The 144,179-nt window shown below is 43.5% G+C and overlaps 2 protein-coding genes across 4 annotated transcripts; both read right to left on the reverse strand.

The window, feature by feature from the left end:
- Positions 1-31,847: 31,847 nt before the first annotated feature.
- On the reverse strand, positions 31,848-38,561 carry LOC142110092 (protein huluwa-like). Its single transcript, XM_075193750.1, has 3 exons — positions 37,695-38,561; positions 34,372-34,567; positions 31,848-34,151 (listed from the first exon to the last, which is right to left on the reverse strand). Exons 1-3 carry the CDS (start codon positions 38,349-38,351, stop codon positions 33,985-33,987), a joined length of 1,020 nt encoding a protein of 339 aa, XP_075049851.1. The 5' UTR covers positions 38,352-38,561; the 3' UTR covers positions 31,848-33,984.
- Positions 38,562-51,135: 12,574 nt separating this feature from the next.
- DNAJB5 (DnaJ heat shock protein family (Hsp40) member B5) lies at positions 51,136-76,026 on the reverse strand. Of its 3 annotated transcripts, XM_075186853.1 has the most exons (5): positions 75,921-76,008; positions 65,905-66,130; positions 63,387-63,635; positions 61,095-61,696; positions 51,136-52,888 (listed from the first exon to the last, which is right to left on the reverse strand). In XM_075186853.1, exons 2-5 carry the CDS (start codon positions 66,041-66,043, stop codon positions 52,655-52,657), a joined length of 1,224 nt encoding a protein of 407 aa, XP_075042954.1. In that variant the 5' UTR covers positions 66,044-66,130; positions 75,921-76,008; the 3' UTR covers positions 51,136-52,654. The 3 variants fall into 3 exon arrangements, with proteins under 3 accessions (XP_075042954.1, XP_075042963.1, XP_075042973.1); XM_075186862.1 differs by lacking the exon at positions 65,905-66,130 and having other exon boundaries at positions 75,921-76,026; XM_075186872.1 differs by lacking the exons at positions 65,905-66,130; positions 75,921-76,008 and adding an exon at positions 75,836-75,867.
- Positions 76,027-144,179: the final 68,153 nt, after the last annotated feature.

Consider the following 144,179-nt stretch of genomic DNA (forward strand, 5'->3'; position numbering starts at 1 on the left):
TGCTGGCGCAGTCTGTTGAGCTGACTTACAACGCTGTGCTCCAAGGATCCTGATTTTGAACACGGTAACTGCTGTCTGGTTCAAACAGCAACTGCTGCAGAGTTTCTGTTGTGCTCCGTTGGGTTAAGACTCTGGAAAGGTCAGTCTTGGGCCTAGCGTGGATTTTTCCTCTCTGGAAAGGTGTTCGCTTCTTCCTCTTTTGCATAAATGTCCCAAACGTTCTGGTCTGTTGGGGGAAAATGGTGTCAACATTTGAAGCGGTACAATCCGCTCTCCTCCGTCCCAGGCCTTTTCAGAACAACATTTTAAAAAAGTGGTCTAAATCCAACCTGCTCTTCACTGTGGCTTCAAGCAGGTCAGTCCCTTATGCGGTCGCTCAGGGAAGACCACCTGAACAGGGGCTGACCCTTTTGCATCTGAGATTGGACACTTGTAATGACGGATGTGAGTCATCAGGGTTGAGCGAGTGATGGCATTACATCTGCGACTCCAGGGTATCTAGTCCATCAATGTTCTAGAACTCAGAGCGTCTACAAACACTCTGATTCAGGCTGAACCAGTCATGATAGGGCAGCTGATTGGCATTTGTTAATACAACTCCACATGGCATATATGGTTCATCAGGGGGCCTCCAGAAACCCTTTAGCGATGGAGTTGACCAGATTCTTGGCATGGACAAAATGTCATGTTCTGACAATTTCAGCAATTTAAATTCTGGGGGTGGAAAACTGAGAGGTGGATTTCCCTAGCAGGAACACCGTTCTCACACGAGAATGGTCTCTCCCCGCAGATGTGTTCCATCAGATCATAAAAAGTTGCGGTCAACCGGAAGTGGACATGATGGTCTCCTGGCTGAACGGTTTTCTTCCAGAAATGGGGATCCTTGATGGATGCCTTTACAGTAACATGGGACTTTGACTTTGTTTTGAGTTTTCATTCAATAGGCATGCTTCGTGGTTTCCTCAAAAAGGCCATGGAAAGGAACCCTAGTGATCCAAGTGGTACCAGACCTAAAGTAGCCTGTAATGCTGATTTACTAAAGAGGGCAGCGGGTTCAGGATGGCGCTTTCCACTAAGGTAGGATCTTCTCTCGCAAGGACCCCTTCTCTATCCAGACCTCAGAGTTCAGTTGCATTATGTTTCTCCTATAGCATCATGGGACCTCGGCTTGGTCCTCTCGGCTGTTCATCTTCCTCAGTTTGAGCCATTGTGGTCGGCCAAGCTCAAAGTTGGATCACACACTACCTCCTAGCAATTTCTTCAGCCAGGAGGGTTTCAGAGCTGCAGGTGCCTTCATACAACTCACCTTTCCTGAATTTTCCTAATGATATGGCTAAACTGCACTAAACCACCATTCCTGTTGGGATTTCACCTTAACCAGGAGATTGTCATCCCTACTTTGCAAAAGGCAGGATCTTCAGGCACTAATCTGATAGGGCTTATCTTTGGAGTATAACTTATTACATTTGCTAAAACATTGCTTTTAAGTGGTGCGTACAATACTACCAACAACCCCCTCATTATGTTATCTGTAGCACATTTGAGTCCTCTGCACTTCCCAGTTAGTGTATATACCTGATAGTTTGTGTGATCACACACCTTGAAGGAAGCGTTTTATGGTTGGATTTACAAGTATAATAATATTCAATACCCTGTATTCAGCTTGTCAAAAGAGACCTTTAACTTAAATAGCTCTGAGAACACAGGGTTATTTCACAAGGATACATGGATCTAATCCTTGAGTCAACACTCTTTGCCTTAATAGTGGATAAGACTCCCCTCCGGATCACTACAGCAAAAAGGGCCTGGAACTGGGTCTGCTCTTGACCCACCTGTTAGCAGTAGATTGTCCACATCATTATTCTCTCCCTGTACCCATGCTTGAAGGAGGGATAACTACACCATGGTAGTGTCTCTTAAAATCAGGGACTGCCACTTGTTCAATTCTCCCTAGTGTGTTGTAGGTAGCTTGGATTAAATTCAGTCTTCTTACCCCCCTATATCAGGGAATAGGTATTGATCTCAGTTTTTATTAAATTATTTCCAGGTATGTAAACTGCTATATATTTAGATATAGGAAGTTGGACGATCATTTTGATAGTCAACTGTTATAGATGGGGCAAGTTTAGTCCATCATTTGGCAGCTCACGTCTCTACCACACACACTAGAGTTAATTTCATCAGAAGCAAATTACCGTACCAGTGTGTTTTTGGACTGTGGGAGGAAACTGGAGCACTAGGATTAAACCCATGAATTTGCAGGGAGATCATACAAATTGCACACAAACAGTGCCCTGGTTGGAATCCTTGGGTGCACCCTGTGTGACTGCAATGCTAACCAGTGTGCTGCAGTGCATAGAAAAGAATCGGAGACTATAATATGGTGAATGAGTGGAAGTCTGGGTTGCATGTTTAATGTAAGGTCTTAGACAATGCTGAGGGAACAGATACCTTCCTTTTCCCCTCTTCTACCACGTGGCAGTGGAGACTTGAGTCCGGTCTGGCATTACACTCCCTGATGAGCAGTTTTCTGCCTTTTGTGTGTTGTTTCGGCATCCGTTAGCTCTCATTTCACAGGTAAAGATTTTCTTGTAAGGGGTGGCCCACCTTTATGCTCTACAGTTCCTCTATGGAACCTTAACCTTGCTCTGAAGACCCTACATGATGCTTCTTTTGAGCTCCTTGGCTTGGTCCTCATCTAGAACATGTACTTTCAGGTGTCCATGTCAATCCATGAAATGTTGAGGTGGAGGTGGTTTGCTCCCTTGGTCTGAGTTGTGGTTTCTACTTATATGTTGGTTCTCTTCAATATGACAGAAAAGGGTTTGATGCCTCCCCTCAGTTATTCTTCTGCCTGAGCCGGATGGTCCTTCTTTGGCAGGAGTACCAGTGCTCTTCTGACTTGTTATTTACCAGGACAGCTGGCCCTATTTGGTGAGGCACTGAGCTTCAGGGGACCACGTCTGTAAAAAACTAGGATTTCTAGTGGTGGGTTTTCACTCCATGACCAAACATCATTGGCGATCACTTTAGCCAGTGAGAGACTGCTCTCCAATCCCTTCCTATCCATTATAAGTACACGGACAATGCTGCGTGCACTACTGTTAGATGCACACAGTTCTCCTTGCACGAGCACAGTAGTGTGAAGCAGGAGACACTACCCAACTGTCAGTGGGGACAAAGTCCTGAGTAACCGGGAAAGTCACCCAAAATAACAATCAGTACAGCTGTCAGACTGTCCTACCTGTTCTTGTAACTCTCCCTTCCAGCTGCTGCCGATCTCTTAAACTCAGTATCAGCTGTCTAGACCCTCGGATGTTCAGTGCTTGGGAACAGGGAGAGTTACATATGGACAGTAATGAGTGAACTCTCTGGGCTTCCTTCCCCCTAACCAACCCCAACATTATTAAATGATTAGCCCCCACCCTCACGATTCATTTTACATGTCTTTACAAGGTGAGTTTCTGTGGACAACACAATTGGGTGTGAAAAAAAAATATTTGCCTGAAAATTTTAGTTCTATTTATTTTTAAATATTAAAATGCCTATATTTAAATATGTCATTATTGTATTCATGCAAGTTACAAATCCATGTAAGAGTGTACAGTATAGAACAATAACATGTATACATAGGATTTCATTATCTCCCACCACTGGACACAACATGATTACAACAGTGGAAGGGGGACACACACAGAGCCACCAAGATGAATTTCGGACTTCTGTACAGTAACTTTATGGGACCCCTCCAGGAATGCTTAGGGCAGAGTTTGTGCGCCGCCTTACGGTCATAGGGGGTGTGGCCTCACACTTGTTCATGCAAATCAATTGTCAACTTCTATTAAGTGTCTACACTATCTCTATTTCCTTGAACAACTATTGCTTAAATAAATAAAAAAAATCTTCTTCACAACAACCCTCCATTATTACCTACAACAATAAGCAGAATTTATCATGCACAAAATCCCCAAACAGACACATTGTTATAATGGACAGCAGGGGAGGGCTGGCAGACTTTAGCCCAGGGATCAAGCACACAGCACTGGCCCATAAGTAGCGGTCCATCCTTAAAGGGTGGTTTTTGGTACAATATATATTTATCTATATAAAGAGAGGCTATTTTAGTGTTGCTTAATCCATATATATATTTTTATGATGTAGCATGGTTATCATTTTAGACAAATACACAGGCAATACTGTGTGAACTACTGTTCGGTGCACACAGTTCTGCCTTCACGAGCAGTACATGGTGAAGTGGGACATACCTCCCAACTGTCCTAAGCGAGACAGTCACCCAAATTCGGGACTGTCCCACCAGATCAGGACAGTTGGCAGACTGTCCTGCTCTCTCTTACCTGTTCTTGTCACTGTCACCACTTATGACTGCTGGTTACTTTAGCTCATTTGCTGGTTGTCTGGATCCTGGAATATTGGAGGCCCTATTTGGAAAAAAATTGGGTACATAAAACTTAGAAAACTCCAACCAGTCCCGGTGTTAAAGCAATCGCACCCACTTTTTATAATTAGGCCTCCCTCCAGCCACAACATTAAATAATATAATATTCACATTTGCTAAATAGATCTCTTTCCCTCCAACCAACCCTGACATTAGATAGCAAACACATTTAATATATAAACCTATTTCCCTCCGTCCAAACAGCCCCAGCAATAATTTTAATAGCATTTATATTTAACAAATATTACCATTTCCCACAACAATTACAGGCATTAAATAATACATAATCACATTTAATAAATAGATTTCATTTTCCACAAACAGCCCAAAATCGATAAATAGCTTCCAAACCACCACAGCATTAAATTAAAGGTCCATTTACCCCATTATAAATTCATAGGCCCCTCTTTTAAATTAAAGTGCCCCAACATCACCCCACAAATAAAATAGCACTCATTAAATAATTAGCCCCCACCTGCACTCCACTATATTAAGACCCCCCCTTTCCTCACATATATTAACATACTGCCCCCAAACACACCATATTTATATACTGACACACACACACACAAAATATACACTGCCCCCCCCCCACACACAATATATACACTGCCCCCCCCCCCCCACACACACACACACACACAATATATACACTACACACACACACACTCTCACCTTATTCCACCCACGCATCCTCGGCAGTTCACACATGGGACGGCACCTGTCATGTGGTGCGCGTCCCATGTGACAAGCTAATTGGAAGAGGAGAGGAGGGGGCGCGGTGTGGCCACGGCCAATGCTGAGAGAAATAATACAGACTTGGGCCGGTTCATGCACCGACCCAAAATAGCAATTTTCGGTCCGGCCCAGCCCGCCCCTGATGGACAGCCATTTAGTGGTCTAATGTCTTCATGACAGCTGCCCCCCTCCCTCCTCACTAATTGCACCCTGACTTACCTCTCCTATGAGTTACACGATTAAGGTTTCCTCCGCCCGCTCTGCTCCCATTCTGAGCATTTCATGCGCTCAGTTAATCCCGTGCATGGTCTGTTAGGAGATGATCTGCGGAGCCTGCATGGAGGACTCGCTGCAGATGGAAGGAGCGCAGTGCACAGGTGATTGGAGGAGAGGGAGGGAACATGAGTCCATCGTGTGTGAAAGTGGTTTCCTGGCAATGGGAACCCCCCGTTTCAGGTGCGTGTCTGACGAAATGTGACAACTGCTTTATAGCCTCCCTCTCTGCGCCGCACACAAAGGGGGAATGGATCTGTAAGATCCGCGGCCACCTTACACCAGAAGGGGGGGGTTCCGGGCAACCAAGTGCGCACCTGATTGTACATTGACTACGTGCATAGACCCCTCCCCCACCCTGTTCTGACCCTGAAATTGTATTCAGTAGTAAGTGTCCTTTGGACTCGAAGATGAATTGGAAGCTGTGACGTTTGGTCTGATTCTGGGCGAACGCAGAGTAATTGTACATAATATACACAATAAACGACAGTTATGCTCCTTAATGAATGAGGCCCTAGATGTCTGCGTCAGACTTCCCAGAGTCCAACAATGACACTTGCAGTAAGTGCAGCAGCTGTGTTATTATTGCTGCAGCTACATTTAGTGTTTCTGCATCTGGTACATACGGCGACTTCTTGTACTACAAGAGTAGTATCTGTCTGGGTCTGTATCACATTACTGACAGGGATTGTACAGGTCTGAGGACAGTTCTTTAACTGTTACCTATCTGGATCTGTATCAGGGGATAAAATATAGTCTAACTTGAAGTCATTATGCACAATGTAACATATTTACATAGATATAAGGGATTATTTATTAAATCACAACATTGATTCATTAATTCAATCATCTAAGGTGTCATTGATTAATATTGTATTATATCCACTATGCGCTGTACGTTTCCTATGGACAAATGGACCTTTTTACCAACCACATGATGTTAGTAATCAAACAAATTAAAATGGCCTCACATATATTATTAAAAAAATCCTTTCATTTCAGCTCTTAAAAAATTATCTATCATATTGTATGTGTGGAGAAAATAACAAATTACCTCCATATATAATATAACATAGATATTTCTATTCCATATATTAGCAGCTGAGCATGCCCCAGATGGATGCCGCGGGATCTGCAACAATGTAACGTGCTCTGAGTCCTATTGTGAGAAAGACACTATATAAAGAAATAATAATTATTATTATTATTATATTTCCCTTTACTTATATTTTCTACAGTTTTGTTTTGCTGAGTGACAGCTGTAACTTGGCAGCGTTGCTATGGTTACTATGTGTGACATCACAGAGCTCTCCAGTGACATCACAGTGTTACCCCCATAACATTCTATCTACAGTCAGCTGACTGCAGTTCCCAGTGACCTGTCCGCTGACAGCTCAGTAAGTACTATCAGTAAGAAGGAGAAGAACGGTAACGTTATAAAGAGAAGGATTTGATGAAGGAGGAAAACAGGTACTTTGGGTAGAAGGACAAATAATTGGGAGAAGTACAGGAAGGATGAATTATTTAGGAATGTAGAAGTGGCTGCAGGAGCAGGGATTTGGGTCATGGAAGAGGAGGATACAGGGAAACTGTACATGTGAGAGGGTAACAGAGGAAAGTGCAGGGGGAAGGTAGAGGGGGCATTTACTACTAAAGGGATCTGTGAGGAGAAACAGAAAAAGGAAATAAATTAATGGGAATTAATTAAAGTTAGTTAGAGGTAAATGTGCTTAGCATGTGAAATCAATGGGCATTTAGAAACGTAGGGGTCTATTTATCAGCTAAGCCCCCATTGCAGCAATAAGGCTGTGACATAACAGGGGAGAGGTTCAACAGCGAGAGCGACTAGTGTGTGGCCTCCAGAGGGCAGAGGGACCGTATTGGGAGGTCCAGCGACCACCTTTCTATGAGCACGGCTTAAAGTGTGAAAGAGCGCAGACTGAGGTCCGCGCTGGCTTGCGACATCAGAGTGTGAGCGTGAGTGCTTGCTCAGAGAACCACCTGTAGGTAATCACTGAGCTGAACTTGCAGAGAGACGTGTACAGTGAGCATAGGGCCATAAGAGGCCTGCCCCCCATCCCTTGTTACACGTGACCCCCCCTGTTATTGGCATATATGACCCCCACTACCTCTCCCATTGATGATGTCACCAGCGCTCTGCACAGGCTGCCCAAATCATTGCAGTGACTCCTGTGTACTGATGTGGAGGCTTCCTGCTCTGCCTAGTGTGCCAATGGCTACAGGGGGCCTTAAATACTGAAAGTGATAAAATGTCCCTCAACCAGTGATATTAATGCCTTTGCGATGCTCCAACGCGGAAAGCTGAAAGAGGGAAATGAAGAAAGAAAAATAGAAAGAGACAAAGAAGGAGAAATAAAAAATAGAAATAGAAACAGAAATAACAAGGAGTAAAATAGAAATAGAATAAAATAGAAAAACTAAAAATAGATAGAAAAATACACAGAGAGAGACAGGAGTGAAGTCATATAGATTGAAAATTGAGTATTAAAAAAATGACAGTATCTACTGTAACCTGTATAATGTGGGTATTGTATGGAGGAAAAAACCAGGACAAAATAAGTTTTGCCTCTGGGAAGGATTATCTAGTTTTTGAATGAAAAAAAAATAAATGGGCAATTGTTAAAATGTAAGATAACTCGTAAAATGAAGTAATACAGTCAGAGAAATAGTGTAACCGGAAAACTGTTATTGTTTAGATCTACATCCGATGGGTTCTGGCAAAGTGATTTGCAGAGGGTCGGATCCCCTGGCAAAGTGAGCTACAGAGGGTCGTTTTAACGGCAAAGAGATCTGTGGCGTGTCAGTAGCGGCCGGCAAAGAGATCTGCAAAGAGTCAGTTCCCACTAACGGAAATCTGGGACACTTCTGAAGGCATAAAGAACGGCTGATCTTTTTTTTTCGATGTATAAAGATTAACTAAACTATAAAATTAAGAAGGTGGATGATTGAAGATCTTCTGTAACTGTATCAGTCGGTCCTTGTCAGTGTCTGTGTGTTGGTCTCTTAGTATTTATCTCCATTAGTGTCAGTTTGTTTGTCGATCAGTGTAGGAGCGGCTGTCAATGTGACACTGAGTGTAACTCTTTTCCATGATTAAATCTGTATAGTTTAAGGAAGAACTTAAATTGTTGTGGATATTAGAAGTCACCTTGGACTCCTGTGATCTGTATACATTCACCTGGCCTGCAGCCATTTCCCTATTATGGTCAATAGACTGTTTCCTAACTTCTAAAATCTTTATCATTAATATGTACATACATGACCTGTATCATTAACAATACATGGTAGATATCCTCATATATCGATTTAACTCCTAGATTGCCGGATGTTCAACAAAAACAATTAACAGCGCTGGGTGTGAATCGGAATTCCCCCTAATGATAACATAAATCATAAATATTAACCAACAGTTTATTGGGCAATAAAACATATAAAACACAATCCGTAATTGACCAGCTGATCACAATAAATAACATGCACAATACATATCTAGAGACACGATAAGTGCTAGGTAGTCATCTCCCGGGAGTGGATTAAATAATTGTGGCCAATAGCTATCTCCTTGGGTGACTACTAAAACACATAAATCTAAATAGACTTAATGAAGGAGCTAGTGATAACTATATAAAACACGGAGCAATCTGATGAATAAAGTGTCTGGTAGAGATATCCGGAGTTATAGGAGACAATACGAGATCAGGGCTGCTGGTGTAATTATTGAGTCCGTCGGAACTCTCGATGCACCCGTCAGTCAGCGCCGGTGCTAGGGTCCTTGGCGCCCTAGGCACAGTGTGAAAATCGGCGCCCCCCTGTCAAAATTGGAGCTGCGCTTCCCTCCCCTCAGCTCCCCTCCCCTCCCCATGTCTTTCTTTAACTTACCTGCATGAAGCTGCTCCTCTCTGCTCTGTCTTCTCCCCTCCACTCACAGATACTGTCGGGCCGTGATGATGACATCATCACGGCCTGTCACTGTCAGTGAGCGGAGGGGAGGAGACAGAGCAGAGAGGAGCAGCTTCATGCAGGTAAGATTCATAGCCCCTTTCCCTCCTCTCCTCCCCGTGGATTTCTGTTTTAAATGACTATAGTCATTTTTTTTTAATTTCGAGGCGCCCTGCAGAGCCCGGCGCCCTAGGCAATTGCCTAACCTTGCCTAATGGGAGCGCCGGGCCTGCCGTCAGTGCTAATCAATAAGGTGAAATAATAAAGGTCCCGATACCATTAGCAGGTGGGTCTCGACATGTGGAATCAATTCCACTTCATCTAGCTCTTAGCAAATATGCAAAAATGATATACCCTGTCGGGACGATCCTGTGCTGTCAGTCCTGCTTCACCCAACAAGAATAACCACACTCCGGGAATCCAATGAATATCCAGATGGTGAACAACCCCAACGGGAGGATGAGAATGGGAATAGTAGTCCCGAAATAGTGTCCACTACGATGCCAGCACCGGTATCCGAAGGAATACACGCTCAGTGCAATACAAAACCAGCACACTGCTCGATGTCTACTTCTGAATAATTAAAATCAGCTGGTCACGTTAGTTAGTGTGTTCAGTCAACTGCCTTGTATGATCAAGGAAATATTTCATAACTTCTTATATCTCTTTTTTTAACAATACAGTGTGCATAATCCCATACATATAATTATCTTTTAGAGTGCCTGGATGCCCCAGGTAGGAGATCGTTGTATGCATTTTCATCATATAGACAACACAGGGAAGCGTCGACAAAGGTAAGGCAGTCTGTGCTATTTCACTTCAAAACTGTTTGTCACAATCTCATATTAAGTCTCTACATAGTCCATAATTCTGTACTATAGGTAATCTAGAGAGATAGAGATTGAGAGAGACAGGAGAGCTAAAGAAGCCATATAGATGGAAAATTGAGTATTAAAAAATTACTGTATCTACTTTAACCTGTATTAAAGTAATTTTATCGTTTTCCAATAAGCATTGTCTAAGCGATTTCTTGTGTTTCCAAAGCACAAAATGATTTATTTAGCAGATGCCAAATTTAGTAGTTCAATACATTTTAAAATACAGTACAGCCGATCCCAAAGATACATACATACCACTGAGATCGCTGAGAACTCTGCTGGATCCAGCTAGAACAGTACTTCACTCCAGAATACTGTGGTCAGAGAATGACTGGCCTAGCTGGTCCCAGTGAGCTTGTATATATGCACTCGGTGTTACAGAGAAAACAATACAGATGATGTGGCTTGCTTCTATAGGTCCAGGCTTCAGGAGGGTCCAATGTAAACAGGTCATAGGCCAGTTCAAACAACCCCCAACAAAGGGTGAGGGTCAACATTCCAGACGAGTCTCCTGTCCAGAAACCAGTTTAAGCTAGTCTATTCACAATACACAGTCAGTAACATTTTAAACATTTATTCCCTAACATCGCTAACTAGAGTAAGCAATGTGTGATCCCTTCGGTGAATGAACCGGACAACTGCTGATGAATATGGGATTAAAATGATACTAAATATGACATAGTTCCTGCAACCTGAACCTTAAATATCACTAAAGTGTACATATAACATTAAAATATATATATATAACTGTAACTTAAATATCATCTGCTCATAAATCATTGGGGAATGGAACCATTATAATATGAAATATATAAATAACTAAATGTGAGAGTGCGAGTGTGTGCGTGCGTATTTTACCGCGTAATCGCACCATGCCACGTGTTACATGGCATACTGATCACAATCACATGGTAAAACAATATTAACCAATATACTTTCGTTCATCCAATTATACGACTTCGACACCTGCATAATGTGGGTATTGTATGGTGAACAAACCAGGCCAAAATAAGTTTTGCCTCTGGGAAGGATTATCTAGTTTTTGAATGAAAAAAGACTAAATGGATAATTGTTAAAATGTAAGATAACTCATAAAATTAAGTAATACAGTCAGAGAAATAGTGTAACCGGAAAACTCTCATTATTTAGATCTACATCCGATGGGTTCTGACAAAGAGATTTGCAGAGGGTCGGATCCCCTGGCAAAGCGAGCTACAGAGGGTCGTTTTAACGGCAAAGAGATCTGTGGTGTGTCAGTAGCGGCCGGCAAAGAGATCTGCAAAGAGTCAGTTCCCACTAACGGAAATCTGAGACGCTTCTGAAGGTATTGAGAATGGCTGATCTTTTTTTCTCGATGAATAAAGATTAACTAAACTATAAAATTAAGAAGTTGGATCATTGAAGATCTTCTGTAACTCTATCAGTCGGTCTATGTCAGTGTCTGTGTGTTGGTCTCTTAGTATTTATCTCCATTAGTGTCAGTTTGTTTGTCGATCAGTGTAGGAGCGGCTGTCAATGTGACACTGAGTGTAACACTTTTCCATGATTAAATTTGTATAGTTTAAGGAATAACTTAAATTGTTGTGGATATTAGAAGTCACCTTGGACTCCTGTGACCTGTATACAATCACCTGGCCTGCAGCCATTTCCCTATTATGGTCAATAGACTGTTTCCTAACTTCTAAAATCTTTTATCATTAATATGTACATACATTACCTGTATCATTAACAATACATGGTAGAAATCCTCATATATCGATTTAACTCCTAGATTGCCGGATGCCCCAGGAAGAAGATCGTTGTATGGATTTTCCACTGACCACGCTGATGTTGTGAAGGCAAGTTAGTGTGTTTAGTCGTCTGCCTTGTGTGATCACGGAAATATTTCATAACTTCTAATATCTCTATTTTTAACAATACAGTGTACATAATCCCATACATATAATTACCTTCTAGAGTGCCAGATGCCCCAGGTAGGAGATCGTTGTATGGATTTTCATCATATAGACAACACCGGGAAGCGTCGACCAAGGTAACGCAGTCTGTGCTATTTCACTCCAAAACTGTTTATCACAATCTCATATTGAATCTCTACATAGTCCATAATTCTGTACTATAGGTAATCTAGAGAAATAGAGAAAGAGAGAGATAGGAGAGCTAATGAAGCCATATAGATGGAATATTAAGTATTAAAAAAATGACAGTATTTACTGTAACCTGCATAATGTGGGCATTCTATGGTGAAAAGGTGGTAACTCTAGCGAGGAAAAAAACAGGACTAAATAAGTTTTGCGTCTGGGAAGGATTATCTTGTTTTTGAATGAAAAAAAGACTAAATGGAAAATTGTTAAAATGTAAGATAACTCATAAATTGAAGTAATACAATCAGAGAAATAGTGTAACCGGAAAACTCTAATTATTTAGATCTACATCCGATGGGTTCTGGCAAAGAGATTTGCAGAGGGTCGGATCCCCTGGCAAAGAGAGCTACAGAGGGTTGTTTTAACGGCAAAGAGATCTGTGGCGTGTCAGTAGCGGCCGGCAAAGAGATCTGCAAAGAGTCAGTTCCCACTAACGGAAATCTGGGACGTTTCTGAAGATATTGAGATTGACTGACCTTTTGTGTTGGTTGAACCAAGATTAAACACATTTTTAATTAAGAAGGTGGATCATTGATGGTCTTCTGTAAGTGTAGACTGTTTCCTAAATTGTAAAATCTATATCATAAATATGCATATACATTACCTGTATCATTAACAATACATGGTAGATATTCTCATATGTCCATGTAACTCCTAGATTGCCGGATGCCCCAGCAAGAGGACCATCACATGGATTTTCTCCTGACCACGCTGATGTCATAAAGATGAGTTAGTGTGTTCAGGCATCTGCCTTGTATGATCAACGAAATCATTCATTACGTCTATTATCTCTATTATTAGCAATGCAGTGTACATAATTCCATATATATATATAATTACCTTCTAGTAATTGTTCCGGATGCCCCAGGAAGAAGAACATCCCATGGATTTTCCCCTGACCACGCTGATGTCATAAAGGTAAGTTGGTAGGGTAAGTATTATCAACGAAATCTTTTATAACCCCTAAAATCTCTCTCAGTATCTGCATATCTTCTGAGATTCATAATTATTTAAACCCTTCCCCCCCCTACCTTAACCAAGTAATGCACCTCTTAATGCCCAGAGGGAAGGGCGATCCTGAAGTCATGGTTCCCCAGAGGTTTCCTCCACAGGGGGGTTTTTCCTCTCCTGAGTGCTGAAGGATGACTCTTCGTGAGTCCAGAGGTTGCCTTAGCTTGTGACTGTAATGCCATTATGATGATCCTTGTTAAATCTGTCCATACAAGGCAGGCATAATTGCATTTTAACATACAATAAAAATGTTTTGTGCATTGATTGACTGAGCCTCCATTCTTTACTGAATGCTACTTACACAGGGATTACAATTTAGTACTCATGCAACTTACTCTACTGTATATATATATATATAAACAAGAGTCAAAGGGGTGAAGAGGGGGTAGTAAATGAAGCCTAGCCGATAAGGAGAGGCCTGTCAGGATTCCCAATTTGAAGACCACTTAGAGAGTGTAAGAGGAACAAAGTGGTTTATTAGTAACACAGGTACACAGATTTAGGATGCAATAAATAGTGTGGTAACAAGTAGAGCAGGGTATGGCAGTTATAGCATAGATAACAGAGAAAGCCGCAGATGCAGAGAATGGTCAATATGGTTCAAAGAGACAGTGCTGGAAAGCCGGGTGACAAGGTCTGGTTCAGAGGCTGGAGAAGCAGGATAACCCATGGTCGTCAGAATACCTGGATAACTCAACAGGCATGAGGCACCAGATGAGACACGGGAGTCAGGACTCTGGAGACACGAGGCACTGGAGGAGTCACGGATGCAAGGATTAAGGTTATTCAGGAGACATGAGGATTAGTCAGGAGGTCAGGGCTCAGGTTACTCAAGAGGCAAGAGGCACAAGTAGGCAGACAGCCAGGAGGCTGGATCAGACTCAGTGGAGTAACTTCTGCAGATACGGGGGCCAGATAGCTGGATAGCTGTTACAGACTGTAGAAGCTGGATTGCTAGGGGAGCAATACACTGCAGACACAGTAACACAGAAGAGTCAAAAAAGCCAGGGACCAAAGTAACACGGTCCACCACGATACCAGGGAGAAGCCGCTGCGGAGTCACAATAGAGCTGAGCCAGTGGTCACAGAAAGAGATGCCAAAATGGAGGGAGAAGCAGAGGTCAAAACCAAGAAATCAATCAAGGATTACACAAAGCAGAACCAGCAGAAGTAAAGGCAACAGATGAACTGGCAAAAGCTGCTGGGACAGGCAGGCTTTTATAGGCCAGGGACAGGTGCTAAGCATCCTGGAGTAACAAGCTTAGTTCTGGCAGGTAGGAGAGCAGTCTAAGTACCACAGTAGCCCCTTTGATGGAACAGTGGAACTGCAAGCTGGATAGGATACATATAAAGACAAAGTCCAACATAATACTTGGCAGACAGGAGCAGTAGGAGGCCAATAAGAAAAACAGTCATATCAAAGCAAAAAGGAATATCGAAGGGAAGCAATAGACTTAACTGTGTGCTTGCAAATACATGAAGCCTGACAGGTCAGTGGCGCACGCTGGGGGGGTTTCTGGGTCTTCAGAAACCCCCCCTCCGCTAACTAAGTGCCCACCATATCGGCACTGTCCTATACAGCAGCCACGGCGCTGTCAAAGAAGCGTCCGCGGTGGTGCTGTATTGTATACCGTGAGGGATAGGTCATGTCAAACTAATTCAATTAGTTTCTATGAGGAAGTTAGTGGGAACTTAGACCAAGGTAGTACAGTAGATTTGGTCTACTTAGATCTTGCAAAGACCATTGATACAGTGTCACACAAGAGGTTGGTTTACAAAATAAGGGAATTGGGTCTAGGAAAAAGCATTTGTACTTGGGTCAATAATTGGTTGGGGAGTAGAGAATAGAGAGTTGTGAAAAGTGGAACATTTTCTAATTGGTCAAGAGTTTTAAGTGGTGCACCTCAAGATTCCGTGCTGGGTCCACTCCTTTTTAATATATTTATTAATGACCTTGGTGATGGTTTAGAGAGCAAAGTTTCCATTTCTGCAGATAACACTAAACTTTGAAGGATAGTAAAATCAGAGCAAGTTACTCTACAGAGATACATGAATAAACTGGAAGATTGGGCGGCCAAATGGAAGATTAAGTTTAACATAGATAAATGTAAGGTTATGCATTTAAGGATCACACGCAAGCTATAAATTAAATGGGATAAATTTAGGGGAATCTATAATGGAAAAGGATTTGGGAGTGCTTATAGACTGTAGACTTAGCAATAGTGCTCAATGTCAAGCAGCAGCTGCAAAGGCCAATAAAGTATTGGCATGCATGAAAAGGGGCACAGATGCAAGGGACGACAGTGTAATGTTGCTACTATATTAAGAATTAGTAAGACCTCACCTTGAATACGGAATGCAGTTCTGGGCACCACTCTATAAAAAAGACATTTGGAACTAGAAAGGGTTCAGAGAAGGGCGACAAAATTGATAAAGGGTATTAAGGTTTGAGAAAAGGTTAGCCAGTTTAGGCATGTTTACTTTAGAAAAGAGACGTCTAAGAGGGGATATGATTACTATGTACAAATACATTAAGGGTAAATACAGAGAACTTTCATGGGAACTTTTTACTTCAAGGACTGTACACAGGACACGCGGTCACCCCCTAAGGTTAGAGGAGAGGAAGTTTCACAACCATCAAAGTGATTGCAGTGAAAACTAAGATAAAACATAATGTACTCATAGAAGTGTTTTCATAAACCCTTAAACTACGCGGATCAATCACAATGGCAACTCTTAATTTGCAACAAGAGCTGAATCAGAGACAAGTTCTATGGAATGATAAGATCTTTAGCATAATCTTTAATCAGAGATCAGCCATTAACAATCAGGATAAAACTTGGACAGACAAGTTGATTGATTTACAATATCTATTGATAAGAGAAAGCAAAACATTTTGGAACAAAACAACATTCAACCAATATATTAAATATAATATGCCCAGAGGTCTTAGACAAAAATTATATCCAGCCTACAACATCGCTATTAGTGATCTTAAACAGGAATGGGAACATATTCTTTTAAAATGCTCTACTGATCTAATAAAGGTCCTTATAAAACATTATCAAATAAAACTTGAAGAATATACACAAAAAAATCACAGAACTGGAAGATAAATTAAATGAATTTTAAGGATTAGATTAATTCCAAAAATGATATGATAAATGCAAAAAAGAAATAAGAGATTTTGAACAATCACTTATAGAAAACAAAATAAGGAAGTTTCCAAATGGAATACCAATAGGATCAGAAAACATACTAGAAGTTATAACTATAGTAAATCAGAAATTGAAATATCGGATGGAGAACCCACAGAGAGCCCAAGAACATCTGAAGATACACCATTTACATAAAAGGATTTTTAGGCAGAGGCCCCAGATTAGTGGAAGACATAACAGATATGTTCACCAAAAATCGCAAAGGAGTAGGAAGAAACTTAAGAAAAAGAGGTACCAGAGAATGGGACCGGAATACCCCGATACAGACAACCCAAATGATAGATAACTCTGAACAGTCTCTAAGAGTAATTAATCCTTCTAAAAAGGACCTAACAACAGCACAATATAATTGACTATCTAAGGGCTTATATCTGTCACCAACTAGTGGCCCAAATAGATCTGAAATGAAAAAGGATCTTCACTTTTACGCAAGAAAAATACTCTTATATAAGTATTTTAAACTAAAAGAAACACTGTCTCTAGCAGTGACTTAAGATTGACATCACAGGATGAGGAAGCAATACAAATCCTGGAAGACTTACAACAGGAGAATCTTAGTGATAAAAGCAATACATCGAAACACGTTACCAGACTAAAAAGGAAATCTACATTTTGCCCACATGTAACACTCTGACCAAACATTTTTAGATCTTGTATCATGAGATCTCAAAAAACTGGTCAAACATACTAAACATAAAGGCCTTAATCTCAGGGATGATGAATAGAAGGCTCTTAAAGAAATCTAAAACTGGAAGATGTAGTTATCAAAAGTTCTGATAAAGGAGGCAATATTGTGATGTGGCCCATAGAAGATTAGGGATTGACAACTTAACTGGAAAGGCCAGTATCTATGTAGATACATATCTACGTGAATTTGTTGTCTCATTACCATCGTATATCAGAGACACAATGGGCAAATTACAAAATATAAATCTGGATATCAATGTTTGGCTATGTACCTGTGATGTTGAATCACTATTTGCCATCTTACAACATCACATAAGTTTAGATGCAGTAAGATATTCCTACAAATGAAGATCAACTATGATTTAATTCCAGAACTACTCAAATTCGTACTAACAAGGAATTATTTTGTGTTTAATAAAAACTCATTTACAGAGGAACAGCAATGGTGTCAACATGCGCCCCCACCTACGTGAACATTTACTAGAGGTGGTGGGAACGTGAACTTGTCTTCAACCCAGGTAATAAAGAAATACACCAGACATGTGATTATCTGATTTATAGGCGACATCCTGATTATCTGGGTGGGAATGAAAGACCATTTTAATGATTTCATATCCATACTGAATATTAACACCATTAATTTAAAATTAACAACAGATTAATTCTCAACAAATAACCTTACTGGATTTGACTGTATCAATATCAGATAATAATGAATATATAACAGACATGTACAGGAAATTGACTGCAATAAATAGTATCGTACATGCAAGTAGTTTGCACTTTCCTTCAACCATACGAGGAGGACCAAATGGAGAATTCCTCAGAACCAGACGAAATTGCAGTGATTCAGCAGTAAGATAACTTATAACACAACCAAGTGAATAGGGAAAAACTACTCTTCCTAGTCCGAAAAATAACAAATGAGAAGCAAATTAGATTTGTCAGAACATTTATTAACCAAGGACAAGCCATTGGAGAAATTTTACACAAACAAACACATTTTACAACTGGATGGAGACCTAAGGGAAGTCATATGGCGCAAGATCCCAATCAGTTGGAGACGATCGAAATATCTAAAGGATATATTAGTGAAAAGTCACTTCATAAATACAGGAAAGAAAAAAGGGTTATCAAAACCAATCACAGGAGCTTTGGTATGTTGTACATCTAAAGCATGTAAATATACTGTCCAGACTAAGGGTTATATTTGCTAAACTGCGGGTTTTAAAAAGTGGAGGTGTGTCCTATAGCAACCAATCAGATTCTAGTTATCACTTATCCTGCAAAATGACAGCTAGAATCTGATTGGTTGCTATAGGCAACATCTCCACTTTTTCAAACCCACAGTTTAGTAAAATATACATCTAAATCTTTTAAAGACAGGTATCAGTGTGAACATATAATCAAAACTTTTATGAAATGTAATTCTCCGGGAGTGATACACTGTTTAAACTGTACACGTAATCTCAAATATGTAGCCATGACTAGCACACCCCCCAAGCAGAGGCTCCTGGAGCATGTTGGCAACATCCGAAAGGAGAGAACCGATGTATTAAAGATGAAACCACTGACCACTGTTGCAAGACATTTCCTTAAAATACATGACTGCAATCCTAGAGATCTTACAGCCTATGCTATGAATGGAATATCTTTAAATATAAGAGGTGGTGATATTAAAAAATAATTACTTAAAAGGCTGAATATATATATTTTTATTCAATACTACCAGTCCTAATGGACTAAATGAAAATAATAACTTCACAGTATTCCTTTAAAATAGTATCTTACATTCTAATAAATAACTTACCTTGAGTTCCACTAAACATTCTTTGGGTATATTGGCGAAGGGTGAAGAGGATCAAATATACCTGAAGGTACTAAAACTCTACATAATAAGTACCAGTTTTAATTACAAAGTCAAACAGCAAACGAATAATATATAAATAACAGTCAATACAGAACACAAAACAGTAATACTAACCATACACTATTATCACTGATTTATAGAGGGTAAAATTTAGTGATCACAATAGTTTCACTAGTACATATTTATTCAGTTATAGTATAGTATGCACATGACACAGTTAATTGAAGAGCCCTCATAAAAAAACAAAAATAAAATAAAAATTAAAAACTAAATAATTAAATAATAAGAATAAAGTCACATTATTAATCACTTTATTATAAACACACAATCATCACAAAGTTAGTGATAAAGGCTAACCTAAGCACATACATGTTTGAAAATACATTCTAAGAACACTTAATTGAGCATGAAATACACACTTAACAATGAGATGTATCAAGAAGTATGATTTCTATGTACGTAACTGTACAGTCACTAAGATCCTGGAATCTCAATGCAGGATCTCTATAAAGACAAATGAAGGATTCACATACATAATAATAGATTGTCAGTTTAGCACCTAAAACATATCGTCTTAAGGAGTATTAAGAATTATTATAGTACTACAAAAATATTAATTTTAATATTAAAAAAACATCAGAAAATATAATAAGTAATTTCAAGTTTATTTATTGCTGAGGAATAATGAATAGATAATGACCTTGGGACCATATATCAATTAACTAATAAAAGTATTCCTCATAATGTAATAATATATCGGCAGCGCTGGTTGTATGTTGAGATACGAGTGTAGCAAACAACTCTGCTTATACAATAAGACTCTGGTGAATATTTTGTATTTTGTTAACTAAAGTGATTTGGAGATTTACTTTCCATAATAATTTACTATTCGTACATGTCATTAATAACATTTAGAAAATTACAACCAGGCCCAGCGTTAAATCAATAGGACCCACGATTAATACTTAGGCCTTCCCCCCCTTCTTCATCACTCTCTGCCCCACCCTCTTCTTCATCACTCTGTGCCTCCGCCCCTCTTCTTCATCACTCTGTGCCCCCTCCTCTTCTTCATCACTCTGTGCCCCCTCCTCTTCTTCATCACTCTGTGCCTTCCCCCCTCTTCTTCATCACTCTCTGCCCCCCCTCTTCTTCATCACTCTCTGCCCCACACTCTTCGTCATCACTTTGTGCCTCCCCCCCTCTTCTTCATCACTCTGTGCCTTCCCGCCATCTTTTCATCACTCTGTGCTTTCCCCATCTTCTTCATCACTCTGTGCCTCCCCCATCTTCTTCATCACTATGTGCCTTCCTCCACTCTTCTTCATCACTGTCCCCTTCTGCCCCCCTCTTCATCACCCTGTGCCTTTCTGCCCCCCTCTTCTTCATCACTCTGCGCCTTCTCCCCCCCTCTAATTCATCACTCTGTGCCCCCCCTCCTTAATCACTCTGTGCCTTTCTGTCCCCCCCTTTTTCATCACTCTGTCCCTTCTACCCCCCTCTTCTTCATAGCTCTGTCCCCTTCTGCCCCCCCTCTTCTTCATTACTCTGTGCCACCCCCTTCTTCTTCATCACTCTGTGCCTCCCCTCTTCTTCATCACTCTGTGCCCCCCCTCTTCTTCATCACTCTGTCCCTTCTACCCCCCCTCTACTTCATAGCTCTGTCCCCTTCTGCCCCCTTCTTCTTCTTCATCACTCTGTGCCTCACCCCTTCTTCTTCATCATCACTCTGTGCCTCCCCTCTTCTTCATCACTCTGTCCCTTCTACCCCCCTTCTTCTTCATAGCTCTGTCCCCTTCTGCTCCCCCACTTCTTCATCACTCTGTGCCTCCCCCCTTCTTCTTCATCACTCTGTGCCTTCCCCTTCTTCTTCATCACTCTGTGCCTCCCCCCCTCTTCTTCATCACTCTGTGCCTCCCCTCCTTTTCTTCATCACTCTGTCCCTTTCTGTTTCCCTCCCCTTGTCTCTGTTCTTTTACTTACCTTCCTACTGGCTTCTTTCATCTCTTTTCTTTGTCCTCTTTCTTCTTTCTTCCGTGCTGGGTCCTCTCTGCGCCGCTCCTCACTCAATGTCAGGAGTGATGTCTTCAAGTCATGCACGACATTGAGTGAGTCAATGCGAACGGAGCAGAGAGGAGGGAGGAGGGGCGCCAGCTCTGCGACGTGGTAATTATATATATATTTTTGTTTTGTGTTTTTTTTAAAAAAAACCCGCTCCCCTCACCAACGAAGGAGACAGATTTTACAGGGGTCGGGGCCTATCGGGGGATAGCCCAGCTTCCCGGCAGGCCAGTCCGACCCTGGGTGTAAGTGCCGACTGATAGAGATGACTGACATGTATGTATGCTAGAACATGTGTTTGCAAGTAAGAGAACCTGTAAAAATGCTTTTTATGTACAGTACGAATCCTGATTTATTTATTTAATGTAAAAATAACACATTCTACATATATTTATAATATTGATAATTATTGTGGTATAAGACTGTTCCTGAGATAAGAACTAAATACTGCAACTAACACTTGGCAATAGCGATTACTCTGAGCCCTTTATAAGCACCAATAGGTGACAGTGCTATTTGGAAACAGTATGAATGTGCATTTATGTATGATAAACGGTGATGAGAGTGTAGGAAATAATTACTAATTACTCCCCTGTGTACCTAATATCTACCATACCTAGTTTATGAACTAATATTCTGTTACAAATCATTGTCTAACACAGGGGTGTCAAACTCACGACCCAAACACATAATATTTGTGGCCCAGAAAAACAAATCAGAACAAAAAAATATTATCTGACCCCGCTGTACTCTCCTCCCCAACTGAATGTTGGGGGTGACGTCGATACGCCCGACACTTGCAGTGAGGAGCCACGAGAGAGCAGGAAGAGAGGAAGAGAAGACAGCAGAAGAAAAGAAAACATAAGAGAAGAAAGAAAGCAATAGAAACGTAAATGAAGGGGAGCAAAAGCAGCATGGAGGGTGCAATGTGAAACAGGGGAGATAGGTGAAGGGGAGTAAAAGCAGCATGGAGGGCACAGTGTGAAACAGGGGCGACAGATGAAGGGGAGTAAAAGCAGCATGGAGGGCACAGTGTGAAACAGGGGAAACAGGTGAAAGGGAGTAAAAGCAGCATGGAGGGCGCAGTGTGAAACAGGGGAAACAGGTGAAAGGGAGTAAAAGCAGCATGGAGGGCACAGTGTGAAACAGGGGAGACAGGTGAAGGGGAGTAAAAGCAGCATGGAGGGCGCAGTGTGAAACAGGGGAGACAGGTGAAGGGGAGTAAAAGCAGCATGGAGGGCGCAGTGTGACAGAGAAGGGGAGCAAAAGCAGCATGGAGGGCGCAGTGTGACAGAGAAGGGGAGCAAAAGCAGCATGGAGGGCGCAGTGTGAAACAGGGGAGACAGGTGAAGGGGAGTAAAAGCAGCATGGATTGGGGGCGCAGTGTGAAACAGGGGAGACAGGTGAAGGGGAGTAAAAGCAGCGTGGAGGGCGCAGTGTGACAGAGAAGGGGAGCAAAAGCAGCGTGGAGGGCGCGGTGTGAAACAGGGGAGACAGGTGAAAGGGAGTAAAAGCAGCGTGGAGGGCACAGTGTGAAACAGGGGAAACAGGTGAAAGAGAGTAAGAGCAGCATGGAGGGCACAGTGTGAAACAGGGGAAACAGGTGAAAGGGAGTAAAAGCAGCATGGAGGGCGCAGTGTGAAACAGGGGAGACAGATGAAGGGGAGTAAAAGCAGCATGGAGGGCGCAGTGTGAAACAGGGGAGACAGATGAAGGGGAGTAAAAGCAGCATGGAGGGCACAGTGTGAAACGAGAAACAGGTGAAAGGGAGTAAAAGCAGCATGGAGGGCACAGTGTGAAACAGGGGAAACAGGTGAAAGAGAGTAAGAGCAGCATGGAGGGCACAGTGTGAAACAGGGGAAACAGGTGAAAGAGAGTAAGAGCAGCATGGAGGGCACAGTGTGAAACAGGGGAAACAGGTGAAAGGGAGTAAAAGCAGCATGGAGGGCGCAGTGTGAAACAGGGGAGACAGATGAAGGGGAGTAAAAGCAGCATGGAGGGCGCAGTGTGAAACAGGGGAGACAGATGAAGGGGAGTAAAAGCAGCATGGAGGGCACAGTGTGAAACGAGAAACAGGTGAAAGGGAGTAAAAGCAGCGTGGAGGGCGCAGTGTGAAACAGGGGGGATAGGTGAAAGGGAGTAAGAGCAGCATGGAGGGCACAGTGTGAAACAGGGGTGACAGGTGAAGGGGAGTAAAAGCAGCATGGAGGGCACAGTGTCAAGAATCGAGAAGAAAACATTAAACTTTATTTTTGTTTTTTCTTAACAACAATCCTTACAAAATTGCATCTGAGAGTTTTTCTTGTTCTTGCGGCCCACACAATCTTAGACTTTGATTATTTGACCCAATTGGCGTTCTGAGTTCCACATGCCTTGTTTAATAGCTAACACATTTTGACATGTGAAAAACATTATTGAATCCATAAGAGATACAAAGTACTCTCTATAACTATTGCTAAATGTGGGATAATAAACACACATACTGTAATATTTGCTATTGTATTTAAGGATTCTGGTATAAGATATGCTGAAGTAATAGTTTAAACCACAAGATTGCGACTACTATTGGTTAACAGAGACCATTAAGAGATCTCTGTAAGCACCAATAGATGGCGATGAAAGCCCAGTTAATATGGAAACAATATGAATGAGTTTCTATTTAGGTTGATTGGGGATGTCAATGTGATTAAAAATCAGATAACCCAGTGATTCATCATTGTTTTCCCTGAAGCATTAAAGTGTACAATATACTCGATATAGGGATTAATAAAGTAACCACAAAATGAGGGCATTTGATATCACATCTAAAGACCACACACAGGGCTACTTTGGTTTGGAAAAAAAAACAATGTATTACAAATTCCTGGTTAAAAAAATATTTCACCCACATTTGATTCTGCTATAAAAGATCATTAATAATTTGAACTAATAAATGTGGTAATATTAGATTGTGTCTCTATGAGCCTTTTTCATTGATTCAGAATAAATTTGAAATATGCTTTTTGAGCACTTGTTTTTTTCACTTCTTTTCACTACTCTCTATTCGGTCCAGATATCCGTGTAAAAATGATTTTAAATAAAGTTCTCCAAAGCACAGACCAGATGGTGAGTGAGATTTAAAGAACCCAGGCTGCATTTGGAGATTTTTAGTGACATTTTCAGACCTCTGGTCTCTGCATTGGAGAACTTTTTTCCAATATCCTAAGTAGGATACTCTGTGTGTCAGTATAAGATTCACTATCAAAGTCTATATGTGGTCTTGGTTTTATTGGGACCAATCTGCGGAACTAAATAAGGAGACGGACAATCCTTGGTTGAAACCCATATATAAGCATACTTGCCTACTCTCCCGGAATTTCCGGGGGCTCCCGAATGTCGGGGAGTCCTCCCGGACTCCCGGAAGTGTAGGCACAAATCCCGGATCCTAAAAAATGCCGAAATTAACGGCATTGAATGTTGGGGGCGGGGCTTAATCACATCATTATGCCCCACCCCCGCTATTAAATGCCTTGACTTTCGGCATTTTATAGTGGGAGTGAGGCCACAATGACGCTTTTTTCAAGTCCCGCCTCCACACGCCCACCTCTTCCCCCCCAGCTGAAGTCAGCTTCAAAAGGTTGGCATGTATGTTTATAAGATACTGTTATTGAATGCAATAAACTGGGATCCTCGGTCCGATACAATGTCTTCGGGGAGCCCATGGAGACGAAAGATATGTGTGAGAAACAAGGTGGCCAAGTTCCTGGCATCAGGTAATTTGGGTAAGGATATAAAATGTGCCATCTTACTGAATCGGTCCACCACTACCCAAATGGTGTTATGACCTGTAGATACTGGCAGGTCAACAATAAAATCCATCGAAAGATGAGTCCAAGGCCTGGTTGGAGCAGGTAAGGGTAACAGTAGACCAGAAGGACAATTTCTAGCAGATTTATTTCTGGCACATTCAGGGCAGGCACGGACATAAGTCTCCACATCATCCGATAAGGTAGGCCACCAAAGCCAGCGAGAAAGAATTTCGATAGTCCTACGAATTCCTAGATGACCAGCAGAGCGGTTATTGTAACCTTCTATGAGGACCGATTTCCTAAGGTGCACCGGAACAAATAATTTGTTGGCAGGTGTCTGCACCGGAGCGATTTTCTGTAAGTGACGGATAGTGGCTCCTAAATCCTGGGTGAGTCCGAGATGAATCGTGGTTGAAGGAACAATAGGCAACGGGTCAGGTGACTGAGGATGATGGGCCAAAAAACTTCGGGACAACGAATCGGCTTTAGAATTTTTGGAGCCTGGACGAAATGTGATGATGAACCTAAATCTGGTGAAGAATTGGGCCCAGCGAGCCTGCCTGGGATTCAGAGTTTTTGCGGTCTGAATATATTGGAGGTTTTTATGGTCTGTGAAGATGGTAATGGTATGTGCAGCTCCCTCCAACCAATGTCGCCATTCCTCCAATGCCAACTTAATGGCCAATAATTCACGGTTTCCAACGTCATAATTACATTCCGCAGTCAGAAACTTTCTCGAGAAAAATGCACAAGGATGTAACTTTTTACTCTGTGGGTCTTTCTGAGAGAGAATGGCACCAACACCGACATCCGAAGCGTCCACCTCCACAATAAACGGAAGTCCTGGGTCAGGGTGTCTAAGGACTGGAGCGGAAATGAAGGCAGCTTTGAGAGCTGAGAAACTTGCCAGTGCTTCTGCGGACCATCCGCTGGGTTAGCTCCTTTTCGAGTGAGGGCAGTGATAGGAGCCACTAACGAGGAGAATGAGCCAATAAACCTTCGGTAATAATTGGCGAAGCCAAGGAATCTTTGGATCGCCTTCAAGTTAGTAGGTAGGACCCAATCTTGAATTGCCTGCACCTTGGCGGGATCCATAGCGAATCCTGATGAGATGATATAACCCAGGAATGCCACTGTGGACACCTCAAATTCGCATTTCTCCCATTTTGAGTACAGATGATGTTCTCGTAATCTCAATAAAACCTGGCGGACGTGCTGACGATGCTGAGATAAGGATTCGGAATAAATTAAGATGTCATCCAAATAAACAACAACTGTTTTTCCCAAGAACTCACGTAATACATCGTTAATCAGGTCCTGAAAGACTGCCGGAGCGTTGCACAAACCGAATGGCATTACGAGATATTCGTAATGTCCCGAGTGGGTATTTAAGGCAGTCTTCCACTCATCCCCTTTCTTGATTTGGATAAGATTGTAGGCCCCTCGGAGGACAATCTTAGAGAATACAGTAGCTGTTTTTAATTGATCGAACAGAACAGAGATCAAGGGTAAAGAATACATGTTCTTAATCGTGATGCTATTTAGTCCACGGAAATCGATGCAAGGCCTCAGGCTGCCATCTTTTTTAGAAACGAAAAAACAACCTGCGCCTACCGGAGACTTAGAAGGGCGGATGAACCCTTTCTCCAGGTTTTCTTTTACGTATAATTCCATGGCCTGTGTTTCAGGAAGGGATAGTCAATATAAACGCCCTTTGGGACTTAGAACCGGGTACCAAACCAATTCAATTGCGCAGTCGTATTCCCGGTGTGGTGAAAGTGAATCAGCTTTCTTCTTGCAAAAGACATCACTGAAGTCCTGGTAGGGTACCGGCAACAATTCTGGACTAGGCTGTATAACTCGAAGAGGCAGGGTCAAGCAGGACGTAGAGCACCCGGGACTCCAACGGACAATCTCCCCTGTTTTCCAATCAATAAGGGGGTTATGACTGCGAAGCCAGGGATACCCAAATATCAAAGGAGCAGAGGGACAAGAGATAAGATAGAAGGAGAGCTCCTCCGTATGGAGGACTCCTACAGACAACCGAACCATTGGAGTCCTGGCGAGAATCCTTCCCCCAGGCAAGGGGTTACCATCCAAACCACATGTGCTTGATCCTAACCTGATATGTGGAATATCAAGTGTCTGAGCCAAATGGATATCCAGAAAATTACCAGCCTCACCACTGTCAAGAAAAGCTTTCAGGTCCATGGATCTCTCACGGAAAGTTAGACGTCCAGGGACTAATAAAGAATTGTCTGAAGAGGTAATCTGAAGACCCAAGCGCACCTCTTCACCTGCACTTAGGCTTTGGAGTTTCCTGGCTTGCTGGGACATGAACGAACTAAGTGGCCTGGTTGACCACAATACATACACAAGCCTAGTGAGCGTCTTCTGGAGCGTTCCTCCGGAGGCAAACGATAAGTGCCCAACTGCATGGGTTCAGAGGAATCGGGCAAAGTGTTATCAAGTTTAGCGAAAACGTCCATAGGAGCAGAGGACTCCCGTTCAGCCTTCCTCTCTCTGATCCGACGATCAATTTTTATAACGAGTTGCATCAAATTCTCCAGCGTGTCAGATATCGGATACTGAACCAAAGAATCCTTTATCTGCTCAGTGAGTCCTAAACTAAATTGACTTCGCAATGCTGGATCATTCCAGGCGCTATCAGTGGACCATCGTCGAAATTCCGCACAATACTCTTCCGCTGAGCAACGTCCTTGCCTCAGCGTACGGAGATGAGACTCAGCTGAGGCTACCCTATCCGGGTCATCATACAATAGCCCCAGAGCTTGGAAAAAAGCATCCACTGTCTGTAAGGCTGGACTTGTGGAAGGCAAGGAGAAGGCCCAAGACTGAGGGTCGCCCTGGAGTAAAGAGATGATGATCCCTACCCTCTGTTGTTCGGAACCAGAGGAATGTGGTTTCAGACGAAAGTACAACTTGCAGCTCTCTTTGAAATTACGGAAGGCTGGCCTGCTTCCAGAGAATCCGTCAGGCAAATTCATCTTAGGCTCCGGTGTGTCACCAGCGGGAACCTGCTGGAGCTGTCGGTCTCTGGAAGCCCCTTCTTGGACTGCCAGGCGCTGGGATAAGCTCTGCACCAATTGGGAAACCGCCTGTTTCTGGTTGGCCAGAATCTGGGCTTGGGACAGATTCGACTCCTCTCCGTCCATGGCCGTATGATACCAATCTTCCTTGGCCGGTTATAATGTTAGGAACTCCCAAGCTAGTACAGTGAAACTCGGGAACTACTCTGAAGGACAGGTGTTCGCTGGAGCCCCTAGTGGTGGGGACAGACTGGGCTGCGGGCCGACCGAGGGTCGAGTAACGTATACTGACTTAAAGGAGTTCCCAGAAGTGGAGTGATTGGTGGACTGTAGTATAAGAAGAATCCTAGGTCAAAAGGTCACAGGCACAGATGCAATATCCAAGGGCAAGCGAAGGGTCAAACTCACAGGCAGAGAAGCAAAATCCGAATTCCAGGCAAAAGGTCAAGGTCAGAAGAGAAGGGTCACAGGTCCAATAACAAGCAGGGGTCAAAACACGGGTAGTCAAATCCAAGGTAGCAGGAACCAAAACGGATAGCACAAGCAGGCAGCAGGACTGAGGACAGAACGCTATAACCGGCAGTGAGGCTGTAGACCTCACTGCCTTAAATACCAGTAGTGGCCAATCAGAGCCTAGCTTTGAAATCACATGGGGAGGCTCAATCCTGCCATATTAATCAGCCCACAGGCTTGTGGGCGCTTCTGCGCATGCGCCCGGCTGTTCCCAGCTGCCGGGACGCAGCGCCCCTGTAATTAGCGTCCGACCGTTGCCCTGGCAACGGTTGGGTAAAGGCAGGAAGTGACGTCCCAGTTGCCATAGCGACGACCGGGACGCCTGCAGGAACTAGGTGAGAATCGCGGCGGTGCCCGCGGCCGCCGCGACTGCTAACACCCACCCATCAGACATGGTACAGCCTCAGGGTAGATCAATAGCAAAACTACAGTACCATGTGCTCCAAAAGTACAAGTAAACTAATTTTTTAAAAAACTTAAATGTAATAAACAACACCCCGAAATCTTGTTAACCACTTTGCTAAATATAAAGCAAAATCTTTTGTTTCTTTCTTGATGAGTTGTAGTTTCCGCACCGGGCTGGTCTCTGCTGTGAGGCGGGTGCACGATGTTGTTGGCAGACGACCCTCTCCCCACAGAGGCACCAGCCCTGCGCTGCTCAGACCAACACTCACACCATTCTAAAATTAATTTTGTTTGAATAGATGACTCCCAAAAAACCTTGTTCACTCATTTATTGGAAATAAAAATAAAATCTTCTTTCTTGATCCGCCATAATCCATATCAAAAATACAGTAAATAGTTCACTGTGTATGCCCTTCGTTCCACACAATACCTTAAATTATATCACCAACTTATATAGAATAAAGACACGGAGACTTGAGTAAAGTGGCACTAAAAAACTGTTTTATTATAACCTATTAACCCTGGTGGCGGAGAAAGGGCACTGGAGATCAGCTCCAGCGATACCTAACCAAGCGTGGACATGGCAATATAGCCTTAAGTCCACCCACTTCTCTCATAACCCCACTGCTTGGCCGGCCCTAACCTGGCATCAGGTCCAAAATCTGTCCTGTTAATTTTTCAGAATGTGGACTTTCAAGACATGTTTTTCGCAACCAAATCTGCATCAATGTCAGTATTATACATACTTACATGTGTGGGAAGGGTGACTATGGGCCTATCTGAACTGTCTCTTACATGTCCCTAATAGAACATATAAATATAATTTATATACATTCCATATTTATATACATGGGTCTTGGGGACCACATCCGCTGCAAGTCTCCTGCAGCCCCCTTTACGTTGTGGTCGGACCAAGCTTACCCCGGGTGAATGATTTTTCCTCCCTCCCCATAAATATACACTGATTGGATTCAGGAGGGCAGCATTATGGCACAGAGCATAGAAGTAGAAAGAGGTATTGAAAACCATGCTCTTGGCAACCGATGGATACTCTGGCAATGTATTGTGTGTGGCTAATCTTTGAATTGTTGTAGTATGGGTGCAGGCCATCTTTGTCTCTCAGCATCCTCATTTATTTATTTAGCGACAAGGTATTGAAAGCCATGCTCTCGACAACCGATGAATACTCTGGCAATGTATTGTGTGGCTAATCTTTGAATTGCTGTAGTACTAAGGATATAGGAGATAATGAAATTGATGAGCACGCCAGCATTATATATATATATATATATATATATATATATATATATATACACACACACACACAGAGATCTACTAATGGGGATCACCACTTTTTTGATTTATATTACAAAGACTGCCAATACCACGCAAGGTGGTGACTACACATTCACTAACAGACTTTAACAAGGAATTTAATGCCTTTCCTACAATAGATATTATCAGTAGCTGCCTTGTCTGTCTAAGCTCAATATACCAGTTTTAAATCAGTCTCTGTGTGTCAATTGCGTATTTAACATATTGTTTGTGAAACTCATTTGATTAACAGAAAAGGGAGTTTTTAATTAATTTAAAAACAGCTTTTTTTAAGTTGGGGCACAAATGGTTTTAATTTATGGTATTATTGAGACAACATAATGGAAATCCATATGGTCACAGATAGAGGTCAGTGTGGTGCATAGAACGAGAATGTACATTTCCTCTAAATAAACACCAGAGCGCACCTACTGTATGTTGTAAACTGGAGAAGTCTTTACAAAGCACCCAAAATGTATCTTACAGATATTTTGTACCAGTAAACTTGTTGTGTTAATTATTATTGTAGGCTTTGCCAAGCTAAACACAACAAGCAATCCATATAAAGCATGTCACAACCTAGACTTTATAGATTACAATGGTTTTATTTGAGAGTCTGACTGCTGTGTGACCTGTCCTGACTGCACTGTATCAGTAGACTGAAGAGAGAGAACTGTACAGAAAACAAACTAGTCTCCTGCTCTAATCCCTGACATTAGTGTGTAGTAAGTGGTGTGAGATCCCTGCTGCTGTGTGACCTGTCTACTGACACAGTGCAGGGAGGAGAGAGAACTGTATAGAGCACAAACCAGTCTCCTGCTCTATCCTCTGACATTAGTGTGCCTTTGCGGAAGAACCTAAAAAAGTATTTGAATATGTTATAGTGCAATTAACATTTTTATATTCTATTGAACGTCAAAACAACAATGTTTAAGGTTCTGTTGTTGTTTTAAATGACTTCTCAGGACTGAGCATTGCCCTGATATAATGTATTCCCAGATATACACCACACTTTGATTGGAAGCTGTCCAAACAACATCTCTTCTCTATCTTGATAAAGACCATGTACACTGTAATATGTCAAATTAAAAGAAAAAAAAAAGATTAATTACACCATTCCAATGCTGCCCCTCTCTTACCATAGCATGTGCCTTATTTGCCTATTTGGTAAATTTGGTTCTGCCGTCTTACAATGTTGTTGGCTAAACAGGGTGTATATTTCTGAAGAGTTTCTTCACACACGTGATTTATTGATGTTTTCCAGAGGAAAGCAAAGAACAAAAGAAATAAAAAGCTCTGGAACCTTTAATAAAAGACTATATAAATAAATCAGACTTTCAATATATGTGAATTAAAATCATTTTCATTTTGACGGTCTCTGTGCGCTAGCTAAGGCCCGGCAATCAGAAACTCATAGCGACATAATCAACATTTGTAACTGCCCAAAACATAAACATAACAACTCAACACAGCACAGAGATTTTACATAAATAATGGGACATACGTGAAGGAGAGGAATCAGACTGGGATCAGTTATACAGCCCCAGAAACACCCCAAAAATAATACACGGTGCACAAATTGTGACATAATTTAGTTCTTAGATGTAGTTGATCAAAATTGACACAGCGGGAATTAATAAAAATAAACTGACATTAAATACAAATTAGTGGATACCATAATGCAGAGAGAATAATATTGATTAGTGGTACACGGTACTGAACAGCACGTTACAGAAAGATGTAAGACAGATATCCCATACGGGGACACTTACACATAAGGGTAGAAAGGAGGTATTAGGATTAGATATACACATAATATACATCTGTCTTGTGCAGCGAATCCATGTTATATACATTACTTTTGGTGCAAACTCCAGTTGCTACAAGATATCTCATCAGATTTGTAGAATATGTTGTGTAAAATGAAATATAATCAGCCACTGTGACTATTCATTAAAATAGATGAGCAATCACACGGGATGAACCTCTAACCGCGAAATGCGCTAAATCTATCTAATGAATGTATCTAAATAATATCAATACATCACTTAATGAAATATATTACAATGTTCAGCTAGAGTGAATCTTATACAATACATTTACAAGGTATTTAGATCATTGTTCCTTAACTTGCATTCGGAACCGGAGGTGGCATCGTGTAGGTCTCCAGCTGTTGTGGAACTATAAGTTCCAGAATGCCCAGCCAGTTTGTGCCGGATAATCACAGCTTGTAGGAATGTTGAGCGCTTTACATACGACATATAAAATAGGACATAACAATACAGGTATAAACATATATAAAGAGCAAACAATTATACATACAGTACGGTTATACAGCACATTCATTATCTAAGGTGCATTTACAAATGTTATGGTCTTTATTCAAATTCTCCCGAAACGACCGTCTCCCAAATTGCTTGAAAAGGACCCGAACAAAAAAATTAGCTGCCTCATCATAGATATAGTTTAGGAATTAACCCCATCATGTCCAGGGGATAAGTAAAATCATTGTTAATTCTCACTATAATGTAAACAGGTGTTAAAATATAGAATGCATCCATAAAATAGATATTTTCCTTAATAAATAAGAAAATATCTGCTCTCAGAAGAGCGAGAATGCTGCAGGTTAGGTGGTGAGGGTATCCTGGAAGAGAAGGATGACAGGAGAACATAGGGGCACTATGAGGGTTGGGGTATATGGATATATCAGGTGTCAAGCTCTGTCCAATGATTATAGTAGGTGATATTGTGCAGGGTGGGATTGGGGGATCTGGAAGGGAAGGTAGCGCCGCAGTGTTTTATAGGAGGGACAATGGGAATAATATGTGCATCTCGCACAAGGGTGTGGGTTTGTATTCACTATATTTGTGGGAAAGGGGATTAAATATAAGGGGGTGGGATAGTGGGTGAGAACAGAATTACCTGTACTTAAATAAGATAAGAGGAGGTGGGCTGTTGAGTGAGGATGGAATATAAGAACAGGAGTTCGAATTTCCTGCACGTGGGGGGGGAAGGGGGCTTTAGAGTGAGGGTACAATGTGGGATCAGGGTCTCATGCACTTAATCATGGGTTAGCTAAATGGGTGTACTAGTGAATGACTGCAAAATTGGGGAGTGGGCGTGGTTTTCTATACATCTAAGTGGTTAAGAGTGATTGATTGCCCTTGTGAGTGAGATTATAGATTATGGGTCAGGATTCTGTGTACGTATTCATAGGTAACAAGGGGCAATGCTACGAAGTGAGAAAAGAATATGGGGGCATAGGTCAGGATTCTGTGTACATATTCTGGTATCATAAAAGGTAGTGCTATTAAGTGGGGGCGAAAATTTGGGGATATGGGTTAAACTTTCCCGTGATATAGAGGGGTTGGCTGGTGAGCGAGGACAGAATGTAAGGACTGGGTCAGAATTATCTATACATGGATAAGATTGAGGGTTGGGGGCATGGGTTAGAAGACTTGGGGGTTGTCACATGAGATAGTAAGGACCTTTCAGTACATCTTCTCATACTAAGAGGAGATACTGGGAACGCAGTATGGGAGTTTAGGAGAGTGCGGTTTGGGGAGGGCAGGTAAACGGGAGTTGATGAGCTCCGTACGAGTCCTCAGGATGGAATACTTCCAGTTATACCCAGTATTGCCTGCTGCAGATGACTGGGAGATTGTGATGCTGTCTGTTCTCCCTGCGAAGTCGGTTCTTCCTCATATAGCAGGGGTCATAGTAATCCCATTCCATCCCGGACGCCCAGGACTGGGAGTCACTGTCTGAGGATAAGATGTGCAGAGAGATACCTGCATGGAGGACAAATGACAAACTATGACTGATACCAGTGCAGATGCAAACAATACAACACACCGCAAACAGCCTGGCACCATCACAGAACTGGTCGTTACATCGAGCTACCACCAGCTCATTATCAGCCTGTACACAAACCACCACAGTACCTGCCACCATCTGCTCCCACTTATCTTCCTACTGCATTAACCTAGGCTGACATATATATGTACTGACCTGCACTGACCCCAAAGTCGCTGTCCAGCCCTGGCCCAGGGAAGCTGCTGATGGCGGAAGTTGGCGTGTTCTGCTGGCAGATGCTACTGGCACGGTCAAACAGTAAAGAGCCCAGAGGGGTGAACGGCACAGCTTCACCAAGAGGTTTCATTTGCGTACTGGTTTTATGGCAAAACTTCACTTTCGGAGTGGTTGTCTGGAAAGAAATGGGTCAATAGAGGTAACACTGGTCTTGATAGCGTGGGACATGCAAATACTGGATATATTATATGAAATAGACTCCGGTATCCTCTTTTCTCATCTTGCTATCATAAAGTTGCTCCCCCTTCCCTCCTCCTGTCTTACTCTCCAGGCCCACTCTCGCCCTCTCCTCCTGTCTTACTCTCCAGGCCCACTCTAGCCCCCTCCTCTTGTCCTACTCTCTGGGCCCACTCTCGCCCCCTCCTCTTGTCCTACTCCCTGGGCCCACTCTTGCCCCCTCCTCTTGTCCTACTCTCCAGGCCCACTCTCGCCCCCTCCTCTTGCCCTGCTCTCTGGGCCAACTCTCGCCCCCTCCTCTTGCCCTGCTCTCTGGGCCCACTCTCGCCCCCTCCTCTTGTCCTGTTCTCCTTGCCCACTCTCACCCCTTCCTCTTGTCCTTCTCTCTGGGCCCACTCTCGCCCCCTCCTCTTGTCCTGCTCTCCGGGCCCATTTTTTCCTCCTCCTCGTGTCCTGCTCTTCTGGCCCACTCTCGCCCCCTCCTCTTGTCCTGCTCTCTGGGCCCACTCTCGCCCCCTCCTCTTGTCCTGCTCTCCGGGCCCATTTTTGCCTCCTCCTTGTGTCCTGCACTCCGGGCCCACTCTCACCCACTCCTCTTGTCCTGCTCTCCGGGCCTACTCTCGCCCACTCCTCTTGTCCTGCTCTCCGGGCCCACTCTCGCCCCCTCCTCTTGTCCTGCTCTCCGGGCCCACTCTCGCCCCCTCCTCTTGTCCTGCTCTCCGGGCCCACTCTCGCCCCCTCCTCTTGTCCTGCTCTCCGGGCCCACTCTCGCCCCCTCCTCTTGTCCTGCTCTCTGGGCCCACTTTCGCCCCCTCCTCTTGTCCTGCTCTTTGGGCCCACTCTTGCCCTCTCCTCTAATCCTACTCTCTGGACCCACTCTCGCCCCTGCCGTGCTATTGCGATGACTCTCTGTGTTTCATCCGTTCCAGATGTTGCTAGACAACCAGGTTGCAAAGCAGTCGGGATGCTTCTTCTGGCCAATCTGCAGTCAGGGTGATCTGACAGTGTATCACTGCACAGGGGTCATCTCCTTTGAAGCCCTGTGATTTCCAACTAGTACTTTAAATAGCCTCCCTGCATATTATACCATTGTTGCCCTTCATCTTCATGAAGTCTGCTGTGTTACTGATACCCTGCCTTCTGCTGATTATTTGTTGCCTGACCTTGTCCGTCCCTGGATATTCTCGGTCTGCTGCCCGTCTCGACCCTTGCCCTTGATTCTGAACCTCCCTTGTTCGCTGCCTGCCCTGACCCTCTGGCTTGTCTTTGGTTTCCCCGTTTGCTGCCTGCATTGACCATTTTGCAGTCCGAATACACTTTCATTTACCACCTGGTGTTCTGGTCCACCAGTCTCTATACAGCTTGACTACCTGACACCTACCATAAGTTATTACTACTAAGAGCACAAGTCCCGGGGGCATCAGCGTACCTGTGTGAATATCACTCTCTACAGGAAAGGCAACTTTCAGTGGGAGCCATAACACCACTCTTCTCCTGCTATCCAGGCTCTTCTCCTCTACAAACCCCTGTACTCGCTCAGCTGTGAATCTCTAGACTACCTCTATGAGTACTTGATACAGTAGCTGAATACTAACAAGCACTTTAAACAGGCTTCTTTTCTGTTTAATGAGTCTGCTGCTAGTCCACTGCTGCAAAACATTATATCAGTGAAGAGCAAAACAATCTATAATCACTTACAAAACCTCAAAATACAGTAGAAGTAGACAGGTCACTCATTGACTGGTTGAACCCAGATTCTGTTGGCAACAAGCCTTTGCCTGTTCTAGTTATAAATCGGATGCTGACTTCTTCCAAATACCACAGTATGATATTAAGCAATCAGTAGCAGCCTTTGGGTGTTGAGCTTTTATGGAATTAAAAGTTGCAAAGGTCCATCTGGTGTCATGGTGAGGACCATATGCCTGACAATAAGTGCTGTGTAATGACCTCTGTCCAATATGGCCAGATGTTTTTTTTGCAGAATGCCATTCCAATATACACCATTTAAAAAACGCATCAAACCCCCCCACCTGTATTACATTAATCAATCACTATTGTTTGCTTGCTGTACACCTCATTGTCTCCATTGATTATCACCAACCTGTGTGGAGCAACAGCAGATCCCCAACAGGAGATCCCAGGGGAGAAGGACCCTAAACTGTTCTTCGCACCATCCCCTTAAGATAAGAAAAAACAATGGACACTGACTTGGGCTGAGACTTCCCCCTGCTGACCTGGGCAAGGAGAATGGGACCGGGGAGACTATAAGAAGCGAATCCAGTAGACAAGAGGGATTTGGATCAGTACTGGCTGAGGGTTAAGGTTCCCACTGGACTGAGACCACTAACAAACAAGGGACCACTATGAAGCCATTTTGGTGGAGTGTTAAAAGAAATTCAGAGTTGACTTCACAGATATCTGTCTAGGTGGAAAGTCTTACCCACATGACCTTATCGGGGAAAGAGGACATAGACTATAAATGACCTGACCACTGGACATGATCATAGTACAATTCTATTACACTCTATACAGACATAGGACACTACACCCCCAACATGACCTGACCACTGGACATGATCATAATACATTTCTATTACACTCTATACAGACATAGGACACTACACCCCCAACATGACCTGACCACTGGACATGATCATAATACAATTCTATTACACTCTATACAGACATAGGACACTACACCACCAACATGACCTGACCACTGGACATGATCAAAATACAATTCTATTACACTCTATACAGACATAGGACACTACATCCATAACATGACCCGACCACTGGACATGATCATAATGCAATTCTATTACACTCTATACAGACATAGGACACTACACCCCCAACATGACCTGACCACTGGGCATGATCATAATACAATTCTATTACACTATATACAGACATAGGACACTACACCTCCAACATGACCTGACCACTGGACACTATTCCAACATGATGGATATTGTGATTTATATTAACATCAGCACCATACAGTGTTGGAATAGTTCATGACTCTAATCTTCATGATCACCAGATAAAGACAGTGTTCTCACCCCTGGAGTGTTCGCTGCAGCTGCTGGAGTATTGGGTGGAGCTGCGTTGTGTTCCGTCTCTTGGTCACTGTAGGACCTTATGCCTCCTCCTCCATCCTCCACCTCATTCCAGCTCATCTCCCTCTCCTGAGTTACGCCACAGGATCTGGAAGAGCAGCAAGGCATGGACACCAGACGGGGTGGACGCAGGGAGTAAGGGTGTCTTGGGGTCTCATCCACTTTGTTACAATATTCTCTAGACCGGAGTCTATCCTGGAACATCTGAGCGCATTCTCCAAGTGCCAGCGTGGCCTCCAATCCTTGACTGATACTGTCACAATGGCCATTACAGAAGGATTTAGTCACTGTATTTAGACAGTTGGGTTTTAACCTTTTATGGCCAGTTTTGTCATTCCTAATACAGGGGTTATTGACCCTTAATACCCCTCTTCGCTTAGCCCTCTTCTTTAGTGAGAGGACTGGTAAGCGGTGGAAGAGCAGGAAGCAATTGAGGAAAAAGAGCAGGACTACACACGGGATGAGAATAAAAACAAGGAGCATGAGAGATGGCTGTAGAACCAGCTTCTCCTCTACTGATGGAGCAACATGGGGGAACGGGGTCTCCCCACCCAAGGGAGGGATAGAGGTAGGCACAGACACCATTGCATTTGCAAGCATACAAGGTTATTTGGAATAGGATTAAGGGGGAGGGGAGGCTGGAAGGACAAAGTCAGTCTCAATACTTGGAGAAAGGAATTGGGATCAGTGAACTGGGTCATCCAGGATCTGGACATGATTAATCTACATTGAGATAGAAGCTGGATCTCACTCACTGTCCTCAGTATTGACCTAACAGGATACAGCTCAAGGGTGATAAATCCCTAAACTCATTATAACTGTCAGTTTATTCCTATATATAACTTTATCTATATATATAGTATTTATATTGTAACTGGGAAGTCATAGACTTCTAGAGATTCAAAGTACAAGTAGCCTAATGTGTGTCCTTAGTGGGAAACACCCTCTTTAACCCATGATCTGCTGGTAATGTCTCATTCACATGGCCTAGCCTGAGGGTGAGGGGAAGTTTATATCTGAGTCTTGCACTTATCATTTCCTGACCCTCAATATGAAAAAGGGGTGTGGCTTATCAGAAAGGGGGCAGAGCTTACTGGCAACACCAGAGCAGACCTTGTAACAAATGTAACTGGTGATTGTTCTCAGTAGAAACAGTGTAAGGTGCCTTTCAAGGTAATTTATAACCGTGGGGTATTTTTGCCTTTAGATTCCTGCTTTGTTATTGTACTGATTTTCTCTTTCAGTCTTCTTATAACTAGATCACAGTGAGCTCTTCTCTCTAATAAGAATGGCTGAGATGAGTTTAAATGTGGGCTCCGGGCAATGGTGAACGTCTGATATAAAACTGGATTATGAGGATACATAATTACTATTTGAACTAAACTAGTGTTTTGGGATTTTTTTTACTTGTCAGAATATCAACCCGGCAGGATGCCCTGAAAATAACCCAGTGGAGGTCAGTTTCCATTACTCACTTGTAATTTCACAAATAATGTTCTACTCTGTAGCCCCTCAATGATTGCTGGTCACATGTTACATAGGAGACCCCCTGATGTCCAGCAAACATGATCCCTAAGTTTTTCATGATTGATTAACATATATCATTTAACCAGATAAGCTTATTTCTGCTTTTCCCATTAATTATCCAAACGCAATAGTCTGCAGTTGTGTGGCTGATTTTAAAGGAATTTGTGTAACATCAATTAACTAATTAAACCCAGGCTATTGCAATTGGAAAGAAGCTGCAAAAGCAGAACGAGCCTGTTGTCATACTTAAGGGTATATTTACTAAACTGCAGGTTTGAAAAAGTGGAGATGTTGCCTATAGCAACCAATCATATTCTAGTTATCTATTTAGTGCATTCTACAAAAGGACAGATAGAATCTGATTGGTTGCTATAGGCAACATCACTTTTTCAAACCTGCAGTTTAGTAAATATACCCTAGACTCAGACTAGCAGGTATGTGTAAATTAGGGCCATTCTTTATTACAAACATATACAGTGCAAGTTAAATCAAATGTATTATAACACTGCAGTACCAGAAACATGCTGTACAGTACAGTGCTTCATTACAACTCTCCCCGTGTACATTACGTTACCAGTGTCATGGGCAAACGGGGGGGTTCCTAGTACCTGGAAACCCCCCTCCAAACCTGGGGCACTGTATAATTGAGGTGGCTGGACCCTGCCCCTGCTTCTCACGGCTCTGCTTGAAAATGGAGAGCTGCGTGCACCTAACAGTTGGAGGTTTTAGTAACCACTAACACAGCGCTCTATGATCCTGACTGCAGCCAAAATCTTGGAAAAAGGGTATACAACCTAAAACAATCAAATAACAGTAATATGCCAAGACATTCAGCACTATCTGGTTCTCACGAAACACAAAACATAAAAAACAAAAATAGGTGCAGATACACTCCACCCTAATCACAATGTAAACTTGTTCAGTCCTTCATTTGCAAATATTGTGAAACAGTTCATATATTCATTCCTATCTTGCAGAGATGTTAATGGTGATCTTTTCACATCATAAGTGGTTTATTTCAAAGGAATAAGCACCTCCCCATCACCTTCGTGGTAACAATATAAGATGGACTCCTACCAGATTGTAGAATATGGCGCTTCCACCCCAGGATCCAGCCCACCCCCTGAACCACTTTCTACCTCTAATTTGCTAACCTGGCCACAACAGATATAATATTTCTGGTATGCTGTGTCCCTATAACTGCCGCTTTGTATCCTCTTCCTGGGTGGATATTTGGGGAATTTATGTGCAAGTTTGTTAACTATATCCAGCAAGTGTCAGTTCAAGCTACCTGTGTGACCCTGACTGCTATGAGTGTGGATCGCTGGTATGTGACAGTGTTCCCGCTGCGCTCCCTGCGTCAAAGGACATCACGTGTGGCTGTAGCTGTAAGTCTAGGAATCTGGATAGGAACTGATGTCATCCATGTTGGAGAGGAGATGAACAGCGAGATATTTGATATACAGGAATTCTAAGTTGGGAGAAGTCCTCTAAATACTTACAAGCCCACAATATTCTACAATCTGGTAGGAGTCCATCTTATATTGTTACCACGAAGGTGATGGGGAGGTGCTTATTTCTTTGAAATAAACCACTTATGATGTGAAAAGATCACCATTAACATCTCTGCAAGATAGGAATGAATATATGAACTGTTTCACAATATTTGCAAATGAAGGACTGAACAAGTTTACATTGTGATTAGGGTGGAGTGTATCTGCACCTATTTTTGTTTTTTATGTTTTGTGTTTCGTGAGAACCAGATAGCGCTGAATGTCTTGGCATGCACCTAACAGTAGTGCACGCAACATTGCTCATGTATATTATAGGGATAGGAAGAGTTGGAAAGCAGCAAAGCACTGTCTATAATGTTATAACGACGCCCCCATACATGCTGGTCACGCTCACTGGTGGCGTGGTGTGGAAACCCCTCTCTACAAATCCTGCGTTTGCACCTGAGTGTAGCCAGGCAGCTGTTTAATAATGTGTCCAGACTTGCAGCAACTTTTATTCTCAGTACACACAGTCCTGTAGCTCCAAAACACTGGGGCACCAGAAGGTCCAGTTCACAACAGAGAGGGGCGGGACCTTCCTAGTTGGGGACTTTGTCTGCGCTTTACAACAGTGTGGGGGCGGGGCTTATTGTGACAGGTGTCTTACCTGTCATTGTAAGCCCGCCCCTGGCTAACGGTAATCCATTGCTCTATTTGACAAATATGATGTACTACCAAAATCTCTAAATCTATTAGGAACATTTTAAAGGAACAACAATGCTCAGTGACCCAGGCCATGGTAGCTCACTATGGGACTGGCCAGCCCCTGCCTATGGGTATATGTATATTCCTCTAAAGCAGAATGCCCATATACCCCATACGGCCCTCTAGTGGGATCTATTAGGGACTCCAGCTCCTCAGCCAGGGTCACCTTTGGAGTTGTTGTTTTAGTGCTAATTAAACAACATATAACATGAAATAGTTACAAGAAAATTGAAGTATTGCAATCTGGTAAAATCCTAGTATAGGGTCCCTCTGGATGGGGCAGCCCCGTGCACATAACAGTCCTAGCACCAGCTTAATATCTCATATTATTCATTTTCCAGCTCATTCGTACCTTGTAGTTTAAACTGAGGTTTTAGAATCCATTAGAACTGAACGGGTTAAATTAATGAATTACACAAATGGGAAATGGGAGCTTTCTACACGAGGAGCAGACATTGCCATTTAGTGAATGTTAATGAATAACAGATATATGTTCACACAGAAAACCATCTGCTTCTGCATATTTTCTATTTGCGTCTATTGACATAAAAGCCGACATCACAATGTAAAGATTTCAGTAGACTCCGATAGAACACACAAGAATTACACTGAACATTCAGGGACATATTTATCAATGTAGTTTCTGCATAAAATCCAGCAATATTGAGGATCAGAGTTATTTAACGTTAAAGGATCGATATCTCCTGTGGTCCCACTGACTTTGTACACAAAACCCGTCCCAGTTTCTATGTGGAAGATGGTGTTAGCCATTGAAGCCTATGGGGAGAGTATTGTGGTATAGAGGGATCTTCAGATCGCGGGAAGATTTTGCTTATTAGATGGGGCTGAAAAATCAGTTTGCGATGGCAGATGATAATTAATGGGGCAAAGCCCCGTAAATTAATCAATATGGTCCTCAATCTGCAAAATAATGTAGAATGAAGACTTAAATCTGCTTTTTTTTGTAGTAAGAGATGTTCAGTAGGTATAATACCCCTGTGGTTGCTTGTTGTGTAGCACTATTAACAGGTAAAACATCAGAGGGGCATTTATAATAGAACATTCATTGCAGACGACAGCGGATCTTGGAGTGTGAGCGCTTTATATCCTACAACACTGGACTGTGGTGGAAGTTGTCAAAGTCGTATAATTGGATGAACGAAAGTATATTGGTTAATATTGTTTTGCCGTGCGATTGCGATTCGTACGCCACGTAACACAGATCCGTTCACCACCCAACACAGCGCGTGGTGCGATCGCACGGTAAAATACGCACGTACACACTCGCATGACAACATTTAGTTATTTATGTAATTCATATTCATATTGGATCCATTACACAGTAATTTATGAGCAGACAGTATTTGGTTTATTATTAGTTTATATATTATGATTATATGTACACTTTAGTGTTATCTAAGGTTTAGGTTATGGGAAATGTTTCATGTCTGATATCATACCAATCCCCTATTCATCAGCAGCTGTCCGGTTCCATCGCTGAAGAGATCGCATATTGCATACTCTAGTTATTGATGTTAGGGAATAAATAGCCAGAGGGATATCAGAATGAGAAATGCTAATGAATTCATTGTAACTGGAGCATATCCCCTGGAGAGATGACCCCCACCTTTGGATTCCTTAGATTGAATCAGCCTATGACCTGTTTACCCTGGAACCACCCTTTTCTGGACCTATAGAAGCAAGCTACGTCATCTCTATTGTTCACTATGTAACACTGACTGAATATATATCATAGCGGCACCCCCACCAGCCTCAGACTTGATCACAGTATTCAAAGGTGAATCACTGTCCAGGGGTGCCCGTGGTTAGCGCAGCGGTATGTATGTAACTTTTGGTATTGGCTGTACTGTACTGTATCATAATATAATAATGTATTGAATTGTTGACTATTTACATCTGCTAAAATAAATCACTTTGTGCGTTAGAAACACAATACAATCGCCTATGCAATGCTTATTTGAAAACGATAGAATTACTTTAATAAAGTGAACTCTGCCGACACTGTGTGCAACAGATAGAACACTTAGGTGCATGCCTAGGGCAGCACAGAAATGGTTATACTTAGTGGTGATTTAAAACAAGATAAAAATAATGAAGAGGAGATAGAGGGGCATAGAAATCTGGGGTGCCCCATTGCCAGATTAGGGCGTATTTACCCACAATGCTCAGTGCAGTATCATCTCTAAATACAGCTCTGGGTCCTGTGCTTGTTAAACCACCTTATTATAGCCCCACGGATGTCTGGTCAGGGCTGGGTGACACCTCATATAGCGGGTGTGTAATGCTAACCATTTATAGTCCGACATGTAGAGAAGAAACTAATATCCCACTTATTACCCCAATATATTCTCAGAGTCAATATAGGGAGTGTTCTCTATTATAAGGCAGCAATTGTGCACCCCCAGAAACATAAACAGCACCCCCCCCCCCTTCTAACCCAATGGGAGGCTGTGGGATGTTTGGTGTTATTACCATAGGCCTCCAATATTTGTCCCCATGAGCTAGCAATCTACACAGTCCTTCAACCAGGTATCTACATCATGTGATCTTCAGTCACCATTTATATCACGTTGCTGCAAGACGCAGTATAGATGTGATCAATCCTCAGCGCTTTACATGCACCTCTCCAATAAGATCTTTTAAAGGACAAACAATAGAAGAGATCATTGAAATCCAAACACAGAATTGGGGGACGGTGTTGTACGATTAGTCAATGTTGAAATACAGGCACATTTACAAGTCCAAATATTTAAATATTAGGGACAGTTGGCAGCTCTGTGTTTACAAAACTCCGGATAACGTTTCAAGAGTAAAGTTAATTCTTTCCTGGAAGCGGCTCCTGAATTAGGAATCAACAGAGCTAAATGTGTCAGGTTTACTATTTCTAACCTCCAAGAAACTGTATCCCAGTTATTACCTTCTGGTTACTTCCCAGCAGGTATAGGTAACCCTTTTACTGCCACTTACCAAGTGATGCCAGCAGGTATAGATAACCCTTTCACTACCCCTTACCAGGCAATAGCAGGTATAGATAACCCTTTCACTACCCCTTACCAGGTGATGTCAGCAGGTATAGATAACCCTTTCACTACCCCTTACCAGGCGATAGCAGGTATAGATAACCCTTTCACTACCCCTTCCCAGGTGATGTCAGCGGGTATAGATAACCCTTTCACTACCCCTTCCCAGGTGATGTCAGCAGGTATAGATAACCCTTTCACTACCACTTCCCAGGTGATGTCAGCAGGTATAGATAACCCTTTCACTTCCCCTTCCCAGGTGATGTCAGCAGGTATAGATAACCCTTTCACTATCCCTTCCCAGCTGATGTCAGCAGTTATAGATAACCCTTTCACTTCCCCTTCCCAGGTGATGTCAGCAGGTATAGATAACCCTTTCACTACCACTTCCCAGGTGATGTCAGCAGGTATAAGTAACCCTTTGACTACTGCCTGACATGGCTCTGAGATGATCTGTGTAATCATTCTTGCCCTATGCTGTCACCTAATAAGTGACTCTCAGACTCTACATATCAAATGTGTCGAAGACATTAGAATATATTGGACACTCAGCTGAGATGGGGTTAGATGTCTCGTCATGTACAAAGAATGGAGGAGACTGGTTCCTATTGAATAAACTGCAATCTTAGGAATATTGATTCAGCCACAGAGGCTGCAGGAACTGTGTGTAGGTGACAGATGAACTGTAACTGATGAATTATATATTTGGGGCAGAACAATGAACTCATAAATTATATTCTGTATATGTTACATGTATATGCAGCACCTACTAAGAGCAGTCAGATAGAAGAGGGGACAATGGTAGAACTGAGATCTTTTTACCCCCGTAATGACCAAACTAATTTTTTATGTTTATGTCGGTCTCTTTAGAAATAACTTTTGTTTTTATTCTAACAAAGTTAATTTTTGTTCTCTTAGGACTTTAATTCATATTGGAACAAATATATCTTACTAAAAATTGTTAAATAGAAAAAAAACCACTTCAGAGCTTTTGTCATGTAATTAGGAGTCGTTAATTTACTTTTAGAGGAAATTGGTAGGATTGCGTCAAGTATAGGGATACTGAATAGATGTCCTTTATAGAAGTGTTGATGCTGTTACACGTCCAAGAACAAGGACAGGATTTTATTTTTCACAATTTAGAAAAAACCAGCAGAGACCCAGAAGCAGAGCTTGTGATGGGTATCCCTGTATTACTGACGGATTCAGTGTAACCGACAATCCAACTGCCCGGATCTTTTAGCGCTACCTAAAGACGTGAATCCGCCGCCTTCATCCTCCTCGGTCTACAAGGGGCGCACTTATGGGGGGTTACTTATTACCCCCCTTTCACTAACACATTGTCTGCAGCCTAGGACACATTTCCATGAGCATCTGCTTAGGTTTTCATGAACATTGGCCTCAACAAAATGGCCACCGTCACTTTTCTCTCTAGTGCGGCGGTTCCCAAAGTGTGCGCAGCGGCTCCCAGGGGTGCCGCATTGCTGTCACTGTGGGGATACCTCTCTCCCGCAGCAGCTGTCCCTGACGTCGATATTCAGTGACAGGTGCGGGAGAGAGGAGGCTGCTGGGTCCCGGCGCCGCGCGGATTGGTAAGTTTCTGTGTTCTCTTTTTTTTTTTATGGATGGCGTGGGGCAGAGTGAAAAGGATCGTGACAGCCGGGCAGCAGAAGACAGTGTGACAGCGGGGCAGAGGAGGACAGTGTGACAGCGGGGCAGAGGAGGACAGTGTGACAGCGGGGCAGCGGAGGACAGTGTGAGAGCGGGGCAGCAGAGGACAGTGTGACAGCGGGGCAGCAGAGGACAGTGTGACAGCGGGGCAGAGGAGGACAGTGTGACAGCGGAGGGGGACAGTGTGACAGCGGAGGGGGACAGTGGGCAGCAGAGGGGGACAGAGGGGGGCAGCGTGACAGGGGGCAGCAGAGGGCGGCAGCCAGACAGAGGGCTGCAGAGGGGGCAGCGTGACAGAGGGCTGCAGAGGGGGCAGCGTGCCTGGGGGCAGAGAGCCTGGATGCAGAGGGGGTAGAGGGGGGCAGCGTGACAGGGGGCAGCGTGACAGAGGACTGCAGAGGGGGCAGAGTGACAGGGGGCAGCAAAGGGGGGCAGCGTGACGGAGGGCTGCAGAGGGGGCAGCGTGACAGAGGGCTGCAGAGGGGGCAGCGTGAGAGAGGGCAGAGGAGGGGGACAGCGTGACAGGGCAGAGGAGGGGGACAGCGTGACAGAGGGCAGAGGAGGGGGACAGCGTGAGAGAGGGCATCGGAGGGGGACAGCGTGACAGGGGGCAGAGGAGGGGACAGCGTGACAGAGGGGGCAGAGGTGGGGGACAGCGTGACAGAGGGCAGAGGAGGGGGACAGCGTGACAGAGGGCAGAGGAGGGGGACAGCGTGACAGAGGGGGCAGAGGAGGGGACAGCGTGACAGAGGGGGCAGAGTGTCTGGATGCAGAGAGGGCATTTTTGCATACAACTAAATAAGTATTTTTGTCGTGACCTAAATACATATTACAATTTTTTGACCCAACTACTTCTAAAACAGGACTGCTCAGTAATTATTTTGGAGGGGTGCCTTGAAAATATTTGGAGACTCTAAGGGTGCCACGAACTGCAAAAGTTTGGGAACCACTGCTCTAGTGTATTATTTTTTATAGTGTTGTATCTAATGCTCAGTGTTTGTCTGACAGAAAATACAGAAAGTAACTGTCCTGTTATCACTGAGTCTGATGTCAGCGCTGGGTGAGTCACTGTAACACTGATTGTAATAGTTTTATTTTAATTGTGTGTGAGAGGAGATTAATATTAGATTTGTAGAGTAATATGATTTTAATTAGATGGTCAGATTTATATAAAGCAGTGATCACATTAATGTACAGCTTACTGTATGCCTCAATCGTTTTATGTACATTTTACTGTTCTAATTCTAGTTTTCATATCTGAATACAGCACTGCTGCCTAATATCTGTTTTGTACGCAATTCAGAATTGTTTTGCTATGCTGAATGTGTGGACACTGCACAGTATCACTTCTAATTATGTCATGTCCATGCTGTACATATGTACACTGCACAGTACCACTTCTATTATGTCATGTCCATACTGTACATATGTACACTGCACAGTACCACTTCTATTTATGTCATATCCATGCTGTACATATGTACACTGCACAGTTCCACTTCTATTATGTCATGTCCATGCTGTACATATATACACTGCACAGTACCACTTCTATTTATGTCATGTCCATGCTGTACATATGTACACTACACAGTACCACTTCTATTTATGTCATGTTCATGCTGTACATATATACACTGCACAGTGTCACTTCTATTTATGTCATGTCCATGCTATACATATATACACTGCACAGTACCACTTCTATTTATGTCATGTCCATGCTGTACATATATACACTGCACAGTACCATTTCTAGTTATGTCATGTCCATGCTGTACATATGTACACTGCACAGTACCACTTCTATTTATGTCATGTCCATCCTGTACATATGTACACTGCACAGTACCACTTCTATTTATGTCGTCCATGCTGTACATATATACACTGCACAGTACCACTTCTAGTTATGTCATGTCCATGCTGTACATATATACACTACACAGTACCACTTCTATGTGTCATGTCCATACTGTACATATATACACTACACAGTACCACTTCTATGTATGTCATGTCCATACTGTACATATATACACTGCACAGTACCAATTCTATTTGTCATGTCCATGATGTACATATATACACTGCACAGTACCACTTCTAGTTATGTCATGTCCACGCTGTACATATGTACACTGCACAGTACCACTTCTATTATGTCATGTGCATGCTGTACATATATACACTGCACAGTACAACTTCTAGTTATGTCATGTTTATGCTGTACATATGTACACTGCACAGTGCCACTTCTATTTATGTCATGTCCATGCTGTACATATATACACTGCACAGTACCACTTCTATTTATGTCATGTCCATGCTGTACATATGTACACTGCACAGTACCACTTCTATTTATGTCATGTCCATCCTGTACATATGTACACTGCACAGTACCACTTCTATTTATGTCGTCCATGCTGTACATATATACACTGCACAGTACCACTTCTAGTTATGTCATGTCCATGCTGTACATATATACACTACACAGTACCACTTCTATGTGTCATGTCCATACTGTACATATATACACTACACAGTACCACTTCTATGTATGTCATGTCCATACTGTACATATATACACTGCACAGTACCAATTCTATTTGTCATGTCCATGATGTACATATATACACTGCACAGTACCACTTCTATTTATGTCACGTTCATGCTGTACATATATACACTGCACAGTACTACTTCTATTTATGTCATGTCCATGCTGTACATATATACACTGCACAGTACCACTTCTATTTGTCATGTGCAAATTCCACCTTGCGTTCTGCAGCTTGGTCACTATTTAACTAGAGGGGACCATCCTGAGGGCTTAACCAATATTTGTGAGAATGCATTTAACTAGGAATTAGCGACATCTCTGAGCCATGAGGCATTTTGTGATGTCACTAGTTCTTAGTGACTTACTAGTTTGCATTATCTGATAAGGGGCTACCTGTATTTCATGTGAACTTTCCCTTTAAAGCTGAGTTCTCTGCTCCAGCTGACAGATGAACGTCGGGTTGTTCCCTGGTGCTGGGGTTTATGTAACGCTCTTGGCACCGACTACCCAGCTTTTAATCATATGAAATGAGGACCTGTCGTGTTCTCAAGTGCAAAATGGAAAAAGTCAGCACAAACAGTTGCTGCTATTCCCTGCGTGTGACTCATCACCTCTATCTATGGAGACGTGTCAGCAGTGATATTCAGTCGCTGTGGGATTCTCTCGCTTACAGCACCATAATAGGTGTCTCATGCCAAGCAGCCAGCGTTACCTGGCTCGCCCAGCTGTGTAACTAATATCCCGTGCCAACCTGGGAAGAAGTCTCGGCTGTGCATAGCGTGGAATCTTTTGGTGAAATCATGTTTCACATTAACATTTAATGGCCTATAGTAAATACTGACACTTAACACAACTGTCTAGAATGTCATTATATGCTGTAGCATTAAGATCTCCCTTCACTGGAACTAAGGAGCATCTGTCAAACCCAGATTCATCTTTCAGACCGCCAAATGGTGAAGCGATATTCGTCACTACGGAGAATCCATTTCCACTGCTCCAGTAATGTTGTGCTTTACTCTAGTTGATGTTTGGCATTGCACATGGTGACCTGAGGCTTGTGCCAAGGAAACCCAATCCACGAAGCTCCTGGCAAACAGTTCTTGTGCTTCCAGAGACAGTTTAGAGTTTGGTAGTGTGTTGCAACCGAGGACAGATGGATTTTACTCTTCTCAGCAGTCCCGTTGTGTGAGCTTGTGGGGCCTACTGCTCAGCTGAGCTCCTAGATGTTTACACGTTACTATATCAGCACTTTCCCATGACCAGGTCAGCTCGAGCTGGGCAGGAATTTGACAAAGTGACTTTTTAGAAAGTTGGCATCCTATGATAGCGCCATGTTGAAAGCAGTGGCAGTAATGTTAGCGACCACCACCAACACGATACTACTGCCCCCAACAAGGATTACCTGACTGTCACTTTCCCTACATACTTGTCAAGCCGAATGTTTTATAGTGATTTGTAAGAATTGCGATGAGCTCACAGGGCGGCGGCTGTAAATGACGTTACTTTTAAACCAGACAGTATACTTTGTGGTCTTAAAGGGATAATTTAAGGAGGTGCTGCCTCTATAATGTAAAAGCCTTACTAAAATACATTATCCCTTTAAGACCACAAATAATGCGGTCGCCTTTAAAAGTTACAGCTACGTAGTATCGGCTTCATCATGTTCGCTGTAACGTACCACAACCGTTAATAGACACTGAGCTCTTCAGTACGACTCTTCAGTTCTACTGTTTATATTTGACTATGGAGATTGCCCGGCTGGATGCTTGATATTATGCTGGGGGATTTATGAACAGTAAGAACATTTTTTTTTAGATGTTTTTCAAAATTTTAAAAGTATAGCTTTCTGAGAAAATCAAAATTTTTGATTTTGAAAGCTTTATAATTTTATTGAAATACACTGCTGTGTTATATCATATGAAAGTCCATAAAAAGAGGTTTAAAATGAGACCTTGCCCAACTCTCTTGCTCCATTAAGTGAGCTACAAATGCAATTTAAAAAAAAATATGTTAAAAACAAGTTTTTCGTTGCAGCTTTAAAAAGGTCTATAACTTCAAAACCAGTGCACATATTAGCGAAATACATATATACACTGCACAAATTTAATTGAAATTAGAGAGTGTAAGGTAGATTTTTTTCTAAAATTGTGTTGACTTCCTCTGGAATGAGCCGCTACTGTTAGCAACGGGTGTGGGCGAAATGGTCAAACACACGAATTAGAAGGAGGTGGGGGGTGGATGCAGATACTTTTGGCCATGTCGTGTATGGGATTAATGAATAAACCCCTTTAACAGCAATTTATGCAACAAACAACAAATCCTTTTCACATCTTTATTATAATCTAATAAAATAGACAATCTAATAAAATAGACAACAAACCGGTAGGCGGGTCGTTTCAGGTCATACGATGTAACAATACATAGTATGAATCGACTGTTAGAGCCGAATATTCAGTATAGTGCAATAATCTCCTCCCAGAGCCCTCATGTTAATCTTATTCCTATGTGATTACCTCCAGGGGATCTAGTAGCAGTCATGACATTCTCATTGCTGTGTTTTTTCAATTGCTCTGTGAATTTTATCAAATTCTGACACCTTCTACTTAAAACCCAAAAAGTCAGAAGGATCGTGAGGCCCCGCTTTCACGGTCTGTATTCATACTGAAAATCGAGATCAAGCGAGCTTTTGCCCTTCTGCTCCACAGGTTCTTATGATGTATCCTATTTTCTTTGAGGGCACTTTATGATTTCATTGAAGGTCTGGAAATGACAGGGAGGGCAAATGGTTGAACCAATTTACCTGTTTTGCTCATAACTTGTATCGAGGGGACAGTGTAAATATATGTCTAGTAAATACATTCCCTTGTATTGAGTGTTTACGTGCCTCTAGAAGATAGCTCTGGAAGTTAAACACAAATGAATATAACTTACCTCAAGGACCCAACGGGTCTACGACCATCTACCGCGGGCAAGGGGAGGCCGTCCTTGCTCCTGCAAGCAGCACCTTGTCAATGGACAAAACGCTGCCTACGTCAAACACGATGCCTCGGCCGGAGTGTGAGGAGTCCCCGGTGTCTGCCGCGGTCCGGGGATGGTCTCCTAGTTCCCGCTGAGGAAGTATTTTATCGTAAAGGCAGCGTGTTGTCCATCAAACATATTCTGCATGCAGCAGCGGCCAGGACAGTCCTGTTAAATATCATTCATTAAACACACGTGCACAGAACAGACATCCATCGTCGGAAAATCCACAATATTTTTAATTTATTTCTGCTCAGTGTGTAGAAATGTCAAAATCACTGGTCATTTAAATTATATTTACAAATCTTTTTTTGTTGTTTTTTTTACTTTAAAAAACGGTACATGAAAAGTCATTTACTTCAAGGAAGTTAGTCTGTCTGCGACTAGTGTTAAAAATACTGCTAAAACAGAGCGTGAACCATTTACACGAGCAGCACCTGAAAATCCGTTAAAATACGAGGAGTTATTAGTAGCGTCCTGTTTAACCCTCGACACTGCCAGCAGGGTCTGCGTCACACTGCCTAGGAGTAGGATAGAGGTAGTGCATTCCCTTCTTGGCACCATCACGTCACCGGTGACCTGAAAACGCGTCCCGGTGTCTGTAACGTGAGCATTGGAGTACTCGGGAAATGCAAACTTTGAAAAAGGACTATTGTTTTGTGAAACTAGAAAGTAGTGTTCTTCTGCATAGAACGTGTGTTTATAGACCATTATCCCAGGTTATAGGTACAGAAACTGCCGGTAGGAAGAAAGGTATTCTTGGTATATATGTGATATATTGTGTGGGGGCCCCGGGCCCCTCGTTCTTTCATGATGGTACTAGGAACAGGGCAGGTGCTGTTTGAGGAGTTCCCGGGTGGGTTGCGGTATTCTGTCCGGGAAGCGTACTTGGAACTCTACTATTAAGTCGGCCCGTTGAGTGGGGACTTTCGGGTAAGGCAATCCCTCGCCTCGTAGCCGCTTAACCGTGCCTGGCTTGATGACATCACTACAGGGCAGCGGGATGACCCGTCCATCGATGGTAGGAATGTTGACTGTGCAGCCACACAGGGCCTGAGAGGAGAGAGACAGAGAACCAGGTAACAATGTTATGATATATATATTTATAGTTACAGTCTACATTGGGAGTACAGGCAATACAATGTATCAATATGGGTCGACCACGCAGAATCTGTGACGCAAATGGCGATATGCAATGCTGCATGTTTGGCACTTTTGTGTTCAAGGATAGGAGAATAAATGTATTGGAAATTATAATATATTATACAACAATAGGATTATAGTGATGACCACAAGTTTGTCCCAGTCTCAGATAAGTCCCCCCCCAATGAAACAGCGCCCCCATGTGCTCAGTTAATCATGTAACAGAACTATTGGCCGCCTTTACCAAATTTCGAACAAAACAGCTCTCAAGACCTGGATATGTGCTTAATTTATTTGTAAGGAACAGCTCTACCAAACACACAAACTTGGGCTTAGACAATGAAAAAAAATACCTGAAAGGACCCTGCTCCTGAGAGCTTAAAATCACGAAGGGGGCTGTGACAGAGGAGATTGGGCGGGACAGAAAAAGGTTGGACCAGTGAGAGGTATAAGGAAGGAGTGGAATAGGGTGTGGTGGGTTTTCAAGGAGCATTTAAAGCTTTGGAGCCTGCACAAGAGTCCGACTGTGTGGAAGGGAGTTCCCCAAGTGGGGAGCAGCGTGGGAGCAGTATTAGGGGGATGAGACACAGATCAGGGCAAGACCTGAGTGTATAAAGAGATACAATGTAGGGATTGCCAAAGTGTTAAGGCATAAATGGAAAAGCGAAAGAGGAAAATCAGTCCTGCGGTGGAGTTGAGGATGGATTGAGTAGGGATAGATTATCGAGGGGAATAACAGACAAGAGGAGGTTCCAGTGGTCAAAGTGGGAGATGATGAGAGTTTTGGTGTAATGAGTGGAAAAAGGGTGTATTCTGGCGATGTTACAGAGGTGGAAGCAACAGGTCTCTGAGAGAAACTGGAAATGAGTGAAGGAAACGGTAAAGTCAAGGGGTGCCTGGGGGCAATGGACTCGGGAAGTTGAAGATCTGCAGTGGGGAATATAATTGGACTTTATTTTAACTGGAAACAATTATCCGTAACATGGTTCATTTTTTAACCACACTGATTTAACAGTGGTGTCACACAAAAGGATTGATGGGATATCTCTGTGTGTAGCTAACAACAATTTAAACTAATTATGATTTATTTCGAAAGCGCTACAAAAGGTCCACAGCACCGTACAATGTGGAGTAGATAACAAATGAGATATTACAAAGTGAGGGACGGGGACAAGGTGGGAGCACACGGCGCAAGTCAAGTCTGTGCGCATGGGATACTGAGGTGACTGACAAGTGGACAGGATAGGGGGCCTTGTCTATTGGTGCTTACAATCTAGGGAACGGGTAGACACAAGCAAGGGTGACATGGGGGTGGGGTGGAGTTAGAATGAGGGCTGGTAGGCCTTGATGTAAAGATGAGATTTTAGGGAGCGTGTGAAGTCTTGGAGGCAGGTGGAGAATCTGAGTGGGAGTGAGCAGCACAGGAGAATCTTGGAGATGGGAGTGTGAAGAGATAATTAATGGGGAGGTGAGTAGTTGGCAGAGCAGAGAAGGTGAGAGGGAGTGTGGATGGAGGAGGTTGAAGGTGTAGGGAGGACAGGCAGTGGTTTATGGCACAGCAGGAGAGTGTGAATGGAGAAGAGGTGGTCTTTGGCAGAGCGGAGGGTGGGAGGGAGTGTGGATGGTGAGGAGGTTGGAGATGTTGGGAGGAGAGATTAGAAGGACTGTGGATGGAGAGGAGGTTGAAGAGGTAGGGAGGACAGGCGGTGGTCATTGGCAGAGTGGAGAGGATGGGAGGGAGTGTGGATGGGGATGAGGTTGGAGATGTTGGGAGGAGAGATTAGAAGGACTGCGGATGGAGAGGAGGTTGAAGAGGTAGGGAGGACAGGCGGTGGTCATTGGCAGAGTGGAGAGGATGGGAGGGAGTGTGGATGGGGATGAGGTTGGAGATGTTGGGAGGAGAGATTAGAAGGACTGTGGATGGAGAGGAGGTTGAAGAGGTAGGGAGGACAGGCGGTGGTCATTGGCAGAGTGGAGAGGATGGGAGGGAGTGTGGATGGAGATGAGGTTGGAGATGTTGGGAGGAAAGGAGTGGCTAAGGAATTTATAGCTGAGGAGTGGGAACTGGATTCTGTAAGGGACAACGAGGAAAGTCAGTCGAGAACCGTGTTCATCATCTACAACTACATTTGAAGTTGAGTAAAATTAAATGCATTTAGAAAACAGACATCTGTTAATGATTTTTCTAATGATATAATACAGAAAAGTACATCCGTGTATCCCTTTACATTTTATTGTGAAAACCTCATCCAGGTGACCTCTCTCCGGAGACGGCAGCCCAGCAGAGGACACCAGGTACGAGCGAGCCCAGCAGAGGACACCAGGTACGAGCGAGCCCAGGAGAGGACACGTTCTCCTCATTAGTGATTCACATGCCTACAGCAAAGGCTGACATGGTCTATTCCTGGAAGAGGAGAACGGTGCTAAATATGGCAGCAGCCGACATTCACATTACAATCCCGTGGGAGAGAAGTGTGATGCTATGAGACGCTCTCATCTTCTCTCAGCTTTAATGGAACATCGCTCTTCACCTTGACTCACTTACACATCGTTTCTAGGTAAGAAATCAGGTTGCACAAATCTAAGCTCTTAACTTCGTTTTGCAGGTGGAACCAGGACTCGAATCCGAGTGGGTTTAAGAATCATTACGTGGAGACGGGAACTTAGCCGGAAAACGGACACTTTGGTCAGGGTCTCCCGACCTGTGTGTTGATCGCACTACCAGGATGAATATATAAGCCTGTTACTGTGACACAATAAAATAAGGAAATATGCAATGTCACACTGTTTTAATGGAATGTGACAATTATCTAAGACTTTATTAGTCAATTATGTCAACATTGGTTGCCACAAAGCAATTAATAACCCTGTAGGCAAGTTGCTTGTCAAAAAGGTTGGGAATCGCTGCCCTCGGCTGCTGTCTGACCACAGCAAATATAGGGACTCGTGTTAGGAGCAGAGCAAACAAAACGAGCAAATTTGCTTCTGGGCAATGCACAGGGTGTAAATGCATTTATTACTTTGCACGCAGGGAGAATAGTGGCTGCGTTGTCATGTAGCACACAAATACCGAGCAGCTTTTTACACTGCGATTTAGAGCTGCAATCGTACACAACTCTAAATCTGTCCGCACATTTGTCCCCCCTCCCCGCAGTGTAACATGGTTTTGCCAAGGTGCAAATCGGGTCCTAACTCTAAATGATGCCCATAGCTGGAGATGAAGGGATAAAGTTCAGTCCCACAGTTGTGGTTATAAAGCTCAGAAGTGAATGTTGGGTATTACTGCCCCCTCCCTAGTAACTTTTGCTAAATGGGAATATTCGTTTGTCCAGGGACTCTATAGATTGTAAACCTGAGCAGGGCTCTCTTATCTCCTGATGTCTTATCTAATTACGGTGTTTGTTCTCAATTGTAACACAGACTATAGCTATATAAGTGATTGTTCTCACAGCTAGGTGTAATTGTACCTCAATTCGGAATGTATTGTATCAGAACAAAGGTGTCATGTGACAAGTGGGCAGGGCGTGTTTAAAGTGTTGTGCATCATAAAATACACGTGACTGCACTATTTCTATCAAGTAAATCACCCACCTAGAAGCACAAACCTATCCCCGAGAGGGTGATAACAGAATAAGCATTGCACGCGTCCCGCCGCCATCCTGAAATACGTCTCCTGCCATGGTTTGTTTAATAGGTTATCGCTGATGAATCGCACCCCCAGTGATACCTCCTTGTTATATTAGACGAAGTGAAGGGACAAAGGCCCTATCACCAGCGAAAATATCTGTTTTTGCAGCAACAGGACATGTTAGCCAAAGGGCGAAAAGCCCATTAGTCCGAGACTTGACCCTCTTCACGAAATGAGAAAAGATTGCAGGTAATCTCACTACATCATTTTATTGGTCTTCTGTATTTTAGGCTGGGCACACGGGACAGGATCGTTGTCCAATGCATGTGACCAGAACGGCCAACACACAACCGTTTGGCACAGCCGATCTCTCCCAGCTTCCCAGGACGCCTTTTAGTGTGATTGGAAACTGGCGGGACACACGGGCAGATAGGGCAATTTACCAGCATGCAAGATAACAATTCTCTCACAGTTTCAATTACACTATTATTGGGCAACGGGCTACTTTCTGGGTCTCATATAGCAGATATCTCAGCAAGTGACAGACTTTAGCTTACATAGGCTATGCACATATTCCTGCAGGAACACAGATGACAGCTTCATAAACTGTACAGACATCTCCCAGAACCCATGAGCCAATTGTCCCAGCTCCCCCCCGTGACTCTTGGCCGGGTAAAAATACATTCTGCTTTATATAGCCGTGATGGAAATTCTGCATCTATCAGGTGGAAGCAGAAAAAGGTCACTGGGAGGAGGATCGGACAAGGGCCATAGAGCATATTCCACAGCTCTATTCTCTGGGAAGGGTGGAGGGGGCTGAGGGTCTGGCTATTAAAGCAATATAGCCCCAAGACATCAGACCCACCAATGACAGGGCTGCGCCACACACAACCGTTGGGGGTTATTCTACCTGTTTGTGTTAGTTTTGTTAGCAGAATTAGCTGTAAAACTGGATATGCAAGAACGGCACTCACACAAGAACTGTTCAGGGATGTCAGAGGTTAAAGAAACAGTTTTAGGACTATTACTAGATATATGTCTGTCACGGTGGATGGAGAAGGACGACATACTGCAGATCTCTCAGGGTTTGGAACGATCCATTATCCGTTCACGTGGGAGAAGGGCCGGTAGGTGGTTTTGCACTGCCGCAGTACCCGAGCTGGGTGGAGTTTCCGGCTACTTCTCCACGTTACACCAGTAGAGTGTTAGGAACGGTGACGTCTGCAGGAGGGAAGTGAGTGCGCTGCTCAGCGTGACTTTTGTACATGAATTACACGTTACGCTGGGCAGCACTAGGTCTACTCTTCCTGGCACCACTCCTCACTGATCTAAGGCGCTGACAGCACAGTCAGAGGGCTTTCTACTCTACTTTTATCAAGCATAAGAAATAGAAAAGGCTCTTCTACTCCCAAAACAAAAATACTGTGTAATATAACACCTAAATCATTACCAGCAGTCCGTGTGAATCCATTATAATCAGATATTGTGAAATCTTCCAAATCCTTATGATGAGAAGCAACTAAGTTCTTCTTGAACCATAAAAAGTTCTCACAAAGTTATACCAAGAAAAAAAATGCAAAAAAAACTTATTAACCTCAATATTTCAATAAATGATCAATCCCCCTTTCCTTCCAACAATAAAAAACAAAACATGTCCGTTTAATAAATGCTTGGTGATACACGCAATGTGCAGTCCACCTTCAACGTCCCGCGCGCTCACATAAACAAAATCTGTGTGAACATTGCTCGAGTGAGGATACTTCAAGCCAAAAATACAGGATAGAATGCCGATAGTGAAATGTCTCCGAATGATGAATTGTATCCCACTCCCATTATAAACATGGAGCGAAAGCCCTTTAAATATATGTGCTTCATAGAGAAACCAGGGTTGTAGGACCCTGTGGGATTTTTTGTAGAAATTTCACTGATTAATCTCTTGTATTAAAGCTCAAAATCAATAAAGAGGAAACAACAGAGGAATCCTCTGGTGCATTTTATTTAATATAATCTTCTTTCACAAAACATAAATCAAAACATTTACATACAAACTTTTATTGAACCCATAAAATATATGAATAAAAACTGCCAAAAGGTGCAGCAATTCTCTTACACGAGAATGAAACTCCGTCAGCAGATGTAATGTTACCCAGGAACAGCCCAAGGTATTCAGAAACCTGCCACTCGTACCTTCCCACACCCACCAACGCATTTCAACCTCCTTGAAAGAGACCTTTGTGACGCAATGCAATGGAGATTTTTCAGAGGTTGTATACGATTTTTCTATTGAGTTCTTAAAGGGCTTTCACTTTTGTATATGTCAGTGAAATACAATCAATCCATCAATAGATCAGGCATTCTAACCGTGTTTTGTTTTTGCATATGAGAACTCATCACTCCAGCAATGTTCAAACACATTTTGCTTATGTAAGTGTGCAAGATATTGAAGGTGGACTGCACATTACAAAATTCATCACCAAGCATTTTACACAGACATGTGCAAGTTTGTTTTTGTTTCTTTTTACACGGAAAAGGAAATTGATTTACTTGTTGAAATAATGAGATTTAATTTTTATTTTATTTTTCACCAAAACATTTTTTGGTGTTTTCTTTCTTGATACAAATTTACATTTATGAAGATTTATCACAGTTCTGAAAGAATTTCATCACTTCTCATCCTAAAGATTTGGGAGATTTCACAATATAGGAATATAATGGACTCGCACAGAGTCTGCACTTGTTAATGATAATTAGGCGTTATATTACAGGGTATACTCACATTTTACCACTGCCTATTCTATTTCTTATTATTGATAAACGTGTGGGGAATTGGGGCTATCCCGTGTTGGTTTAGGTGGGCAGGATCTTTCAGGAGTGAGTGGGAAGTTGGGACGCAAGAAAATCAGCATCCGCCATAGTTTAGCCATCACTAGATTATTAAAATATGACAGAAAGAGCTCAGTATCATTTTGAAATAACTTCAATGCTGTATAAATGTCTCATGTAAAGTATTTGTACATTCCCGCACCACACCCAAAGAAATAATCACTGAGCACACAGCATCAACAGCTGTCATGTGAACACGCCTGTAACAGGCATGTTTGGAGGAAAGTTCCAGCAGTCAGCTCTTGTCACAGGGAAGTTATACCGTATACACAAGGACACTGTGATAATCAGGTTATATAGACTAACGATGCTTAGAAAACCAGGGAACCACAAGAACTAATATCTGTTCTTATAGCCCCAAAAAACCGTGAAACAGGCACGTTTGTCGCACTTGTCATGAATATTTGGTCCTGTAGACTGCCTGCGGCACATTTAAAAAAAAAAAGCCTTTAATTTATTGATTTGTGCACTGGATATACCGCCTGCTGCTTCTACTACATCCAATGATTTTATGTTTCTCGATTAATTCTGCACATATTTTCCGATACGATAATGCTCTTCTATTTGTGCTGAATACAACTGCGTCTAAATTGTATCCCCGTGGAACAAATACAAGAGCATAATGAGATAAAATATGGTTACACAGCACCAAGGAAGAAAAAGTATTTGGTGAAAGTCGCAGTAGGACACGGTTTATTTGTTCCTTTACCATTTTTGGGGAAATATTCAGTTCCTCACAGTTTAAGTCTAGTGCTCGAAATGGAGCGAAGTAAATTTACTGACAGACTCTAAACAAAATAAGCCCAATATTTTCTCTTTTTTTTTTTACAAATCTGCAAGTAAAAAAACTTGTAGAATCCTGGTCAGCTTTACTTGCGGAGGTTCAGCTCCTGGTCCTAGAAGACTGGGTCACCAATTCCTTGAGTGATCCCTCATTGGCCTCCTGGCTTATCAGGAGCTTTGCGCGTGTACATGGTGAACAACTACAATATTTATTTTATGACTTTATCTAGACTTTGTACTCATAGCTCTGCAGTTAGGTAAAGCCTCTCAACCATCCAATTCCCTCTCCTCTGTATTGCTCTATATATTGCCTGAAGCACAGATCCTGGATTGTACCGGTGACTTGTCACTTAGTATTTACAGGAGATACTGGCACCAGCTACTGACTGGCAATCTCAGTGTAAGAGAAGCTTCTGGGTAATCTCCAAGATATCGGGAGAGCTCAGTAGCTGATTGGTTAAGAGCACAACAGAGAAGGTTTGGTTGCAATGGTTATTTTTCACTTTGTAAAATGCTCACTGTCCAGTCAAATTACTAGTACAATCCAGGCACATGGCTTCAACAATATAGAACTTAAAAAAACCCAATCAATAGAATACAGTATGCACTTCCAAGTTTGCGGTTTCCTGGTTTTTTTTTGTGTGTGTAGCCCATTGCCCTCATCCATCTGGGGATCCCATGTCCCTGACCATTGAAAAAGCAGAACTTCTGAGAGAACCCCAATTCCAGAAGGGAGAGTAGTCACATGAAAAGGACAACCTCTGATGGTACCAGTGACACTAATAAGACATGAAAGTAATAATCCCATGGATTTATGCTCACCTCTTTCAGAGTGATCTTGGCTGTATACACAATGTTGGACCCATCTCTCTTGAAATGTGCATGAGGTTTGTCCTTCAGTAGGAAGACAATATCAGCAGGGATATTTTCAGACGTGGCATCTCCCTCTTTGGGGAAGGTGATCTTGGTCCCCTCTTTCCACCCTTTCTTGATCACCACATTGAGAATCTTGTCCTCACTTCTCACCGTGCGTCCGTCTGGGTTCAGCCGCCTCCGTGTGATTTTCATACGTTTGGTGCAGCCATGATAGATTTCCTCTAAGGACACTTTCAGCTCATGGACAACAGGGGGGTCCTGAACTTTCCGGCGGTTGTGCAGCTGGTCTGGGTGCCGCCGGTGGAAGCCGTTCACACCATTGAGACCGAAACGCCCAAAGCCACCAAAGGGATCATCGTCGTCATCATCGATGTCCATCTCTTCATGGTCAAAGCCGTTGGACATACGGGAGCGGTTTGAACCAAAGAAGATGTCAAAAGGATTTGAGCCTCCAAAGAAAGAAGCAAAGGTAGCGTGGGGGTCCCCATGGAAAGTATAGTGGAAAGAGTTGCCCGTGTTACCAGTTGATCCCCCACCTGTCTTCAGACCTGTCAGAAAGAGAGAATATCGCTTAGGTATATACAGTAGCTATGGTGATCAACAATACAATACAATACAAGCACAAAACAGCATTAAAAGGAGCTTCCATGATAAAAGTAGTTGCTTACAATGCGTGCCAACCTTCACAATCATAATGGAGCACCAGAGGGTCGGACACAAGCCAAGTAGTAAAGGCAGATTCCTCACTGGATGACTTTCACACTTTTCCCATTAGGAGCAAGTTGACTTCTAGTCGTGTGTTGGACCCTTCTGTGCCAAAAGATGATTATGGAGGCTGATCAGAACAAACTATCAGGACCCTACTGGATTGTGGACCCTACTTCTAGTGGAAGGAAATGATTTAACATGAAAACCCCCTTTGAACTCATTAGAATCTTGAAATGTTTTATTTAATACATTCATCGTCATCTACATTTTGTGCTTGCTGCAAGGATAATGAAATAGGAACAATTTAGTAACAAAAAGTTCATGCAACTTTGAATATCTTCATTTCTGTCATTGTATCTATGTTTTTGTGAACTTTACAATAAGTATCTATGGTTGCATCACATGACTTGTGATATGTGACTGTGAATTTACTGGACTTCTTAGGGAAGTATTATGTGTATTTTAAATACAGCAACCAATTATACACTGAACAGCGTCAAACTGCTTTCAGAATGCCCATTTGTCCTGGCTGTGTCAGGGGCGGAGGGGAGGTTGTTATGTGCTCCTAATTCTAACTCCTTGGACAATAGGAAACTTTCATCTGCACAAGTCATGTGACAGCCCTGGCTCCGTTAACCTTCCAGCATAAACAGCACAGTCGTTCTGTACAAATAAGTCCTGGCTGAGCCTGGGTACTGGAGGCCGGTTATTAATAAATAAAGATGATCAGTACACCCACCTTACGCTCCAGACAATCACTGAGCTCTTGCGCAGAATGATAAACTTACAAGTAGTTCGAGAGAACATTGTTAGGAAGCAACAATAAGTCACTATGGATTTCTTAAAATAGAAATATAGCTGAAAGAGTTTGTTCTTGGGTTCTACAAAGAGCTGACATGTAACGTCTACTGTCTGTCTGCCAGTCTCTACTGTCCTGTGGTTGGAATAAACTACCAGCCGATATCTCAAATATAAAATAAGGTTTTCTAGCAAAATATGAAAATTAGGCCAAAGATTCTTTTCAAAAGTAGTCTGTACAGGATGTAATCCTTAAGTTCGAAATATCCCCAAGTATAACTTCAACAATACCGTCGACTGGATTTGTGGATCTGTGGGTCATATGCCCGCAAAGTTCAGTGGGACGTTTGGAGGAAGAGCAGTCTACAACTAGGGGGCACGTTCCGGAGCGTGAAGGCAGCTTAGGAGTAACAATATGATTCACTATTTTACATGTTGGCATAAAACTTCTTACAGAACTATTTTAGAGCTTAGAACTTCAACAAATGTTTAATATTGTTTATGATAAACACATATTTTGCAACATTGACCACAAGGTCCCTGCTTGTTTTATTAAACACATACATAAAAGGGCTTTTTACCTACAAGTTGGCATGAATTAGACCAATGGGGTACTTAATATCCACAGTCACAAAACAATTCATCATACCAATACATGTTGTTATAGTGACAACGATCAATATCTGGCTGTGATAGCCATGTGTCCACCTGCTCAGCCTCCAGAACCCTTACCTTCCTCTCCGTACTGGTCGTACACAGCCCTCTTTTTGGGGTCGCTTAGAACGTCATAGGCTTCTGCAATTTCCTTGAACTTGTCCTCCGCGTTGGCATCCTTGTTCTTATCTGGGTGATATTTGAGAGCCATCTTGCGATAGGCCTTCTTAACCTCATCCTCATTGGCCCCAGAAGGGATGCCCAAGATCTTGTAGTAATCCTTCCCCATGTCCAACGTGTGAGGTTTCTGATCAAGAATCCTCGCCCCTAGAGAAGAACACGGAAACGTCATACGTGTACGTACCCCCGTATCCCAAACAACAGTAAATGGGACAATTAGGTTCAGATGAACGAACTCCCTCATTCCAGAACATCATTACAGAAATGTTCTAAGCGCTAATCTGAGATTTTCTATGCACTGAATAAAACTGATGGAACATTTTGATGGTGTAATCATACATTTAATAGTTTTCTTACTTGATTTCTAGTTTTCAAAAATACATTTACGAAACCTCAGAATAATTTTTTTAAGAGTTAGAATTTGCATCCAGATTAGAACCAATGCAACATGATTAGTATTTTCATTATTCATAATAATGTATTTATTTTATCAACAATACAACTGAATTTAGGGCACAGAGTTGTTTTTGCAGGAAGTTGGTCACGACACCTAATCTCGTTACTTCTCAGACACATTGTAATGTCTAAATGTTTCATCACACTTTCATAATCAAAGTATGAATTCAAAGATCTTCATGTAATAAGCCTTACATTTCTGGTACTCGCATCTTCAAATAATCAGAATCAATTTAACAATACAGTGTCTCAGAAATAAAGGATTCATTTCCCTATTTTGCCAATGCTTCGTGGAAAGGATTTCATTATCTGAAGCCAGGCTGAGACCATGTGCAGGCAGGACAGGCAGATGTCTTGGGTGAAGAGTCCTGTGGGTAACAACTCCCAGCATTGAATACAAATCTTGAGCGCAAGATTATGGATTGACAATGAAAGGGTTAAAGAGGACTCCTATTCCCAGTGTCAGATCCATGGATAAGTCACTTTGTCTCCTTGCGACTCAAGGAGCACCAGAACTAGATTGTAAACATCATTATTCTGAGGCTTAAAAGGAGTTGCACAAATATCTGTCAACTGCCCACTGCTAGCTCTGACGATTGCCCAATATCTGAAACCAGATGCCAACATCTGTGGCACTTAATGCCACCCTCCTGCGTCCCTTAAACATCTTCCGGCAAATTGCTGTCAACACCAGCAATCGGCACCTGACATCAGATACGCAACGGTCACTATAGTGTTATTGCAGGGTTTCATTTCTATATAAGAGTGCGGAACATAATTATTAGACATCGTGGCCGTGTCTAAAGCTGGGTACACACTACAGGGTTTTCGTCCAATAATCGGCTCAACCAGCCGACAAACGACCGCTCGTTCGAAAGTCGGGTCAGTGTGTGTAGTGACACGATGGTCGAAAGTCTGCCCAAATAGACGATTATCGCCTCATTTGGTTGGTCGTACCGTTTAATTTTTTCCGATCAATCACCTAACGATCATGTAGTGTGTATGCACTCAGGCTGACGATCTCCAGAGTTTACAGAGTCGTGTTCTTTTCAGCCGATGTTAGCACTGAATGTCAGAGTGAATAAATGTAGAGAGTGCTGTAGAAGGAATAATTCATTTGTTTGTTCCGAGACAGAATAATTTGTTTGAGTCACAGAAGTTAACGAAATTCGTTAGGACATGTGGATAGCTATAAAAAGGCGGTTTTAATCAGCGTAACAATGTGACATTAGTGAATGAATGAATATTGTGGTGTCATTCTCCGGACTAGAGGACCAAACAAAGGACCAGATGAACAGCACAGATCTGAAGGTAAATCGTGTCAGTGTGTATGGATGAATCGTCAGACTGATCGGACCTTCAGTCGTAGGTACAATCGTTTGCGATAGCACGTCGGTCTGAACAATTCTTCAGTGTGTACCCGGCTTTACACGGATCAAAACTCACTTTTCCATTGTTCTAAGCCCCAGGCCTATCATGTAAATCTAAATAATCTCAATAGTTATATGATACAACATTTTATGCCAGACCTTGTCCATCTGGCAGTTGTATTGGTACTAGGCAAGAGATGCCCTTTACTCGATATATTGAGGACGGAATTTTAAGAGATACAGGAGATACTGCGAGTTAATATGAAGATATTTGTTCGACCAAAATTTACAAATGAGTCCGTAAACTGGACAACAAATCTTTATATGCTGACAAACGGACATGATACATTAAGTCTGGAGATGACCGGTGGTCAGGAGTCTGACTGATCCATGACATGTAAGACTAGTCAAATATTACTGGCTAAAAAATCCGATCCATCCAGTTTTAAATCCACTTAATGAGCTGCTCATTACTAACTCCCTTTGTAGATAATCTGACTCCTCCAATTGTCTCTGACACTGTAATAAAACACAGAATTTCAGAAACACTAGTGCATGCATCATTCACAGAAACCTGGATAAATACCTACCCCCAAAGTGAGCAGATAGAATCCCCAAGGTAATACCCACTCTAAAAAACGTGGTCTTGCGCTTCTCTTGAGCGCCGTCACCAATAGACTTGATAAAAAAATCGTTGCCAACTTTTTGCCTGGGTTCACACTTAAACATGATGTGGCGGCCTGCAGGATAAGCAGAGTGGGCCGACGTCCCCACAAGGGCAGCGGGATTGCAGGCTTCTAGTGGTTAGTCAGGCATCTAGTAGAAGGAAACACAGGTTTGGAGGCAAAATCCAAAGATCATGTGATTTTAAAAAAGGATCTTTCAAATGAGCACCAAAAACACGAAACTGGAAGAATGTGAGAGAGAGATGGAGATGGAGATGATGAATGAAGATCATGAACAGGGGCAAACGCAGGATTTGTAGAGGGGGTTTCCACACCACGCGTGACCACCATGCATGGGGGTGTGGTTATAATTTTAGACAGTGCTTGGCTGCTCTCCAACTCTTCCTATCCCCATAATATAAATGGGCAATGCTGCGTGCCCTACTGTTACGTTAACACTACTGTTAACTTTTCAAGCTGAGCTGTGTGAAGAGGGGGCAGGGTCCAGCCACCTCAATTATACAGTGCCCAAGGCTTGGATGGGGTTTCCAGGCACTAGAAACCCCCCTCGGTTTGCCTATGATGAAGGTCTTCTTAAAGGGCAACTCCACGCAACAATTGTAAAGAAAAATAAATTCTGCCTAACTAAATCACTATGCTGGACACACAACTTGCTGGAATAACTTATGATCCTTGAAATAGGAGGACTGCAAGAAATAGCCAGTTGAAGACTCTGACATGGCTGTTGCAAAATACCCATTTTATGTATCAGGCGTAACTTGTAGGCACGGAGCTTAATAATTTTAATGAGGCATTTTTATTTTTTTTTATAAGTCATCTTCAAGGCTATGTCGCTCTTGAAGCGAGATGTAAATTATAGCATGTCAAAAAGACATTTCTAATGGTTACGGATCACCATCTTCTCAAGACGGTGCTAATCCTTGACCTTTCTTCCTGGAGTTATTGTAATCCTAGACTCCGTCAGGAGTATGCTCAGTTGTCCAGCTGTCTACTCCTGTCCCAGATGTAGACATTTTATTAGAATGTCCTTTTTGGCATATCAGTAATGCAGTTACTGGAGAAAAGCATTTCATTTAGCCTAAAAAAATGTTTGAAACGAACGCTAAGGCTGGATAGATTTGAAATCGGAGATGATTGTGGAACAGGACAGACATGAACAAAGACGACGAAACAGAAAGAATCTCCCATAGAGCGATGCCAATGACGAGTGATGGATGAACAAACCAAGGCCAAAAAAAAGATACAGCTAAATGGTTATTCTTTGAAATAAAAAAAAAACCCAAATCCTGATCCATGATTGGTCATGGAATGAATATATTATTATGTATATGGCGAGATGATACATAACTCATATGACAATATTTACACTTGTACACAGAAGGAAACCAAGCACAGGGAGAGGTTTTCAGAGGGTATTGGGAACAGATGCAGATTAAGACACTATACACGGATTAAGTTCATACAGGGAAGTCGTCCCGTATTATAAATGTATTTTTCCAGCCCAGACTATAAAACCTTTAGCACACAAAGAAGGTTCTGCCTGCTGAGAACTGAGATACATTACTGTATTAATACATTTACGACAATACTATAAACAAATACAATTTAGCTATTGAAGAGAGCAGTGAGGAATGTTCTATACAGCGGACGTGCAGGAATAAGACTCCTGCTGCCACCAAATCAATGGAAATGACCGGCTTAGTAGAACCAGTAGAGAGTGTGAGTGAGTGAGTGAGTGAGTGTGTGAACAGCCAGAGAAAGGATTATGTTCTGACTGCACAATATCTGCAGACGACTACACTGCAGGACAGCTGGCTCCATTTGTAAACACAAATTATTTTCTCTCCCATTCTCTACAGATGTTGAATAAAACAAAACACTTTACAAGGATGAACCTGATTTCTCCATTTAATTTAAAATCAGAGAAACCAGTTTTGACAAAGCAAAGTTCAACGCCTTCCATTAACCACAATATAACAGCGCCACCTAGCAGTCACATTAGAATGGAAAACTATGTTTTTACCACAAGAAAAACTTTCTAGAGCCCAAGATAAAACACATTTTCAAAGCAATTGGACCTAATAGGTTGATGTATCACAAGTTGCGTTCAGTCCGGTAAGAGAGACGGGTGAAGCATTGATAGGATACAAGTTGTTGGCACAATTTTTTTTCCAGTTAACCAGCTTTATCTCTTCGGCTGTAGTGGAACTACAAGTCCCAGCACACACTGCCCCATCACCGGTGGAAAAATGCTGCCAAACATATTGTGGCATTACATGGTCATGGAACTATGGTTCTCCGTCTTTTGTGGAACTAAAAGTCCCAGCATGCTTTGCCATGTGGAACAACTAAAAAAACAAAACGCTGAACTGTCCAAAGCCTTTTCAATTTTCAGAATTTTCAGCGAATTCTGCTATGAGAACATTAGGGTTAATTAATTAGCAGCGGATGGATCACTTAATGCCCATCCAGGCTTAGCTAGCTTTAATTATCCAGTTATAATGCAGCTCTTGTACATTCGCTGGAAGGATCACACTTACCTTTCCACTTGTATTAGTCCTGCCAGCATCATTCCACCATAACCAAGAGTTTCCTCTGACCACAGCAAGCCAAGACATCCGATGGCTTAGCGCTATTGGCAGCATATGCTGGGACTTCTAGTTCCACAATAGCTGGCAAATTCTATTTGGCGTAAGGTGTTTCCGTGGGCCTGCTCCAATGTTATGGCTGGAATCTTCACTCATTTTTCCTCCGAGTAGATTAATTTCAGTGTGGCGGGCAAACATCGTTGCACACTGCTGGCAATTGAATCTGCCCATTTATATATATATAGTTCTGAAGTCTTCAAATGCTCGCTTGAAAAATCAAGTAGGTATAGGGCAAGAGAATGTCTGCAATGTTCCTGATCATTTCACCACTAGGGGCAGTGTTTCACTGTAGTCTGACTGATAGAGTCCTTAACCACCAGATATTTCCAAACTCAGTCAAGCGCAACAAAAACAGGGACAATAACGTCATTCTCATACGTCATGTTTAAGACCATCCTTCTACAGGATAAAAGTAACCTAAACAGTGTGTACAGTTAATAACATTTCTGTTGCATGGCTTTACCAAGCTCGTATAGAAGTGTCAGGCAGAAATGACCCGGCATAGAGAGCCACTGTTTCTATCTTTGCCCGTCTGTCATTGTTATTAAAAGGAAGAATCCGTTCACAAAATAATAACATGAGTAAGGGGCGGAACGGCGCCTCATCTTGCCCCATAGCAAAATTGGGAAAGGGCCCAGAGCAGGGGCCTCAGAGGGAGGGATGGGGGCAGGACCAGCCTCACCGTTGGGCCCAGTAGCTGTCGAACCCCTTGTAGTTCTGCCCTTGGCACGAGGGTATAGGCGAGTAAGAGATGCTAATCTGATATCATTGGGGAAATAAGATTTGAGGGCCCAGCTCGGCCTAACTTAACTGGCGAAGGAGAGAGAACACAAATCCCAGAGTTTGATCATAGGTTTTAGAGGGATAAACAGAACATTTCATCTAGTGTGTGCACTTCCCTGTTTGTGTCACTTAAATTAAATTTGAGGTTAGAGTTCCTGTAAACATGGAGCGCCTAAAACCAAGTTCACAAAAAGTGTTGGCAGCACTGACCAAGTTAATATGATTGATATTTAGAGATTTTTGTGAATGATATACACCAACTTGTGTATCATTGGATCTGTAATAAAGAGCATTATTTAAGGCAAGACAGCCAGCTACACAATTTCCAGATGATTTGACAGGTTATGAAGCACCAAAGCTCACACACCCGGGAGTCACTTCAGGAGGAGATTTATCCACATAAGTCACCGGAAGAGAAGCGGAGACGGTGACTGCAGGGGCGTCTCACAGCACCGAACCATGGACAGAGGATTCTGGCAGCGCTGCAGGGAGGGAGCGGGAGGGTTAAAGCCCTAGTGCTCCTCTCGTCTTTGTGTGAACAGAGCAGTGTGTGGGTGGCTGAGCTGTATTGTTGAATACTCTCTCTGCAGAACATAGCCTGCCCTCATACGGTTTTCTTCAGAACCTAATTGACGCTGGCAATCCCCTTAAAGCAACTCTTCCATATATGAGAGGTACTTCTGAAAACACTTTACTGTACACCTGTTACCTACAGAGTGGAGACAGGCATTTTCTGGGCAACTCTGTAGGGTCTAGCGACATCGGAGGCATGAGGTGCAAAGTGCCTCAGTTATGTCTCTGGTTCCTAGAGAATTGATATTGATTCCAGATGATGACCTTCATCAGAGTTCGCAGTCATCTGATGGAACGGCGACGGAATATCTCCATTTACTATACTCACCCAATCCCGCCACATGCAACAGATGCAGGAAGTGCATTATAAAGGGAGATAAGAATAACTATACCAGAAAAAAATATTTTGATAGGTCAGAAGAGTTCTGCTCAGCCAGAAATTAAGTACAGGTTGCTCAGTTTATGTTGCCATATATTTTATTTTTACAGTTCACCCCACCTGATAAATAAAAGGGCCTCATCAGTGGCAATGGATACTACAGCCGGATATTAGGACACCTCTTGAGTTCTTTGAAAGGAATATGTAATATACTGCATTAGTATCAAAATGTAACCAAATCAGAGTCACCAAAATGAACGCATCGACTTGAGTTATACACGACTAAAAACCACAGAAGGAAGAAACCGAGATAAATGTATTTAGTAAAAGTTGTAGCACGGTTCGCATAAAGCAAACAAAGTCATCCAAAGGAGCGTAACACTTTAAAAACCTGCAGTGAGTTGATGAGTGAAATGAAGAACTAACAATTGCTGGGTTTCCTTCCCTCCAGCATCATAAACCTTTAGCATCAGGTAGCGTCTATGTAATATTACCCTGGTCTAAAGCCATCTATTCTGAGGCTCCATATCTGCCCAGCAACTGCAGCGCAGAAATAAACTGCACATTAACCCACTTTATAGTCTTATTTGGCAAGAAAATCTCAGTATTCAAATCCCCCAGCCCACCTCCTCCCAGCAGCTGACAAACTGCACTCAACTTCTTGGGTAATTCCAGGAATTTCTATCCTATGTGTCAGCCAGCTGGGAGGAATGAGCTCTGTACAGTACGTATCCGACTGATGCTCTTGTTAGGCGGCTATTAATAACATTTCAGGGAAAATGTCTTTTGCCTGCAATCATCAGAGCTTTACACTACCTCCCTAATGTGTTCAGGCAGCCAGTAACATAATGCACTTATAACACAGCATGCCAATGCCTTCACTCCAAGAACCGATATTATTAGTGCCATGAATCAGCCATGAACCTAGGAGCGTGACTTGTCCGACATTGACAAAACACTCACTTGATACTTGGCTGACAAATCCTGCCATGCCATGGTGCAAGGGTTCATGAGAGATTAATGTATATCACATCCTTAACGTTTGTTCCACTCTCCTCCAATCTCAAAAACAAACATTCCTGACCCTCATCCTAATCATCATCATTTATTTATATAGCGCCAGCAAATTCCGTAGCGTTTTACAATTGGGAACAAACAGTAATAAAACAATACTGGGTAATACATACGGACAGAGAGTTAAGAGAACCCCGCTCGAAAGCTTACAATCTAATCCCAGACACCCCTCAGCGTCACTCTTCCTTCAGACCTGGCAAAGCCACAAATCCTGAGAATTTGTACCAAAAAATAGCGCAATTCAGAATATTTCTTATTTGCAGAGTACAACAGCGTTAGAAGCATAAAACTATTTTTTTAGATGACCTGAATTGGCGTTTCTCTGTATGCCCTGTACACTTTACACCCCAGTCATGACTGTATTAAGCATAAGAGCTGACTATCAGCTGAGAGGACATCCCAAATAAGGATAAACCGGAAGGACGAGATTCCTGCTATATGCAGAAAATGATGCCATTTACTATGTGAGTCACACGTGTCTATGTGCTAGGCTGCCTACTACAAGCTGTCTGCCGCTCAACGGAACCAACATGAATGCAAATGTGACAATCTGTTAAATGCCGATTGCTATGCAGAACATTGTTATGGCTGAGCCAATAACTGACAGCGTACAGTCTTTAACCAGCAGAATCTTATAAAGACACAGGGAAGATGTGACACCAATATGAATGACTCCTAAAATTCAGACGCCAACAGTCATCCTTAGGCGTGTTTATTACCTGGCTTCTGATACTTGTCCAGACCTATTTTAAAGACCTTAATTAAGCAGTACCTGCCCACCTTTGGTGGAAGATCAGGATACTGAGACTGTGGTGCATTAACTGAAATCGGGGCGCACCTTCTGGGCTTGATCTGTGAGGGATTTGATCACATTGAGTCACCCCTCTTAGAGAGCTCCACTTGGGTACTGGCTAAACATCGATTGCCCACTAAGCACTTTTTACTGTTTCAATCTGGCTGGACCAATATGCAAAATGTAGCACTTAACCTCATGTATCAAACTCCTATAATCCTATAGCTTGTAAGCAGGGCCTATAGCTTGTAGGCAGGGCCTTCATACCCCTGTCTGTATTACCCAGTATTGTTTTATTACTGTATTTGTTCCCAATTGTAAAGCGCTACGGTACTTGCTGGCGCTATATAAATTATAATAATCTCCTTGGAAAAAGCACTGATTATTTACTAATGACTAGAATACGTGATAACAGAAACACAGGTTAAACGGGCATCGGAGACTGCCGCATGTCCCCTACATCCATGACCCCAAAAAGGACAAGGTTTAAGACCCTAGCGGTCCCCAGTTCATCCTTCACAACCAGCTGTATTAAAGAGCCAGACACAGTATTTTATAGGCTATACAGGTAATAATTCACTAATTCGCAATCTCTATCGTCTAACAGAGGCTAAGGTTCCCCACGTCGATGCAACAGTTGTGGCACTACAAGTCCCAGCAAACCCAGGTTCGAATATATGGAAATTAATGAAAGAATTAAGAATTTTCTAGGCAAATTTTGGATTAATTAGCATGGATATCCTATAAGAAAAACACCAGGATCAGGTTTGAGAGCGGACATACAGGGGGGGGGGGGGGGGAGGTGAGGAAGTACATTCCAAGGATGGATATAGGACCCAGCAGACGTGTACACGGTTAGTCTCTGGCTTGTTATGCAGGGAAGTACAAGACTGCTTTGTACATATATTCCTATGCGTGTCAGCGAATGACACTGAAAGCACTGTACAATTCATGAATGCAATAATTTGTGCCAGCCTAAATTGGCCCTTGCACGTTCCACATGCCACCTCCAATCTGGATGGCACAGAGCGATACCAAGAACAGGAAAGTTAACACCATGGTTACCCAGCTGGAGAACAGGCAGCATGAAAATGTCTTCTCCAGACAGCCTGTCCTGGGCAATTCTTGCCATATAAACAATGTTATTCCCACCGAGTTCGGACAGCTAATGGAAAGATATCCAGCGGACAACATGCCAGTCTGCTTCTCACTGAATAAAGACCCTGATGGAATGAAGAACAGGGTATTCACAAGACATTTGGCTTCTTAAGCTGCGAGGGAACGTATGTAACAGCCCAGAACCCAGCTCTTACAGGGTTAACATACACCCAGCGATACTAAAACATTACATCACCCACAGCCCATCATCGTCTCGTTCTTTGTCTAATTTTCCTTTATCTGTAATTAGAGGGATGAAGTCAGACAAGGGAAGCGGAGGGCTTGATGCTTGTGTCTCATTTTCCATGTACTCTGAGATATTCACAAGCTATAACCGGCATTAGATGCCCAATAAGAGAGTTGTGAATGGGCTCCGCCTGCTGGGCACCATGGCATCAGTGCCAGCTCCACTTTCTCCATCAATGAAGCAGCTCCTGCCATGGTTCAATCCTGGTCACGATATGAAGCGTGAACTCCATGGTGAGGACATAGTGGAGAACATACGGCTGGGAAGCACGGAGACGGCGGCAGCCCTTAGTAGGAGTTCTACCTGAACGAGGACAACCCGGGAAACTGACACAGAGTGGATTTTACTATACTAACAACTGTGCTACAATAACGCTGCTGAAAATCAAAGCACATACCAGAAAAATCCCACAGCCCGACGTGTATAGCTAAGCAGACACTATGTTTCAATTCATGTAGAAAACACAATTAGGACAAAACACACCATCTACAGATCCAACTTTGAACCCTACATATCTGGATAAAGGAATTAAGATTATTGAAACATTAGAGTACAGAAATGGATACAGGAGAACAGAGCTGCCCCGTGTCATGCCAAGCAGACACCAATAAACTGGGGCATCTCATGGAACTGTGTGTGGGATGGGGAAATAACATGACTATAAAGGTACACTGCATCTATAGATAGACCACTGACACAACTATAGGATTCATGGTCCCCAATTAACCCATTAAATAGGCTCTAATACAGGAAGCATCTAACATACACTGATCACATTATATACTGTCCAGCAAGACCCTATAGATATGTATAACCATTAATAACACAATGAGCAGACTACAGCTGTCATATATAAACATACAACGGGAGTCTCAAGCCCCCATCCTACCCGGTGGGTGGATGGGCAGCAACAGTAATAGAGGATCAGATGGACACATTATACACAGTTTGGAGGTCTGGATGAGGGACACCCTCCATGGGTGGACACACCATGGAGGGGTACACAATGGGGGAAGTGGGTGTGGGAGACACAACTGGTGGTCAGATCCTGGTGAGGGATACATAATTTGGGGGGGGGGGGGGGGGTCAGATCAAAGGTATACACAATGGGGATTATACACAATCAGGGTGGTCAGACCATAGAGGGGACAATTTATGGTCAGATCCTGGTGTGGGATACAATGGGGAGAGGGGCAGATCACAATGGGGGTGATACACAATCTGGGGGTCAGATTATGGTAGGGTGATACCCATTGGGGGGGAGGCAGATCATGAGGAAATAACTAGTGAGGGACAGATCATAGTGGGGGATACACAATGATGGGGGGGGGGGTCAGATCATAGGGGTAAGCTAGGTGGAGAGGATCACCTGACTTGGACAGTGCTCTGTGATTGGCAGAGGGGTGATATAATGAACATGATGCCCCCTGTATCAGAGGACAGAGCCCCAGTATTACCAGCCCCTGAGAAGACAGTGTGTGACCCCCCCCATATAGGGCACTACAGAGGACAGAGCCCCAGTATTACCAGCCCCTGAGAAGAGTGTGTGACCCCCCCATACAGGGCACCACAGAGGGGAGAGCCCCAGTATTACCAGCCCCTGAGAAGACAGTGTGTGACCCCCCCCCCCATATAGGGCACTACAGAGGACAGAGCCCCAGTATTACCAGCCCCTGAGAAGAGTGTGTGACCCCCCCCATACAGGGCACTACAGAGGGGAGAGCCCCAGTATTACCAGCCCCTGAGAAGAGTGTGTGACCCCCCCCATATAGGGCACCACAGAGGACAGAGCCCCAGTATTACCAGCCCCTGAGAAGAGTGTGTGACCCCCCCATACAGGGCACCACAGAGGACAGAGCCCCAGTATTACCAGCCCCTGAGAAGACAGTGTGTGACCCCCCCCATATAGGGCACTACAGAGGGGAGAGCCCCAGTATTACCAGCCCCTGAGAAGACAGTGTGTGACCCCCCCCCCATACAGGGCACCACAGAGGGGAGAGCCCCAGTATTACCAGCCCCTGAGAAGAGTGTGTGACCCCCCCATACAGGGCACTACAGAGGACAGAGCCCCAGTATTACCAGCCCCTGAGAAGACAGTGTGACCCCCCCCCCCCCCCCATACAGGGCACCACAGAGGGGAGAGCAATATTAGGAATACCCACAGGGGTGCAGACACCTACAGTTATCCTGACATACCGCTGGGGGTTATGGGTAGGAACATACAGGTGACCGGTCTCCCGGCACACGCATGCGCAGAGCACTCACCCGTCCGCCGCCCGGCTGCTTCCTCAGCTACTAACTGAATCCCAGAGCTGGAGCCGGCAACTAGCGGCTGCCGTGACGTCACGGGGAACCCGCCCCCGCACCCAGCCGCAAAGAACACGGCCCCGTCTCCTATTGGCTGCACGTCGGCCGAACCCACCAATCACCACCTCCCCGGCCACCCTTGTCACACACTCTGCTGGGCGGAGCTAGGTTACATTTTATTCAAAACCCGTTATACACACACTCGCTGAAGGCGCCGCTGATTGGCTGACTGGCTGCTCGCTTTCTGATTGGTCGCGGCGCTGGAGAACGTTCTGGAGACAGAAGACGTCACCGGATAGTTAACACAACATGGTCATGTAGTGTCCCCGGTCCCCGGTCATCATCCATGGCTTATATGGAGACCAGGAGCCCTGCCGTCACACCAACCAGGGTCCTCCAGCTGTTGTGGGACTACAAGTCCCAGGAACCCCACACAATCCAGGCTCCTCCAGCTGTTGTGGGACTACAAGTCTCAGGAATCACACAATCCAGGCCCATCCAGCTGTTGTGGGACTACAAGTCTCAGGAATCACACACAATCCAGGCCCCTCCAGCTGTTGTGGGACTACAAGTCTCAGGAACCCCACACAATCCAGGCTCCTCCAGCTGTTGTGGGACTACAAGTCTCAGGAATCACACAATCCAGGCTCCTCCAGCTGTTGTGGGACTACAAGTCTCAGGAATCACACAATCCAGGCCCATTCAGCTGTTGTGGGACTACAAGTCTCAGGAATCACACACAATCCAGGCCCCTCCAGCTGTTGTGGGACTACAAGTCTCAGGAATCACACACAATCCAGGCCCCTCCAGCTGTTGTGGGACTACAAGTCTCAGGAACCCCACACAATCCAGGACCCTCCAGCTGTTGTGGGACTACAAGTCTCAGGAACCCCACACAATCCAGGCCCCTCCAGCTGTTGTGGGACTACATGTTCCAGAATGCTTTGACCTTTAGACATCAGTAGTTTTGCATATGAGGAACTACAGTTACCAGCATGCCCAGATACTATGCAATTTATGTCTTTTCAGCTGTAATGGAACTAGTAGTCGCATCATGTCCTAGTATCAGATATTCTGTGGGGGGCTAGCTGCTGTAGAACTACATGTTCCAGGAAGCCCTGTTTTCTAGGTAAACCAGGTTTAGACAATCTGGCTCTCCTTTGCTGAGACTTGTAGTTCCACCTTGAGAACCACTGGTGACCTTAACCCTGATGAAGTGTATACATATGCTCATAGGTGGGAACTCATCTGCACCTTATGACAGGTATTGAATAATTAAATTACCCGTTTGCACAAAATGTTACCTCTAACCTTTTAAACCTATGAGTAGAATTTTATTGTGAATACAAACTGTTAAAGTGCATGTGGTTTTGCAATATAATGGGTGTGGACACCATTTTACTATCCAACAGCAATCACCATCACAAACAATACTCACCAAGCCTCATCATCCCCATGTTGGGAGGTCTGAGGGGCATGTGCTGGAGTTTTGGAGGACATGTGGTATCTGAGGGCTGATGGGGGCATTTTGTGGCAAGTGGGGCCTGAGGGCATGTGGGACTATTTTAGGAGTGTGGTTTTGTCTGAGAGACATGGGGTGAAATTTTGGAGCAAGTGAGTGGCACATGGGGCATTTTGGTATTAGGGATGTGGGTGTTCGAAGGCCATTTTTCAGGCTGTTTTTTCATGTTTGAAATTAAGGGTAATGCGTGGCCCTTTCGATGGTTGGAGGGCCGCACATGGGCCCTTGAGGGATATCAACGGACCATGTGCACTCACTGAATTACAGGATGGATGCTCATATTCCCAGTCTAGGTATATAGCTATGTATCTAGACTACAAATGTAGTAATATATATAGTTGTGTGTGGACTGTGGTTTTTATTCATCACTCGTGTCTCCCAGCAGTATGTACTTTAATCCTTGGCCCAGTTTAAGTGTATACACCAGTGGTGTATTATGTTATGTGTTATTCCATGTTTTACTATACATTTTTACTTTCTATTACCCGTAATACTGTATATATTGGAAATGTAAAGACAGTTGTCATATTGTTTAGATACAACCAAAACCCCCATCTTGTTTGTGCTGAACTCTTCGCTCTGTCAGTTTTGAAGTTAGGCCTCATCATGGTTAATTAACCATACCTTTCATAGCACTGAAGTGGTCTGGGTCTATTGTTATAGATAGTTTACCTGTTCTTTATAAACCAGACATGGATAAGTAAATTAGCAGCTAAGTCAACATTGTATTGTGTAGCTGGAAGCTAGTTATTATTTACATGTCCACGGAGGTCATGTTAGTCTGCGGTCTAACCAAACAGATTCCCCTATGCAAGATAATTCCCTGTCACATTTTAACACTGAACTAAGGCTGGGTACACGCTACAGAGTTTTATTGAGCCAATCACACGATAAACGAGCATTTGGCCCAATATCGCATTAGTGTGTACACTGCAACGATGAACGATTATAGTTCCAAAGCTCATCTGTTCGTTACCTTTAATTTTTAAACTGAACTAAATATCTCGTTCAACTATGGAACGATGACGTTCCAATTATGCAGTGTGTATGTACTCAGGACCGGCAGTGTCCATAGATCTCTATGCCAATGATCGCCGCCTCTCCTCCACTCTGATCACCTCTTCCCACTCTAGAATCCAAGACTTCTCCCGTGCTGCCCCCCTTCACTGGAACGACCTCCCTCACTCCATTCGTCTCTCACCCAATCTGTGCTCCTTCAAGCGGGCTCTTAAAACTCACCTGTTCCTTAAGGCCTACCAACCATCCACTTAACCTCTCATCTCTTCTGGTTCTCCCCTGCCCCCTTTCTCTCTCCCCCTTGCTTCACTGGCTCCCTTATGTACCTGATTCTGTTTACCCTCCCTTAGGATGTAAGCTCGTATGAGCAGGGCCCATCTTCCCGCCTGTCTCCATACCTGTTCTTCTGCTCCGTCTCTACTGTATCTGCCTGCCTGGAGTTTCTGAAGTACTGGTACTTTGTGTTTATTGTTCTGTACTGTCTTACCCTGTATAGTCTACTGTTTGTACCATGTACGGCGCTGCGGAAACCTTGTGGCGCCTAACAAATAAACGATAATAATAATCTCTATGGAGCGTGCAGAGTCACGACCTTTTCACCTAATGTTTATGACAGATGAAGAGCACAGATCTGAAGGTAAATTGTGTAAAATGTGTTTAGTGTGTACACATGAATCAGCTGCTGATCAGGACTTTTTTTTTTTTTAATTATTGGCAAAATTGTTAAGGATATCACATCGGGAGAAATTTTGTATAGTGTGTACCCAGTCTAAGATGTCGTTCTGCCTCTGACCGTCGCCTCTCTTCCCCCCCTTATAACCTCCTCCCACGCGCGTATCCAAGACTTCGCCCGCGCTGCCCCCCTCCACTGGAACAAGCTCCCTCCCTCCTTCAGAACTTCCCCCAATCTGTCCAGTTTCAAACGGGCCCTAAAAACCCACCTTTTTCTTAAAGCCTTTCTGTCTCCCACTTAACTTCCTACCTTATCTTCTGCCTCCGTCCCCCTACTCTCCCTCTCTCCCCTGCGTCTCTCTGTCTGTCCACCCCTCCCCTTAGATTGTACGCTCCTCTGAGCAGGGCCATCTCTCCTCCTGGTTCCACCACTTCTAACTCTGCTCTCCAGCTACTTAGCCCTCCTCCTCGAGGGTCCTCCACCCCACATCCACTCTCGCTCCCTCCTCCCCCCTGGGGGTCTCCCTGTCTTCCGCGCCCTCCTTCTTGGGCCCTGTCGTTTGCAGATCCTCCCTCCCCCTTCCCCGCCCTCTCTAGCTGTGCATTGAGCTTACCGAGTTACTGTGCTTACTGTTTACTGTACTGTGCTGTCTCCCATTGTATTGTAATTTGTTTGTCCCTGTACGGCGCTACGGACACCTTGTGGCGCCTTATAAATAAAAATTATTAATAATAATAATACTAATAATAATAATGTTAGATTATGCAATTTCAGTACAGGCTTTAAGTGATAACAGTGAGAGACTGTAATGTTGTGAGCTCAGCTATATGTCTATGCAAACCAGAGGAGAGTTGAGAGTTTTGCGTAGTTACGATCCCGAAATTAGGCCAGAATCATCAGGACACATATCTGACGTCTTTGTGCTTATCATACACAAAAGTAATCTGCGTATGCCCAGAACCGAACCATATGCAACTAAACACAGCAACGTTCAATTAATCTGCGTACGCATAGGACACTTACTACAGCCTACGATTTCTGGGAGAGTGCGGGGTTGGGAAGGGTTGTTCGCCCGTAGTCAATGTACAGTACAGTAAGGTCATGTTAAACCCGAACGTATGCAGCCACGTCCAATTCAAGCTTTAGCCATCTCTAAGGTACATGAGTTTCAGCCGTAACACTTACAACAGCTAAAGGTCTGGTGTAACAGCTGTGTGTACAGCTATAACATGTGTTTGCAATCAGGAGCAAATGTAAAAATGAATTTTATGTTTAGTAGACATTAAGATCATCCTAATAAATGTATTTAATGGAAAAAAATCAAAACAAAAAAACCCCAATTTTTTTTCTTAAAATCCTTGTATTGGACGTATGTCACTCACCGGACCGTGAGTGCCTCTTCCCGGACATTTAGGAACCGTGGCCGTCCACCATCCTGAGGGTCTGCGCATGCGCAGCCCTTTTCTATACTTCAGTGTATACCCCTTTAACTCAATTGGCAGATCAGGCAACCTCCCTATATTAAGCACCTGTGGTCAACACCACGTTGCCTGATCTTGGAGTCTCATTCCTCATGAGTCTCTGAAGGTGTTCCTGTATTCCTCGTGTATTCAGCGCTGCTGATTCCTGTGGTTTCCAAACCACTTCTACCTCTGTGGTTTCCAAACCACTTCTACTACTGTGGTTCCCATACCACTTCTACCATCAACTGTATCATCGTGACTGTTTGCTGATTCCTATCCGCTGCCTCCGTGCACTACAGTCTTCTATACCACTTCATCGCTATTGTATGTTTATTGGACTGTTGCTGATTCCTATCCGCTGCCTCCGTGCACTACAGTCTTCTACACCACTTCAACATTATATTAACGTGACTGTTTGCTCATTGCTATCCGCTGCCTCCGTGCACTCCAGCTTTTACTTCACTCACCTGCTTCTCATCAAGTCTGTTTGCTGATTCCTATCCGCTGCCTCCGTGCACTACAGTCTCCTGTTGCAACTCGCCTGTGTTCATCATCGTGACTGCCAGCTGATTCCTATCCGCTGCCTCCGTGCACTACAGTCTCCCGCTTGCAACTCGCCTGTGTTCATCATCGTGACTGCCAGCTGGTTCCTATCCGCTGTCTCCGTGCACTACAGTCTCCTGCTTGCAACTCGCCTGTGTTCATCATCGTGACTGCCAGCTGACTACTATCCGCTGCCTCCGTGCACTACAGCTTCATCTCATCTTTGCTGTGGCTTCCTTGAGACTGCCGCTTTCATTACCATCTGCTACACTTCGTGATCAACAGCTCCTGCCTGCGCTACACTCCGGGTTCCCATCGCTGTTGGTTCCCGTGGTTGCTACTGGTTACCTCCGTGTGCCGCTGAGTCCTGCTGCTGTGATCAGCGCTATCGTCCATCTCCTGCTGATCCACTCTCCACGCCTTCACGTGTCCACTGGTCTCTACCCTCCTGTCAGCCTTGGATTTGTATCTCTGCTACTACCCTCTGCTGCATCATCTCCATTCTCCTGGGTCCCTTTGAAGTCCAGTTTCACGTGTTGCTGACTCCTGTGGATTCGTGTACCTGTTGGTCTACTCACCGGTGCGCTGCACCTGCTAGACCACTGCCTCACCTATCCTGGGACTTCCTATCCAGTCGGCCTCCAGCCGCTCAGGTACCGCTGCAATCCATCTCACTGCTACTACTGAACCACGGTATGCATACTTCTCATTGACTGTGCAGTGTATTGCATATCTTGCTGGACTGTGATTGGTTCTCTCTGGAGTCTGCTATCCGCTGAGTCTATTGCCATCATTGACTGTGTTATCATTGTGCTGGACGATTTCAAGAGACTCTCTAGATTGCAGACCTGCTCAGTCATTTATATATATATATATCTATATTGTGCATATTACTGTGGATCGTGTATAAGGTGCCTGTGTATATTCTGTGTTGCAGTCTTCCCCCATGCACCTCCTCACATATATATTCAGTGGTACAACTTGCTGATGTCAGACCACTGATTCCTGTTCCCGGTATCACCTGTTCTATTATCCTCTCACATAGCAGTGGTACAACTTGCTATCGCAGACCACTGACTACCTGGATACCTCCACTTGGATTCCATTCCTTCACTCAGACAGCGGTACAACTTGCTACCCGCAGACCGCTGACTCTCATCACCTCCTTGTTTCTGTTGGACATTCCTCCTCACTATAGCAGTGGTACAACTTGCTATCGCAGACCACTGACTACTTCACGTGTCCTTGTCCATACAGTTCCTTGTGTAGTATTATCTCATTATTACCAGTGTTGCTAGTCATAGACTTTCCTGAGCATCTCATCGGCCATCATTTCATGTTCCGTGATCACCCAGCTACCAGAGTACCCTATTACCATCTACATTGCTCTGGTAAGCCTACCACCTGGTGATCCCTGGGTAAAGACTCCTAGTGCCCGAGACAGTAAGATCAGGCCATGACAGACCCAGATGCGGAACCTACCGCCAAAGAGATGCTGCAACATCTGGTTAGCCGTGTGGAGCAACAGGATGCCCGCCAACAGCTGTTACTGCAGTGTTATCAGTCATTAACCTCCCAAGGAACATCTGGACAGACTGTGACAGCTACTACTGAGGCTCCTGTGCTTTCCTCCATTTCCCCATTGCCATCCCAGGTGTCTACAGCTTCCACGCTTCACCTGCCTACTCCGTCAAAGTACGATGGAGACCCCAAAACGTGCAGGGGTTTCCTTAACCAATGTTCAGTCCATTTTGAGCTCCAACCTCAAAATTTTTCTACCCATCGTTCCAGAGTGGCCTATCTTATCTCTTTGTTTTCAGGACAAGCCCTGGCTTGGGCCTCCCCTCTGTGGGAGAGGAACGATCCAATATTACAAGATAGTGCCAAATTCATTTCTACATTCCGAAGTGTGTTCGATGAACCAGGTCGTGTGACCTCCGCTGCTTCCAGCATCCTCCGTCTGCGACAAGGATCTCATACTGTAGGCCAGTACGTCATTCAATTTAGGATCTTAGCCTCTGAACTTCAGTGGAACACTGAAGCCCTAGTTGCCGCCTTCTGGCAGGGGCTTTCCGATAAAATTAAAGATGCACTGACTACTCAAGAGCTTCCTTCGTCACTTGAAGATTTGATCTCTCTATGCCATCGTGTTGATATGAGATTTCGTGAAAGAGAGGCTGAGAAAACGACTTCTGCTAAAACACCTCTTCGCTCTAACCCTCAATTTCGTCCAGTGTCACCCGCTGTGATTCCCATGGAGATAGGACGTTCCAAGTTATCTTCGGAGGAGAGGAAACGAAGAGTCAAGAATAGACTCTGTATCTATTGTGCTGATTCCACTCATGTCCTCAGCTCCTGCCCTAAGAGATCGGGAAATGCCAGGCCCTAACTAGTTCTGGAGAGGTGAAGTTAGGGTCCCTGGAGTCCTCTCCATCAACTATGAAATCTAAAGTCTGCGCCTTTGATGTGACTATCTCCTTTGCTACCAAAACCTTTGAGTCACAGGCATTGATTGATTCCGGAGCAGCAGGAAATTTTATTTCCAAATCGTTGGTAAATCAATGGTCTCTACCCGTGATTACCTTAAAAACTCCCATTACTGTGACGGCTATCGATGGATCACGTCTCATCAACGGTCTCATCACCCAGAGTACGTCTCCAGTAACCCTTCAGATTGGTGCGCTGCATCATGAAGAGATATCGTTTTTAATTCTTCCTGTTACGACAAGTCCGATTGTCCTAGGCCTTCCATGGCTTCAGTGTCATTCTCCCCAGATTGACTGGCGCACTCCTCAAGTCACATCTTGGGGGTCTGAATGTCACCATCATTGCCTTTCCCAAGTCATTCCTCTCAAGGTACAGCAAGCTTCCATCTCAGCTATTTCACCGGGACTCCCTCCTCAATATGCTTCATTCACCGATGTTTTTGATAAAGCTCAGTCTGAACGTCTTCCTCCTCATCGTTCTTGGGATTGTCCGATTGACCTTCTTCCTGGCAAGACTCCTCCCAGGGGCCGGGTCTATCCACTCTCGTTACCTGAAACTCAAGCTACATCTGAATATATACGGGAGAACCTCCAGCGTGGGTTCATTCGACCTTCCACTTCGCCCGCTGGAGCTGGGTTCTTCTTTGTCAAAAAGAAGGATGGATCATTACGCCCTTGTATAGATTTTCGTGGACTCAATGCCATCACTATCAAGAATCGGTATCCCATTCCGTTGATCACTGAGCTATTTGACCGCATTAAGGGAGCCCGTATTTTTACTAAGTTGGATCTTCGTGGTGCCTACAATTTAATCAGAATCCGTTCCGGTGACGAATGGAAGACAGCGTTTAACACCAGAGACGGGCATTACGAATATCTAGTAATGCCTTTCGGGCTATGTAATGCCCCCGCTGTTTTTCAGGGCTTCATCAATGAGATTTTTCGGGACTTATTATATGTATGTGTCGTCGTCTACCTGGACGACATATTGATTTTTTCACAGGACCTGCCTTCTCACCACCGACATGTGGCAGAAGTCCTCTCCAGGCTACGGAAAAATTCATTGTTCTGTAAGTTAGAAAAATGTTCATTCGAATTACCCCAGATTCCATTCTTGGGGTATATAGTTTCCGGAGTTGGCCTGAAGATGGATCCTGACAAAGTAAATGCTGTACTACATTGGCCCCAGCCAACTACTCTTCGTGCTATCCAGCGTTTTTTAGGTTTTGCCAATTACTATAGACGCTTCATTCAAGACTTTTCTTCCATTGCATCTCCTATTGTGGCCCTGACTCGAAAAGGGGCTAATCCTAAGCAATGGTCAACTGAGGCTATTCAAGCCTTTCAAACATTAAAAGAGTCCTTCTCTTCGGCCCCAATCCTTCGACAGCCTGATGTGACACTCCCCTTCTTCCTAGAAGTAGATGCCTCTAATGTGGGCTTAGGAGCTATTCTCTCCCAACGCTCGGAACAGCAAAAATTCCACCCTTGTGCCTTCTATTCTCGGGGTCTCCTACCCGCAGAGAAGAATTATACCATCGGGGACAAGGAATTACTGGCTATCAAAGCCGCATTAGAGGAATGGAGATACTTGTTGGAGGGAGCTCGCCATCCGGTGACGATCTTCACCGATCATAAGAACTTGTCATATCTTCAGACTGCCCAATGCTTGAATCCTCGTCAAGCAAGATGGTCTCTTTTCTTTTCCCGTTTTGATTTAATAATTACCTTCAAACCAGCTGCCAAGAACAAAAAAGCTGATGCCTTATCTAGAGCCTTTGTTACGTCCTCTGATATAGAAGAGGTTTCCAACCATACCATTCTAGATCCCAAATGTATCTCACTGGCTGCTTCATCCACCAGAACGCTACCATTTGGGAAGACCCTTGTGCCTCCTATACTAAGGAAGAAAATCCTTTCGTGGTTCCATGCCTCTCGTTTTTCTGGACACGCCGGTGAACACAAGACTTTTGAGATCCTCTCTCGAAGTTACTGGTGGCCTTCAATGAGGAGAGACGTCAAAGAGTTCATTGCTTCTTGTGAATTATGTTCGCAATTCAAATCCTCCCGCAGAACCCCAGCAGGGTTGCTGCGACCACTACCCATTCCGTCCAAACCATGGACCCATATTAGTATGGATTTCGTTACTGACTTACCACCTAGTAAGAACCATAACACTATTTGGGTGGTAGTGGACAGATTTTCGAAGATGGCTCATTTCATCCCTCTGTCTGGTTTGCCTTCCTCGTCTATCCTGGCTGAACATTTCATTAAAGAAATCTTCCGTATCCATGGATGTCCATCTGAGATTGTGTCTGATAGAGGAGTACAATTCGTGTCCAGATTCTGGCGAGCCCTTTGTAAAACCTTGGGCATACGATTAGCACTCTCATCTTCTTACCATCCGCAATCCAATGGACAAACCGAACGTGTCAATCAAGATCTTGAGACTTTTATAAGGATATTTTCATCAGCCAATCAAGACAACTGGGTAGAGTTACTCCCTTGGGCTGAGTTCGCCCATAACAACATGTACCATGAGTCATCATCCAAAACTCCATTTTTTGTGGTCTACGGTCACCATCCGTCTTTTCCGGAATTTCCTGCCCTCCCGCCCACCCAAGTTCCTGCGGTGGAAACTGTTTGTCAGACCTTTAAAAATATCTGGTCTCAGGTCAGAACCTGTTTAAAGAAGACATCTGTCAAATATAAATCTTTCGCTGATAAGAAGAGGCGGGCTATTCCACCATTAAAAATTGGAGATCGTGTCTGGTTATCCACAAAAAATATTCGTTTGAAGGTTCCATCCATGAAATTCGCCCCTCGTTTTATTGGTCCATATAGGATCATTCAAGTTATCAATCCAGTATGTGTGAAACTCCTTCTTCCTAAGAGTCTTCGGATTTCTAATGCCTTCCATGTATCCTTGCTCAAACCTCTTATTATCAACCGTTTTTCAAATCCTCCCTCAGCTCCGCAGCCAGTTCAAGTTCATCAGGAGGAGGATTTTGAGATTACCGAGGTACTAGATGCAAAAATTTCGCGAGGAGTCCTCCATTTCCTCGTTCATTGGAAGGGCTTTGGTCCTGAGGAGCGCTCTTGGATCAAAGCTGAAGATCTTAATGCTCCTGCCCTTTTGAAGAAGTTTTACTCCAAAAATCCGGACAAGCCCGGTTCCAGGCGTTCTGTGCCCACCTTTAAAAGGGGGGGTACTGTCACTCACCGGACCGTGAGTGCCTCTTCCCGGACATTTAGGAACCGTGGCCGTCCACCATCCTGAGGGTCTGCGCATGCGCAGCCCTTTTCTATACTTCAGTGTATACCCCTTTAACTCAATTGGCAGATCAGGCAACCTCCCTATATTAAGCACCTGTGGTCAACACCACGTTGCCTGATCTTGGAGTCTCATTCCTCATGAGTCTCTGAAGGTGTTCCTGTATTCCTCGTGTATTCAGCGCTGCTGATTCCTGTGGTTTCCAAACCACTTCTATGCCTGTGGTTTCCAAACCACTTCTATGCCTGTGGTTTCCAAACCACTTCTACTACTGTGGTTCCCATACCACTTCTACCATCAACTGTATCATCGTGACTGTTTGCTGATTCCTATCCGCTGCCTCCGTGCACTACAGTCTTCTATACCACTTCATCGCTATTGTATGTTTATTGGACTGTTGCTGATTCCTATCCGCTGCCTCCGTGCACTACAGTCTTCTACACCACTTCAACATTATATTAACGTGACTGTTTGCTCATTGCTATCCGCTGCCTCCGTGCACTCCAGCTTTTACTTCACTCACCTGCTTCTCATCAAGTCTGTTTGCTGATTCCTATCCGCTGCCTCCGTGCACTACAGTCTCCTGTTGCAACTCGCCTGTGTTCATCATCGTGACTGCCAGCTGATTCCTATCCGCTGCCTCCGTGCACTACAGTCTCCCGCTTGCAACTCGCCTGTGTTCATCATCGTGACTGCCAGCTGGTTCCTATCCGCTGTCTCCGTGCACTACAGTCTCCTGCTTGCAACTCGCCTGTGTTCATCATCGTGACTGCCAGCTGACTACTATCCGCTGCCTCCGTGCACTACAGCTTCATCTCATCTTTGCTGTGGCTTCCTTGAGACTGCCGCTTTCATTACCATCTGCTACACTTCGTGATCAACAGCTCCTGCCTGCGCTACACTCCGGGTTCCCATCGCTGTTGGTTCCCGTGGTTGCTACTGGTTACCTCCGTGTGCCGCTGAGTCCTGCTGCTGTGATCAGCGCTATCGTCCATCTCCTGCTGATCCACTCTCCACGCCTTCACGTGTCCACTGGTCTCTACCCTCCTGTCAGCCTTGGATTTGTATCTCTGCTACTACCCTCTGCTGCATCATCTCCATTCTCCTGGGTCCCTTTGAAGTCCAGTTTCACGTGTTGCTGACTCCTGTGGATTCGTGTACCTGTTGGTCTACTCACCGGTGCGCTGCACCTGCTAGACCACTGCCTCACCTATCCTGGGACTTCCTATCCAGTAGGCCTCCAGCCGCTCAGGTACCGCTGCAATCCATCTCACTGCTACTACTGAACCACGGTATGCATACTTCTCATTGACTGTGCAGTGTATTGCATATCTTGCTGGACTGTGATTGGTTCTCTCTGGAGTCTGCTATCCGCTGAGTCTATTGCCATCATTGACTGTGTTATCATTGTGCTGGACGATTTCGAGAGACTCTCTAGATTGCAGACCTGCTCAGTCATTTATATATATATATATCTATATTGTGCATATTACTGTGGATCGTGTATAAGGTGCCTGTGTATATTCTGTGTTGCAGTCTTCCCCCATGCACCTCCTCACATATATATTCAGTGGTACAACTTGCTGATGTCAGACCACTGATTCCTGTTCCCGGTATCACCTGTTCTATTATCCTCTCACATAGCAGTGGTACAACTTGCTATCGCAGACCACTGACTACCTGGATACCTCCACTTGGATTCCATTCCTTCACTCAGACAGCGGTACAACTTGCTACCCGCAGACCGCTGACTCTCATCACCTCCTTGTTTCTGTTGGACATTCCTCCTCACTATAGCAGTGGTACAACTTGCTATCGCAGACCACTGACTACTTCACGTGTCCTTGTCCATACAGTTCCTTGTGTAGTATTATCTCATTATTACCAGTGTTGCTAGTCATAGACTTTCCTGAGCATCTCATCGGCCATCATTTCATGTTCCGTGATCACCCAGCTACCAGAGTACCCTATTACCATCTACATTGCTCTGGTAAGCCTACCACCTGGTGATCCCTGGGTAAAGACTCCTAGTGCCCGTGACAACGTATCCTGCAGCGTCTTGTGTAGTTCAACAGAGCGCACCTACACTCGAATTCATCAGCGCACGTATCTTCAGATCCGTTCTTTGTTGAATACAGGAGTACGCAGATTCGAATTACGTACATTTAAAACACGCACGTTGATCTCAGTATGCTTGCCTTGATAAATCAGGCCATATGTGTTCCTATCATATATAATCTGGGATATAACAACCACGGGCATATTTCTTCTCTAGTTTTGTCTCAAAATATTGCCATGTGATGTCTTTTCAGCTGTCCATGAAGCCTATTCAAGGCTCATTTGGGTGTGGCTCACAATTCAGCCCTTGGTTGATGTAAGCCCCTATGCCTGGGAGGTGAGTGCATCTGATTTTAACTTCATTTTAATAGTGTCTAAAGCATATGGGTCAGTGTAGGACCTGCATATAATGAGGTGCCCTTGACGTTGGGATGCAGGCTTAAATGTTTTGATCAAAATATGAACTAATACCTCATGTTTTCATTTTGCTAGATACACACAGATATGCAGTGTTAAGGACTGACAACAACTGTATTTTTGTTTTGTAGCCACTGGATTTATTCAGTTCAGTTAGGTCATTGTGTATTATACTCATTTAAGATGCTCTGATATAGAGGGACACCGATCACACCCCTGCAGCCTGAGGCTATTCTGAGCGTATAAAAAGGGGTAACACACAGCAGTTGGGACATTCTATCTTGGAGGAGCCTGGTGTGTGTAACACCAACACGAAGGACTTTCGCTTCTCGGCCTTTTGGCTAAGATCATGTGTAGATGTTAATGTACTCAGTGGGGCATAAAGGTGCTTCCTGTAGGTGTCACCTAGTCCTCCGGTGAAGAGACCAGCTGCCTGAACCCCAAGGTGCTATGTGCCCCCAGAGGTGCCCGAAAATACACTGGTGATGGGTCCGCCATGTGCACATAGTAAAGCACTGTGCACTATGCACCTTTCTTTTTCAGGCAACCCCATTTTTTCCTTTTCCCTAACCCTTTGGCATGGGCAGGGATAATTTTTTATATGCCTGGGAATTTAATTGGCACTATTTATTGACCCAAGTATTTGCACCTAGCACTTTTTTTCTTGGTTTGTCTTGACTGCTTGTTTTTCGAGGGGTTTGGGAACTGTCCTCCCATTGGTGGCTAGCGCTGGGATCACTCTGCCTGGTGTCGCAAGAACCAGGGAGGCTGCAGGGGACACAATCGGTTGTGGTCCAGAGACTTGCAAGGACAGCACAGCTACCCTGCAGTAGCATCGAAAAAGGAATACAACACCCCAGAAACAGCAGAGTATCAGTGTATGCCTTCCAGAGGAGAAGCTGCTCAGTCAGGGGCTGAAGCAGTGACCAGAAACATGGATCATACTTGCCGTTCTTATAAGTTTGTGCTACTTCGGGAGCGATGTCGGACGAGAGACGTCACTAATACCTGAGAGGACTCGCGGAATATCCTGGCAGAGAATTTATGCCAGTGGAACCTGGGCAAGTTGGATGAGGATATTGAGACTGATGTTGTGGAAGTGCCTTAAATTAGTGGAACTCGTAGCACTGGTCATAAGGAGATTGAGGAAGTCCATGTCGGGGCTTATGTCAAGGAGGTACCGGAAGATAGCGACTTGAACGAGAGGAGCCTTATCTGATGGTGCTGAGTGATGGAGGGTTTATGGTTATGACCCCCTCCAAATTGACCCTTCTCTGTCCACACCTGGTGGAAGTGCCCTTCCAGCAGATCCCTGTTATGTTGCAACAAGTGATGGAGGAGGACTCAAGGAAGAGGAGTTCTCTTTATTGAACTTGTTCAGGCAAAGAATAGAAGGTTGTATGTCCCAAAGTGGAGTAGAGTCCTGGGCGGCCAGGTTAAACTACCAGGCGGTACCACTGCCCAAAGAGCAGGCACTGGAGAAAACCAAACAGGTGATGCTACTCTGCTGTTTCCCAGCCGGCTTTGAGATTCCTTGGCCAGAAGCCCAGCCGAAGACTTGCAGCAGAAATGTGGACTACAGTGAGCTTTTTGGGAGCTGCTGCAATTACTGGATTGGTGAATCCACGAGGAGCAGGTCTAGGCGGTAGAAGTCGTACTGTGAGTGCTGAGGACAGAATTGGCAGATGCATCTGCAGCCATTCGACCCGAAAGATTGTACCATAAGTGTGGCGACCTGGGGCACATCAGGAAATGCCAGTCAGGTTTCCCTTCATCTGTTGGGTATGTTGGATCAAAGACACCCAGGAAGACCTACCACCCAGATGTGCTAGAGGTGAACGGGGTACATAGGGCTACAAGGCTGTGGTGGGTAGGGGAGGATGACCTCCCCCCCCCCCAAGCTCGTTACACAAACGCCTGTAGCCAGTATGATTGGAGGGTCAGAAGACACAAGGCCTACAAGATTTTGGAAGAGTCATCACCTTTGTCAGATTGGAGTTAGTGGAAGCAAGTAAGATCCTTCCTAATCAATACAGTAAAGTGTTGTGGCCCGAAGGACGTAGCGCAGAGATTCTTACAGCCCAAGTCCATATTAGTTTGGGGCCAGGTTCACAGAACTCTGGATGTAGAACTCGTGGAGGGTTTGGGTAGTGAGGTCATGCTGGGTTTTGACCTAACCCAGGAATATGGGAGCTACTTTGTTGGGAAAGCTGTCTGGAACAAGCCGCAACCCCGTAGGAAACAATACAAACTCCATTCCACCAGCAACCACGGCTTGTCAGCAGTTCGTCTTCATAGTGACCAGATTTTTGTGGGTTAGTAGCGGTGACCAACCTGATGTGGGACTGGTACTGGGGGAGGATGATAGGGTCTGTTATACTATGTGGTCGGTCCAAATCAGGAACAAGAAATTAGTGACACCTTGAAGTATAAGGGTTGTTGGTTAAGCCAAGCCCATGGAGAACGGGAGGCGATCACAGGGGAAAATGTAGAATGTCAGCCCAGCTCAGTAAGGCATTCTCATGGTAAGATTTAGTGGGGATGTGTAACCGCTACCTAGCTGGATGCGTGGCTTGTCAGCAGAGGAAAGGACAGGGCTACGTAGGAACTCCCAGGAGAAGGATAGACAGCGGAGGCAGAAAAAAGTACAGAACTGCTTACTAGTAATGTCAGTGATCCCCAGTAGGGAGTTTGACCAATCTACTATGGGAGGGAGGACAAGAAGGTAGTGAAGAAGTAGCCAGGCCGGACCCCAGATAAACAGGGACAGTCACACAGAAGGTCACTCGGGCAGAAGGGCTCAGAGTAGCTACTGGAGCAGGAGACCGAGACTTCCCGCAGAGGTTCAGGGAATTGACCGGTGCAGGTAGCTAAGAGGAGAACATCTGGTACAACAAGTGAATGCAGGAGGCTGCGCACAGCCTAGCAGGAAATTGGTTCACCTTGAGGGGAACCACATCAAGCTAGCACTACTGTCGGCAGAAGAGACTCATGTTTAAAAAGTGGGAGAGGTATTTAGAGAAACGGGACTCCCTGGACTGTGGACATTATTCATCACTAGTTTCTCCCAACAACATGTACTTTTAATATTGGCCCAGTTTAAGTATGTACAGCAGCTGTGTATTATGTTATGTGTTATTCCATGTTATACTATACATTTTGCCCTATTACCTGTAATACTGTATGTATTGGAAATGTAACGTCAGTTGCCATATTGTTAAAATGTGACCAAAACGCCGCCTTGTTTCTGATAAACTCTTAGCTCAGTCAGTTTTAAAGTTAGATTTCAGCATGATTAATTACATATGACTTTCATTAGCACTGGAGTGGTCAGGGTCTAATGTTTATTAGAGATAGTTTACACCTCTCTTGATGCTGCCGTGCCTTTATCTGTTCCTGCCTGCAAGGGGTTAAGTTCTCAACATTGGATCTGGATCATGATCAGCTGTGTCTGGCCTTTATAAGACTGCCTTTTCCTGCATACTGGGCCAGTTCATCAATTATCTTTGCTGCAGCTGGTTTCTCAGTGTAACTCCTGTGTTCTGATCCTGACTGACTCCCTGATAATCTCACCTGCCTGGACTCCAGCTCATAAGCTTCCCATCTTAACCTGGACATCTGAGGGTAAATGTATCAAGCTGAGAGTTTTCTGGTGGTTTTGAAAAGTGGAGATGTTGCCTATAGCAACCAATCAGATTCTAGCTATCATTTTGTAGAATGTACTAAATAAATGATATCTAGAATCTGATTTGATTTGTTTTTGAAACCCGAAAAAAAACTCGGCTTGATACATTTACCCCCTGGACTCTCTGTGCCTGCAGATCATCTCACCTGCTTAGTATCCAGCTAACAAGCTTCTCAGCTTTATCTGGCAATCCACACATCCAATATCTGCAATCCACTGTCTACCTTTGAAAACCAGAGTCTCCAGCTCTGCAGCCAAACCTTCTACTCTGGTCCACTTGTACCTGCAGTTAACCTGTTGTGCCAGGAATCCAGTACTGTCCATCAGCTACCTGGGTATCCTGGAATCCTGTTTCACTGTTTCTATGGACTTGTATAATGTGCCTTATCATTTACTACATCTCAGTTTTACCTGTATGACCTGTTTAAAATAAACCACTTAGTTTCATTCACATTACTCTGCGGTGCTCATACCAGGAACCCTGACACCAGACATGGATAAGTAAATTAGCAGGCTAAGTCAACATTGTATTGTGTATCTTGAAGCTGGCTATTGTTTACATGTCCACAAAGGTCATGTTAATCTGCAGACTAACCAAGTGGAATCCCTTATGCAACATATTTTAACAACATACTTTAAATTATAAAAGTGAGAGACTGTAATGTTATGAGCTTAGCTATATCTCTATGCAAGCCAGAGGAGAGTTGACAATTTTGTGTACTTATGACCTGAGATTGTTTTCCTAGGTGTAGCCACTGATTTATCAGTTAAATCAGGCCATTGTGTATTATACTCCGGGCCATTTGAAATGCTTATACATAGAGGGGATCTGATCACACCCCTGCATTCTGAGGCTATTCTGAGTGTATAACATAGAGCAGTAGGGTGATTCTGTCTTGGAGGATCCTGGTGTAAGTAACACCAGCACGAAGGACTTTGAACCAGGCATTGCAATGCCGCTGTAGGAAACCCTACCAGGACAGGGTCTGTGTGAGCCAGTAGCCCTTGCTGGGGACATAGAACTGTCTTGCTAACGGTAGTGATAACATTATGGGAGGATAAGACTTTGAGGATTCCATAGAAGTTGTGGAGGTTATTACTTTGGGGTGCTGGCTACTGAAGGGTATATGCTGCCATTTACCTTGTACCTTGTGAGTCTATTATTTTGGATATATTCTGCTCTGCCCGAGTCAGTTGAATCTCATGGAGCAGTAGCAACTGGAGAACGACAGATTAGACTGTTCCAGATGATGAGTTGATGTGTGGGTGCAGCACTGTAAAAGGCTTAAGATACAAAGGATTATGAAGGGGTTGTCCACCAATTTCTCCTCTTTCCTTTACTTGATAGCAGCTACCTCACAGGACTGATGAAGATGTGGAGGAATTGAGACTTTATCGCTGAAGACTGGTGGGTAAATGTATCGGGCTGAGAGTTTTCCGGCGGGTTTGAAAAGTGGAGATGTTGCCTACAGCATCCAATCAGATTCTAGCTATCATTTTGTAGAATGTACTAAATAATGACAGCTAGAATCTGATTGGTTTTTGAAACCCGTCAGAAGACTCTCAGCTTGATACATTTACCCTTGGGAGTGAGAACTAACCTGAATAGAACAAGAGGTGTGTATTAAATATGTTATCTGATAGGACAGGAGCTTCTACCATCCAATAGAGTTAAATACTCCTTTTCTACTCTGGAGAGCTGTGGCTGCTGCGAGACGACGATGAAATACCCCAACCAAAGGACTGACAACCCCTTTAAGTTGAAACAGGAAACCTTTGGTTTAGCTGTCTCTGGAGACAGCTACAAGATAGATTGAAGTGTACATGCATTTTTTAAGTTTTTTTTGTTAGTGCTCAAATCAAAACAGCCCTGTTTATGTAAGAAATAAAAGTTATAAAGAGGTGCATAACTAGAGATGGTCACTGACGCTCGTGTTTTGGTTTTGTATTCGGTTTTGGATCTGGATTACCTTCGTATTTTGGTTTTGCAAAACCGCCCTTGCGTGTTTTGGTTTTGGTTTTGGTTTTGTTTTGCTATTTTTAAAAAAAATACAGTTTTTTGGGTCTAAAATAACCTAAATTAGTGCTTCACCAGTTTCTTAGATAAGTGAGGTAATTCTAAAGCTAATAAATTATGAAAAAACAGTTGAATCCCTGGTAAGCCGTCCTTAATGCAAACACTTGTCTGCAAATTATACAGTCAAACCTGGTTGTCTACCTCCTCCATCTTTGATTATTGGCAATGTAGCCATCATCTTTGGGTGTATATTAGACCCTACACTTGTAGTTGAATATTAAAAAAGCAGCCTGAACAGACTGTGGAGCTAGAAAGTAGAATTAAATGGACCACGGTACTTTGGTGGCTATCTAAGCCCCCCCCCCCCCCCCGCCCTCCACTTGTAGTTGAATACAAAAAAAGCAGCCTGCATAGATTGTAGAACTAGAAATTTGAATATACAAAGAAATGGACAAAGGCAGTTTGGTATCTGTCTGCATCAGATCCCCTCTCCACTAGGAATAAAATAGAAAACTATTCAGCCGTTGTATAATCTAGAATATTAATAGAAATTGAGAAAGGCAATTTGGTATCTGTCTGCATCATAATCATCAACATCCTCATTAGCGCCCTCGTCACCTCCATAAATCTCCCCCTCATCCTCTTCTATTTCCAAAGTGGCATCCTCAATTTGTGTATCAGCGGCTACACTCGGGCTGTTCAGGTACACATCAGCAGAACTGCTGAAAGTGCCCTTCTTTATGGGTACACTAACAGAATGCTCACAATTAGACATACCACTGTTTGATGGACTCTCCACAGGGATCGGTGTCATTTCTGATTCAGAGCAAACATTATTCTCCAATGCCTTGCTGTTATCTTGCAGCTCGGCTTTGACGCGTAACAGTAGTTGTGCACCACTTGTAGGGTCGGTAACATTTTTGGATCTGCCACTACTAGCCAAAGGTGAAGGCCTCATTCTCTCTTTGCCACTGTGTGTGTAGAATGGCATGTTGGCAAAAAATTTTTTATCGCCACTTAACTTTTGCTCAGTAACACTTTTTTTTTCGCTTCAGCACAGTAAATTTTTTGGGGGTTTTTCTTTTTTTGCACTGATTTGGAAACACTCTGTTGTTTGACATCGCCTTGGCCTGATGACTTACTGGGAACACTAACATCAGGACTGGTGACAGAACCTGGTTGATCATTCTGATCATATGTGGACTGCTTTGAATCCATTCTGAGCGCAAAGCACTTGTAGTAGTAAAAATTATTTGGTAAGATGCTGCTGACAGATATGACTTTTGACAGCCAGAAATATTTATGTACAATTAGGGAGGACACCCCAAAAGCACTGGGGAGTGCTAACAATTAGTTGGTAGATACTGCTGATAGATATGACTTTTGACAGCCAGAAATATTTATGCACAATTATGGGGGACACCCCAAAAGAACTGAGGAGTGCAAAAAATTAGTTGGTAGATACTGCTGACAGATATGACTTTTGACAGGCAGAAATATTTATGCACAATTATGGGGGACACCCCAAAAGCACTGGGGAGTGCCAAATATTAACAAAAAATAATAAACCTCTATCCTCCTCTATTCTCTAGCGATTTTTGTTAGAGCAATTGCAAGAAGAATATTGTATTCTCTGTCCCTGCTCTAATCAGCCTATGACTACACCCTGCTCTCTCCCTCTGTCAAATGGCGATGAATTGCTGTGGAGGCGTGTATTTATAATGTATCGCGAGAACCGAGATCCGACGACGTCACAATGACGTTCGGCCTCGATTTGGATTCGGAACTCGGATACCCAAAGTTCGGGTGGGTTTGGTTCTCGGGGAACCGGACCCGCCCATCTCTATGCATAACCGTGATATGGAACATGATTGAATATGAACAGAGTTCACACATCCAACATAAGCCAGGTTAGCTTTTGCATTATTCACTTTTTAATGTAAGGCTTTATTTTCCTTTAATCCCTTGCCACAATATGACATGGTTTTAGTGATGTCACCATGGACTTGGTCCGGATAGGCATTATTTGGTGAATGAACGGGGTAGCTGAATCAGCAATCCATGGATGATGTTACTAATGAATCTTTAAAAAAGTGGAGATGTTTCCTATAGCAACCAATCAGCTAGAATCTCCACTTTTTCAAACCCGCAGTTTAGTAAATATACCCCCTTGATTGAAGTACACATATTTGCTATTTTTTCTGAGGAACTGGGTAAATAAAATTTGTAGTAATGTTCTGGGAGTGATTTAAGTACATAAAAGTAACATTGTGAAAGTGTATTGTTTTGTCATTTATATCTGTTTTACTCTAATGCTCTTAACATAAAAATTATTTTCAATAACAATAGAAAAATTAGGTAGGTGAAAATTTTCTGTGAAATTTGTGTATCACAAAACTGTGAAAACAGGTCTGAAGTGTAGGTATAAACCATATCCATTCTTGAATGGGTTAAGGAAATGTGATAATATAATGCAATTACATTGTAGTTATACAGATACCTGAGCATTTACAGTAATTTGTAATAATTTTCTGCTGATAACAGAACAGATCTGGGGGTAAATGTATCAATCTGCGGGTTCTTCAACACCCGCGTGTTCAGCCTCTTCCGCGATTAAATTTCAAGCGGCGCTGCATTGTAAAGGGTTAACTTCCCTTTACAATGCAGCGCCGCTTGAAATTTAACCGCGGAAGAGGCTGAACACGCGGGTGTTGAAGAACCCGCATATTGATACATTTACCCCCTGGACTGTAAAATCCCAAAATATAAAAAACGATCTGTATATAATTGCAAAAACAGCTGAACTCCCAGGAATGCATATGACATCACTGGGTGCCTCTCCACATATTCTACTTGTTGCAGAATAACTCTCAGAACTGGAGGGGTTAATAAGGGTGCACGGCATTTTTCTTCGAGAGTTAACGTATTCCAACAAGAGAGATTATGTAATCTGGTGATGTCAGACTTAATGAAGTGTCCCCCACAATTGTGGGCTGTCACACGTGGGTTTTAACTACGCTTGTTAACTAGATAAACAGGATCAGTATGTGAGAAATATCAGCACGAGGTGCCCTATATTGCTGGATGGATGACGAGGCCACGGTTTGTCAGCCGAGTGGGCAAATGCTAAACATCTCCATGGCAATATAGGAGCACTGCCGTCATTTTACTAATCACTGTGTGCTGTCTACTGAGGAGCACAAACAGTTGGCTAATGCTGGGTACACACTACAGGTTTTTCACCTGATTATCGTTCCAATCACACAGTAAACGACCATTTGGTCTGATATTACATTAGTGTGCACGCTCCCACGATCATGTTTTATAGTTCTAAAGCACATTGTATCATGTCATTTAAATTTTGTAACCAGATTACAAATCTCTATAAACGATGGAACGATGTCGAGCAAATTCTGCAGTGTGTACGTACTCACAACCAGCAGTGTAGGCAGATCTCCATACAGTTTACAGAGTCACGATCTTTTCAACAGATAGTTATGACAGATGAAGAGCACAGACCTGAAGGTAAATCATGTAGGTGTGTACACATGAATCAGCTGCTGATCAGGACTTTCAGTCGTTGGTAAAATCGCTAACGATATTGGATCAGGATAATTTCTCTGTAGTGTGCACCTAGCGTAAGTCCTGTTATCAACCATAGATTACGGAGAAGAATAAGCAGAGATTTGTTAATCCTCTCCCCACTATCTACTATATAACATCCGGATGAAGGAAAGAGATTAATGGAAAACCGCTTTCAACATTCAGCCGTGTTAATAAATGGTGTTAACATTTTTTGTGAACTTTTTTACTAGTTTTCATTGTCATTGGATGATAATTTTCAAATTTGTTCTCTAATAAGAAACATCCAGACAGAACCCATAACAAGCATTCTAGGTACTTTTACATTCTCTGTTTCATTTTCTGTTGACTTTCCACCCACAAGAAAAGGGCATCCATTTCCAAGACATGGAAGTGGATGTCCTTTCGCTTTCATTTGACTATAACAACTCTGAATTTTCCATATTATTGACCTCATCCCGGTCCCTGGCTCGATGTCTGTCCACTTTAAAAATTACCCCAGGCATATCATATGTAGCTGAGAAACTACTCTCTTGGACCCACCAGTCCAAGTTTCCTGGATATCCGGGGAAACTTGGAGTTATTGGTGGCTAGGTCTTCACAAGATATTGCAGAATATAATACAGCTTGTTCCAATTGTGCACAAAACAAGGTCTCATGAGTCTGCTCCCAGAGCTTTATTTTTGGTACAATAAGTCCGTAATATTTATCCTTAAACCAGACTTGTGGAAGGCAAAAACTATCCACAAGCTCATCAGAGCGAAAGACATTATGAAGTCTGTTCCAGGGCTCCCTGTTGCTACAGCCAAACACGTTTGGGAAAATGTGGCCTTTAAGAGGCCGACTAGTAGACATAAGGACATTGCATGGATGGCTATCCAGGGGGGTCTGCCTCTCAGGACATTCATGCCCTCCTGGAATCTGTGCAGATATGTCCACTGCCTCTTTTGTATCACCAGAAAGGAAACAGTTCAGCATATTTTTTGGGACTGTCCCATTGCACAGGCACTGTTGAATGCCCTGGAAAACGAACTTAAGGACAGTGTGCCCAGGACTTGCCTTTCATACCATTCTGTATTTTATGGATTATTTCCTGGGACCCACACCGTTGGGGCAATCCAGGAGGCCTGGCGCCTTATGAACTGTATTAAGGACGCTATGTGGCTTGCCAGGAATCGCCTCATCTTGAATCAGTAGAAGATGACCATCCAGGACTGTCGCAGGCTGATCCACAGCCTGCTAAGAGACTATAACACCCTTGACGGGCCCGAGGAAGAAGAAGACGACGATTGATTGCTGTCTCCCTCTTCTCCTTCTCCCCATTGTGTGTTTTTTTCAATAAAATCTTTGGTTTGTGCCTCTCCTCACTTACCCTCTCCAACCCACCCCCCTATCACAGTTTGAAGTATTATAGTATGTCATGTCCCTTCCCTTTTTGTGTCTGTCCACAATAAAGCTTCAGGTTCGTGACTTCCCCACCATCCCCTTCTCACCTTCCTCCCCCTCACATCCACGTTTTTTTATTGCAATGTGATATTGTTTAAGTTTGAATGGTTAGTGCAGTACTTGATGTATAGTGTAGGATGTTATATCTTGTACTTTATGCCCTGTATTGTACTAAAATGTATGCTTGGTTATGTTTTATGGTGTACTGTGTACACTTCAATGTAATGTATCGCCTGTGTTTTTTGTACTTATACAAACAAAGCTACTTTATCAATCAAAAAAGTCCGTAATATTTATCCAGGCTATTAACCCTTGTTTTGTTCAACTTGCTTTCTTCCCTCACTGCTCTTGACTGCTCCACCTACTTCAAAGGCAAAATCGACACTATCCATCAAGAAATCACTTCTCAGCAGATCCAATACCCCACACCCACCTTATCCACACCCTTATTTATCCTCAGTTCTTTCCTGTTACTGAGGATGAGGTCTTAGAACTCCTCTTTCTCTTCCCCCTCCTTGACCCTCTGAAATTGGGCGTACATCTCTTACATTCCACTGAGGTTGCCTTCAGTGATCAATACTCTGCTCACAGCTAAGTCGAATGGTCACTTATCCATCCTCAATAACCTCTCTGCTGCTTTTGACACAGTGAACCACCCTTTCTCACTCTCTTCGCCTTTGTTCCACTGTACTCTAATGGTTCACCTCCAACCTTTCTCATTGTTTCTTTGTGACTCTACTTACGGCACATCCTCCCCTCCACTACCATTATCTGCCGGGTGCCTCAAGGCTCTGTTCTTGGCCGTCTGCTTTTCTCTCTTTTTATACCTCTTCTCTTGGTGAATTAATATTCTCTTTTGGCCTCCACTACCACCTCTATGCAGATGACAACCAAACCTATCTGACCTATCATGCCTTCTGTTTTATGTTGCCTCGCCCTTTGAAATATTGCTAGAATATGCTTTTTTTTCTCAATCCGCACGATACCAGAATATACCATTATATTTCACCTTGAATACTACAACCTCCTATCTTGCTTTAATTCACCTATCTTTGCTCCAGTCTGTCCTAAATGCCCTGGCAACGCTTGTCTTCTTCTCTAAATTTTCCACATTCACTGCACCAGTCTGCAAACTCCTACACTGGCTCCCCAAAACCTCCAAAATACAATTCAAGCAATTTTGCCTCACCTTCAAAGCCCTCACCAACAGCTCGACCTCGTACATCTTTGACCTTGCTATTAAATACCCACCGCATCTTAGATCTGCCTCTGACCTGCACCTCGCCTCCTTTCTGATTACCACCTCTCACTCCTGCTTCCAAGACTTTTCCTGTGCTGCTCCCCTATTATGGAACTCCCTACCCTTCCTGATCAGACTCTCCCCAAAAATCCAATTTACCAGGCGCACTCTCAAAACCCACCTCTTAATTATAACCTATCCTTCCCCCACCTATCACACTCCCCCTGCACGCTACCAGCTACCATCCTTTCCCTGTTGTCTCTGCATTACCCTCTCCCTGTAGATTGTGATGAGCATGGTACTCTTTACCCTCTCTATTCCATGTCTGCATCTTCCTCTTTAACCATGTGTGTCTTGCTCTGTTTATAAGTATGCTTTATTTTGTTTTGATTTGTTGCACTGTCTGTTCGACACTGCAGAGATTTGTGGCACCTTATAAATAAACGATCATGATAATGATCCGTAATACCTCTTTCCAATTTCATGTAAAACCTGAACAGACATACCGGTGGACTTCATTGCTGATATATTAATTTATAAAGGCTCTATTATCTGGCTTATGGTAGATTGTTTTTCCAATATGTCAGATAGTATGTTATATATTTTATGTTTCACTCTTACGGTGCAAATTGCTCTTTGCACACCTGATTACAGACTCTTACAGCGGGTAGCACCAAACACTGTGTTAAGCCTGCTTAATGAATATAAATTTCCTCTTACAACAGTTCCTTGTAGCTTTATACCATGTGTATATGGCAAGGATGTTGTGATATTTCCACAGCTTCCATTGCTCATACTCCAAAGGAGTTTTCTCAGGCCTCATTGTACACACTGAAAATAATTTACAAAGCGCAAAACAGACAAAGCGCGATTTCCGCTAAAGTACATGGGATTGCAGGAAAATATGGTTGTTTACAGGCCAATGGAAGGAGTGGAGTGGAATTAAATTCATCCTTTCTTACTACTATTCTGCCCTCCTTCTTGCCAAACAAACCTATTTCACATCCCTTATGTCCTCCCTGTCCAATAAACCCAGACGCCTCTTTTCTACCATTCTTTACTGTGTACTCTTGCACCTCCTCCCCCCTTATCCATCACCGCTCTTGACTTTGCCACCCACTTCAATGACAAAATTGACGGTCCACAATGATATCTGTTCTCTGTAGACTTGCCTCCCCCCACCTGTCCTCTCTATCTCTCACTCTGCCACCCTTGGCTACTACCCTCCTTTAACTGTGCCTGAGATCCTCTCTCTTCTCTCCTCTTCTACTACCTGTCCTCTTGCTATTGTTCCCTCCAAGTTCCTCCACTCCCTCTCTTCCAATGCCTGTTGTCACCTTACTCACCTCTTTAACCTATCTCTCCACTGGTATCTTCCCCTCGGCCTTCAAGCATGCTCTCATCTCCCCTATTCTTAAGGAACCTTTCCTTGACTCATCCTTACTCTCAAACTATTGCCCCATATCTCTGCTTCCCTTTGCTTCTAAAATTCTCAAACGACTTGTCTTCAATCCTCTGACCCACTTCCTCTCTTCCCACTCTCTTTTTGACCCCCTCATGTCTGGCTTACATCCCGTTCACTCAGCTGAAACTGCCCTCACTAAAGTAACAAACGACTTATTCTCAGCTAAGTCCAAAAGTCACTTCTCCCTTCTCGTACTCCTCGACCACTGCTGCTTTTGACACTGTTGCTCATTCTTTTCTCCTCATCACACTTTACTCCCTAAGTCTTTGCAAAACAGCTCTCTCCTACCTCTGGACACTCTTTTAGTATGTCTGCTATTGACTTTTCCTCTCCCCCTTCCCCTTTCTATTGGAGTCCCCCAAGGCTCTGTCCTTGGCCCTCTGCTCTTCTCTCTCTACACCACCTCTCTCGGTGAACTCATTCAGTCATTTGGCCTCCAATACCACCTCTCTGCTGATGACACTCAAATCTATCTTTCTTCCCACCTTCCTCACCCAGGTATCTAGCTGTCTCTGCTGAAACTTCCTGGATGTCACAGCGCTTCCTGAAACTCAACATCGCTAAATACAAGCTCATCATCTTTGCTCCTACCAATGTTGCTATCTCTCCCTCTTGGTTAACAACATCACTCTTTCTCCAGTTATCCTTGACTCAGTCCTCAGCTTTACCCCTCATATCCAGTCCCTCACCAAATCCTGCCACTTCTTTCTCTGGAACCTCACGAAAGTCTGTCCCTTTCTCTCTCAAGAAGCAACCTAAATCCTGGTTCATTCACTCATTTCTCGTCTCGACTATTGCAACCTCCTTCTCACTGGCCTTCCTGACTATTAAATTTCTAACCTTCAATTCATACAGAATGCCGCGGCTAGGCTCCTCTTCCTCTCCCGCGCACCTCTTCCACTTCTCCTCTGCATAAATCCCTTAATTGACTCCCTATCCATTTCAGAATTCAGTTCAAGCTCCTTACCCTCACAAATCCCTTACCAACACTTCTCCCCCTGTCTCTAATTACATATCTACTCGGCCACTCCGCTCCACCTCTGACCTCCGCCTCAATTCACCTCTCATTGCCTCCCCCCATGCTCGCCTCCAAGACTTCTGTCGCGCTGCCCCTAATCCTTGGAACTCCCTACCCCATTTCACTTGGCTCTCCCCCAACCTTGAAATGCTCACTCAAAACTTACCTTTTCTAACTCGCCTATCCTACCACCTCCTAACCATTATATCCATCACCTTCTTTACCTTGTCTGCTATCTCCGTTTTTTTCTCTGAGTTGGTCCTGTTGTCTCTCAGCACTCCTCTCTCTAGAATGTAAGCTCTTGTGGGCAGAGTCCTCTCTACCTATTGTTCCACGTCTGTCTACTATCTTACGTTCTGTCACATCTTATGCTGCACTCTGTGTGAGTCCTCATAGCATTACTCACACTCATCTCTGCAACTTATGTATATTACCATATCTATTTGTTACTTGTTTCTGTATCCGGCACTATGGAATCTGTGGCGCCATTTAAATAAATAAGTAAATAATATTAATTCTTTGCCTAGTGTTGCGGAGCAGAAAAAAAATTCATTTTGCAGAGCCAGATTACTAAAATGAGGTAAAAGGAAGAGGAGAGGGTATATTTGTAGGGGTGCTCCTGCTGTGTGGAGCAGCGCATAAGATTTTCACTCTGCAAAAACCCTTGAATTTTGTACCGGCCATGAGCTGGTGATGATTACAATTTTGCACATTTCCAGTTTCACTTCAGCAGAGCGTCCTCTATAAAAATGCAGCGGGATTACAAAAAATATCTTATTGCCGCAATGTATCCAGAAAATATCGCCAGGGCAGCTGAACTATAGTTTAGCTGCCACGGTGATACCGGTTGGGAATGGTAAAAGTTAACTGTGTCTCTCTGTGCAGAAATACGCATCCGTGAGCCTGTTATGCTTTGCACAGCGCGTCTGTCCTAATTTGCAGGTCCTATTGTCCAAAAACCAGAATGTGTACTTTGAAATGTGCTGGGAGTACTATCCAGGTGCACCAATGCAAAATCAAAAATGTCAGTACGCATCGTAAATCATGTCCACAGTATTTGCATACACCCAATTGCACTGATCTTATCGCACAGACCCCTTAGGACATTTACAACAGTGTGGGACCTTACTCTAGTTAGGAGCAGCCAGATCCACCATTCATTTTCCTCTCATCAAAAGATGCAACATGTAATAGATGCCTTCATTGTGACGTGCAGATCCATGCGCTTTCGCAAAAATTTAGTTGGAGGATAATAGATGCCTTTAATCAGGGCTGGCGCTACCAGTAAGCGACCTAGGCGGTCTGTTTAAGCTGAATAAGGATAAGCAAAATATAGAGAACCTCTTTAATGCTATCTATATTCCCTATATTATTTAACCCTTTAACTGCATTTTGTATGCTGTAGTCCTGTTTAGTAGACGTGGCCCACAGAGCTGTGAGCTTCTTCCTACACACTCTGTATTTACATCCCACCTTGTCTCCATTCATTCACTTCCTTCCTCCTTTTTCATGTCTCGTTATAATGTGTAACGGCTGCGATTGTTTCCATGGTAATAGCTTCGGGAGAGCAGTTAGGTACAGACAGTTCTCATCACCGGAACTTGCTATCATATCTGCCAGAATGAGGAATGGATGGGGGGAGCAGATATGTTACCTATCTCCAGCACAGGGACACAGCTGGACCCCAATATACTGATTGTCACCAAAATAAGCTGTTGCAGTGTAGAGGCACACAAGGATCTGTCGTTCTTCTCTTTATCTTCCCACAAGGTCTGATGAGTTGCTGTAAAATGTATATTTATGAGATCAGATTACCTGTCACCTATACCCAGGTTTTGTGTGCTGAATAAATATTTGTGAAAAAGCAACCGTCACTTCATTAGAACCAGTGACATCACCATTTGCGCTCAGTCCCCCATGTTATTACCTTTTTAAAACGGTAACGTTTGTGTGCACCCAACAGGTTTATATCGGAACCCTTCAGCACAGTTCACACATTAACCCCTTCTTGCTATGAATTTCTGCCATGTCCACTAGCAACTTGATTTGTTATGTGAAAAAATGGTCCACACAGAGCCCCCCAATTACAGACAGTCGCAGTTCTGGAGTAATCGCTTCATGTTCCTAGATGATGAGACTTTGGTCCTTCAAACCCAGTGTAAGAACCCCATTTTCTGTCCTTACTGTGTCAGACCTGACTTCCATTTCTGGCTTTAGCTTCCAGCTCCCATCACACAGCACAGAAATATAATACCAACAACATTCTCTTGTTTCCAGGCCAGAAGAGGTCACAGTGTCAGATTATCATAAACATCTGACTGAATAAAATTTCATGTGTTTACGTATTCCCTCCTTACTGCTCCTCACCAGGGATTAAAGTCATTTATGGTGCACGTTGGGTGTATGTACATGGTTTTATACAGATCTGGATTATCGAACACATCACTTGGAAACTTACTCTCTTCCCTTCTTTTGTTGCCCTTAAGTGTCTTCATTGACATCAGACAGTCTAGAATGCCCTTAAAATTTTAACAATAATAAATAATGAAAGTATACACCCTGTGATTGACAACAGGATCACAGAAGTTGTATCCTCCCTTCCCTGTGACTCCTCTGCTCCTTCTCGTAGCCTCCATTCTACTCTCTCATTGACAGCAAGATGAAGATCACATTGATAAGTCTCACTTAGTGCTTCCTCCTGCTGACACTGTATAAGGATAGATGACTACTGCCTACTATAGAGGCACAGGGGCGAAGGAGAAGCCATGTTCTGGGGAACAGGAGGGTAGGTGAGAAATCCTAGATTTCTACCCCCTGAGGCGATCCTTACAAGAAGTTACATGGTAATCTTTAAGATAAAAGCTTACCACGGTATACAACCAAATTACCATGAAATTCTATTTTGATCTGGCCGTTTACCATGGTACTCATCTCAGATGCATCCTTTTGGTTTTGTATTCAGAGTTTACAGGTTAAGAGTTTACTGACATTTTTAGACAACGGCAGAACATTGTCTTTTATACAGATATTGGGCAACAATGGAAACGCCAGTATTAGGTCGCTTAATAGGATGTTAGACCACTATGCTCAGTGGCATTCAGTTTTTCAATGTCTGGAATAGTGCAGGAGTGATGCAGCATCATTCTTCCACAGGAAAATCACTGAACTAACACAGTGTTGATGCTGTTAGAAAATGCTGATTCAGGTGGTTCAGAATATCCCATAAATGCTCGATTGTGTTCAGATCTGGTGACTGCGAAGGCCATGACACTTGGATAGCATCAGGGGGACACTCGGCAAACCATTGAGCAACCACCTGAACTGTAGATGGGGCATTGGAAGATATTCCTCCAACATGGGGTGAAGACAATCACTCGGTACCGTTAAGTATGGATTAGCATCGACCTTCCCTTATAAGGGAGTGCCTCCATCCAAACCATGCCAGGAAGATTCACCTCTCAACCAGGTGGAACCAACATAACACTTGGAAACAAACACTCAGGGCTGTACAATTCTTTAGGTTGGTGCCATATTTGCACTTGTCTTTCAATTACATGGTAACGGATGATTCCTCTGACTATGTCAACTTCCGCCACTTTCTCGGTAGTCCATTGCCTGTGCTCTTTGCACCACTGAACTCAGAAACGTACATTGTGAGAAGCAATTTGTGCACTGAATTCTGATGGGTGGAGTTCTCAACTGTTTGATGAAACTGGCTGCTTGCTCCACAGGTTAGAATCTACAGTCAATTGACCTTTCAATAATGCTGATATCATGAATCTGATATCATGAATCTTGCAATTTCAATGATGTTTAATGCTGATACCAGTTTAGTCGCAATTCCTAGTGAAATATTAGCAAGTTAAGCTGTCTTGGTCAATGAATCCCTCTTTCAAATTCACTTAGATTTCCTCTTGCAGCCGTGATGATAGACAACAAGGGCAGCCCAGCATTTGTATACATGACCCGGACTATGTTGGAATGTTATTTTGCTAAATTAACACATGAGCCACACCTGTGTGGAAGAACTTGCTTACATTATGCTTGCTGTTCCTCATTTACCTTGGTGTTTAGATTTTCTTTTCCACTACCTGTATACTGATCACTTTGTGTGAGTGACAGGTACACTTTATGGGTGGGGGATTTAAATGGGCCGTGAAGTAAAAACTCTGACTACAATGTGTCTCAGTGGACTGTTCCAGAGACATATCACATCATCTCGCAGCCAACTGAATTGCCCCCTGTGGCAGAGGGGCTCAAACCCAGTCCTCAAGAGCTACCAACAGTTCATGTTCTCCGGATTTCTTTAGTCATGCACAGGTGAGTTAATCTATTTTTTGGGTGAGGGGTTACCCCACCTGTTTCTACAGACAGAAGAGGACTGGAGTTGAGTGCTCCTGCTTTAAAATATGTCCAATCCAGTAAACAATTTCTTTACCAGAACTCCAATCCTGCGTTTCTGTTTTTGCCACTAATCAATGGGGGTAGAAAGAAGTGCAGCCTGTCGGACAGGAGATCTAGGATTTGGGGGCTTATTATGAAGTGTATATAATCCGCGCTGGGATCGGCTGCTTCCTCGTCAGTATAAATAGACTTTAAACCAGCAGAATTCAGCAACATTTCTCTTCCTTTCATTTTCCTTATTTTTCATTTCCGGCTCTGATTTTACAACCTCCACTTCAGTGCTTATTGTCACAAGGTTCCTCTCTTCTCCCAGCGCTGTGACACATCCCTCTAATACCTTCTGCCCACCCGATTCTTACTGACAGTGCTGGCGACATCAGCAGGTACAGAACACAGGGCTCAGCATCCCTTATAAGGCTTCTGAGTGCCTGGGAGCAGAGCCAAGTGATTATCTTCACTATTTATGCCAGTGGGAGTCAGATTAAAATATTATAGGCCAGTCTGTGACATATACAGAAACACTCACTGATTATCACTAACGTTCCCACTTAACGTATTTTATTACCATCCTATGTGAGAGCTGTTTTCATGATATTTTTATGTTCATATTAAGAACCTTTATCAGAAACACCTTGAAACAGACAGTTGTTTTATATATATATACCAGATATAATTGATGTAGTTAAGATCTCTGCTTCAATCCTTTACAGAGATCCTGTAACCATGTTGTACTTTATTTTGTTATTTACTTATTATGAATTACCTTGTGGATAATGTACAGTAATAAACCAGTGAGTGACTAGAGAATTGCTCACTTGCTTTGTCTCTCACATGCAGTATCTCTCTTGTTTTTCCCTTCACAAATGCTTTAAGATGAGGGATCTGGACATGAAAGATAACATCTAATGAAAACGGCGTACGGAGATTATTCATTGATCTGCTGTTCAGTGTAACCCTTAGCATAGATTTATGCCAGTGATTGTTGTGGTGCATGCAGCTGAAGGTGCCCTATTGGATGCTGGGAAATATTTGCAATCATTGGTTTTATTTAGGACTGGCTACACTTGTATAATGTTGTCTGATTGTCATAAATCTGCAAAGCTGTCATACAGTCCCATGCAAATGTAACTCATCCAATAGGGAACCAATAATTACCCAACAAGTCATGTGATCACAGCGGCACTATCATAAGTGTAGCCTGACCCTTACCCTCCACTACAGATTTTTTCTAGGAAATCAAGATTTTAACATTGTCACCTGCAACTCCCTTAGTTCAGATGGAGCCGCAAAGAGGAAAAATCAACAGAAAATGAAAGAATGTTAAAGGGACTCATGGGAAACTTTAGAAGAGAGTTATACTCTCTGCAATTTAATCTCTCTGATATCTCATCATGCAGGTCAAAGTAGCATTTCCTGCCCTGAATTATCATTATTCCATTATACATTATTGCCAGCGGATGTTATTGAAGCCCGTTTGGCACTTTTGTACGATGGAAGGCGATGATTGCCTTTTGCAGCGATGTAACAGTGTTTGTGCAGATCACCCTATAGGTGCCACAACATTTCTGCAGCACCGTACACAATACAAACAGTAGACTATACAGGAGGAGAGAGGAGGGTTAGGTGGATGGCTGGTAGGCTGTAGTTTAGCCATAGAACTGGGATTCTCCCCTTCATTCCCCTTCCCTCATAGTTATCCTCAGTTCCTCCTTCTCTCCCTCTCTCCCCCGTGTCTCTCTGTCTGTCTACCCCACCCCTTAGATTGTACGCTCCTTTGAGCAGGGTCATCTCTCCTCCTGTCTTCACCACTTTTAACTCTGCTCTCCAGCTACCAGCCCTCCTCCTCGAGGACCCTCTTCCCCCCCCCCCATCCCCTCTCGCTCCCTCCTCTCCCTCTGGGAGTTTCCCTGTCACCCGTGCCCTCCCTCCTGGGCTCCGTCGTATGCGGACTCTCCCCTCCCCCTACCCTAGCGTTGAGCTCATTGAGTTACTGTGCTTATTGTTTACTGTACTGTGCTGTCTCACCTCGTATTGTAATTTTGTTTGTCCCTGTACGGCGCCACGGACACCTAGTGGCGCCCTATAAATAAAAATTAATAATAATAATATAAGAACTGCATACATAAGCAAATAACATTATTAATATATATCATTGATACATACTTCCCAACATTTGAGTAGGCAGCATCGAGACGGGAGCAGCAGTGAACAGAGCACCTCCCAACTTTTCCACCATTCAGGACATTCAGCTGTTCCATCACAGACCCCTCAAATTGGGAATGTCCCGCCTAAATTGGGGCGGTTGGGAGCACTCTGGCTCTCCACCTGACCTTGCACGTCACTGGGCGCAGTTGGCCATTCCCCAACCAGTGATGTGGCCAACGCACCGCCCCACAAGGACAACCACCCACCGCATCCCTGGGGTGGGGGGGGGGGGGGGGGGGAGCGGGACCGCATGAGTAACGGCTGTTACAATCACAACCCAGTAGCAGACATTAGATATGATACAACAGTACTGTGTAGTCTCTGCATGCTGTATTTGTGACCTTATCCCCGTAGAGACTGTGCAATGATCAGCCCGCTCTCTAGGTTTCCCTGTAATAGTGGAAACTAGCACATTTGTATAGTGCACACCGATCCATGAATCAAGGGGGATCCTGCGCTCTCCTTTAAACTTGTGGTCCCCCTACACCCAAAATGACAAAGCCAAATAGATGGGCATAATACTAAATAGTCCTGGGTTTCAGGGGGTAAATGTATCAAGCTGCGAGTTTCTGGCGGGTTTGAAAAGTGGAGATGCTGCCTATAGCAACCAATCAGGTTCCAGCTATCACTTTGTAAAATGCACTAAATAAATGATAACTAGAATCTGATTGGTTGCTATAGGCAACATCTCCACTTTTCAGACCCGCAGCTTGATACATTTACCTTCAGGAGTCCAAAATCATGTTGGCTGCTTTGACCCCTTACACAGGTCCACTCCATCCATAAAACAACCGTCCACCTAGAGCTGTTTGAGGAAGTGGAGGGGACGCTGTTGTTTTTTAAATGGTTTATCTCACATTTTGTTTTAATTGTTTTTTTGCATAATTTACTGTTCATGGGAACCGTTTTGTCTCATTAAAAGTATAAGATGATCAAATCCAGATTTTCGAAGATCTGGAAGCCCTTCTTTTTGCTAACTTTGATCACTGGAAAGATGCACTGTCATCCTCTATATCATATTTATATTTATTTCATATTTATATATATATATATTTATTTTTATCTTTTTTTTATGTTTGTTTTATTTCATTGTTATTTACTGATTTATGTATACATTTTAGTCACGTGCACCTGCGTATACTTTCCATCCGTTACGTTTATTGGTGTACAGGCAGCTTATCATTCTGTCTTCCTGATGACTCAATTTCTTTCATTTATGTATGACATGCAATTATCAGACTGCTGTATGGAGAACGAATGGTGGCACATGTTTGTGTCAAAGCTTTTGTGATGCTTTGTATATTTCCTATATAGTCTGTTTTTTTCTTTTGTGTTTTATACAATGAAAAGTTTTAAAAAAGGAAAAAGTATAGGATGAGAACTGTTCTCCCCCAGCTCTGATTCCGAAACCAGCACCATCACATCACTGACCATACAATGCCAAGGGGCACATTTATCAATATTCAAATAAAGTGAAAAGTAGTTTTCAATCCTTATCGCAATGATAAGGATTGAACTATTTCTCACATTTATGTACAGCCCTGCACAGAAACAGCAGTTCCGAAAAACTGCTGTTTCTGCGATGTAAAAAATCATACTTACCCCCCTCTTTGGAAGCGCTGTCTCCGGGTCTTCTCCTCGTTCTTTTCATACTTCAATTGCGCATGTCCAGTTCCAAGAACTGGACATGCGCACACAGATCCCCTCTCTGTCTCTGCAACAATAGTTGCAGAGAGAGCGCGCTGAGTGACAGGGAGGGATCACATGATCCCTCCACACATGCGCTGTCCAGCTCTGCTCTTCAGAGCAGAGCTGACAGCATTAGATTTCTTCCATTCCGATGATGTACGCCAGCTATTAACATGACAAGTTCCCGAAAAAAATGTTTTTTCGGGACTTGTTAGATTGCGGCCAGGAGCAGTCACCATTCTGTTGAATGGTGACTGCTCCCAAAAACGAAGAGGAGTGCAAAGCAGCAGATATCCATGATATCTGCTGCGATGCACCCTTAATAAATTTGCGGAGGACCTTAATGACCCGTTAAAAGCACTATCGTGCTTTCTTAAATATGCCCCCAAGATTCACAGACATGCGTAGCAGGGGGTGGCGGCCTGATGACGCCAATCGCATCATTAATCCCGGCCTCACCCGGGATCCAGGTGGGTGCCTTCTCTTCAGGAGCCTCCAGGAAATTCTGGGATAGTCAGCATGTATGATACATCACTAGGGATGCCCTGAACCCCCCCCCTCCTCCTGCTGTGCAAACTGTCCCTCCTCCACTGATACAGGGGTCATGTATTTACACAAATCGAGGTGCACAAAGTAATGTAGAGGGTCCGTTTTATGCTTTATAAATGACGTCTACAATCTATAGCAGTTGTCATAATAAGGACAGCTGGTAGATAACATATATGTCGGCTTACTGTGGAGGTAATGATCTCCCCTCTGTGATGGTTAATGATGGGGCAACACCTGGGTGAAGCTAGATTCTAATAGTGTGGTATTTTTTTTTTTGCTGAGGGCAACAACGTTTAGTGACCGGGCACATACAGTAGATGTCTACTTGGTGAAATATTTATTTGATCCTTAGAAATAGGAAAGATTTATTCTAACTGGCGACATGGTAAATACAGACACTGCTTTAACTATAAACCTCAGTATGTACACACACACACACACACACACACACACACCATCGCACATCTTGCTGACACTTGTGTTGTTATTTTGTCAGTTATAATAAAAGCTGCACAGATTTGTATGCAGCTGGTGTCTGGTACACGGTGTCCTGAACAGTATAATGAGAGAAGAGCGGAGGCAGAGAGAGTCGGACAGAAGAGAAGGGGAGAGGGCTGGGAAAATACGTCTTACAGAGCAGATGAGAAAGGAAATCGGAAGCACAATGATCAATGAATGTGAGAGAGAAATGAGCGAATAGTAAGAGGTGGTGATTATGTGTGGGAGGAAGTGCTACAACGAGTGGGTAGTTCAAATATTGATATACTGGACCCCAGCAGTGTGTGATGCCCCCACAATAAGTAACAACCCTACTGGATAGCCATCAAGAAATCATTTGTGGAAACAGTGTTTAATAAATAGAGTGTTCTATAGATTCTGTTTACTTTCACATTAAAGCAGTAGTCCCACATAGATTTATTTTTTCTTTAAATAGCAAGTTAAGTGCCTTGAAAGCTACAAATCATTATTTCTTTTTAAAGAAGCTCTCTGGTTGGCAAACAAAAATGTCTGAATGTCTGTCAGTCTCCTACACAAACACAGACTCATAGCTCTCAGCATTTCATGTGATGACACGGGGGGGGGGGGGGAGGAAATCACAGTGTAGACAGAGCTCAGAGGGGTGTTCCAAAGCCTCTCTGCTCAGTACATCACATGCCATGTGACTGTGGTTGTCATGGAATCATAAATCATTATTGGTAGCCTGAAGAAAATAAAAATGAAAATTGTAAATCTCAACATGCTTCTTATAGCCTGCAACAGTGATTTATATTAAAAAGAAAAACCTCTAGAGAGAGTGTGGCATGGACCTCGACGGAGAGAGAGGCGAGACCCCAACCGGAGACATAAGAGAAACGGCACACACTGTCTTAGCAGTTGCTTTAATTATGGGGTATTAGGGAGAGAATTAGGATGGACACTTTTTATGATACATTTTATGAATGAACTTTATTGATATCACGAAGTTCAGAGTGGCTTTCTCACACTCTAGCCAGTCAGTGTTTACAGGCTCTGATTGGTTACTTGCAGACAGGCCCTTGGCCTGTCACTCATGTAGCAGCTCTGGAAAGAGCCACTTGTGTGTCCTCTAACAGGTTTCTTTTCAACCATTAGATTACAGGAAAATCATAAAGAAGGGAATTTCCAGCATACCCAAGTATTTTATGACTTCTCAGGGATTGCTGGAACCAGTAGTAACAAATATTAAACTACTATCTTTTATTACATTTTAACATAGTTACCCAAACACTCTCCTCCCAGGGATGTTGGGGTGAGGCCCCTGTCATAGCCTGGTAACAGATTTTGCTGAGTGTAGTACCTATTAACAGTACTGACTACCCAGACACAGAGCAGAAAGACATGAGGATTCTGAACGAAGACCATCGCCTCTTTTAGCCAAGTCGCATTTCCTTAAGGGAGTCATATTCTGCAGCCAGCAAGACAGGGATTCGTGATGTGAAGTCATCTGCATTCCGTTAAGTAGGTTTTTTTACAGGTCGTTGTAGTCTTCATTCGGAATCCTCATGTCGTTCTGTCACCACTTTTGTTAGGGGGAGTTGCCCCTGCCTTTGTCTGGAAACAGGTGTATCTGGTAATGCAACCTACTTGGAATAGGCAGTATCTCTATTGGGTGTGGTCACTTACATGTTATCTCTAGGGGGGGTGATCACTTGAGTGTTATCTCTATAGGATGTGTTCACTTATGTGTTATATCTATGGGGTGTGGTCACTTATTTGTGAAAAGAATGATACCAAACTCAATGTAATTAACATGTTGGAAACATTAATTACCTTTGTGGCTGGGTCACTTATAACTACCTTATTGGTTGCTGGATAATAACTTATTGAGGATATTTATTTTAATTAGGAGTGCAGTGCACCTCTGTATATCATTGCAAATGTACTTATCCTGTTATATTGGTATGTGTTTTGTATGGAAATGTGTGGTCTTTTGAGACAGTAAGTCATGTTTGGGTTTTGCAACTGTCTGGAGATAGGTAATCTCATGTTAATTAGACCTTTTCATCGCTGAGTGACCAAAACATCTGTTGAGCCTGAAAGACGGTAGGAGGTAATTGTACTTGCTGGTAGACTTCTCCTGTAAGTGATCACATATGAATGTGAATTTTGCAGGTTAAATTGCATTCAAAGCTACATTAGAGAAATGTTATATCCTGATGTAAACATTCAATAGAAAACCGCAGACGTAGTGGTGCCGCTAGCAGCAATATAGAAAGGTGTTAAACCCCTCCAGGGATTTATGTGCAGGCTACATGAAGCACCTGGATTGGTTAAAGGGGCAGGAGGCTGGATTACCTCCAAGATAGTGTCCAAAAATATATTTAAAGAACCTTGTTTTACACTGAAATGTATCATTACCATCTGTACTTTTTGAATATCACTAGTACCTCAAACTAGTGTAATTGTCTTTTTCAAGACTTTTTGAGCAAATAAACATCACTGCTTAAGGAACCCGCTTTGACGCCTACTTACCTGCTATAATTCCTGTGACCTACAAATTAGACCAAATTAAATCTGTTACCCGGCTGTTCTGAGGTTCTGAGGTTGGGACCCAGCATCTAGTACCAACGCTCTGCCCGCTACCTGCAGCTCTGGCCAGTGTGATAGGTCAGAGGGGATCATCCACAGCAACCCTGATCTGAAGGAAGAGGTCAGGGTACCAGCCCAGGTGCACCAGTAAGGAGGTACACTAGCAGCGAGAGCTACCCAGAAGGACGCGGTTCTAGATGCCCCCAAGGAATCCAGTGGTGGCAGCAGCAAAAGCCCCTCCTACTGCGGTTTAGAAGGCACTTTTGGGATAGAGAAAAGTGGACGGGGTAAGGCAAGCCCAATCGGTCCCCAGCAACAGACAGGGTGGCATAGGAGGGTATCCTCTCACAACCTTCTTCACCACATTATATTTTATATTAGCTGAACTAGATAAAATTTATTTTCATGATGTTTTTGCTAAAGATAATTGTTCGATTGCATACCAACCAATATTAGTGTACAGAAATTGCTGATTAATACTGTTATCCAATTATTAAACTTCAACAGAATGATGCTGGTGCGCTTGCTATACTGACCTTGAGCAGTAAGGGCTAACTTATCGATTGGCCAGACTCCTGCCCCCCCCAGCAGTCCCCACATATCTTTATCCCCCCAAACACAAACACCAGTAACAAAATAACATTAATACCCCCACACAACAGTAACCACATTACATTAACATCCCCCAATAATCCTCCACTACACACACGTCTCGGTGGAATTCTATAGAAAGTGATCCAGCAGTGGAGACCCCATGGGTAACGTGGGGGGGGGGGGGGGGGAGGTGAGATGGGTGGTATCAGGCTTTGTTAATGCACTTAAATGACTTGATTTTTTTATCCATTTAGTCCATCAGCCTCTCTCTTCTGCACAGTAGTGGAATCTGGCAATTCTGGTCACTCCAATACGGAGGCCGCCTTTCTCTGCATCACTACCATGTGCCACTGCCCCCCCTCGGAAGAGTAGAGCAAGGACTACCGGATTGCTGCCATGGTGCCTGGTAATTGAGTGTTAATCCTCTGCTTTCCACCTTCCAGACACACTTTGTGTGGGAAAGCGCATTTGAATGTGCACCAACCGCAATGTAAATTAGACTTCTAGTGTTACGTTAATTTCGCTTCATATTAATCCTATTTTATGGTTCAGGTGACTGAGCTGTGGCTCGCCGGCTGTTGTGGACATGCAGGTCCATTAGTTAAGCCTCTGCTTGTGTTTATTTTCCAGGATTTGATGTAAGTCAGACTCACAGCGTCTCATTGTCCATCCTGCATTGTTTGCTGGTGTTGACAGTAGCAATTCATAGAACAATCAAACGGCACTGTGCATTCACCCTAGTAATCTGCAGGATCAGCAGTCACATGATGTTGGCAGCCGCAGGGTTTACAGAGAATTCCATGTCCCCAGGTGTTTACAGCGTGTGTCGTGATAACCTGACAGTAAGAGAATCACTAAGATATGCAACATTCCATCCTTTGTTACAGACACCAACATCAAAGCCAATGACACGTGTGCAGAGAAATGACTGAAACGGTGGAAAAATTTCAGTAGAAACTTTCATCTTTGAATGTAACATGCGCGCAAGTTGCGTTTTAAAAAACGAGCATGGAACTTGAGCGTCCGTGCGCCCATATTGAAATCCAAGTGGATCTCAAGATATTTTCCCATTTGAATCTGGGTATAAGTACGCTCTGCCTAACTGTACTTATCATATGTTAACGGATAGAACAGACTGCAGAATACACACATGCATATGTGCACTCTAAAGTCCCATCAGAAAGCATGCAAAAAATAAATTACCATCTCATAATACTATAATCATTAATAAAAATGTGTTTTAAAAAAAATATTAAATTAAGATGCAGCATACAAAGGGACTTATGTCCGAAGGTGAACCGGGCCCTTATTGTCTTAGTTTTTGCTTCAACAATCCGCACTGCATATGATAATTTCCATTTTGTGCAATATATAGTGTATGTTTGGTGTAGTTGAGGAAGGACTGGGAGTCGTTATGGCCAAATTCCACCAGTAAAATGTGTTCACGGCCGAATGAGGTGAATATTCTGCAGATTTCCCCTATATATAGCTCAGGGAATGGTTGACGGTTATTTGTGTTAAACCAGCGCTTTATAGAAGCTGTGTACTTATTGCTCATGAAGTCCTAAGAGCGGATTTAATAAAGCAGCGATGGGCAACATGAAACACTTGAAAGGCTGCATGGGCGGCTCTCTAACCTTCAAAGGGGCCGCACATCCCCCTTAATCTCAGAAATAAGTTAAAACAATACAGTTAATCAAAGCAAGAGACACCTATCGTAATAACATATCATCAGGGATTTTAAATGTCCCAGTTTTTCCATTTCCTCCTCCCAGACATTCGTGTTACAATTTGCCATTAGATTGCAAGCTTGCATGCCTACTTCTATTTCCTTTTGTATACTTGTATACCTATCTATACTATTCTACATTGACTGCAGAGTTATCCAGAGATATACAGTATATAATTCTGTACACAGATTGATTCAGTGCTGTTTCTCTTGTCTGAGTATCATCCCGTAGAAAGGATGCCTGAACTGAGTCCGTGTCCTCATATAACCCGCAGGATGCTGCAGAACGTGATTAGTATTCCGGGAGCGAAACAGAGAAGACAAATCAGAAAATTAGGTTCATACTGATTCCCTTGAAGTGTATAATTTGTTCTGACGGAAGGACTGTAGGGTATTATAAGAGGATGAGAAACTGTGCCAATAAATAGTTCCCAAAATGGCATTATAAACAGGGAGTGTATATGTAGCCTTTCTACTCCAGTAGCCCCACCTTTTAAAGGAACACTATCCTTTTTTTTTTTTAAATGCCCCATGTAAACATTAGTAATAATTGTACAATAATATTTATGTTGAAAGGTTTTCCTTAGCTTCCAAAATGTTGTTTAACTCACTATGTACTAATGTCACATAAGTAATATTTAGGTATTACATATAACATAGCCCAGAGCTGACCTCTGCACCTTCTAAGGTCCTGGAGGAATTTGGCGGAGGAGAGACAGTGGGGCCACATGCTGCATGGTAGACAATAATCTCATGCGTGCACATCCTTGTTCTCCGAGGGGTAGTGGTGGAAATTAGCCATTCAGGGGCAAGCCTGGAGGAAGGAGGTGAAATGCGCTGTTCTTTCCTCCATATCTGCTGTAATACATAGACCTCAAAGTCTGTTTGCAGAATATAGTTTGTAGCTGTGTTGCATAAGGAGACTTAGATTGCTCGTGATTATGGCTGGTTAAGTTCATGGCTCGATCATGGCCAAAAGCTTTATTAGTGCTACTTACACAAGGCGCTGCCAGTCATCCATATTACAAATATTGTTGAACTTTGTCTCTTGAATAGGTCTGTGAAATTAGAGCTTTCTTTAATGAGTATTGCGGATGTCCTCTTTAGGCATTCTAATATTTTCCCAATCCTTGGGATGGAGGGTTTCTTCCATTTGCTTATCCCATCTGAGCTCATGCAAGTCTTTGATTGGTCGGTTATGCTTTAACATCAGTTGATAGAAGGTTCCTCTTCTGGCGGAAGTTCTTCACAAGATGATTCTAGGAAATTGTGTAAGTTGGTTTGAAGGATTCTAGGAGTGGTGTAGGTTGAGATTAGTTAGTTGGACAGTATTATAAAAGTGTTTCAGCTGGGAGTACTGATAGAAACAGGAGTTGAGGATATGGCTTCTCATTTGATTGTCCTCAAAGGACGGGATGAGATGTAAGAGGGCGAGGTCAGAAATCTATTGTCAGGTCTGGTCTAGTTAGTACAGGGATTGGGGTTCAGTTCCGGGGAAAGCGAGGACTATGGCTCCATAATGTTATAAAATTACATAATTTTATGAGTTTTGCTATTAGCATTCTTCATCACATTTTTTGGTGAAAACCAAACCAGAAATCTGGTTCTGCCAAAACCAACACTAAAACACATGGTGGTTCCCTCATTTTTATGGGTGCTTGTAACATTATGGGGCCCAAATGCTGAGCTCTGCTCCGAACACCATGTAATGTAAAACTGCCTCTGGGGCTTTCTATAAAAAAGATAATTTGGAACTAGAAAGGGTTCAGAGAAGGGCGACAAAATTGATAAAGGTTATGGAGTCATTAAGTTATGAGGAAAGGTTAGCCAGTTTAGGCATGTTTACTTTAGAAAAGAGGCGTCTAAGGGGAGATATGATTACTATGTACAAATACATTAGGGGTCAATACGGAGAGCTTTCATGGGAACTTTTTACCCCAAGGACCATACACAGGACACGTGGTCATCCCCTAAGGTTAGAGGAGAGGAAATTTCACAACCAGCAAAGGAAGGGGTTCTTTACAGTAAGGGCAGTCAAGATATGGAATTCATTGCCAGGGAAGGTTGTGATGGCAGATTCAATAGATATGTTTAAGAAAGGGTTAGACAAATTTTTAGCGGAAAGGTGTATCCAGGGATACGACCGTTAATTTAAAATGAAGGATAGTAGTGGATATAGGGTAAAAATTGGATTGCAATATTGAGTCTGGGGGGATTTTCAAAATTGAAACAGATTGGCGGTTGCTTACTCTGGATCAATTTCAAATATAAGTGCAGGATCGCAGGAGATCCAAAATAGGTTGAACTTGATGGACTGGTGTCTTTTTTTTTAACCTCATCAACTATGTTACTATGTAACCATAAAGGAAGCAGATAAATAAATAGAAATAATATAACACTGGGATCCATTGCTAAATAAAACAGGATACACGGAGAACACGACTGCTGGTACATTTTGGAGAATAATTTCTCATGTATTCTGAGTTGTCACGGAGACTCTAAATTGTACCTGACCCCTCGCAACACGTGATATTCAGAACAAGACAGCCCTGTACAGTCTATATGACTCTCTTTCTATAAATAATAAACACTTTGTAAACAATTCAAGTCACGAATTGAACCAGCGGGGTACTTTCTAATAAGCTTGGAATAAAACTATTCACGGTATATATGTGATATTTGTAATGCTGTATTTATTCGCAAATCACTTGATCTGTATACTTGTGGGGCTTACACATTCCTATAGTATGTAGCCACAGTTCTGTAGCCTGACACTAATTTGCTAATCCTATAGATTCCGTGAAAAAGTGACAACAAAGAGAACTGACAATAGCCCATTTAAATCCATCACTGCCTACCCCATGGTGAAATCTAAGTCACGTCCCTTCTCCCCACAGCTTGATTAGTAAGAATAATGCTGCCAAAGACCTATCAGACCCCAAATTTCACATACCCTTAATTCCCCAACAAGGTAAAAACCACAACGTTATATCAATGTTGACTCTCTGAGCCTTGTCCGTCTCTCAGTAGGAGTCCGCTGGGAGTTCCGTAGGTTCTGAGCTGCAAAGTCTGTATGGTAGCCTTTGTCATGTAGAAGGGTATATTGAACCCACCAGTGTCCACCACACAACTTGTACCAACCACTATAGACAACAAGAACCCACTGTTCTCTGACATTCCTGACCACCAGTACTTTGTCTAATATATCTACCTATTTTTAATTGCACCCGGTGCTGTTGTTTTTATATGTTGTAGTGATGGAACGTGTATTGACCATACCTCCCAATTGTCCTGATTCTAATTGACCCAACTGCCTTATTGGTGGGAGGTATGTCAAATCTACCACCATTGTGCACAGTAGAACAGTGGTTGTATTTAGGGAGGAGTTTGGGGCAGTCTAACTCTTCAGAAGTCCCAGGAACTACTTGAGAGACGTGGCACAATGTGAATTGACTACACCCCCAAAACGTGACACGGTCAAGTCCCCTTTGCAGAGTGGTCCGTGTCCCGATTTCATAAGACTTTTTGGGAGGTATGTAGTGACTATAACATTTTATCAAGTTCCTCTTCTGTAGAACATTCCCTGCAGATTATTACTTTAGGAACCACACTGTACCTGCAGATAGGGCCGGTGTTTAAATTCTTGGCTCCCTAGGCAAAGTTTCAACATACCACCCCCCCCTCCCCCCCCCACACACACACCAACTACCCACTTCCCTGACCCTCACACACTTGACTTTTGTAAAAATAATAACGATAAGCTTTACCTCCTCAAGCGGTCCAGATGCAGTGATGTTTGATGTAGAATGCTGTCTAGACTCTACTACTGCCCAGGGGCAAACACAGGATTTCTAGAGGAGAGATACCCATGTGTTACTTTTCGGAACACAAAACTTAACACAATAGAGCCGATTTAATTCTGCTGTGAATAACGCAGCGTTAGCAGTTTTACCGTTAATACGGTAAAACTGTGCATAATTACCCTTAATACGGTAATTTCAATGCTAGATTTTTAAAATCCCGGTTAAAATTACCGTAATAACGGTAATACTGCTAACGCCGCGTTATTCGTGGCACAACTGAATCAGCCCCAATAACTCGACAACAGACAATTTTTTGTGATGATTTAAGTCCTTGTCTATGTATTATGCGCTTGTTAAAAGCAAAGGGCATCTTCTTTCCTTTATTGGTCCAAATGGAAATGATAAGCAATCCGAATAGATGGCCCTTACATGTCTCTTTATCACACAGTTCCCCCTTCATCACATAGTTCCCCCTTCATCACACTGCTCCCCCTTTATCACACTGATCCCCCTTCATCACACAGTTCCCCCTTCATCACACTGCTCCCCCTTCATCACATAGTTCCCCCTTCATCACACTGCTCCCCCTTCATCACACAGTTCCCCCTTCATCACACTGCTCCGTCTTCATCACGCTGCTCTCACTTCGTCACACAGTTCCCCCTTCGTCACACTGGTGCCCCCTTCGTCACACTGCTCTCCATCACACTGCTGCCCCCTTTGTCACACTGTTCCCCCTAAATCACACTGCTGTCCACTTCATCACACATAACCCACTTCATCACACTGTTTCTCCTTTCATCACACAGTTCCCCTTCATCACACTGCTGCTCCCCCTCCATCGCACAGTTCCCCCTTCATCACACAATTCTTCCTTCATCACACTGCTGCCCCCTTCATCACACAGTTCTCCCTTCATCACACTACTCCCCATTTATAACACTGCTCCCCCTCCATCACACAGTTCTCCCTTTATCACACAGTTCCCCCTTCATAACACTGCTCTCCCTTCTTCACACAGTTCCTTTTCATCAGACAGTTCCCCCTTAATCACACAGTTCCCTCTTCATCACACTGCTGCGCCCTTCATCACTCTATGCCCTTTCATTACACTGCTGCCCCATTCATCACACAGATCCCCCTTTATCACATTGCTCCCCCTTCATCAGACAGTTCTCCCTCCATCACACAGTTCTCCCTTCATCACACAGTTCTCCCTTTATCACACTGATCCCCCTTCATCACACAGTTCTCCCTCCATCACACAGTTCCCCCTTCATCACATTGCTTCCCCTTAATCACACAGTTCTCCCTTCATCACACAGTTCTCCCTTTATCACACTGCTCCCCCTTCTTCACACAGTTCCTTTTCGTTAGACAGTTCCCCCTTCATCACACAGTTCCTTCTTAATCACACTGATGCGCCCTTCATCACACTGTGTCTCTTCATCACACTGTGTCTCTTCATTACACTGCTGCCCCATCCATCACACAGTTCCCCCTTCATCACACTGCTCCCCCTCCATCACACAGTTCCCCCTTCATCACATTGCTTCCCCTTTATCACACAGTTCTCCCTTCATCACACAGTTCCCCCTTTATCACACTGCTCCCCCTTCTTCACAGAGTTCCCTTTCGTTAGACAGTTCCCCCTTCATCCCGCTGCTCCCCCTTAATCACACAGTTCCCTCTTAATCACACTGATGCGCCCTTCATCACACTGTGTCTCTTCATCACACTGTGCCCCTTCATCACACTGCTGCCCCATTCATCACACTGCTGCCCCCTTCATTACATAGTTCCCCCTTCATCACACTGCTGCCCCCTTCATTACACAGTTCCCCCTTCATCACACTGCTGCCCCCTTCATTACATAGTTCCTCCTTCATCACACTGCACTCATTTCATCACACTGCTCCACCTTCATCACACACTGCCCCCCTGTATCACAATGTCCCCCTCTAGCACAGCATTCTTTACTAGTCTGGTCTTTTCTTCAGGCAGTTGCTCCTCTCTGTCGGGCTCCTCACTGATACTGTCGGGATATGATATTGATGCCACACCTAACAGGCAATTAGAGGGGAGGGGGAGGAGATAGAATGGAGGAGGGACAGGGCGTCCCATCAGCAGTGTGCCGGTGGGGGGGATCTGAAGCTGTGCGCTACCAGCGGCTGTGGAAGTTAAGCTCAGCGGGGGCTGCACAGCATTATACAACAGTGCCCAACATCAGTGGCACCCCCCAGAGCACAGCACCCTAGGCAACTGCCAAAAGCTGCCTAATGGTAGCGCCGAGCCTGCCTGCAGAATTGTTAGTTCAATATATGACAATCAGTGTTTTTGGTGCCCTGTAGTTTAAGAACCTGTAATAGATCTAGGAAATAGCATCAAACATTTTTGTCCCCTTTATATTCTGATTATCTGCAGAAGCTGTCCAGCAAGTAATTTCCTCATACATTGCAATTTATTCGTTTAACTTCCAGTGCAATTAATAACGTTGTTTTTTTTAATCATTTTTAAATTTGGCTATAAGGCCTATGCTTCATTTAATATGGAGTACACATTAATTAATAGTGAATTTCCTGCAGATAATATACACTTACTTACACTGATATTGATATTTCTTTATACTGTGCTCAGCATTGTGTCATACGGCACAGGAGACGGTAGAGGAAGTTTGTCCTAATGATTCGCCCCCTCTGTGATTCACTGTCTGCCTGCTGGTGCCAGCTCCCACACACACCCCGGCAGGAGGTGGAGGGTGCGAGAGGTGGGCAAGGAAGTGGAGGGGGTAGTGTGCGGAGGAGGCAACAAAGGGTGGACATGTTTACAGACAATGGGTCGTCACGGCAACAGTGAGATGCTACAACAGAAGCATCGGTCCCTAATCTCTACAGATGCTGGGTGACAAGAAGACCTTGCAAGTCATGCGTGTGCATTCCACGTACACATTAACAGCAGTAACTTTAATAGCTACAAAGTATCACACTTGCAGATGTATCTGATTTTATATGAATCTTATAAAACCTATAACTCTGATACATATAATACTAGAGTAATAAACATTATCTTAGGAGGGATCGATATTGTGGCTGTGAGCAGAGGGGGTAGTTTGGCTCCAGGTAGAGGCAACAAGGAGTTTTACACGTGAAAGGCACAAGATACCTCACGATGGTGATGGAGTGACAATATATGGGATCTCTGCTATATATGATATGGGTATTTAAAGTCACCAAGGCGTGATGTGACCTTATAAAAGAACAATGGGGTGTGGTTCCTGGTTTTTATATGTATTGAAAATAGGTTAGAATATAATAGGCACCCCTTAAATTTGGTAGGAAGTACCGTGTAACCTATTACATTTTGAACAGTAAAGGTATGAGAAGATTAAACATTTATTTTGATCAGTAATAAATCTAAACTGGCCAGATTTCTGTAATCACATATGACTAAATAGTCATCGTAATAAAATGAACATAGATAGTGTATGAATAACACATAACAAAATAAACACATAGGGTCTGGTTCATCAAGGGAGGTATCTGCCAATTTTGTGCGTATCGTACGCAAAACCCTAATGCAAATGCCCAGAAACGGGGCTTTACTAAGCAAAATAGTGAGATACAAACAAACCAGTACTCAAAGTAACAGCGTACTGTGCGCAAACACCACTTACAACACCCTACGTTCTTCAAAGTAAGAAAGGGGCGTGTGATGGACGGAGAACTACTCAAAGTAGGCGTTTACCTCGTACGAAAAATACTCTGCTTTACGCAGCGATTTAAGTAAAAACATGCAAAACACTCGTCCCAGCTCGGGGTCATGTCTAAGTCCAAAAGCTAATAACGGTACCGCGGACTAAGCACAGAAATTATCTCTCATTCCCTGATCACAATTAATGTGCTGACAATACACCTGCATACACTTCTCTCATAACAAACCATTATTTTACAAATTGTGTTATTTTATTACTAAACCATGGTTGATGCACATTTAATTGTTGGGAGTTTAATGCGGTTGTCGGGAACGATTATATATAATAGTTAGCAAAATAATTTATTTTCATGTTTTTTGGTCTTGAGAGGTTTTCTCTGTCTTAGGGCTTTTTTATGTCTTAACTGTATAGAATATGTTTTAAGCCGCATTAATAATGCTTCACTATTTTATAATGTTGTTATGTGCCTGTGTAATAGTTTTTCATATGCTTGATTGCATTTAATTTTTTTGGGGGGCTTGTCTGTATCTCTTATCTGTTTATATTTCCAAGTTGTTGTGATGACCTTTTTTTGGTAAGCTGCTTGTGTCTGTTGTATCTACCCACAAATTATAATATTTGGGATATTCCCCCCTTAAAACAAGGTATGTTTGGTCTTATGGTATTACATTTATGTTTTATTTTGATATAATACCTATTTTTAAGGTGGGATGAAAGTACATGAAATACATGAAAGTCATTTGTCCATTATGCACTACAGATCCCAGGATAGCCAGGCTGCCATGAAATAATAATATTTTTTTTAAATGGATATTATTAAACATATAAAATAAAAAGTTCTGTGCACTAGATGTTAGTTGCACTATTGTGTCTTGATGAATTCGTAATAATAATAATAATAATAATAATAATGTAACAGCTACAAATATATAAATAATAATAATAAAAAATAATAAAAAAAAAACACTGGAGAATATATTTAACTTTTTTTTTTAAAAAGACCATCGCGCATCTCATCTAAACACTAGGTTACTCAACGCAACTGATCTGTCTGAATATGGACTATTCATTGAGTACTTTTAAGTTAGTAGACTTTGTTGACCTCACTGCTTGATATCCGTGGTTCAGCGCATCTCCATGTTACATCGTTTTTTTATGTTGCGTAATCAACTTGCGACCCGATTCAGTCTAGTACTGTCACGGAATTGCAGAGATGGCCGCTAACCGGTATTGGCGCAACTGAACATGGAGGCGTAGAGTCTAACGTACCCCCGGTATTCACCAGGGACCCCCGCAAGGGAGTTTGGGCTTAACTGCAGAGGGTACGCGGTTCTCCAAGACAGTCACCGGTGTAGCGACAGTAGTAGACAGGCGTAGTCAGGCAATCCAGGTCAGAGCCAACCGAGCGGTGCAGTACACAGGGAGGATCCAGAGAGAAATCGGGTCAAGCCAAATAGTCAAACCAGCCGGGCAGCGAGGTACCAAAATGAAACACAGGAGAAAAGTAACAGGAAGCCGAGTCAGAACCGAAGATCACTGGATCAGAAGTTCAGGAAACGCTGGAGCAGGAGTGAACCAATATTCTGGCACTAAACATTAGTCAGAGACTGCTTTATATACCATAAGGTGCATCCTGATTGGGTTAGGGAGATTTTGGCGGTCGGACATGCTGACTACCGCCAGGTGAGCGGAGATAGCATCCCGCTGCTAAGCAACGGGACATTGCTGACGGGAAGGCGCAGGCGTCTGTCTCCTGCTCCAAGTGTCAGTGCGGAGGTGTCGTCTGACAGGTACATATTTGGAGATCCGTTGCTTGATGAATCGGTGAGTACCTTTGTTGCGTTTATTTGCGTATAATACGTTACACAAGTTGCGCACAGTATACATCCGCTAATGAATCAGGCCCATAATGTCCCATGCAGGTAATTTTGGTGTCAGGGTATAAAATATGTTAATGAAAGTAATCCAAGGGAAGTGCTGTTAGATCAAGTTCATTGGACATGATGCAGATAGTCCGATAATGTTGTGATCAAATGTAGTCGGATGTGGAACGTAATGAAATAAACTTTTGAATAGAACTTACATAAGAAGTATTTTTCAGCCAGCTTTAAATCTTTAGCCCACGGGAACTTTAAATACCTCTTACACTGCAGAGGCAAAGTTTCTTCAGTTCCCCAGATAATTGTTTGATGAATGAATCCCACTTGTTGTGCTGTGGTTCCCGGTTACTGTGAAGCAGGCTCCTCACTGCTGTCTGTGATAGTGGCCTAGATGTGGTCACGGGGTTGTGTAGCACTGCTTCAACTGGTAGGTGGCCGTGCTTCTGTCAGAGTTGTTGTTGAAACGTCTGTGATTTCTAGTAGAGTGCTGGGTGGTACAGTTCTCGTCCTTCAGTGTGCAGAGCTCAGCTGCATCATCATCATCAACATCAACATTTATTTATATAGCGCCAGCAAATTCCGTAGCGCTTTACAATTGGGAACAAACATTAATAAGACAATACTGGGTAATACACACAGACAGAGAGGTAAGAGAACCCTGCTCGCAAGCTTACAATCTATGGGACAATGGGAGTTTGAAACACAAGGGCACATGCTACATCATATTGCACAATGGACCAGCTAGGATGCAAAGGTAAAAGTATTGAGTGGGCTGTGTGAATAGTCACACAGAAATGTTGGTCAGAGGGTTGTTGTCTTGTGTTTGCTGTGTAGAGGGAGGTAATAGGGTAACCTAGGGAGATTAAGATGGTGATATCATAAGCTTGCCTAAAGAGGTAAGCTGCATGCGTCGTGGCGATGAAAGTGGCCTCTCTGATAAAGTCTTGCATGTCCTGATGGCAGTCCAAGGTCCATTGATGACCGAATATATGGACAGAATAGTTTGAACAAAAGGATGTGTAAAAGCAGTAACACCCAACGCGTTTCGCCCTTAGTGAAGGTATGGGCTTCCTCAGGATGTTTGTTGGTGTGCTGTCCATCCCGATCAGATTATATAGTCAACAGTGGTCCCAGGGGGTTGCTATTTAGCTTGATTAAGTGGTGAGTGGAAGCACCGGAGTATGGTTAGTTAAGGGTAAACAATGTAGTTAGTCCAGACCAAACAGTAATGTTAATGTTAATCCAAAACTGAATAGATTAATTCTTTAAAACTCCCAATAAGTACATAAAAAAAGCAGCATTAGGGTTTTGGTTAAAATGCATTCGTGGATACAAGTGGCAATACTTTTCCAACTTCATAGTAACCCCCCCCCCCCCCTCTCCCTTCCCCCCTCGAAGGAACTCGGTGGTATGTTTTCCATTCCCTAATCTTTTTGCAATATATATCTATGAGACCACCTTTACCCCCACAAGGTCATTAGCCTGTGGACACTAAGGGCCTGATTCATTGCGGAAAGTAAAGCAAAAAAATTAGTAAGTTTCCTCCTGGACAAAACCATGTTACAATGCAAGGGGTCAAAATAGTGTTTTTATTTTGCACATAAGATAAATACTGGCTGTTTTTTTTTATCTAGCACACAAATACTTGATAGCTTTATTTTTACACTGAAGTTGATCTGGAACATGCCCTACCCCAACTATAAATCTGTCCCCACATTTTTAAATTTACCTCCCCCTCCAATGCAACAAGGTTTTGCCCAGGTGCACAGTTACTCATTTTTTGTGCTTTACTTTCCTTAATGAATCAGGCCCTAAGTATTTTGCACCTACATTAAGATTTAAATTGGTAATAATGATACCACAAATGTATCCTGCTTAAATACCAAAGATACCATAAGATATCCCGCATCATCAATTTCATTCTTTCACAAAACTGATTCTATTGCAAAATTGGAATTTCCACATTTACTGAACATCTGCACATTTATCGCCACTTGTTCAATGCATTTTAACCAAAAACGTAATGTTGTACACGGTACATCCTACCACATGTAAGGGTGCATATTGCCTTCAAAATTATATTCTAACCTATTTTCAACATATATAATTAGATATTGCGCCCAGGAACCACACCCCACTGTGATCCAAATTTTAGAGGGTAGGGACCTCCCTCGTTAACCCAATTGGTTCCCCGCACTGGCAGCAGCACCTCCCCTTTTTAGGAAGCGCTGATTACCCTAACCCTTAGTATTACTATATAAAAGAGCAAGGCTGTAAGCTGGATGATATTATACAGAGCACAGAATGCCAAGGTGATAGCTAATATCTGTATCAATTTACAGTACGGGGGTGATGCATTATTCCTTATAATAAACAAGTGATGACATCAGATCTCACCGATCATTAGCAATTAAATCAGAATTCACTGTTTCTACAGATATTACTTACAGTTTACTTGTATATAAAACATCTCTTGTGTTTTATAGCACAATACTGTACTATGTCATCAAATTACATCATAAGTGGATTTCAAACAATTTAATTTGTGCAGCAGACAGTTTGAGAGAAGATACTGAGAACTGCTTCAGCATATATTTGAGGTTGTACTGTGCATTTGTTGATAAATACAGAACAAGAATTGATAGAGAATTATATTCCTTATAAAGAAATAGATCACCTGTATTTTGCATTATATATGTACAGGGTGCTTAAAAATGTAAGAAACAGAGTTATTATCATATTGGATATTTGCGCATTTTCGTTTTTTAGCTTATAAAAATGTGTTAACACATTTTTGTTAGTAACTGTTATTTAGTGACCTCTAGTGGTGGTGAATGTAAATGCAGCTCTGTAAATGCACTTGTCCACTGCTATTTAGCTGCAATCAATGCTCTGGGTACTTAGCACAGATTCTAGAGCAGGATGGACGTGGGATGTATCCTGTTGTATTTCTGATATCCAGCCCCTGCCTGTGCACTTAGGACATGTTTACAACACAGATCAATGCTCTCTATATCAGGAGTTCTGCACTACTTTGCCACATTTGGGGGTCTATTTATCACCAAAAGCAAATTGCTTGCTTTAATTTTCATTTCCTATCGCAATGATAAGACACAAATAATCTACGGTAAAGCGATTGCAGTTGCGATCACTTTAATTACAGGTTTCTTTGGCCAGGCTGAATTTGTGATGAGAGTATAAGGCCTGCAGGGAAAACATCCCTCTCCTACGATGCTCTCCCCATAGGTTATAATGCTAACGCCATCTTCAGGTAGTGTTAGCTACTGGGATCAAGCTTCTAATTTCAGAGCTTGATAAATAGGGCAAAATTGCAGTCCCCATAGACAGCTATGGAGACTGGATTTGTGATGGAAAAGGCTGGGACATCAGTAGATATCAGGGGGTTTATAGGTTGAGAAATAGGTCCCTTAGTCTACTACTGTTTTATTATTGGTAACCAGAATGTCATAGTTTCAGAAATCTGTCAATAAACACTTCATGGACTATTTGTTTTATTACACAAATACAGCACCTGGCTTCAATATTTCTACAAGGTTAAATCCTTCCCCAATTACATACTTGCCTACTTTTGAAGGCAGCTGTCCGGGAGGGGGTCCGTCGAAGGGGTGTGGCCACGCGTGGTGCACCATTAGGCTCCGCTCCTTGTCAATCTTATGTAATTTTGACCAATCGCAACAGGGGGCGGGGCCACAATGATGCGTTTAGCCCCACCCCCACCCATCTTCAACAACGGAGACAGCTGGATACGGGATTTTTGCCTGCCCTCTCGGGAGTCTGGGAGAACTCACAAAAATTTGGGAATCTCCCGGACATTCCGGGAGAGTAGGCAACTATGCCCAATTAAAGTGATTTAAATAAAAACCTAGATACGCTCTGAAGTTACACATAGACAATCATACTTGGCCATGTGAGCCATACAGTAGTATCACGCATGCAGATTCAAACCTGGCTAGATCCCTTCTCTTCTCTATTCTACATTTCGAAATGTCGGTATGGAAAACGTGAATGGAATTGGATAGTTTGAAATTAACTTTAGAACTCCCAAACCCCCCCGCCCCCGCTCAGTTCCCACATTATCATCATCATTCAATTGCATGGCGCCTCAGACTCTTTAGCACCTGACATAATCATATAGATAAAACATACATACAAATCACATGGCATACAGAGCATGTTAGGGACTACAAGGAAGACTGAGTGTGGACAGACATGAGACATAGGGTAAAGGGCCCTGACCATGGGAACTTACATTCTAGAGGGAGGGGGGGAATGAGAGATAACATGGACAGATGTGACATTAGACTAAGTGGTCCAGACGGGTAGTAGAAACGTGGGAGCCTAAACAGTCCAATTTGTAGCTGGGTAGATTAAATGGATGACGGGGGGACGTGGGAAGGAATATCGGCAGGTGGGATGTCGAAGAAGGTGGACATGTGATGTAAGGTAGAATAGGAGGGAGAAGAGGATGAGACAGAGTAGAAGATATAGCAGAAGGGGTGATGGAGCGACGGGAGTAGGGATATTGGCAGGTGGGTGTGGAAGAAGGGGGGCAGGGGAGGTAATATAGGATAGGAGGGAGAAGAGGATGAGACAGAGTAGAAGATGTAGCAGAAGGGGGGCATGGAGTGACGTGAGTAGGGATATTGGCCGGTGGGATATGGAAAAAGGGCGACAGGAGAGGTAAGGTAGGATAGGAGGGAGAAGAGGATGAGACAGAATAGAGGATAAAAAAGAAGGCATGATGGGGCGACGGGAGTAGGGATATTGGCAGGGGGATGTGGAAGAAGGGGGACAGGGAAGGTAGGGTAGGATAGGAGAGAAAAGAAGATGAGACAAAGTAGAGGATATAAAAGAAGGGGTGATGGAGTGACAGGAGTCGGGATATTGGCAGATGAAGGGGGGCAGGGGAGGTAGGATAGAAGGATAAAGAGGATGAGACAGAGTAGAGGATATAAAAGAAGGGGTGATGGAGCGACGGGAGTAGGGATATTGGCACGGGGGATATGGAAGAAAGGGGGCAGGGGAGCTTAGGTTGGACAGGAGGGAGAAGAGGATCAGACAGAGTAGAGGATATAAAAGAAGGGGTGATGGAGCGACGGGAGTAGGGATATTGGCAGGTGGGATACGGAAAAAGGAGGACAGGGGAGGTAAGGTAGGGTAGGTGGGAAAAGATGATAAGACAGAGTAGAGGATATAAAAGAAGGAGTGATGGAGCGATGGGAGTAGGGATATTGGCAGAAGAAAGGGGACAGGGGAGGTAGGGTAGGATAGGAAGGAAAAGAGGATGAGACAGAGTAAAGGATATAAAAGAAGGAGTGATGCAGTGACGGGAGTATCAATATTAGCAGGGGGGATGTGGAAGAAGGGGGGCACGGGAGGTAAGATAGGATAGGAGGGAGAAGAGGATGAGACAGAGAAGAGAATATAGCAGAAGGGGGGATGAAACGACAGGAGCAGTGATATTTGCAGGAGGGATGGGGAAGAAGGGGGGCAGGTGAGGTAAGTTTGGACAGGAGGGAGAAGAGGATGAGACAGATTAGAAGATATAGCAGAAGGGGGATATGGGGCGACGGGAGTATGGATATTGGCAGGTGGGATATAGATAAAGAGGGACCGGGGAGGTAAGGTAGGATAGGAGGGAGAAGAGGATGAAACAGAGTAGAAGATATAGCAGAAGGGGGGGGATGAAGCGATGGGAGTATGGATAGTGGCAGGGGGGATGAGGAAGAAGGAGGGCAGGAGAGGTAGGGTAGGATAGCAGGGAAAAGAGGATGAGACAGAGTAGAAGATATAGCAGAAGGGGGGGATGAAGCGATGGGAGTAGGGATATTGGCAGGGAGGATGTGAAAGAAGGGGCAGGTGAGCTAAGGTAGCAAAGGAGGGAGAAGAGGTTGAGACAGAGTAGAGGATATAAAACAAGGGGTGATGGAGCGATGGGAGTAGGGATATTGGCAGCGGGGGTGTGGAAGAAGGGGGGCAAGGGAGGTAGGGTAGTATAGGAGGGAAAAGAGGATGATACAGAGTAGAAGATATAGCAAAAGGCAGGCATGGAGCAACGGGAGCAGGGATATTGGCAGGTGGGATACGGAAAAAGGAGGACAGGGGAGGTAAGGTAGGGTAGGTGGGAAAAGATGATAATACAGAGTAGAGGATATAAAAGAAGGAGTGATGGAGCGACGGGAGTAGGGATATTGGCAGAAGAAGGGGGACAGGGGAGGTAGGGTACGATAGGAAGGAAAAGAGGATGAGACAGAGTAAAGGATATAAAAGAAGGGGTGATGGAGTGACAGGAGTCGGGATATTGGCAGATGAAGGGGGGCAGGGGAGGTAGGATAGAAGGATAAAGAGGATGAGACAGAGTAGAGGATATAAAAGAAGGAGTGATGGAGCGACGGGGGGAGGGATATTTTCATGGGGGATGTGGAAGAAGGGGGGCAGGGGATGTAAGGTAGGATAGGAGGGAGAAGAGGATGAGACAGAGTAGAAGATATAGCAGAAGGGGGGCATGGAGCAACGGGAGCAGGGATATTGGCAGGTGAGATATGGAAGAAGGGGGGCAGGAGAGGTAGGGTAGGATAGGAGGATAAAGAGGATGAGACAGAGTAAAGGATATAAAAGAAGGGGTGATGGAGTGACGGGAGTCGGGATATTGGCAGAAGAAGGGGAGCAGAGCAGGGGAGGTAGGGTAGGATAGAAGGATAAAGAGGATGAGACAAAGTAGAGGATATAAAAAAAGGAGTGATGGAGCGACGGGAGTAGGAATATTTTCATGGGGGATGTGGAAGAAGGGGGGCAGGGGATGTAAGGTAGGATAGGAGGGAGAAGAGGATGAGACAGAGTAGAAGATATAGCAGAAGGGGAACATGGAGCAACGGGAGTATGGATATTGGCAGGGGGGGATGTGGAAGAAGGGGGGCAGGGGAGGTAAGGTAGAATAGGTACAATGGTTCATGTGGACCTTTTTGTTTGCTAATAGCATAGTGATTTTGAAGCAGATCCGCTACCTTGTTGGCAGCGCCAGGGGAGAAGTCACCACCATATTTACGCAAGGTACCCGGGGTTGCCAGTGATAGACTAATATGGTGCTGTACAACTGATATGTTAGTGTTACATTGATTGCACAATGACATTATCACCCCTTTCAATAAAGTGCTATAATTTCTGTGTTTGTATATGCCCCTTTCCCTAATAGTGCTTATTTCACTGTTGGTATCATTTTTATTATTAAACCTTAAATATTATATTACTTGGTATTTGCCTGGGTGTGAGAAACATTCCCACATCCACAATACTGAGGGTGGGCGAGGGGCAGAAGGAAGCCCTGTAAGCTCTCACCCGGTGTTGGGATCTATGATGGTGGCCCCAGGCATGCTCTATGTTGGTTGGCCACAGGTTATACAGGTATCATGACAACCACCTCACCTACAAATGGTTTTGAGGATCAAAGGAGCCTCATTCTTAACTAATTCATACAGTTTGGGGCTTCAAATCTCACCAGGGGGTAAATGTATCGTACCCCGATTTCTTCAACTCGCGGGAGGTCAGCAAGATGACAGCTAAAATATAAAGCGGCGCTGCCTTGTAAAGGCAAGTTTCCCTTTACAAGGCAGCGCCGCTTTACAGTTTAGCTGTCATCTCGCCGAACTCCCGCGAGTTGAAGAAACCGGGGTGCGATACATTTACCCCCTGGTGGAAAGAAGGAGATGAATGGTAAATGAAATTCAATATCAGGAATGGCTACTATGACTACTTACCGGGAGGACTAATTTGGACACTGTGATGCCCCTGGCAGTAGTCAACAAAATATTCTGAGATATTTTTTTTAAAACATTTTTTTTTTTATCACAGTTGACTGATTATCTCTTGGAAAATTGGAATATTGGGTTTTTGCACAATTCAAAGTTTCTTGTTGGGCTGCTTTGTTTCTTCTGAACAATTGCAAATTAATCCAATTAATCCAAATAAAGAATTTGTATTGTCCTCAAAGATTGGAACATAAAGTCACAGCGTTCCCTGGGCTTTGCAGCCAGGTATAACTAGGTTTTCAAAAACTATTTTATTGTGACTCCAATTACTGTCCTACCCACAAAGGGTTATTGTTATGAAATTGTCTTTTCCAATTTTCTTTCCTGTTATTTTAATTCATGTTTTATGACGTATTAGTCCTTCTAAACCCTGTCCCAACTGCTTTATCTGAGACCGTATTAGGCTATAGCGGTGCTATAGTGTTATGGAGTAAGGGAGGGACAGATAAAACATTTTTCATAATAGGACTTTTCTGGACAATTTTTAATTAATTACAATGAACCTGTTTTATTTTTGAAGACTTTTTTTCTTTTCAAAGATCAGCGCATTACAGACAAAGTAAATATTAGACAACATTAACAAAGGTACAGCAATAAAATTAGCACTCTTGGAATATAACAAGTGGTTGGGGTCAGTAACTCAATACAAGCGGATAGAACATTGGTCTTAACAGCTGAACATGACAATCACTTATCAGTTTTTGGGTGAATAAACTTTAAAACAACTGTCAGAGGTGATAGCGAAAAACAGATAATGAGTAGAGGGTGAGTAAGGGTGGAGGTGTAGACTTCTGCCATTTAGTGGAGATAGTGGGGAGGAGAAGAGAAAGATCCAAGTGGACCAAACCAAGTAGAGTGTAGAATTAGATTGAGAAGGTGTATATGGAAGTATGAGGCCCAGGCCTCCCACACTTTGTTGAAAGATTTAGAGGTATTAAGGAGAATACTAGTCATATTTTCCATTCTATATATATGCCAGATTCTGATAATGACAGTTTGCATGGGTGGGACCAGGGAAGGGATGGCTAATTTTAGCCTGGGGGACAAGACTCGACTTAGCAGCCTGTTAGGATCATTTTAAAATTTTAAAAAAATGCAGGTGGCCCAGTGACCCAGCCCAAGATAACCCACTATGGAACCGCAGGGGGGGGGCAAATGCCCCCCAGCCCAGCCTGCCCCTGGGTGGGGCTTGAGTGCTTCCAGTCTGTGGCTATTTGACAAGCAGCCACTGTGGCTATGGGCCTGATTCTAGTTCGGGCACACGCTCGTTCGCATAGCGTATCTTGCTTGAAATGTGCAACGGACCTTACGCCAATGAACGCAATTGAAATTCATGTCTGAACAGAAAAACCACAACCTATGACTTGAGGGGCAGAACGGGAGTAGGAAGGGGTGGACTAACATTGGCAATGTACATTACGGGCGTGCCAAGGGCATTCCCATGCAGATGCAGCTGATTTCAGTCCTGGCTTCTAGTAACTATGCTTGTTTTCAGCTGTATCATTTGCACCAGCTACGGGGCAGGTGTAAGTGCCGACTGGTAGTATACGTGCCACCAGCTATGACAGAACATGTGTATGTAATGAAATAGACTTTAAAAATACATTGTATGTACAGTGCACATGAAAAGCATCTTGATTTATGTATCTAATGTAAAAAAAACAATTACATTTTTTATTTAACAATCAATATTTTTCATTAATTAATATACTGTTAAGAGTTATTAATTTATTTATTTTATAATAGAAAATGTTTTTATGTGCTCTGATGTGACCTTATATTGCTTGTGCGTACACTGTCTGCATACGGCAAGTAATGTTTAGGTAAAGCGTATTTACAATATTTCTAAAGGTATAAGGACGAGGAAAAGGGGGGCCTAAGTAAGTCGCACTAATGATAGAGCATATCCCGTGTTAACATTCACATTATTCTATTATATTATGTGCGGGGTTCTACCATTCCTTAGAGAGGCAGATGAAAAGTTTAATAAAAGAAGGGCTTAATTGGTGCACAAATGCTCTAAATCTTGGAAGGAGGTTCCTTCCAAGATTTAGAGCATTTGTGCACCAATTAAGCCCTTCTTTTATTAAACTTTTCAAAGCGTATTTACACCCAGATTCAAGTCAAAATGTATCTTGTGATCCACTTGCATTAGAATACAGGCGTATGTACGTACAACAGTTTTAATAAATGCATGTTGCGTTCACCTTGCGTTCTAAGACAAATCAACTTGCAGTGAAGCAGCTAATTGTAGAGGATAAATGCCTTTACAGAGCTGCATTTCCAGTCACCACCACTAGAGGTCACATTTGTAGTAATAACAGTTTGTACAAGGTTTCAATTCTAATTGATTGTAGTGTGTTCCATTGTATGCATTGGGCAAGTTGCAATGGCAAATACCTAATATTTGGCGTTAGACACAGACCTCCTCCCTGTGCAGACCTCTGAAGGGTTCGGAGCCCAACTCTAGGCTGTTTCGATCAAAAGCATTGGTGGTCAGCAACACACAGCCAATCGCTAGGCTGCCTGTTGCTGTGCAGCAGACAGGAAGCAGGAAGTCTTCACTTCCTGTCTGCTGATCTGAGGAGCGAGGAGCGACACTGGTACAACTACAGGTAAGTGAAAGGGGGGACTGCCATGTATATCTATAGGGAGGGAGAGAGGGGGGGGGGACTGCCATGCATATCTATAGGGAGGGAGAGAGGGGGGACTTCCATGCATATCTATAGGGAGGGAGAGGGGGGGGACTGCCATGCATATCTATAGGGAGGGAGAGGGGGGGGACTGCCATGCATATCTATAGGGAGGGAGAGGGGGGGGACTGCCATGCATATCTATAGGGAGGGAGAGGGGGGGAACTGTCTGCCATGCATATCTATATGGAGGGAGAGGGTTGGACTGCCATGCATATGTATAGGGAGGAAGAGGGGGGGGGCTGCCATTTATATCTATAGGGATGGAGGGGACGACGACTGCCATGTATATCTATAGGGAGGGAGAGGGGGGGACTGCCATGCATATCTATATGGAGGGAGAGGGTTGGACTGCCATGCATATGTATAGGGAGGAAGAGGGGGGGGCTGCCATTTATATCTATAGGGATGGAGGGGACGACGACTGCCATGTATATCTATAGGGAGGGAGAGGGGGGGACTGCCATGCATATCTATATGGAGGGAGAGGGTTGGACTGCCATGCATATGTATAGGGAGGAAGAGGGGGGGGCTGCCATTTATATCTATAGGGATGGAGGGGGGGACGACTGCCATGTATATCTATAGGGAGGGAGAGGGGGGGACTGCCATGCATATCTATAGGTTGGGAGAGGGGGACTGTCATACAAATCTATAGGGTGGGAGGGGGGGGGGCTGCCATGAAAATCTATAGGGAGGTAGAGAGGTTGATATGTGTGAAGGAGGGCAGAGGAGGGGGCTGATATATGTGACTGGGGGAGTTTTGATGTGACGGGGGGATAGCTACAGAGTGGGGGTAAGGAAAATAGCTGCAGGGGGGATGGATGCAGGGTGGGAGGTAAGGAAAATGGCTGCAGGGGGGTTAAGAAAATGGCTTCAGGGGGGGGGTGTTTAAGGAAAATGGCTGCAGGGGGTATTTAAAAAATAGAGCAGCTTTGGGGACATAATCTCATGATTGTGTGGCGGTTACATGGATGCTCTCTGTGGTCTCAGCAATCACTAGAATACTAAATATTAGTGAGATGGGGCTGGTAGAGGTTTGTATTTGATTGACCACAAATATTCAGATATTGCTTATATATGCCTGTCCAATGGGGTACTTTTAGCTGGCCATAATGGAGTGTTTTGTTTTAACTAAAGGGCCTAATCATTCAGGGTTTGTTAACATTTTGCATTATAATAAATGTTTGCATTTTCAAAACAGGACGCCAACTTTCCAGAAGCCAGCGAGAGGATAACAAAGCTGTAAGAGAGAAGAGCAAGAACAGATAAGAGACAATGGAACAATCAGTCTAAATTTGAATGCTGGAGAATACAACTGAACATTTATATTCAGGAGTGTTCCTATACACCTATACATTCGGGAAGGGGGGGAGGGGGGGGGGGGGGTGTTGCGGCCGTATTAGCCTAGGGCAGCCAGAACCCTTAATCAGGCTCTGGGTAGAAGTCAAGTATCTCTATATTTTGGGGTTAAATGTAATAGCCACAGAGACGGCCATAAGTTTAGATCTCCTTAAGAAGCAGGGGTATGGTTGAGGATAGGTCAGAGACTGTCAAGAGAATAACATCCCCGTACAAGGAAATTTTGTGCTCTGTGCTCCCTATTTTAATAACAAAATATCCATATTTGAACATACGTTTGCAGTTAGGGGTTCAATTAGCAGTGCAAATCTTAAGGGCGAAAGGGTGATGATACTTGCCTTATGCCATTTAAGAACCGAAAGGGTGATGAAGCAACTCAATTGGCCAATACCGTTACTCTAGGGAATTGATATAATGCTTATATTCCATCGAGAAATTTCTAGACATAAAGAGCCATGGAATGCAATTGAAATGCTTTTTCGGTATCAAGCAGCACGTGCAATGATGGTCATTTAAATACAAGAATAGAGAGGATTAAGTCAATGACCTCTTATACACGTCCTGATGGCCTTGGATAAACCTGACCCTAAATGGATGTACTAAGGAGTGAAGGAGAAAATTTAATCTATTCGCCAATATTTTTGCATACATTTTGAAGTCACTATTGTAAGATGCAATATTGGAAGCCAAGTATTAATTTACCTTAACTTTTATATTATGTTCATTGTAAAAATAAAGATAAACTTTTCAATAACTCTTGCAGTCATGAATCATTAGCTCTTTGAAACCAAAATTCAAATAAGTATGGTCATTATTGGAGAGTCCTGGCAATGGAAGTGAAGATAGATAATAGTTGACCTGTTCCACAAAGATTTGGCACCAGTATAACCTCCAGGTAGGTTGTATAAGTCTTTATAATAGTCTCAGAATTCTTGGAATTTGAACAGTTTATCGAGGTTGTGTTTGAAAACCGTGAACAGACTGAGTACCTGTTTTTGACGCAGCAGAGTATTGGCTGCTTTATGGGAGGGAATTTTGACACCTGGTGCAATATCATCTGAAGATTTGAGCTGCAACAATTCAGTGATTGCTCCTTGCTGTCATGAAAGGTCATCTAGTTCATCAGCTGGGAGTCCTTGAGACGCCATTTCCAGGACAGAGGGGCTAGATTAATTATATCAAGAAGGATATAGACACCGGCATGGTCTGTCCAAGTGAATGGGAACATTTTGCCTCAATGGATATGTGTAAGAGAGAGTGACAGACAAAAAATATATCAATACGAGAGTAGTTTTGATGTGCAACCGAATAGTGTGTGACGTCTTTGACGTTAGAGTTTTTAAGGCACCAGGTGTAAATTAGGGATAGGCCGTGAAGGCAGGTCTAGAGAGAATGGCAGACTTTTGAAGGAGTAGAGACCTTCTGGGTCTGCATAGGACCTTATTACGTACTAATATCGCCACTCAGGGGCGGACTGGCCCGGAGGCAGGGGGGCATCGGCCCCCCGGGCCGCTTGGTCAGGCCGCTATTAGGGCCGGCCTCCCCCGGCTGCAAATTACAATGCTTTCCCCCGCGGCCGCATCTGATGACATCAGATGCGGCCGCGTCAGCGCACAGGCGGCCGCATCACATGACAGGGGATGCGGCCGCGTCATCAATGACGCGGCCGCATCCCTTTTCATGAGATGCGGCCGCCTGTGTGCCCCCCGGCTACGCCTCTCCCAGCTCGCGCCTGTCGCCACTCCACATTTTTTACTATTATTGCTTACATTGTAGGTGGGAATGGGCAACTGTGAAATGGGCCACTCGAAGGAAATCTATATAAGCTCTCTATCTCCTGCAGGGTCTCCACAGCACCGACTGCGAGTTCAGCCCATTAAAATTAATGGAGAGTGTCTTAAGTGTATCGTTGGGATAAGTGGTCACAAACTTAAATGTAATAATAAGAGCACTAGGTATGAAAAGAAAGGAGACTCTACTCCACCTGGAACCGAAGGGAAAGGGAGAGGAAGGGAAGGAAGAGCTGCTGGAGTAAGGGGAAAAGCAGACTTTTATGAAGTTAGAAGTAAGAGTGCTTTGGGTGTGTTTAATGGGGTAGAGTTATTATGTCCCAGTTAGGAACCTTATACAAATGCCTAGAGTGGGATTCTGGGGTTAAACGAAAGCCGTGGAGTGACACTGACCTCTCGAGACTGAAGAGGGGTCGGGGAGAAAAATAAAATGATATATGGGGGGGATATAAATTGGGGGTAGGGGAATTCTCATAGATTGTAAGCTTCCAAGCAGGGTCTTCTTACCTCTACATATGTATGTATTACCCAGTATTGTTTTATTACTGTTTGTTCCCAATTGTAAAGCGCTACGGAATCTGCTGGCGCTATATAAATAAATGTTGATGATGATTCTCTGAATAAAAAAACATTAAAATGTACATTTCCTAGAGAGGGAGAGAGAAACTATAATGTCTTATAACAGTAACAGAACGGTCAGAGATTAACCTTGATAGGTGTTAAACTAGAGAAAACCAGGTTATACTAAGTTGAGAACATTTCAGAGGCTGAATGTAAGAGCAGTGACAGTGAAGTTCATATCCAAAAGTTCCCAAACTCTGCATTAAATAGACTGTCTAGCAGGAGAACATATGAATGAAAACTCCAAATAGGCCAACAGTGGAAGAGCAATGATGGAACATTAAACCTGGTTGACAACAGGTCTGGGACAAAAATAGGTTGTGGGCAGATCCTAGTTCCTTTGGGAAAGTAGAGCCCTATGATTGGAAGAAGATCATTTTAGGTTGTCATGGATAGGTCAGCCCGGCGGGGTAGACTCCTGGGATGTGTGGCATCCAATCATGGTGTAAGGAATTACTCTGATATTTGCACCTCCGGCCACTAGAGGTCTCTGTATTTGTAACTTGCCCTTAGATTTGCCCTTATCCAAGATGGCCAGAATGGCATCAAGGAGACACCATCTTGGATCCTGTTTCCTGTTTGGGCCTATAATAGGCACTTTCTGGATCAGACATGTGCTTGAGTATTCTGCTTGCTCAGCTCCTGCTACGTGCTCTACTTTCTTGCATCTGTGACTACCCACTTGTGTACCGACCCGGGAAACGTCTGACTACCCTCTTGTGTACCAAACTGGCAAACGTCTGACTACTCGCTGGATATCTACTCAGCTATTGGTCTTCAGATACCACCAGTATCGTTACATATGAACCATTCTGGAGAATGTGGTTCCTCTCTTTGAGGTTATGCAGAGCTGTTCTGGTTAGAAGGTAGATTGGGTGAACAGAGTTTCCTGCAAGGACTTGTAATTGGAAGGGTTATCCCCACCGTTATTTGCAATTATATTGGCGGATAATCCTAGTCACCGGTTGGAAATCCCGATTAATTGCGGTTGGAGCAAGAACTTGGAACACTTGAAGTTGTGTGACCTGACAATCAATAGTTCAGTGGTTCTTGAAGCAGCCAATGCTTCTTCTTTGGTTTGAAAATAATGAAGAGGAACTATAATATCTCTAGGACTTTGTTCAGTAGTCAATTTGGCCTTGAGTGCTCTGTGCTCTCTGCGCACCAGAAGTTTGTCACCTGAGAGGTCTGGAAGCATATGTTAAAAAAGGCCTTTGATGAAATCTTGTAGGAAGGAGTTTGCCACAGATTCTGGGACATTAGGATCCTCAGGTTATTCCTACTCAATCTATTCTGATCCCCTTGTTTCTGTTTGTTAGTTTTCATTTCTGAGCGTAGTGTAGTGAGCTCTCTCTCAAAGATCGCTTGAATGTAGCATCAGTTTTAGATTCAGAAATGGTTCAGAAATTTAGATTCATTTAGAGTATCGATCCTAGAGTCAAGAACTGCTACCTCTGTCTTAAATTCAACAATAGCTTTTTTGAGCTCTTGTTGGAATGTAAATTTTCCTAGATTAGGGATGGCTGCTTGAACGTTGGGATCAATTTCGGCCTCAGGTTGAGAGCTAGGGCTGGGAGAGGGAGATTGGTCAGATATTTGTGAGGAACCAACATACTTTTTGGTGAATAAAGGGGCTGTGCTGCCTGTTGTAGATTTCTAGTTCTTGGCAGACATTAGTCAAAGGTTGTATATAAACCAATTGGAAGAAGTGAGAAGAAAGGGGAGTAATAGGTGAAGGGGCAGCATACTTGTATTTGCTATCCATTATAGAGGTCCCTTTAAGCTTGAATCCAATGGAACGCACTTAGTGTTACTCAGGCTTCGTGTTGTTATGTGAATATCAGAGATTTAGCTGCTGAGAGAGGCAATGTATGCCGATTGCAATTTGGAGTAAGCTACAAGCAAGCATGACATAACAGTTTTAGGGGCATGTTTAACAAGCGGTGCTATTACACTTTCACACATTTACTGTAACTTCAACGCTACTTGTAGTGTCCCGCAGATTTATGAATCTTGCATCGCAGCAGATATCGTGGATATAGTCGCAGAGCGAGAGCAGATTGTGTGCATGCCCAGGTCATCAAACTGCACATGCGCAATTGCAGTATGAAGAAGAACGAAGAAGACAAGGAGTGTCACGGGCACTAGGAGTCTTTACCCAGGGATCACCAGGTGATAGGCTTACCAGAGCAATGTAGATGGTAATAGGGTACTCTGGTAGCTGGGTGATCACGGAACAGGAAACAGCAGATGATGAGATGCTCAGGAAAGTCTATGACTAGCAGCACTGGTAATATGGAGGTAATAGTACACGAGGAACTGTAGGACAAGGACACGTGAAGGTAGTCAGTGGTCTGCGATAGCAAGTTGTACCACTGCTATAGTGAGGAGGAATGTCCAACAGAA

The sequence above is a fragment of the Mixophyes fleayi genome, chromosome 1 (genome assembly GCF_038048845.1).
Source record: "Mixophyes fleayi isolate aMixFle1 chromosome 1, aMixFle1.hap1, whole genome shotgun sequence".
Classification (NCBI taxonomy): Eukaryota; Metazoa; Chordata; class Amphibia; order Anura; family Limnodynastidae; genus Mixophyes; species Mixophyes fleayi.

What these genes read in the sequence shown, in the direction of transcription:
- LOC142110092 (XM_075193750.1), bottom strand. Translation starts at nt 38,351, where the DNA reads ATGCTTGCAAATGCAATGGTGTCTGTGCCTACCTCTATCCCTCCCTTG. An exon ending in CTGCAGCGAACACTCCAGGG is followed by an intron (nt 34,568 to 37,694) that starts GTGAGAACACTG and finishes ATTTCTTTCCAG; the next exon opens with ACAACCACTCCGAAAGTGAA. An exon ending in CGACTTTGGGGTCAGTGCAG is followed by an intron (nt 34,152 to 34,371) that starts GTCAGTACATAT and finishes TCCTCCATGCAG; the next exon opens with GTATCTCTCTGCACATCTTA.
- DNAJB5 (XM_075186853.1), bottom strand. Translation starts at nt 66,043, where the DNA reads ATGTTTAAGTGTGAACCCAGGCAAAAAGTTGGCAACGATTTTTTTATC. An exon ending in CGACCAGTACGGAGAGGAAG is followed by an intron (nt 61,697 to 63,386) that starts GTAAGGGTTCTG and finishes TCTTTCTGACAG; the next exon opens with GTCTGAAGACAGGTGGGGGA. An exon ending in CCAAGATCACTCTGAAAGAG is followed by an intron (nt 52,889 to 61,094) that starts GTGAGCATAAAT and finishes CTCTCCTCTCAG; the next exon opens with GCCCTGTGTGGCTGCACAGT.